Source organism: Mustela nivalis, assembly GCF_964662115.1.
Source record: "Mustela nivalis genome assembly, chromosome: 1".
NCBI lineage: Eukaryota > Metazoa > Chordata > Mammalia > Carnivora > Mustelidae > Mustela > Mustela nivalis.
In genome coordinates this window covers 177,132,446-177,276,624 of record NC_139020.1, presented here as the reverse complement: position 1 = coordinate 177,276,624, position 144,179 = coordinate 177,132,446, and the positions used below count along the sequence as shown (strand labels likewise).

General features: G+C 42.3%; 1 protein-coding gene across 1 annotated transcript; it reads right to left on the bottom strand.

The window, feature by feature from the left end:
- Nucleotides 1-32,507: 32,507 nt before the first annotated feature.
- Nucleotides 32,508-110,666, bottom strand: RYBP (RING1 and YY1 binding protein). Its single transcript, XM_082685827.1, has 5 exons — nucleotides 110,450-110,666; nucleotides 109,576-109,701; nucleotides 33,646-33,822; nucleotides 33,449-33,547; nucleotides 32,508-33,044 (listed from the first exon to the last, which is right to left on the bottom strand). Exons 1-5 carry the CDS (start codon nucleotides 110,479-110,481, stop codon nucleotides 32,792-32,794), a joined length of 687 nt encoding a protein of 228 aa, XP_082541953.1. The 5' UTR covers nucleotides 110,482-110,666; the 3' UTR covers nucleotides 32,508-32,791.
- Between the last annotated feature and the right edge of the window lie 33,513 nt (nucleotides 110,667-144,179).

The window sequence follows — 144,179 nt, the reverse complement described above, 5'->3', positions numbered from 1 at the left end:
ACAGAAGCAGGAGCCGCCAGAGGGAGAACGGGAATAGGCCCTGCCCAGGGCTGAGCCCAGATGGAAAGTTCTCCACCTCACCCTCACAGGGGCTGGGTCACTGGCCCACATTTTCTGAGCTATGTTTTTGGCTCTAGTCTTATAGCTCCTTTATTTGGGGGGAATGAGGAGGGGGGAGAGGGAGCTGGGGGAGCCTATGAAAATATGGAGCCAATAACTCACCGGCAGGATGCCGGTTATAGGAGCCTGCTGTGGGGGAGGGGCGGGAGGAAAGCCAAATGGGGGTTGGAGAGCAGGTTAGGGGGCTTGGACTGGGACCAAACTCTGCCCTGGAAAATTCAGGCCTTGTAATGCGGAGCTGGAGAAGCCTGAGGAAGGAGCAGTGTGTCTGTCAGGCACACCTCTCTTACTTCCTCCATTTTATAGCTGAGGAAACAGAGGCCCACAGCCCTCAGGGCCCAGGGCATTTCCCAAAAACCTTGCACCCTGGGACCTCCCCAATAGAACCCAGGAAAATGGTGAACTCCAGCCCTCTCTTATGTGCCCCAGCAGGCACTGGGCAGTCGGTTCTCAGGGGCACAGTTGAGGACTTTGGGCAAGGCGCTCGGCCCCCGGAGCCTCAGTCTCCTCGTCGGTTAAAAGTATTTCTAACAGGAAGGCATTTGGCCGAACTCAGATGCCTCTACCGCCGGCTGTATGTGTGGTTTCCTCACCCACAAATGTGAACAATATCAACAATGGCTCTTACTCTCTAAGCCTCTCCAGAGAGGGGAGAAAACAGAATCCAGACAAAGACCTCCACTCAGTGCCTGGCACTGAGCAAACAACTAAGAAATGGGAACATTCAGGATTACCAACACTCACTTCCCGGGGGTATGTGAGGATTCGTAAAGATCTGCCAGGCAGATACACCTGGGAAGCCACGCTCGACCCAAGTGGTGGAAGACAGCTGGGCATCTGCCAACAGCTCCTTCCCTGAACCCGGCTAGGCTGTCCCCAGCCGCCCTGAAATGCCACCGGGCCCCTCCCCGCCAAGGATTTCACAGACTCTCTGGGGGCTTTGGCTGCTCCTGACGCTGGGGCCTGGCCCCCAGGGACGGGGAGGTAAAAACAGGAGGAAATTCTCTGGGGTTCCCCCGGGAAGAGCCAAGGACCCAGTTGTCATGAGGAGGCCCTGGGTGGTGCAGGGGCCTCTTCTAGGAAGACCCGGGGTCTCAGGCCCTCCAGGGAGGAAAGGCCAGGCTCTCCTCTGACCCAGGGCAGGATTTCCCCAGGAGGCTGAGAACCCAGGTATGAGCCCAGAAAAATCCCTCCCACACTAACACAGTCACCCTGTTCTCAAAGAGCTGTTGAGGATATGAGCTCATTTGACCTTCACAGCTACCCATAGCTGCAAATTAAAACCAAGTAATGAAGCCTCACCAAGGTCACAGCTGAAGAACAGAAAGTGGCCTCCTAACTCCTTCCCTCCTCATTCATTCCTTCCTGAGGCTGGAGACTTCAAACACAACTGCCTGCGGATCCCAGCTCAGCCAGTTACTGGATCTGTGACCTTGGGCCAGCGATGTCTCTGTTCAGAGCCTCAGTTTTCGCCTCTGTAAAATGGGGATGACTATATCACCAACCTCAGAGGATGGTGGTGAAGTTTTGACAAAATGCTCAGTAAATGCTCTAAAAATGTAAGGCTCCAGGGCATCTGGGTGGCTCACTTCATTAAGCAACTGCCTTCAGCTCAGGTCATGATCCTGGAGTCCGGGGATCGAGTCCCACATCAGGCTCCCAGCTCCACACGGAGTCTGCTTCTCCCTCTGACCTTCTCCCCTCTTATGCTCTCTCTCACTCTCTCTCAAATAAATAAAACCTTAAAAAAGAAAAAATGTAAGGCCCAGGGAACGGGAAGTTTCTCTCTTCAGTCCCACGGCTGCTTCCTCATCGCAAAACAGAAGGAAGGACCTACTACACAGGGTCACTGGGAAGGAGTCAACAAGCCCCTAGCATAGGTGCAGCCACATCGCACAGCTCCCGGGGCCACGACTCACATCCTCAGTGATCAGTCACGGCCTCCCCAGCTCTCATAGGAACTATGTATTTGTCTTACTCTTACTGGGTAAAACAAAGAAGGAAGCAAGTATTTAAATACGAAGGGTGTGCTAAGGGCGAAGTGGAGGTGTGGGAGAAGGCAGAAAAGGGACCCCCGTGAAAGGAGAACCAGTGAGGGAAGGAGGAAGGAACAGAAGGCGTAAGAGACATCTAGTGCTAAGCAGGGAGACAGACTGCACCAGCTTGGAGGCTCCCGACAGAGGCAAGGCCCTCGAAAAGGCCTGGAGGCTGGAGACAGTGAGCTTCTGGGGCCACCCCAGATCCTAGTGGGGCTAGAGTTAGAGTCCTGGGGATGCAGGTCTGGAGAGGGTGACCTCAGCCCATGCTTGGTGAGGAGGAGGGCAGAAGGAAGACCCAGATTCCTGAGGCTCAGGAACACTGGCAGAGGGTCCTTGAGGCTTTGGCCAGGCTCTCGGCCAGTCCCTGAGCAGCTTTCCTGCATGGGGCCTGGGAGAGGGCTGCTGGGCTCCCCGCTCCCGATGCTACAGGGTTCTAGGCAGGGACAATCACTGTCCCATTTTACAAAAATTTTCTCCATTCCACTCATCACCACTTGGTGTATTAGAAATGTGGGTTATTTGCTTATTATTAAATAACCCACAAATGTGGGTTATTTTTAAACTGCACAAAGAGGGGTGCCTGGGTGGCTCAGTTGGTTAAGTGACTGGTTCAGCCCAGGTCATGATCCAGAGAGTCCTGGGATCGAGTCCCACATCTGGCTCTCTGCTCAGCAGGACCCTACTTCTCCCTCTGCCTCAATCTCTCTCTGACAAATAAATAAATAAAATCTTACACAAACAAAGACCACTGTCTTTGTTTCACTGTCATATCCTCCACACCTACAATAACAAAAAGAGCAAATGGTTCAAGTTCAGAAAGGCGGGGTGACTTGTCCAGGGTCACACAGCCAGTAAGTGACAAAAGCTAAGGATCTGAACCCAAGTGGGTCTGACCCTCCTATATTAAGGGTTTGGCTCAGTGATGCCTGTCAGCGTCGTGAAGTTTTTTTATGTGGGCACCAGGCCTTCAGGCCCTGCCCTCTGCCTTCTCCTGGTTGATGATGGGGTAATTGCGGGCGGCTGTGTGACTCACCCTAGGAAATAACCAGAAGAATAAAAATAGTTTCTGTTGGCCCCGGGCATTAGGTTTCACAACAGAATGGGGGCACCGTGAGAGCAAGGAAGGTGCCCATTTCACTTGGCACTGGGTCATCAGTGCCAGACAAATGCCCGGCCCATCAATGGTGCTCAGGACTTTCCTGTTGATGAAGACCTTTCCCTCCCCCCACCCTCTCTCTCTAGATTCTGGACCACCAGTTTCTGGCCTTGAGGTCCATGCCATGTTCCCTGCTTCTCTGAGCATCCCTCTGGTTTCTGGCTCCCCAGGGACCCAGCCTCAGCAAGCCCCTCCCTTTCCCTGAAGTCCCTGCTCTCTGAGCCTAGTGTCCATGACAGTCACCCCGACATCATGACGGGAAAGGTCCCGAGTTAGCCTTCCTGCCCAGACGGTCCCCTCCATGCTGGCCAGAAGGTGAACACAGATGTGCTCTGATACCCTTTCCACGGTTCCGTATCAACTTCTCCCTTCCTCAGCCAGGACTTTCCAAGAAAAACGTATCCTCTGCCCTTCTCTGTACATTCCTTCCTCCCAAGCTACCGGAAATTGAAATCTACAAATTTCCCGGGCTGGGAGACAGGGAGGAAAGCAATGGGAAGGTGCAAACAAGGCCTCATTAAGCCCTATCTCCAGCCCAGAGGGGCAGGGCAGGGACGGTTGCAAGGGTATCTCCCCAAAGGAGGAAGAGGGAGACAGGAGGATAGGTGTATTCGTAGACCATCTCAGCCGTGGCAGAAGGTGACTGATGCCACACTGAAGGAGAGAGAGCCCGCTCTGCAGGAGGCCTGCGGGCTTTACCGAAGAGGAGGCCCCAGTCACTGCCACCGCAGCGATCTTTCAACTGCGTGCACAGACATTTCAATCAGCCGCCAAGCACCCCAGTGCCAGCACTTGGTGAACTCTACTAACTCCATGTTTTAGAGCCTTTGCTTTACAAACACACTCATACTGGATCGATGTCATAATAGGGCCGCTACGAGCGGACGACCAGCACCTCCCAGTAGCCAGGGCTCTGCGCTCAGCACTTTATCTCCAGTAAGACTCAGCAATTTCACAATGTTTCTGTGAGATAAGGTGCATCCATTCTACGGAGGAGAAAACTGAGGCTGGGAGAGCTTAGATCACTTGCTCTGAGCCACAGTGCTCTTCTCCTCTGTGCTTTTGTCCCCCTGCAAGGGGAATCAGGAAGCCACTGCCTAGAGGCCAATCTAGTTGCTGCCTGTTTTCATAAAGTTTTATTGGAACACAGCCGTTATGTGGTTGCTTACGAATTGCTTCTGGCTGCTTCGTGCTCTATAGGAGCGGTGCTGATTAGTCACGGCCCCCCAGGCCAAAAATATTTACAATCTGGACTTTGGCAGAGAAAGACCACAGCTTCTGCTCTATCATCTATTCTCTGCCTGTTCCCCAAAGGGACCCTTCGTAACGCTAACTCAAGTCATGCTGCAAACTGTTTAAAATCTTTTGAATAGGATCCAAATTTCCTCCCAAAGCCCAAGGGGTCAGCAGGATTTGGCACCTGCTAACCTCTCCCATTCTCACCCCCCACTGACCACATTCCAGCACCTGGGATGTTTTTCCATTTACCTAATGTCCTGGGCTCTTTTGACCTCAGGACCCTTGCCCATGCTGTTCCTATGTCTGGAATGCTTCACCCCCCCTCCCGCCCCACTTTAAGTCTTAGCTCAAATACCATTTCTTCTGAAAGGCCTCTCCTGCTGTTACTCTGAATCCCCATACCCAGTCTGTTTCTTTTCTAGAGTGGTCATAGTTTGTCATTTTATCTATATGTTCACTTTGAATCTCTCTCCCTTTTTTTTTTTTTTAAGATTTTATTTATTTATTTGACAGAGAGAGAGAGAGTGTGAGAGCAGGAACACAAGCAGGGGGAGTGGGAGAAGGAAAGTAGATTCCCCACTGGACAGAGAGCCCAATATGGGGCTTGATGCCAGGACTCCGCAATTGTGACCTGAGCTGAAGGCAGACGCTTAACAACTAAGCCACCCAGGTGTTCCTAGTCTCTCTTTTGCCCTAGACAGTAAGCCCCAGGAGGGCAGGGACTGTCCCTGTGTTGATGAGTGCTTTATCTTCCACTAGCCCCTAGGAGATGATCTATGAATAGATCTATGAACAAATGAGTAACCGCAGCACATGCGTGTTGGCCCCTGGGTCCTCAGGCCTCCCAGCCCCCTCCCTAAGCAGACAATCCTGTCCTCTCAACCCTCCCACAAGCACTCAGAAAGCAAGACTCGTAAAAGACTGCAGAGGGACTAGGTAAGTCCTGAGACATGGACAGCCAGGCCCTGCCCCCAGCGAATTCCCCAGGGACCAAATCCCAGCACCTGAACCTCTTTCCTTCTGTGAAAACGGCTGGCCAGAGAAGAGTCGGCCCCTGGATGGCTGCTCCTCACTCAGGCCCCACCAAGTGCTCCCCAAGACTCCCATCCCTTGAGAGGCTTCAGGACACAGCTGGGCTTCTTTGGAGACGACCACATGGCAAGACTGGGTTTGGTGCTGAATGGGAGCCAGATCCTGGGTGGAAGAGGGTTGGATGGGGACCACTGAAGAGATATGTCCATGTCCTAATGCCTGCAGCTTGTAAATGCGACTGTATCTGGAGAAAGGGTCTTTACAGATGCAGTTAAGGATCTCAGGATGGGATCATCCTGGCTTACTGGGGCAGGTTCTAAATCTAATGACAAAGGTCCTTTTAAGAGACAGAAGAGAGGGGCACCAGGGGGACCCAATTGGTTGAGCATCTGCCTTGGGCTTGGGTCATGATCTTGGGGCCCTGGGATCGAGTTCCGCATGGGGCACCCTGCTCAGTGGGGAGTCTGCCTCTCCCTGTCTTCAACCCCGCACTCCTGCTCTCTCTCTCTGATGAATAGATAAGATTTTTTAAAAAGAGAGAGACAAGAGATAAAGAGACCCAGGAGAGGGCCGATGTGCAGACGGAGGCAGAGGAGGCCACGTGCCCCAGAACACCTGCCAGAAGCCGCCAGTAGCCGAAACCAGCAAAGCAGGAGCCTTTCCCAGAGCCCCCGGAGAGAGTGTGGCCCTGCCGCCACCTTGACTTCAGAGGCCCAGACCCCCGAACTGTAAGAGAACACAGCTGCCCAGTTTGTGGCTAATTTGTTAGGACAGCCACCGGAAACGAATACACCTGAGAAGGGCAGCCTCCCTTCTTGCTTTGGCCCATGAAGGACATGCTTCCGGAATCACAGCATTGTCTGCTGGAAGAGACGCCCGGGCCAAGTCACCCGCCATTTGCTGACCCCGGGCACCCCGATTCCGTAGGACCATCCTTTTCACTTCCACAGGCCACTCTGCTCTTCTCTTAGTATTTTTCTTCAGGGGACCCGACTGGCTCCCTTTTCGAGCATATTTCCAGAGAGCTCTTCCCTGATGGGGAAGGGGTCGGCACCCCTTGGAATTCATCGCATCCAGCCTCAGTTCACGTCTGCAGTCCACAGAACACTTGTGAAGCCCTGACCGCATACTGGACAGCATTCAAGGCTCCAGAAACGCAGCAGGGACGACGCAGACGGGATACCCCACCCTCGTGGGCCCGGCCACCTCCTGCAGAACAGGCTAAGGGATAATCGTCCAGAGAAACACAAAGCTGTCAAAATTCATGACCTGTCGTGGCATGTCCCCTCAAACTGTGTGTGACCCCCATGTGGGGAAGTGCTGACACAGCCCCACCCCTGCCCCACAGGGAAGGAGTGGAGGGTGGGGAGCAGGGTGGAGGCAGAGCCCTGGCTTTGAATTCTGGCTGTGCCACTGCTTGGCTCAAGGCCCCTGAGAGCCTCAGTCTGTCCCCTCTCCCGGGCCCACCCCTGAAGCAGAAGGGGTCCAGTTCCCGGGGCTCATGGTCCACTGTGGTCAAGAGCCTGTGCTCCAGTGAGAGCGAGGGGCCTCTCCCCCAGCCTCTGGGGTACGTGGGGGTGTTGGGGCGGAGCGGGCACAGTGGCATTTCCCAGGTGCTGAGCCCGCTGGGCCCAGAAGCTGGCTGGGAGGGCAGGCGAGAGGCAGGCTCTGGGAGAGAAGGCACAGCCTGCCAGCGCTCAGAGCGGTGCCAACCCCATCCTCCCACGGGCGACAGGAAGGGGTGTCGTGTGACTTGTGGGATCTGTGGGCAAACAAACCGTGAAGCTGGATACTCGCCCAGGGAGGACAGGAAGCCTGCTTCTGAATCCTTTGGTTGTAATAAACATCATGCATTGAGTATCTACAATTTGTCAAACCCAGACAACCTGTTTTATATGGTTTACCAGCACAGCAATCCCCAGCTTTACAGAGGAGATGGACACAGCACAAGGGGACACGGCTCTAAATGATAAGGCCAGGGTTTAAACCCAGAGCTTGTCTTAGCGACCTCACGCTACCACCTTTAACTCTGTTTCTGAATTAGTAAGGTGTTTTTGATTGCAAGGGACAATTATCCAATTCACACTTAAGCCCACCTCTATCCCCAAAAGAGATTTATTGTAGAGTTTAGGGCTTTCAGGCACAGCTGGATCTAGGTGCTCAAACAATGTTCTCACATTCCTGTCTCACCCCTTGGCTTTGTTTTCCCCAGAATCAGCTTCACCTTATGGTACCAGAGGCACAAAGATGGCTACCTGAAGCTCTTGGTTTCTACTCTGTTTTCCAGACTCACTGGAAGCAGGAACTTCTAAGAGTTCAAGCAGAAGTCCTGAGCATTATTCTCATTAGCTCAGCTTGGATCACATGACCAATTGGGAACCAATCATTTGGTCAAGGGGTTGCTGCATTCCCATTGGTCAGAAGTGGATCAGGTGTCCATTGCAGAAGTGAGTAGGTGGGGACAACAACCCCCATCCCCAAAATCACAGAGAATGAAAGGTGGGGGGCGGGGTGATTTACCCAAGAGAAATCAGGAATCATGTCCCAGCAGAATAGGTTCTTGGCAGGCAGAACCAACGGCATCCTCTACTGACTGTTTCTCCCTTCAGTCATTGGTGAAGTGGTAAAATCTCCAATTTCATCCTCATGAAAAGAGAAGGTAAGGGCTTCTCCTAGGGCAACAAGGCAAGGTGGCCTTGAGGTGAGCTACCTTTGTGTGGTAGGTTGGATTGTAGAGGAAGTGGATCGCACCCTTCTCTGAACTCAGAACCTACCTTTGTGTGGTAGGTTGGATTGTAGAGGAAGTGGATCACACCCTTCTCTGAACTCAGCACCCTTCTCTGAACTCTAATGGCTCAGCATACCATTAGAGCCTTTGGGCAACAGGGAATAGGTGAGTGTGTGGGAACACAAGCTTTCAATGTGTTTGTTTCATTTAGTTCGGTCTTCGGTGCTTCTGCCATTTTGCCATAATGTCTTACTAAAATTTTACCATAATGTCTTACCATGAGACATTCTCTGGATAAGTACAGATCGCACAGCAAAGAAATACATGGAACATTCCTGATCATAGACCCAGCCTAAAGCAGAGGTACCCCAGATAACCCACAGTCCCAAGAGCAAGACACATAAATAGTTGTTTTTGTAAAGTTCCTAAGATTTGGGGTGAGTTGCTGGTTAGGTGGCATTCTAACAGGAAAATCTGGAGGTTTTTATGTTGAAGGAGACCACCATTCTTTGAAGTCAACAGTCTCTCAGGAAGTTAGTACTCTGAGCTGGGGCAGTGTATATTCTGCCAACACCCCCTAGGAACCCAGAGAGCCATCATACTTGAACATGGTGGCCATATTTCTACCCAAGAAAGGCTCCAGGGGTCAAAAGGAGTTCCAGCATATTTCTGGATGGGGTCTCTCAAGATCTTTACCAGCTGTGCTACCTTGGGCAAGTCACTCTGAGCCTCAGTGTCCCCATCTGAAAGAAGGAATAATACTAAGCCTTGGCTGTTGGTGGGGAGGGGACTGATTGAGAGCATATACAAACACAGCTACAGTGCCTGGTGTGGTGAGATGAACCTGGGACGAAAGGAATCTGGAACTTGGCAAGGCAGGTTTTTCTCTTCTGTTTTGTTTTGTTTCGTTTCAGTTACTTGAAATCACATAGGCAATTTATTTACTTAGATGGTTCATCACACAAATAAAAAATAAAACAAAGACATGTGAACAGCGCCAAGCAATTGCTACAACTTGAACCTTTGGGGAGGAACGCCGGCTGGAGGAAAAGTCACAGTTCCATGAACTGGGAAGACCTCGAACTCTCACCCTTCATTTCCACTGGGAATTTACTATCAGGTGGGATTTTAATGCCTGTTGGCCGACCAGCCCCTCGTCCAGCCTTCTTTGGGCTCTGCCTCTCTCTGCCCCTTGTCCCCAGCCCTACTGTGTGGACCTGAGTGAGATAATGGCCCTAGACCAATATCCATAGCAAAGCAACAGCCAATCCAGCGCCCAACCGGGTGCCAGGCACTGTGTTAGACAGTTAGGCAGAACCCCCTGAGCGCTCACCACATCCCTGCGAAGCCGCTATCCGCTTCACATCGGATGAGAGCTAGGCTTGGAGATTTCAGGTGACGCGTCCACACCCCACGTCCCTATTCTGGGCTGTACTGCTAGGTCCTGGGTGCTGCCAGCCCCAGAGGATGCTGGGTCAGCAAGAGTCACCTCCATCTTGCATGGAACCTCAGACAGAAGTTCAGTGTCAGGGCCTTCCTTCTCCTCATTCTGTAATTCCTGCCGCAGTCTGCGAATCTGGCCCTGGCTCCATCGCTCTGCTGGGAGGGATGGACCCAAAGCTGCAGCCTCTTCAAGCCCATCACTGGCCATATCTGGAAAGGGCATCTTTGAAACTCGAAACTCTGACCCCACAGCAAGTTCCCCGTCCGGGCCTTGGTGGCAAGCAGACATCTCCATGGCAAAGCCCACTGGAAGGGGCTGCAGAGCCCTGTCCTGCTCTTGGCATGACCTCTTCCAAGCCGCATGGCCTCAGGCATTCACTGATCTGCCTGGGCCTCAGTTTGACCATCTCTATGGAGCAGCACACGCAGATGATTCAGGGGTTTCCGGTTTTAGGTGAGGATGCCCTTGGAGAAAGCACTGTTGGAGAGCAGCTGTCGCAGGAGAGGCCTGGGCCATGGCTTGCCTGTCCTCATGGGAGCAGTGGGAACACTACTGACCTGGCTCACCCTGGGGGCCCCACCCAGCTCCAGATCCTGTGTGATTCTTGGATCTCAACACGAGTCCCCCAGAAAAGTTTTTCTTCTCAAATATGTTAGTTGAGACCCTTGAGATTCAAGTGACAAAAACTCAATTCAAACCAAGTTAAGCAAAAGGGAGGGTTATAAGGGCAGAGTCCCTAGAATTCCAGGGCGGCTTTTTTCAAACTTGGCACTCCCTTGCCTAAAGCCCCTTTGAGTGGCTTTTCCCAGCCTCCCCACCCCCACCCCCGAGAAAATGTGAATGCATTCCTTTAGCTTCTCAGTCTGTACCTGATCTGGCCCCTGGTTCTCACTCCCTCCTGCTGAGCCTCCCCCTCCCTCGTCCGGGCCTTTGCACATGCTGTGCCCTCCACCTGGGATGTTTCTCACCAAGCTCTTTCCTATGGGTATCTGGCTCACTCTCCCCCTTTAGGCTTCAGCTCATTTGTCACCTCTTCAGAGAGGCCTTTCTTTTCCCCTCCAACTTCAGCAGCGCCCCTAGCTCCCTTTCGCCTGACCTGGGCTGTGTGTTTGGTCAGCATCGTCTGCAGGGAGTTACCCGCGCTCATCTTGCTGTCCATCTCCCCGCTAGACTGTCCACGGTGGTGTAAGACTCTCTGACTTGCTTCCTGGGGCATCCCTGATGTCTGACACTACTCGCTGTGCACGAGGGCTCCAAAAACATGTGTGGGATGAATGAATCAACAGTTGACAGTAGCTCTTCAGGCTTTATCAAGTCCAGATTCCTTTGCCTCAAATTCAGCAGATTTCTCCTTCTCCCTCCTTCTCCCTCTGGGACAGGTCTGGAAGCCAGTGTATCCTTGGTACCTCCCTGCCCCCTCCCACCAAACCATTCCCCCATCCCCCCTACCACCACACCCCCACCCGGCCACCACCCAAGTCTCCCGTTAATCTTCCAGAAGCTAACCACTTCTGCCCATCCCGCTTCCAGACCAACCTGCCATCCCTCCCCGCAGGGCTCCTGCTGCTGCTTCCCAGGAGTGCTCCCCTTCTGACCACACTCCCACCTCACTCCTGCAGCTCGGCTCTGATTGCAAAGCTTTCCCAGCATCGTCCTGACACTCAGAGGAAGCTCACTGCCTTCCTGTAGGCCCCAGAAGCCCCCCATATGCCTTCCTGCCAGTTTCTTCCTGCTCCAGCCCTGTGTTCACTGGACGCTTTCCCCAGCTTAACAAAGCACTCTGCACTGTTGTCCACATACTTGGGCCAGGGCTCCTGGAGCAAGTCTGCCTCCTCTCCCTCTTTCACACCCCAGGGGCAGAGACACAGCCTGACGTTGCACACGCAGCCCAGCCCTGTTCCTGGCTTTTAGTGGTGCTTGATAAATACTGGTAAATCAATGGTTGAATAAACTCAGTTGAAAACCCATCATATGCCAGATGTTAATCTAGACATGTAAATATGTTATCTCATTTTCTCAGCAGTCTTGCAATGTAGGCACTATTGTGTTTGTTGATTGAATACATGACTGAACCAAGGAAAGAACTAATGGGGGCAGAGCCACAGTCCACAACCACACAGAGGCCAGGAGGAAACAGCATTTGTGAAAGGCACGGAGCATCAGGCATGAGCGAATGAGAGAGAGACTGTGGCAAGATGCAGCCCCATGGCGTCTATTACCGGTTGAGTGGTCTTCCCTTGAAATTCCTATGCTGCGGTCTCACTCCCAGGACCTCAGAATGTGATCTTACTAGGAGGCAGGGTCTTGGCAGATGACATTAAGAAGAGAGTGTTAGGGTAGCTCGAATCCAATGTGACTGGTGTTCTTATAAAGAGAGGAAATGAGGTCACGAGGTACAGTCACGTGGAGAGGAAAAGGCCTGGGAGAGGGGGCCTGGGACGGATCCTTCCCCCACAGCCCTCAGAAGGACCCCTGCCAATACCTTGATCTTGGACCTCTAGCCCCATACATAAAATGTATATGAAACCATACATTTCCATCCTTAAAGCCCCCCAGCCTGGTGTACTTGGTTACATACAGTGTCCCTAACCAACTCAGGCGGCCTCTGAAGGCACTGACATTCAGACACACTTTCAAGCCCGGTGGGCCAAACGAGATTTGTCCGGAGGCCGCATCGTGTGGGAGGAGGAGCAGGGGGCGAGTGCAGTGGCTTCCCATGTCCCGGCCACACTCCGTCCACTGGGAATCAGCTCTGTGGGAAGCTGAGGTCAAGCCCATCAAATGGGAATTCAATTACGGTTTGGAGACGCATCCTTGAGGTCACAGATTAAATGAGGGCAGGCGATGAAGGCAGGGCCTCCCTGAGGCGCTGGTGCCCCAGGCTCGAGAGGCTGGGCAGCGGCCCTGAGCAGAGCCCAGCGAGGCTGGTTTGTCAAGCATAGGAGAAAACCTGAATTAAAAAGAAGAGGTAGATTGGATTAGTTTAGACATGTCTGTTGACTAAGATCCCCAGCATATGGTAATCAATGCTCTGTAAAGCACGTTGGAACTGCCGTTTTCACGTATCTGTTCACTGTAAAAATGGAATCTATTTTTTTCCCCTCAATTCAGAAATCTCATGTTACATGGAAAGGTTAATTACAAACCGACTTCTAAGAACCCTTTGCTGGAAGCTTCTGTTTCATTTTCTCCAAGAGGAGTCCTTGAACTCCATATTTGGGAATGCAGACTCAGGCTGGCTTCGAGAGAAGTCGAGAGAAGTCACTTCCTGCTTCTAGCGGCCCCCAGATGCAGCCAACCTCTCAGATGGCCCGACGGAGTTGGGACTAACCAGAAACCACTTCAAACCATCCACAACCGTCTAAAATGTGGTTTTGTTGCTTTTTCCATTTAGGTTGAAGACCACCATCTCTTCAGCATGTCGTTCTGGTTGCAAAAGTAAGAGGGTCTCAAGTTCTGGGACCACAATGAAAGACATACAATACTCCAGTGGCTACACCAATTAGGTCTGTGTGTTCCCAGCGCTGGGGAAGGTAAACGGTCTATTACTCTGTGGGTAATGCATACCACATGGCATTCCTCAGCCTCAAGGAAGCCCAAGAGGCCTCGTTTTCCTAGTGATAACTGCAGGGGTCTGGCAAAGAGTAGGTCCCCAGCTCTAAGATGGAGCCCCTTCGCCACCATCAGCTTCGCGGTGAACTTCCCAGCTTGCCATGGCCCCATTGCAGCCTTCCCAGAAGGCTCATGTTTTCTGCAGCCGTGTTTGGAAACTTCCTTACAGCAGGTGTGGGCAAGGCTGGTTTTTGTCTGCTTGACCATTTTCTGCTTCCTCTGGTCATAGGTGTCCATGGGGTCTCACCAGGTAGTCATGAAGGTACCCAGCCAGCCCCTGGGTATCATGGCTGGGCCCATCAGAGGACTACATTCCTCTGTTTGGGTCCGGGATGGGCACGTGACCCAAATTCCCTGGGAGTTACAACTGGTGTGCAAAGTCGTCCTCCTCTTTAAAAGAAAAAAAAATTTATTCTGTCCTATAGGGATATACACTTAAGCTTCTAGCAACCAACATTCTTGCCTGATGGAGTGTTCCTGGCTACAGCAGAACCACAAAAATAAATCACAATGATAATAATAATAATAATGGTCAAATACTTATGTAGTATTGACTCTGGCAAGCACTATTCTAAATGCATTATGTTTATTACCTCCCTGAATCCCCACAACTTTCCTCTGAGGTCAGCACTCTTATCCCAGATGAGGAAACTGAGGCATAGGAAGGTTAAGTAACTTGTCCAAGATCACAGAACAAGAGAGATTCAAATCCAGTCAATCTGGCTCCAAAGTCTTCACTCTTATTGGCTACCATAGAGCTTACAAGGGAAAAAGAGGAAGATGTCATCGGTTAAGGCCCTGCATCTTGCCATGCCTAAAGCTACTCCTGAATCTCCCAGCATCGCAAGCCAATTCATTCCCTTTGGTGCTTAAGCTACTGTGTTTTGTTGTCTGTGTCTTGCAACCAAAGGAGTCCTGCTTCATACATCCCTCTAATACATTCTGCCTGGGTAGAAGACAGACAAGAAGCATTGCAACGAATTTTCTATAGTGCATTTAACAGGGTTCGGACTATGAAAATGAAATCCCTTTTTCTATTTCTATTGTTAATCTTTTTCCACAGACTATGAAACAGAGGCTGGAAGAGGTTGAGTCACTCCTCCAAGACTACATAGCTAGTAAGTGACAGGTGTGTCTGAGTCCCCTCAGGTCTGCCTGACCCCCTGTCCATGACCCTGACTACCTCCCTACAAATCCGTAGTGTCATTATGTTTACTTGTTTCTTAAAGATTGATGAATTCATTGATTGATTTTAGAGAGCAGAGAGTGTAAGCAGGCATAGGGAGTGGCAGAGGGAGAGGAAGAGTCTCAAGCAGGCTCCTGCTGATTGGATAGCCCGTTACGGGGCTTGATCTCAGGACCCTGAGATCATGACCTGAGCTGAAACCAAGAGTTGGATGCTTAATTGACTACGCAAACCAGGCACCCCATCATTATGCAGATTTTTTTAATGCACAGCCCAACTGCTCCCAAAATTAACATGAAGGGTCATAATAGAAATGCAGATGGCAGGACGGTTAAAATTGGTGTTTTTTAAAAAATAATCTCTACTCCCCTCCATGTGGGGCTTGAACTGATGACCACAAGATCAAGAGTCACATGCTCTACTAATTGAGCTAGCCAGGCACCCCTAAATTTGGTGTTTTTAAACAATAGTTTTATTTATATATAATTCCCATATTACATGATTCAAACATTTAAAATGTACAACTCAATGATTTTTCCCTTATTCACAGTGTTATGCGAGCATCACCAAAATCAACTTCAAAACGTTTCATCGCCCGCAAAGAAACCCTGTATCCTTTAGTAGTCACTTTCCATGTCCTACAAATTTGCCAGTTCTCGACATTTCAGTGCTTTCTTTTTACTGCCAACAATGGAAATTCTATGGAAATATTGCATTTTATTTACTCATTCATCAATTGATAGATATTTGATGGGGTTTTTGTTTGTTTTACTCTTCGGCTATTCTAAATAATGCTGTGTACATGTTTTTCTGTTTTCATTTCTTTGGCATAAACCAGGAATTGCTGGGCTATATGGTAACCCGATGCTTAACCTTTTGAAAAACCTCCAGACTATTTTCCAAAGTGTCTGTATATACCATTTTACATTCTCACCAAAAGTGTCTGAGGGTTCAGGTTTCTCCACATCCTCACCAACACTTTTCATAATCCTTGTATTATAGCCAGCCTACGAGGTGCATCTCACCAGGGTTTTGGTTTGCATTTCTCTGATAGTTGATGATGGTGAGCATCATCATGTGCTTATTGGCCATTTGTATATGAATATTGGAGAAACATCTATTCAGATCCTTTGTCCAATCGTTGTCTTTTTGCGATTGAGTTGTAAGAGATCCTTATATATTCTATAAAGTCCTTATCAAATATAGGATTTGCAAATATTTTCTCCCATTCTATGAATTGTCTTTTCACTTTTTTGATTGTGTTCTCTGAAGAATGAAAGATTTTAATTTTTATGGAGTCCAGGTTATCATCATTTCTTTGGTTGCTAGTGCTTTTGACATCAACTGTCATTAACTGTGGATATCCAGTTATCCCAGTAGCGTTTGTCAGAAAGACTATTCTTTCTCTGTTTAGTTGTTTTGGCACACTTGTCAAAAATCAATTGACTGTATTTCTGGACTCTCAATTCTACTCCATTGATCTATATGTCTACCCTTATGCCAGTATCACAATATCTTGATTATTGTTGCCTTGTAATAAGTTTTTAGTATAAGAAGTGTGAGTCTTTTGGGGCGCCTCAGTGGATCAGTGGGTTAAGCCACTGCCTTCGGCTCAGGTCATGATCTCAGGGTCCTGGGATCGAGTCCCACATCGGGTCTCTGCTCAGCGGGGAGCCTGCTTCCCTCTCTCTCTCTGCCTACTTGTGATCTCTGTCAAATAAATAAATGAAATTAAAAAATAAAGTGTGAGTCTTTTAATTTTGTTTTTGTTTAAGATTGAGCTATTCTTTCCATATGAATTTTAGAATCAGCTTATCAATTTCTGCAAAGAAGTCAACTGGGATTTTGATAGGATTGCACTGTGTCTGTAGATCATGGGGGTGTATGGCCATTTTAACAATATACAGTTTCTGATCCATGAACATGGGATATATTTCCATTTATTTAGGTCTTCTGTCTCTTTCAACAATACATTATAGTATTCAGAGTATGGGTTTTGCATTTTGTCTTTTGTTGAAAGTATTCTTTCTAAGTATTTTATTATTTTTAATGCTATTGTAAAATGTAATTTTCTTAATTTTATTTTCAGATTGCTTATTGTTGGTATATAGAAATACAATTGGCTCTTTAATATTGTTCTTTTATTTTGTTGTCTTGCTGAACTTAGTTGTAATAGCTTTTTAGTGGATTCCTTAGGATTTCCTATAAATAAGATCATTCCCGCTGCAAATAAAGATAATTTTACTTATTTATTTCCAATTTGGGTGCCTTTCATCCTATTCGCTTGCCTAGTTATGCTAGGTAGAAATTCCAGTACAAATTTGAATAAAAGTGGTAAGAGCAGACATCTCTGCTTTGCTCCTGATCTAAGGGGGAAAGTATTTAGTCTTTCACCATGTAGTATGATGTGGGCTTTATATGGATGCCTTTCATCAGTTTGAGGAAGTTCTCTTCTATTCCTAGTTTGTTGAGTGTTTTTATATCAAAAGGTGAAAATTAGTTTTAAGTAGAGACCTCAAGACTTTCAGATAAAGACAGAGCATTGAGCACACATATCGTTTTGTTCCCTCTTAGAACACTGTTTAAACTAGAGTAAAAGTTTTTTTGTTTTGTTTTGTTTTTTGAAAGAAAAAAAAAAACCCCACAGGTCTGAAAGAATGAAGAGGAGACAATAAAAGAAAATATTTTAAGCTGGAAAATAGATGGGTAGGTAGCCACTGCCTGCAGAAAGCCAACTCTAAGCCAAGTTGCAAAAACCAACAACCAATCAAATCCACCAAAAAGTCAGGAATTTATTGCTCATGTAATTCTAGAAGCGGAGGTGAAGGGTAGAGAGGACAAAGTAAGGAGGATTGGTTAAAAGCCAGTAAAAAAAAAAAACAAAAAAACAAAAAAACAAGTAGATGGCTTCCCCCATCTGCTCCCTGGGCTCACCCCTCACTCCAGGATGCAGGGAACCCACTCCTCTCTACTCCCCTCCAAAAAGGAGGTTTACTTCCGGGAGAATGTGAGGCAGAAGATGTGTGACTGTCTACAATGAAGGCTGAGCCTCTAGATTGCTCCCTGTATGTCTCTACCTCCAGGCAGGAATCCCAGAATGAAAAGACCTAGGGACATTTACATTCAGGGTTCCCCAAAAAAGAGTTCCCCCACATCCCTCTGCATTTAAGCAGCTCTATTCTTGGCTTGGTGTGTAGAGCCTGTTAGCCCTCCTCTCTTAAACAGGAGATTTAGACACACCTGAGAAGAGCCTTTACAGGACATAAAACAAGGAGCTTAATAGCAGACTAGTCTGAGAAAAGAAAGCTTTCAATCATCATTAACTTTCTCAGATGAGAAAATATGTGGCAGGCCTGAAGAAATAGGTGGAAATGACAAAAAGGATATGTACGGAAGAACAAAAAAAATGGCTCTTGGAAATTGGAACAATGACAGAAGATATGAAGAACTTCATAGAAGAAATGGAAGGCAAAGATTAAGTGTATCAGTTTCCTGGGGCTGCTCTAACCAAGTTCCACAGAAGTGGGGCTTAAAGCAACGAGATTTATTGTCTCATGGTTTCGGAGACCAGAAATCCAAAATCAAGGTATTGATAGAGATCTGTTCTTCGTGAACCAGTTCTACGAGGATAAACTGTTCCCTGAGTCTCACCCCACTTCTGGTGGTCTGCTGGCAATTCTTGGTGTCCTGAATCTTATAGAGATGTCACCCCAATCTCTGCCTTCATTTTCACCCAGCGTTTACCCTGTGTGCGTGTCCATCTCTGTGTCCAAACTGCCCCTGTAATAATGACACCCATCATACAGGATTAGGATGTACCCCCATTGACTTCAGTTTCACTTGATTATCTCGGCAAAGACCCTATTTCCAAATAAGGTCACATTCAGAGACACTGGGGGTTAGGACTTCAACATCTCCTGGGGCACAAGATTCAGCCCACAGCATGAGGTCGTTTCTTTCTAAGAAGAACAAAATCCTAAAAAGAACACAAAACAGAAATTATAAGAAAATCAGAGGAGGTACAATACCTGGATAACAGAAGTTCCAGAAAGAAAAAGAGAAAATGAAGTTGTCAGTGAAATAGTTCAAAGGAGTCTCCCAACACAGAATGACTAAAATTTGGAGATTGAAAGCACCTACTGGACATTCAGCACAGTTATGAAAAAAGGCCCACACCAAAGGGCACAGTCATGAAGTGTCGGTGTACTGGGGACATAGAAGAACTTCAGAGGGAAAGGGAGAGGATACCAAGCAGACTCCCCACTGAGCCCGACATGGGGCTCAATCCCACGACCCTGAGCTAAAATCAAGAGTTGAACATTTAAACCAATTCAGCCACCCAGGCACCCCTACGATTTTATTTTTAAGTAATCTCTGCACCCAATGTGGAGCTCAAACTCACATCCCTGAGACCAAGAGTTACATGCTTAACTGAGTGAACCAGCCAGGCACCCCCAGGTAAGCTTCTTTAAATGCCCAGAGAGGGGAAAAAAAAAAAGTGGTTCACACACAGGATTGGGAACCAGAGGGCTTTAGGCTGCTCATCACCAGATGTGAGGAAGATAAATGACTTCCAAGATCGGATTGTAGTAGGTAGGTATGAAGGAAGAGTAAAGGCATTGCTGGTCTTGGAAGGTCTCAAAGAAAAAAGCTCTCACAAGCACACACACACACATCCTTTCTCAGGACACTACTGGAGGATGAGCTCCACTAAAATGAGGGAATAAAGCAAGAAAGAGGAAGATCAGGATGGCAGGAAACAGGAGATATAGTGGAGAAGAGAAAGCAGGATATGCCAGGATGATGGTCAAGGGAGGTCCCACCATGAGAACCTGGATGGAGACAGGTCAGGAGACTCTAGGAGAAACATCTCCAAGAAGCTACAACTAGGACACCTGAAACCAATGAATCTGTTGGCAAAAAATGAGAGGACAGGCGAGTTAAGAGTGTCAATTAGCTTTTAGTTTCACCCTCCCCTCTGCTTCCACCCCCCTCCACCCCCGCTTCTGACCAGCAGCTTCCAGGAGGCTATCCCTGTGGATTGCAACTCTGGGCTTCCTCACCCTTGGCTTCCTATTGGGTTGGCTAATGAGTAACACTGGCAGGAGATGCGAGGGGATGAAGCACAGGACGTCCGTGCCTGCTTGATGCTACCATCTTGGCAGCAGCTAAATCATCTCTTCCTCCCTGACCACAAATCCTGCAAAGCGGCCCCTTCTCCACAGCTCCAAATCTACTTGGATCCAGTAACCCTATGTCCCCCTTTTGCCTTTCAGGCCTGGCACTGGTAATGGTTTCCCACTGTTGCTAAAGTCTGGGGGTGTCTCTCCATCCTTGTCCATGCTTCTCCCGATAGACCTTTCATGGATAGCTCATGGATTGAAAGCCCATGGCGTGTCAGTGACAAACTCTGTCTGACCAGGACCCTGATTAAGCCTGGGTGTGTTTGTTTTTGAATTGGTGATAAATGCATAGAGGTATGCAAACAAACAAAGCAAACAAAAATAATCACTCCAGGAAAATAAACCAAAAGAAAGGAAAGACAAACTAATCATAGTTTTACCATAAAACTTTACTTGTGTTGTACACTTTTATAGTCAAAATAATATACTGATACTGATCTAATCAAATATGACATAATAATACAGAGAGTAGGGTAGAGGTCAGGGAGAAGTCTAGATTTGTAAAGTGAAAATGGGAAGAAGGAAAGAGAGCTAAAAATCTCACCTCCCATAGCAGAAGTTAAGAGGTAACGGGTAAGTTGGAAAACGCAGGAAGGAGCCCACTGGGCATGATTCTTACGACACACAGAAAGAACTACCAAAGAAATGGTGATAAGGTATAAAAAAGAGTTTCCTCTGAAGAAGGAGAAATGGAAGAGAAGGGAAATGGGACTGGAAGTGGGAATGCTGTTATTCTTAATGTATTAGGTAGCTAGGACTGCATAACAAAATACCACTTTAAGGGTGGCTTAAAGAACAGATACTTATTTTTTTTCGCAGTTCTGGAAGTTGAAGATCAAGACACCAGTCGGGATGCGCTCTGGTGAGGCCTCACTCCTTGACTTGTAGACAGCTGCCCTCTTACGTCCTCACATGGCCTTTTCTGTGTGTGGTGAGACAGACAGGTCTCTGATGTCTCTATCTCTTCTTATTAGGATACCAGTCTTCTTAAGGAACCTCACTCTTATGATTTCACTTAAAATTTACCTATGTCTTTAAAGGTCCTCTCTCCAAAGAGGTCACATGAGGAGTTAGGGCTTCAGCATAAGGATTTGGGGGACACTTAATATGACCTATTGATCTAGGAGATTTTTTAGAATATGGGCACATGGAGTAGAGTGTATTTAGGGAGCATCCGCTCTATGTTAAAGTGTCCTGATATAAAGACCAGGACTGAAGGCAATAAGAAATGAGCTAAGGATAGAGTATGGAGCATATATACTTCTTAGGAGTCCTGCTCTGGGATCGCACAGCAGACTCGGTATCAAGGGCGCCAGGGATGGACCAGACTCACACAAGACCTTCCAGAGCAGAAGCAATTAAATATGTAACTGAAATTTCATCTCTTCCCCAACTCCAAACCTCAGACCACAGAATTCCCAGGAACATTTCCCAGTTTTCATTCTAGAGGAATCAGACTAAAAGCTAAAAGGTGACTGGGAACATAGGGAGGTATTAATCTTCAGCCTGGCTCTCCTGGAGTTCCACATGCCTCCACCTGGTTTCACTTTGCTCTCATTGTTAACAAGTCAGCCAGAAGGGGAAACCTGTCTTTTTGCGCTCAGAATCTCTCCTTGGATACTGGAGGGTGAACGGATTGGAACAGAGGAAGTGAAGTTGGAATTGGTTCTTTCTCATTCTTGGTCAATTTCTGTTTATATTTCTATAGTCCAGCAAAATGGTGTGGTAGAGTAGTTAATGCTCAAAATATTTGCTGCCCTGCCCCGTGGCACCCAGCCTGGGGGATGACTATACTTCCCTATCCCATGTGGTGTATGAGGCTTTGGCTAATAAAATGGGAGTGGAAGTGACGTGTGTCACCTCTGAGCAGAGATTGGAAGGGGCCAGGCATGTTTTGCTATCCCTTCTGTCTCAAGACAGACGTAATATCCCAGAGCAAGCCTGGGTTCCGGAGTAAAGAGGACAAGAAGTGGAGCTGTTTCTCCACTTGTAGCCTGGGTGAGAAACCAACCTCTGCTTTTGTGATCTGTGCAGATTGGAGGTGATTTGTTACAGCCACAGAACACAGCCTGAGCTGCCTGATTCCAGTGGGGATCTCTGCAGTTTGAAGTTGCCCAACAGCAGCCCATTAGCTCATGTCACCACCACATTTCTGCCGAAAATGCATCCTTTGTTCTTCAGGGAGAAAGTCATATATAGGAAGTGAGAGTCATGCCAAAATTGTCTGGATGCTTCTTGGCCTGCAGTGGAGATATATATATATATCTCCTGCTGGTTCTTTTTCTCTGGGGAGCCCTAACTAATACATAGGGGTATAAATAAAAGAGAAGTTTACATCTCACCGGTAAGGGGTCAGTAACTAGGCAGGGCGCCCTAGGACGACAGAGCCATCTAGGACCCAGGCTCTATCTTTCAGCTCTTTTAATCCTTACTATGTAGCTCCCATCCTTAAGATGGGATCATGATCCACGGTGACTAATGGAGTTTCAGCTGTCACCCTGAAGTTCTAAGCCGGAAGCCTGAGCAATCAGACAAAACTAAAGCATGCTTGCCTCCCTCCCATCACGAGAGGACATTAAGAGTCTCTACTGCATTAACTGGAAGATGTCCTTGTTTTTATTCAAAGATTTTATTTATTTGAGACAGAGAGAGAGCACGCAGACTCCCCATGGAGCTGGGAACTCTTACGTGGGGCTCGATTCCAGGACTCCGGGACGACGACTCAAGCAGAAGGCAGTCACCCAACCAACCGAGTCACCCAGGCGCCCTGTCCTTGTTTTTATATCCAAATATGGCCCTTCTAATTAGACTGATTTCAGTCCGGCTGTGCACTTGGCAACACTGGACAAGGGCTGTCAAGGCGTAAAGACTGTCGTGTTCTTGTACAGTCTGTGATGGTTGCCTAATCGGAGTTTGGTCGGACTCTCATTTCCAGGGTGGACTCCTTGCAGACAAAGACTTAGAGTGGGCAGAATAAAGGGAAATGTGCTGACATCCGATGAACTAAGAGAAAACAACCAAGCAGAGGCATACAAAACCAGGGAAATAAAAGGTTAAGCCCTGGGACTCCTGGGTGGCTCAGTTGGTTAAGTGCTGTGTTCGACTCAGGTCCTGATCCAAGAGCCCTGGGATTGAGTCCCACATTGGGCTCCCTGCTCTGCAGGGAGTCTGCTTCTCCCTCTGCCCCTCCTCCCTCTTATTCTCTCACTCTCCATCTCTCTCCAATAAATAAATAAAACCTTGAAGAAAATAAAAAGTTAAATCCTTGGAGGCAAGAGGCAGCGGGCTGGCCCCCAGCTAGGCTCCCCCTACAGGGCCTGCTGCCTCTTGGGATGCTCACCCCGTCTGTACCCCCGGTCTTGCTACTGGAAAGCCTGTTCTCCAAGAGAGTTGGGAAGGCAAAGCCAGAATCTTCCGTGTGGGGAGGACTCTGGGAAGGGAGGGAGGGTATCAGAGGTGCTCACCAGTGCATGGGAGAGGGTCTCTGGCTGTATCTGCCCACTGCAGGGCCCAGGAACCGCTCTGCCAGACAGACCTCCACTCCTCCTCCTGCCCCTGCCCAACTAGGCTGCAGGGCCCCTCCCTTTTTGCAATGGACATGACAGCGGGCAGAAAGGAGAGTACAAGGTGACGCAGGTCTTGGGTTTCATTCGTCTGTGTGTGGTCCCACAGCTCCTAGCCTCCCCAGCCCTTTCCCCTTCCCTAGCCCCCAGCCCACCCCCTGCCCGCTCTGGCTGGGCCCTGTAGCACTGGGTAGGGAAGGGTGGCTGGGACCCCAGGGGCAGCAGCATCCCCGCCCCCCAACCCCCAAATCCCCTCCTCCGCCTCCTGGACTCTATTAAGCAAACTCTTCAGATGTCTGGACCACAGGTGGCGGGGACTTTGGCAGGCACTGAAGTGGATGGTCACGTCAAAAGACGGCCAATGCCTCACCTGCTGTCAGGAAGAAAGGCTTCTGGCATCCAGGGAGTCAAGAAGAACTCACTTAAGCAGGAGTGTGACTAAGATGAGAGCAGATTGCAACTGACAGCCGGGGCTCACTGTTAGATGTCCCCAGAAAGGGATGGAGGGGAAACCCAGGAGGCAGAGAGCGAGGGCTGGCCAGCTGGGACCAGGCTGCTGGCACGCACACGCCAGGGATGGGGTGATGGTTCTCTCCTGCCCGCAGTTAGGACACCAAACCTTCCCTCTCCTGCACCAGGGGTTCTGTTTTCCAGCCGTGAGCGGTCGGATCCTCATAACTAGTAGGTACCTGAAGGTGACACGAGCTATCCCTTTGGAAGGCGACTGTGGTTCCACATGTGGCCTCAAAGGTAGGAAATGGCAAGTGTGCAGGACACCCCAATTACCCTGTGGAGCAGGAAACTGACATTTTGTGCATATCTTACCAGGACCCAGGGACTTAGCAGCTCACTAAATCTTCATGTGCCAGTTACCATCCTACAGAGAAAAAATAAAACAGGTTAGGGAGGCTCAATAGTTTCCTCATGGCCACAGGCCCATCTGTATGTACCCAGTAAGTCTTATCTACAAGTCTTTTCACAAATGCTCTCCCCAGACTTATATTAGTTGGTGGAATAAGTTTTAAAAACACCATATTAAAGAAACTGAAATGGGTTTCTTTCCTGCGGGACTTCTCAGAGCTTTTGATATGCTAACGATCACAGTGGAACTGCAAGAGGGCTTCTATATTAAACAGGATTTCAACCAAATTTATTTGGCCACAGCTAGACATCTGGCCTAACTTGCGTTCAAGGAACATACTTTGGAGGAAGCTGCCCATTCAGCCTCTTCAACACGAAAAGCCAGGACTCTGGATTAGACGGCTTTGATTCAAATCTCAATTCCTCCACTTACTATCTGGGTGGCCTTGGGCAAGTTCCTTAAAATCTCGGCACTCCAAGTTTCCTCATTTGTAAAACAGGCAGGCAGTGATGCCTTCATTCCACAACCATTTATCCTGCCCAGACGCTGCCAGTAACCCTTCTAGACTGAGGGCTATGTCAGTGCTCACCTCATAGAATGTGACAGATGGGAATGTATTCCAGGGAGCAGGACATTTTTTCCTCTAAGGGGCCAGATAATAAATATTGTAGGCTCTGAGGACCACACGGTCTCCCCTGCAACAACTCCACTCTGCCTCGGTAGCAGGAAAGCGGCCACAGACAACACAAGAATGAATGGGCGTGGTTACATCCCAATAAAACTTTATTTAGAGACACTGAAATTTGAATTTCATATAATTTTCACATCACAAATACTATTCTTTAAATTTTTTTTCAACCACTTAAAACATGTAAAATCCATCCTTAGCTCACGGGCTGTACAGAAAGAGGCAGTGGGCAAGGATTTGGCCCACGGGCTGTCATTCGCCCACCCTGACTCTACTCCATAGTGTTTCTGTGAGGATTAAGGGAGCTAGTAAGGCACTAAAGTCAATACCAAGAAAGTGTGCTGTTCTTGCTGCTTAAAAAAGTTTCACAAAGGCAATGCCCCTCCACGTAGAGTGGAATGGATTTAGAGTCAGAATGAGATGAGGAATTGTCCCAGAGCTGGGAACATGCGAAAGGGTCCCAGGCAACTGTCGTTCCCAGGAACTGCCACAGGCCTGCCATTCCCAGTTCACTCAGTACCATTGAGGCCCAAGTTCCCACTAGGGATTTACAGGTTTCCATAGAAGAGCCCAGCTAGTTGCGGGCGCCCCGCCTCTGCTCGGCAGCCACTAGAGTGGTCCCCACCTCTTGCTGGCCCATAGGTGAGCTGGCCCATCTGGCCACCAGCGGCCGCTGATTGCTCCCAGATAAATGGAGGTGCTTGCAATTCTCCCTCTTATTAGCCTATTTGTTGGCTGCGTCCGTCGACATTGTCAGGATGCTCTCTGCACGCAGGCGTCGCTGGAACGTTACAGTATAATTTATCAGAAGGTCTTGCCTCTTGGGAGTGCCTCACATTCACACATTTTCCACTCTGGCAGACTGTTCTAATTCTAGCCAATGAGATAGCTCTTTCTGGAGACTTCTCCAAACGGGTACAAATTCCTTTAAATGTGAAGAGGCAATGAATACAATTTATATATCCGCCTTGCTCCCGCACGCAGAGCTCTCCTGCTTCTGGGGCTGCTATGACGGCTGAATTACTCAGGCTAAAAAACTGGTTCTCGTCTACAATTCACTCTCCATGAGTGTATTTGTGGCTGATCTAGTGGTTTGTAGCTCAAACTTCTCTATGCCCGGAGCTTGTGACATTTACATGTGAGTGAAAAAGCCTTCCCCGTCAGTACGCATGTGCATGTAGACATAGGTATGCACGTATGTGGGAGTAGGGACAGTACATGTGTGCAACCCACAGCCAGCGCGTACTGAGCTCCTCCCACGGAGTGATGCCAGGCACCCTGGGGGTCCCAAATTCTCCCGCTGAGTGGAAACTTTTTTTTGATCACAACAGCGCGGTGAACATCATTTAAAAAAAAAATCAAACTTTTAACGAGAAGATGTATTAATTGTAACATGGTTTGTAGATACGGAAACACCAAGCAGCTCGATTTGCATGTGGCTTGCAACCAACTGCTCTGGGCCAGGGGGCAAAGATATATATATTTATAGAAGTATGTATATAATATAAAAAGAAAAAAAGGATATAAATCGGACCAAACCTTTCTCATTCATTCCGTGTTGACAGCAGTGAAGTGTCTGAGTAAATGTTCTGAAAAGAAGGTTGCTCCCTACCAGTATTAAAACCATGATAGAGACCACCACAGGGTCACTGGCCCACTGCCCCTGGGAGCAGAGAACAGGGCAGAGGAGGAGGGTTTGTTCCAGACATGAGGGAAATGAACCTAAGAAGACTCACTTGCCTAAGGTAACCAAGGTCAGGTAGAAGTGGGGCTCTAGAATTCTACAGTTCTGACTCCAAGGGTGCATCTTGCTGCTTCCAGGAATCACATCCGTTTGGTGGTTTGCCCTGTTACTTGAGAGTCCCTGGGGTTGGCAGAACCGGTGTGACAGCCTGGGCGGTCCAGCCTGGCCTACATGGTGACACCCCGTCACTGCCAGCAGGCCTATGGGTCTGGCATTTAGAGCCACAGTGCTTAGCCCTGGCCTTCTCCTCCGCAGCCATTCTGAACAGGAAAACAGCCTTTTGAAGAATTGGCGTTGGATACTTGGTTTTCTTTCCTCACTCCTCCAAGCCACTCAGCCAGCCTTCCGTTTGGAATTCCAATGGCCGCAGGGAGTGCCCCACAATTGAAGAGTTGCTTAAAATCAGCCTTGCAGAGTTCTCCAACTGCTTTGGGTGGGATTGGTCCAGGGCAGGAATGGCAAATGAATTTTACCACACCGGAACATGGGCTCATGGAGCCTGCAGAGCTGTGCTGAGGTTTCAGAGTCTGAATTCAGCTGAAAAAGAGAGAGTACTGTGACTGATGCGTGCTGGCAGGCACGGGCTGGAGACGGGGAGACCGGAGCTGGGGCTGCCACTTGTATGCCAGGGCTAGGTCAAAAGCACCTGCAGGAGCGGGCCAGTTGCAGTCCGAATGCACACACTCCTCCCCTTTAGCTGTGTAATCGGCACCACAGAAGCACCTGGTCGCCAGATGCCCCCGAGCCAGCCCCCAGCAGCAGCTTTGTGCTGAATACCTGGAGAGAAGTCAGGGTTACCAGGCAGAACATGACACCTGGGTTAGCCACTTCCACTCGAGGGTCTGTCCTGACCTGAACCCCTCCTTCGTCTTTCTAGACATGTCCCCATGACCTTTCCCAGAAAAACCAGAGCCTTCGCTGCAGTTTTCAGCGGTACGTTTCTCTTGCCTGTAGCAGAGCCAGGACTGCCAGGGAGAACTGAGCCTTCCTTAACACCCTGAGGGGCTGCCAGGATAGACTCTTGACTTCTTTGACGGGACCTCGATCAAGTTTTTAATTCCAATACAAGGACGGTTCTGAATCTCTCCTTGCTGTGACTTTAAGGGTTCAGAGTAACTCTTCAGAACTGCTGGGAGGTCAGGGACGAGACAGACCCAGAGCCTCTCGGATACCCCTCATCTCTTTGCTGCCTCAGGCAGAGGCTGGCTGGGTGCCACGTCACAGGACTCTGAAGGCAGAGCAGAAGTCTGGGCACCTTCCTGCTTTAGAGGTCATCCTAGCCTTGACCAAGACCAATTCAGCCAGTGTCTCGCCACGCTGGTGTCACAGTCTAGCCATGGTGTTCTTCAATGGGTGGGGTCTAGACATGTGTCAACCCTGGGGTTTAGCTGAGGGCAAGAGGGAATGAGCCTTTGCCTCCCCTCCTGTCGTGACTAGAAAGCATCCACACTCTTTCCCTAAGAGACATCCTTGCACTTTCACTCAAAGGGCCAACCTCTTGCTGTATGCCTCTATCTGGGGTGAGGGGCAGCTTCCATTGTCCCCAAAAGGGTGGAGCCAGTGCCCCAGCAGTGGGGACCCTCATACAGGACTCCTTAAGTACCAAAGAAAGCTGAGGGGTGAGAGGTACAGCCCATCGCCTGTCTGTACCCACACTGGCCCCTCGGAAACAGACCTAATATGACCCTTGCCCTTCCACCCTTCAGATCCCTTCTGAGAAGTCAGACCTGGGTTAGGACTGGGTACTGGAAAAGGACAGGGAGAACATAGTTTGCTTTTTCCTCTTACCAGGACTGGCCCATTTTCCAATTCAGCATCCTGCACCACTTTACACAGTCTTCCTTTCAGCACTAGTTCGGGTGCAAACTAGGACAAAGAAGAGTAATCGGGGGCGATCTTGAAGTGTTTTGAGGGGTTCCCATACTCTTTGGAAGGGTACAGCGGCTGCCGTGGCCTCTCGGCAGTCCCACTTGCTCTGTTTGTGTGGCTTTTAAGCCCGATGCTGCATTTCGCTGACATCCGAGGTACGTCACCACGTACCTAACTACACTTGGCCAGAAACGGGTTTTCTTCGGAGGGTTTTCAGTCATCCGCTTAACTGTCGTCAGCCATCATCTTCTTTAAATCAGCGCAACCGATCTCAAAGGATAAGCTTACACACATTAGCTGCTTTTCTTCCCCCATCTGGACATTCTTTCGCTCAATTATGCTTGCTGCTGCAGCTTAGAGACATGTCCTGAGACATACAAATCCACTCGCGCTTCTGATAAACAACCAGAGTCGTCCTTAGCCTCCTGCTCCCCCTGGAACTATCCCACAAGCTAAAGATTCAAGTACAAAAATGAACCATTTTCCTAGGGGCTAAAATCTATACACAAGAAAGTAAATAAAGATTTCCGCGTAAATTTTACTATTTTATTTGTGAAAAAACTACAAGCAGAATTCATAAATAGACATTTCTATTTAAAGCAGGAAAATGATAAAGTGGCTTCTAATAACATAGTCGTGCACATGCCAGTAACAGGAATATATTAACATCTTTTATTTGCTAGACAAAGAGCAGTGTCCAATATAAATTTTCCCAAAACATTTAAGACCTGTGAATTTCTGACCAGTTCACAAAACCACCAACTGACACTTTAGCATGAAGAAAAAAACAAACCTAACAGACTGTCAGCTCTAAAGACGTTACAGAGCAGAAACTTCCGAAAGCGTTATACAAGCTGTCTTTCTGGGCAAATGAAAAATATAGCTCGTATAATACATTAACAAAAATTCACAAGATAAGATTATGTTTTGACATACTTAACAAGCATTCTCTATTTGTCTCCAACAAACAAAGCTAAGGAAATAATGTAACCATCTTTACACAGTAAATTAAGGTTACAAGTCATACACAAGAACAGAACTGCTTGCGCATTAAAAACTGTTCAGCTCCATTGTCATACTCTAAATGTTGGCTCTTAAACCATTTTCGGTTACATACAAGCAAAGGTTATTATATATTCAGCAATTAATAAATTTTCAATAATTTAAGATACGGTAGCTTAAAAAAGTAGACTGAGAATGGTCTTGATAAGGCAGGTGGAACATTTTAGTGGAACTAAACTCACAGAAGCTTCTGCCAATGTTTTTAAAAGATCCAGATTGAAACTGAAAGGTTTTGATTAAAATATCTTGTGGGTGTCCAGATGTCTTTACCGTTTTTAAAAAACTGCATGACTCGAGCAGAGCAAGTCAGGTAAGCTCTGTGTGTGCGCGCGCACGCATGTGAAAGATCCTGTGGTATTAAAACAAATGGAAACTTGCAAGCGTAACACTGTGCTTTTTTGTTTTGTTTCGTTTTTATAACCTGCTTACTGTGCCACTGAATACCAAGTATTTCTGGTCCTCTTTTAATATATATCTTTATAATCTACACTAGTGTTTTTATGAGCTGCCTACTAATTGTAGGGCAAACTGCAAATGCAAGAAAGTTACAGGAATTCCATTTCCAGAATTACATGTCTGAGGGATGTCATCAATTTCGGAAATTAGAAGTTTTAAGGTACCTACCGCCTCACTACCTCAACAGACGACGCGATGGCAGCTAGAGGCCCGGCACCGTAACATCTGTTGAGAGAAGTCCCACTGTTAGCTGCAGGTCTATCCAAATGCCAATTTCATCTCACCTGTTCTAACGCAATCCTCCCTTCCTTCACCCCGCCCCATTCTTTCATGTATTGATTTATCACGGAGGCAAAACTAAAAAACCAAGACATTGGCAATGAATTAATTAGCAGCCTATGAGTAGCTGGTTAATCAGCTTTTTCCACTAATCTAGGGGTCCAATCACTTTACATGAAACTAATTTTGAAAAAGTACACAGTGTTTCTGAACAAAGTGCATACCAACACTTATTGGTTCAAAAAGCAGTGCAACCCACGTGAGTTTGGTGGCATTTAAATTTTTTTGTAAAAAATTAATTAAAAAACGTAGCAATTCCTTACATCTCTGGAAAATAAATATGGCTGACTAATTTACCCTCCCTGAGACCCTTAATAAAAGGAATATTAAAACTTTAGAAGGAATGTCTTTGCAATATCCCACTAATATTAAAATGTGGATTTAAAATTCATAGTCAAATCACTATGTATTATATATTCTGATGCTTACAGAAAGCATCGGATTTCCTTTGGTTCATTAATAAATACTTTAAAAATGTATTTAAAAAGATAGCATAGCTTGCATCCCAGATACAAGCATTATTTTAAAAAGAGGGGAACAATTGTCCATGCATTTGAGAATAGGACCACAGCAACAAATGGCACTGCTTTATCGTCTATACCTTTGAGAACAGAATTTGAATTATGGTGCATTGGTGACTATAGAATAGTTTTAATGTAAATGTGAAAGGAACCTTTCCTGTTGGCTACTCAAATCAAGCTGTTAATTGTTTCTTTTTGTTTTACTCGTTGCCTCCATAGACAGGTACTTCTGTTCTTAAGCAAACCAGGTTTTCCACACCAAAACGTGGCGCTTCATCACAAATCGGCTGCCCTCCCGGGAGTCCTTCGGTACAATCAAGTAAAGGAAGGTAACACCAAGTTCCCATGCTTGAAATGACTCTGAAGCCTATGAACTGTGTGGATATGAATGTTAAGAGTTAAACGGAAGAGAGACCCTAAATGCAAACAAAGCAAAACAAAACATATGAAAATTAAGGAGGGGGTGGAATCGTTATTAGTGGCCTTTGTTTTTTGCTTGTTTTTGCAAGATAGTAAAAAAAAAAAAAAAAACGAGTGAAAAGAAACCTTGAAAGAGTACGCTCAAGCTATCTTTACGATGAGAGAGAGAAAGATCACAGGCTCACAGGAAGGATGAGCTCTCCCTGCAATTCTGGCTGCTAGTGCTTACACCATTCACCACTTGAGTTCCTTCCCACAGCAGGGAATTGAGAAATGTCTCCAAATACTGAAAAGCTCCATGTCGGGACTGGATGTGCAGTTGATAACCTCTGTTCAGTAAAGCAAACAAGAGTAGATTTTAAGAAAGAGAAAGAATTCTTGTAACTAAATTGGTAAGGAAAGGAAAAGGAGGGGACACAACGCAAACCAATTTCAATTACAAAAACCACGACTGCAATGTCACGTGCAAAGTGGAGATAGGGAGTTGTTTCTGGTATGGACCAAAAATACAGTTTAAACGGTTTTAATCCTAAAACTAAGAGACGATTTATATTTACCTCAGTCATGAGTAGAGGTCTGGAAAATGGATGGAATTCGAGTGACAGAATACCATATTTTCATGAGTGCTTATGGTAAGAACAGCAATGTTAACATGTAACCGGAACTTACACGAATACTTGGCATTCTGGAGCTAGTTTAGTTACTTTTGAACGATCAAAGCCCTCCCAACTAAACCATTTGTGATTTGTCAGTTATTCCATTGCAAATGCAGGCTATCTGGAGCAGTCTTTAAATTTGAGATCACATTGTTTAAAAAATATATATTTTTCTATCGTCCAGTACTCTTTAGACAGATGAGAGAGTCAAGTTCCCACGCAGGTTGGAACATACTTCATGTAAGACTGATTTTAATTTAATTTCAGCACTTTCATAGAAGGGACTGTCCCAGATCTGTAACTGTTCAATGTTGTATTCACTTCACAGTGTATCAAGCACCAGCGTTGCCATGGATTGGTTTCAAATAACCCTTTATATATAATTTTATATTTATATATATATAGTTATATCAAAACTGATAGTACATAGTATAACTGGAAGAAAGAACTAAACTTAAAAGGATATGCTGAAAGGATGGAGTCTGTGAACACAATAAATAAAAGTTCCCTCCCCCTCCCAACCACCCCCCCAACAAAACTAAAACAAAAAACCAGTTGTAATGTACATGGAAAATTGTGCACAGCAGATTTTTTTTTTTTTATAAAAAGTAGATTCAGGAGCACATCCAATTATAAATGATTGTTAGGAAAATCATATAAAACAATGGAATACATAAAAGTGTCAAGAGTAATCGTCAGGGTGCGAAATTCCTTGGTGGCCAGATGCCCATGGCAAGCAGAAATTATCCCGGCAGCTTCACTAAGAGGCCGATGTCCACAGAAGATTCTCCAGGGGGTGCAAGCAGCATGGGCAGGTGGAGGATTTGAATTTCATACCCTGATTCATAGTTTTCACAATTCCATGTGCAATTTCAGAAAGATTCATCATTTACTGCTGACATGTCGCCCTTTGGCGTGGAGGAACGGGAGGAGCCCTTGTCTGTGCTCTCCGACCCCGAGCTGCTCTGGTTCTGCTGTTCTGACCCTGCACTGGAGGTCACTGTGGATGAGGATGTCGAGGAGGAGCGAGTCTTTTCCTTAAAGTCTGTGATAATGACGGTGACGTTGCCCACAGTCACTGCCAACTGCTGTGCGGTGCTCCTGTCCACGTTTTTCAGCCGGGGCCTGAAAGCAACACCCCAGGGAACAGCCAATTAAATAAGCTATGGATTCAAAGCAACTTCATCAGTACACACGAGACTTTGTGACACTGTGGCAACGAATCTAAACTGGAGCCACACATACCAAAGCTTACTCCTTTGGCAATAGAAACCAATACTGAACAAAGCTTTGGACCAATGCAAATTATCATCAGTTTATCTTTTTCCTGTTGTGGCCACAGTGATACAGAAATGGCCCAAACACACATACGTGTGTCTTCAAAGTTAACAGCCCATACCTAGCTCATGCTCCCCCTGCCACACCATTCTTAGCCTGCAAACCCACAGGAACAAAACCACCCATGGGTTCTTGACTAGGACCAAGTAAATCAGAGCATCAGTGCTGTATTTCATTCTAGTTTCAAATACCTTGAGGTGTGATTCGTTTCACTGGTCTTTGTTGTAGCATTTGCAGACTGTATACTGTTTGCTTCGCTAGGAGGATCTTTCAGAATATCAGACTTTGGTCTAAGGTGGGGACATAACAAAAGGCATTTAAAACACAGCTTAGATTCACCTGCAAAATCATTTACAGTGTGCCGAGTTAGCTAAGAATGGGAACTTACTTTGTTTTCTTGTTGGTATTTTTCTTGGTGACACTAGGACTGATTTCCTTATCTTTCTCAGGTTTCTCTTTGTCTTGCTTTTCCACTTTCTCCTTCTTCTCCTTTTTAGGCGGTGGTGGGGTGGCGTACTGTTGTGCCACTTGTTGTGCCACCAGCTGAGAATTGATCCGAGGTTTTCTAGAACATTCAGAAAAGACACATCACTCTTGGCTTTATAAATTATTTCTCTCTCTCTTTTTTTAAATTTTGGATTTATAGTTTCTTCGGTATTTTATTACTGGTATCTAGCAACTCAAAACTAAACTACTTGTTACTTCTACACTATTGTGTCTGTGCAGTACAGATTAAGCTCATGAAACCTTTCCTCCTTCAAATCCACCTCCCGTGTAAATATATCTACCTTTAATGACACACACACATGTACTCACAAGTCTTTCAGCCCATAAAACATGACAGTGTTTCTGAGAGCGCTGAGAACACTACTTCTTTTGAGCTGTCAAGATTATACTGACTGACAGCTTTCAAATACTCCTGCTGCAGAGGGTTAATCTCATTTTATTAAATGGACACTGGTAATCCCTTGAAAGGAGAATGAAATTAGAAGTGTGACATTCACTTCTCAATCTAATTATTCCAACTTGCTCGGATCCCCTGCAGCTCTGTGATTGGCATGGACAACACATATAGAGCAATAAAAGGTAACTATGGTTCATACTAGCTCCCAAGGGGGTGAAAGACTGAGAGTCACTATAAAAAACCTCAGACAAGTGATACATTCATTGTGCCATCAACCATTCTGTCCCCGCCAATCTCCAACTGACACTGGCTCTTAACACTATTGTTTACAAATTCTAAGTGCTGCCAAACACTGTGCACAATGCAAAAGCATTCAGACCAAAATGGGAAAGGGAGAAAGAAGAACCTATGCTTATTTACAATATTCATTGAATAAAGACTACACAAGCCTATGCTTATATACAATATTCACTTTCAAAGACATTCCCATCTAGACCGACATTTATAATAGCATAAAGTCTCCAAAAACAAGGTAGGAAACAAATACCCAGATGGGCCATTAATGAGGTGAACGACTGGCTGCCGAATGTAACCATCACCTTCAGACCCTAGAGCTCCCTCTCATCCCTCTCCAGGATGGAGAACTGGGCCAGGAAAAATAACCCGACACCCTAGGTCTGGCTCATCAGTGGGTAGGCCAGTGGATGAACACTGTGGGGGTGGGGTGGGGGAGGGAACAAACCAACAAATTTAGAAAAACAAAACTTAAGAACTGCTAGATTCATGACATGCTGAAACCCTAAGGTAACTGCTGCGTTCCTTGAGCTCCTGAGTGCGGGTGTGGTGTGGATGAGGAGGAAAGCAGGCAGAGGAGGAAACTAATAGCTCACTCCCATGAGTTCCCCAAGGTGAGCCTGAGCATGGAAGCCACTGGGTTTGCTCTGAGCCTTTTAGTGCTTGTTCGGTGCCCGTGTGGCTTTGCCTGAAAACAGACCAACAAAGGCGCAACCAATCTCAGATCAAGTTTCCTACCGGCCTCCAGCAACACAGGCCTTCCTCATGGGGTGGCACACGTAAAACCCAGTCACGGGTACCCCTCAGCCTGGACCAAGAGATTCAAACACAGATGGGAGGTACCCTAAGGAAAGGGAGGAGTATACTTACTCTAAGCCCACAGTCCCCAAACACTCACAGCCCTTATGTGAAAGGTCACCTTCTCTTTTCCCAGGTTCTGAGAAAGGCAGAAGCAGCCATTCTAACACAGGCTACTCTGCCAAAGCACAAGTTCGAATGTATTAATACTTACAAGGAAGATAAGCACCACTACCAAACATTTCGCAAGCACTCATTGGGGACACAAACAGATCCACTGTCTAAAGGGATTACGGAACAATTTATATAAGTTAAAATAAAATGCCATACGCTAAACGCCGCTCAGGCATCAAAATGAGTAACCTGACCAAAATTAGTACTGTTAAAAAAGCAGAAAAACTTTATGAAAAACTACACCTTAAGGGAGATTTCAGTTAAGCCAGTATGTCCACTTTACTCCAGAGAACTCTGACACGCAAACACAGAGGGGGCCCCTAGACACCTATCTAAGAGAACCTTCCACAGAGACAGAATCTAAGGTCCTAATCAACAGGCCCACCCAGTGTGTATTAGAGGAGGCTGTCTCACTCTAGAACACCCTACAAAGTTCTGTCATTTGTAACGCTGTACTGAATTGTTAATCAACTGTATTCTCCTCAGTGGCAAGATCACATCTTCATCATTCTTGTCACCATGTCATTCAGCACAGTGGCAGATACTCAATAAAATTATCTACTGGATGAATAAAGACTAAACAAACATAGCAGAGAAAGACCAAGTAAAATGAGACCGGACAAGAGGGTTGAAGCTTTGGTGGTCAGGAGGACGTCAATGCTGACTTCCAGGAGAGCAGGCCACATGGGATCAATAGCTCCAAAGACTTGACGGATTACAGGCCGCACAAGGCCTGGCACAGAGGTGGGAAACAGGAACCCTTCTCTGAGCATCGTGGTGCTGAGGTAGAGGACAGCTCTGGCCATTATCGAAAGCAACAGGTTTGAGATTTCTATAGGAAAAGGAAAACTTAAATCATGTTGTATGCTGAAAGAGGGAAAAAGGCCGAAGGCAGGCCAAAGAGGGGTTAACTCATGGGGCAAAGGAGAGACAAGTACAACGAAGAAGAGTCCTGGGAAAGGAATGGGGACACCTTTCTTCTGAGACAGGAGAAAGATGCTACATAAAAAGGGGATTATGAGGGATGCCTGGGTGGCTCAGTTGGTTAAGCAGCTGCCTTCGGCTCAAGTCATGATCCCAGCGTCCTGGGATCGAGTCCCACATCGGGCTCCTTGCTCGGCGGGGAGCCTGCTTCTCCCTCTGCCTCTGCCTGCCATTCTGTATGCCTGTGCTAGCTCTCCGCCCCCCCCCCGATGGATGAATAAAATCTTTAAAAAAAAAAGGAGGGGGTATTATGAGGAGAAATTAGAGGAAGTCAGAGAGGAGAATCAGAAACCATGGACATTAAAAGTGGTGTATGGTTCAGTGAGAAACAGGCACTAAGAACAGAAAAGAGAGCTAGTTATGATCAGAGAGAGAAGGAAATTGCTAATTTTAATTTTTTAATTTGAGTAATTGGAGTAAAGCTGACACACAGTGTTACACTACTTTCAGGTCATTCAACAACTCTATATGCTACACCCACAAGTGCAGCTTCCATCAAAAAGGAAGTTACTTGTGTCTTGGGTGTGGGAGGGGACATGAGTGTGCGGGCCATAAAGATGCTCTCAACCAGCCTGACATCATGCTTGTCCAGGATGGAGTATTCCCAAACACGGCCGGCCTGCCAAGGCTCTGGGCATACCATGGCCAACAGGTGAGGTGCCCATGTGTTTCTGCCCCTGGTGATCATTCCCTAACACTTCCACAAATACACTATCAGAATTCTTCTTCAACACATGCACCATGATCCAGTACCTACAGGGAAAAAAATCCACATGTACAGAAAAATTCAGCCGTAATTCTTAATATGCAGCACACGTGCATACCAATGGGACTATTCTTACTTGCTTCTAAGAAAATGAACGGTGGAAGAATGGTGAAGTTGAGTGCTATTCTCCAATAGCCTACCAGGCCACAACCTCATAAATGAAAAGGACCCAAGGCTATTTGGGATCTGATAATAAGAAAAAAAGCAAGAAATACAGAGTGTCTGCTAAAAGCATCTGTGTTGTTTCAAAAATATTGCTGTTTTATGTCATATATGCCCTAAAATAAGAACCTAGGTCCTCAGGCATTACTTGTACCCTCCCCACAAAAAACCTTCCACAACAGACAAGCATTTATTACTTAAATTACTATAGCAGCTTTTTCAACCCCCACCCAAACAAGTGCCATAGAACTTCTGAAGGGTACTGGGGATGAGGTAGGAAATAAACCTAACCAATTTTTTAAAGACTGTATTTTTAAGTAATCTCTACACCCAAGGTGGGGCTCTGAGTTTGATCAGAGAGTCACATGCTCTTCTGAGTCAAGCAGGCACCTGACAGCTAACCAATTTTTAAAAGGTGCACAGTGTTTGGGAACGAAGTGCATACCAATACTTCCTGGTTCAAAATGCAAAGCCAATTATTTTGGAAGGGGAGGGTAAAGAAAACTAGAAGGCTCACCAGTGTGAATCCCCCAAAGTGCTGCCCTGTCAGGACAGTTTCGGTAGCTCCTGCCACCTGTCCCCTTCTTGTTCCCAGGCCTGTGTTGTGACTGCACGTGGAAGAAGGCGAATGTCCAATGCGCATGGAGAATGGCACACTCGGCTCCAGCGAGGCCGCGCCAGCCTCTCCAGACAAGACACTGAGGACTGCCTGGAATGGCTGAGGCAAGGTCCTTGCATGGCCGTCACAGAATGGGCACAGCACCTCTACTGGAGGGATGGACTGTCACCACTTCATAAAATAAGAAGAATGAGGAGCTGCAAGATAAATTTGTCTAAGGCTAACAATTAAGTAGCTCAGCTGCGATTTTTAACCCGGATCTATCTGGACTCTCTCTGGACTCCTGTTACGAAGATAACCTCAAATGACTCTCTCTGCTTTTCAAGAGTCCAGACATGTATGTGCATGTGTGTCTGTCTGTGAGAGACTCGGGCCCAGGGTACCAGGGATTTGAAAAGCCCAGGTTATCACCAGACAACTTGCCAAGAATGCCAGTAGCCACATTAGCCTCACCATCCTCATTCTGGAAAGGCCCCTATGGTTGTCCTTAAAGGAAGAGAAAAGGGCAGGGGGGTTGACAAGAATGCTTTCCACTGTCTATGGAACATTCCCAGGAAGGAGTGAACCCTTATCATGATATGGGACACCTGCAGATCAATAAGAAATCATTCCCTTCCATAGATTTACATTGCCTAATGTGCACTTAATAGGCACAACTTTCAACATGTTGAAAGGGTCAATTCTTCAATATGCAGGTGCCAGTCTAAGTTCTTCAAAATTACCTGTTTTTCAACTAATAAACCTAAAATAAGCAATTAATAACCTTCAAAATACAGTGGGAAGCACGAGATCAAAGCGCACAGCTTAAGCTTTAGATGTCCACTAAGCCTTGAATTAAAGCCAATCAAATAACAACAACAACAAACAAATGAAAAAACCTATCTGAGAAATGTTATAAACAGGGGGGCCTAGTTTCCCTTCCTTAGAGAGTAAAGTTGACACTAAAGATTTTTGCATCTTCTTTTAGACTTTTAATGGGAAAAATATCTTAAAATTATTTTATAGGTTTATTATTGCTGTTTCAATAAACATTTACAAAGAAAATATGCTGTGACATTTTCAATAATAGACATTATGAAAACATGTCTATGTACTTGCATTCAAAACAGCTAATATTTTGGGATGCCTGGGTGGCTCAGTCTGTTAAGTGTCTGCCTTCGGCTCAGGTCATGATCCTGGGGTCCTGTGATGGAGTCCAGCACTAGGCTCCCTCTCAGTGGGGTGTCTGCTTCTCGGGCTGCCACTCCCCCCACTTGTGCCCTTGCTCCCTCTCTCTTTCTGACAAATAAAAAATCTTGAGGGGGGGGGGACCACAAAAAAAACCCACACAGCTAATATTTCAGTAAAGAGTCCCTTCCATAAAAAGTGAAGCAAATCTTCATGTATAGAAACCTTATTTTATACTAGGAAAGAAAAATTTCAGAGTTTAAACATATCTGAATGAATGAATAGAAATGAAAGCACAAAACAATCTTTCTGAATTGTTTTGTTATGTATACTCATGCCACTTTGGGGGAACACACATAAACCTTTTTAAAAAAAATTTTAGTCAAACCTATTTTTAAGAGGTGTTTCCACCATATACCCATTTTTTTGTCTGCTTATGTACTCAGGGGAACATGAGATCTTACCACTCATTTCTCATGCATTTTCTCTATCTCAGCTAGCAAACACACAACAAGACAAATCCATTTTCTTGTGGTTCGGGCAACAAAGAAGAAGAATCTCTAACAAATTTTATCTTTTCCTTGATTACATTCAGCTTTTCCTAAATTATCACTAACAAATTGTATCTTTTCCCTGATTATGTTCAGCTTTTCCTAAATTATCATTTGTGCATTTTGCCAACTTAAGAGAATTCCATCTGGTGTCTCACTTTTCAATTAAAATACCCCCAAAGGCTCTGGAATCAATCAACTCATCCTTTTTTTTTTTTTTTTTTTTTAAAGGTACTTTACAAACTTAACAAAACATCTTCACTAAGCTTGTACTTTCCTCAAGTTCTCTGGATGTTTACAACTCCCCAAACCTTGTCTTGCCTTGGCAATGTGTTAGTTGAAGAACTAGCAACTTCAAGGATTTAACAGTTCTAAGAATGCCTTTCCACTATTAGCTCACTCCTATCAGGAGCCCATTTTTTAATGCTATATCACATAGTAACATAAATGAACCTTCACACGACCCATTTTCCTGTCCCTATGTGCAAAAGGTCATCCTATACATATGTACTGGGCTAGCTAGGTCAGATTCTACCACACTCAACAGTGACTGAACTTTTGTATTAATGATGCCCCCAAACAAAAACATACCAGCTAGGAACACAACAATGTCTGTATTTACTTCCAAGGCAATGTATACACTGGGTCAACAACACTGTCCAAACCACAATAATGGCCCCTGGCTTTGATGACTAGTACAGAAAAGAGGCTCTACAAGAACAACCTGTTTTCTGTTCATTTTACCCACCAGGTCCTGACCCGTTGTATTTTTTTTTTTTTTTTTTAAATAGCAATGATAACCCAGAAGAGAAATGCTGTGAACAGAAACAGAAGTTAGAATTCTAGCCCCAACATCAATGACCATGAGACCTCAAAAGGTGATAGAAAACTTTTAAAATCTAGAAATGTACAGAACAAATTTAAAGGTAATAGGCCACTTTTAGGGTTCTTTCCCTTTGTGTATACTTGTTTTTTAGTAATTATCATCTCACTTTATCCTCAATAATTCTAAAGGTAAGTTAGATAGCCAGCAAGAGTCTCAGTTTTAAAACAAAATAAAAGGGTTAACAACTACCCCAAAGAGAAGAATCATCTCCAGACTATCAGGGTGGTACTCTTTCAGCTACCCATGTAAGCTGAGGCTTTTTTTAAACAAAGGATTTTAATCTCTTTAAAATTTCTGTACTAAGAATCTCCAACGTGATCAACTAGCCCAATGAAGAGTAAAAGATGAGGAAATACAGCAGATAATCTGGTTTAAAAATAAATCCCCAGGGAGTTTCTAGTTAAGTGCTTTCTCCAACACTATTTCAAAGGACTGATTATCTTAACAGACCTATGTTCAGCTTTGGGAAAATGAAACCATTCCCAACCCAATTCCTCCCTGATGCAGGAAACACAAGACCTTGTCGTACCCGTTATTAGTCCCAACGACCGGGGTGCCCTTTCAGCTGGCTGGCTGGCTGGGGCCCATGACAACATTACTTAGACCTAGCTGGCTTTGCTGTGAAAGATCAGTACTCGTGGCCTTTCCCAGAGCTGCTCCAGCCACAATGTCAGGCCACGCTGCACCAGGGTGAAAAGAAACCTGTATGATCTTGTGACTTTCACCGAGGCCAATCATAATTTTCACATGGATAACTTTAAAAGTCAAGTATCACTTAACTTTGCTAGGATCATACATGGTATGGCATTATTAATGCCTCTCTGCTTCCCAAACAATATCTCTTCTTGCTATTCTTTTCCTTCTAATAAAGAAAATGTTCTTTCCTCTCTCATGTAAACAACACTTGTCTTCATGAAATTTCTCAAATCCTTTGGCTTATCTTTTAGAATTAGCCATTAAGTGACCCAAGGGGTCTTAGTTCTCATTCTAGGTCACTCCTTACCAAAGTACGCAAATTTGACTCAGGGTAACCACTCTACTTTGTACCAGAAAACTAAAAGCTTTCTCTCAAATCTGCCTTCAGCTACCAAGTTTTTAAAAAACCCAAACCAGCACCATAATTTATCTCCTGTATCTTTCCTTCCACCATCTTCCACACTGCTGACAGGGAGAGCACAGACTCTGGAGTTAGGACAGCCTTTGGACTGCATATAGGCCCCGCTACTGAGAGCTAGTAGTAGTAGTTACTCAAAATGGTAATGGGTCAATATCTCATTTAATACAGTTGAAGTCAAGATTAAACGAGGTGAAGTTCACTTAGTTTACCATAGCACCTGTACACAGAATGCAGATACTCAACAAAATAATTCCCCTTAAAAGTTAACAGGCACATTTCAAAACACTACTTTTCCAGCTGCAAATGTGTCTACCACCCTTCCTCAAATACTGGGAAGCAAATGGCAAGATCTGGTAAACCTTGGCCCAGGAAATGGTTCTAGAGATATAAATCCTTCACACATGTTAGTATCCTAAAGTTAATTATGCTATCTAATGCTCTCCAGATACAACTTGGTTAGGAACAAGTGGCTCTCACAGAACTAATATAACCATCATTAACAAATAGTAGAATCAGCAATGTTCTATTCTAGATTCAAAATTGTCATTTTGAATATTCATATGTCTCTTAATCCCTGAAACACACCTACTTTACAAATAACCACTAAATTTATGCACTATATAACTTTTCTAGAACTCAAACACATTCAACAGGTAAAAGGAGCTACAGGTAGTTTGGAGTCTTGAAAGGAAGACATCTTTTTTTTTTTTTTTAAAGATTTTATTTATTTGAGAGAGAGAGAGAGAGAAAGAGACAGTGGGAGAGAACACAAGTGGGGAAGAGAGAGAGAAGCAGAATCTCTGCTAAGCAGGGAGCCCAATGTGGGCTCAAACCCAGGACCCCAGGATCATGACCTGAGCTGAAGGCAGACATTTAATCGACTGAGCTACCCCAGGTGCCCCAAGACATCTAGTTTATAGAACAACCTGGCAGCAATGAGTATCTTAGTTTCACGGTTCTCAAACTGTGGTCCAGAAACTCCAGGGGGCGGGTCAGTCCTCCAGACCCTTTCAAGGAGGGTCTACCTATAAAAGCCAAAAACTATTTCCACAGTAATTTATTCTCCATAGTAATTATTTCCACAGTAATTCTAAAACACTACTTGCCTTTTCACTTTCCAAAGATTATATGACATAGTGACATCACTGCTCTGACATCTCATGAAATATGTCCGTACATCTGATGCTTAAAGCAATACAGTTAGAACTATACAGGACTGCTTATACACAGATCTTTTCTGATACAGTACAGTACTGTAAATGTATTTTCTTTTCCTTATGATTTTTTAAAAGATTTTATTTATTTTTTTGACAGAGAGAAAGAGATCACAAGTAGGCAGAGCAGCAGGCAGAGAGAGAGAGGCAGAACCAGGAGGACAGCAGAGAGCGGAGCTGGGTCCCAGGACCCGAGATCATGAACTGAGCCAAAGGCAGAGGCTTAACCCACTGAGCCACCCAGGCAGCCCCCACCCTTATGATATTCTTAGTAAGATTTTCTCTAGCTTACTTTACTACAGGGATACAGTAATACATGTAATGTACAAGATACGTGTTAATCAACTGTTTATGTTATCACAAAGAAATGATAAGAGTAAGCAATCAGTAGGTTAATTAAATTTTGAGGGAGTCAAAAGTTATATGCAGATGTGACTGCAGGGGCTGGGCAGGGAGGTCTGTACCTGTACAACCTCCCTGTTGTTCAAGGGTCAACTTTATATAGTCTTGTGTTTTAAACATTTCTCAGTTTTCATTTCTGATACGGAAAATATTTATAGATAGATACAACCAATATGACTGAAAGCTCCTTGGGATCTATAATAATTTTATCAACAGAACTCCTGACCAAAAAGCTTGAGAACTGCTATCCTAGAACTGTGCCAAATTTTCTTACTATTCAAGTCTGCTTTATTACAGGCAAAGAAAGCAGACACTCAGAAAGCAACTTCTAAAATAACTGAAGCTGAAATTATTCCTCAGCAAAACTTAAAAAAAGAAACATGAAAAGCAACATTACCTCCAAATGCAGGTTAAAAAAGTTTGAAAATCAACACAAATTTTATACTTAGTAAACAACAACTTTTAAGAAGTGGGCTTAAAGTATTTCAACTATAGACTAAAATCTGGCTTCCTTCTATTTCCTCTCCCCTGTGGTGCCTAAAATAACAGATTTTTATTGTGGTCATTCAAATATTTTAAGTAAATGTCCCACAAATATGCCCTTTAGATCTCCCAAGCCATTTCTCAACCCAATGAGCCACCCAGGTGCCTCTCCCACAGCCATTTCTCAAAAGCAAGCCCATTCACTCATTAAGAATGTACTAGCTCACTTGAAGTAAGGAAAACTATTTACTAAATTGTTTTTAAACTGGACCTTCTTTGAAGATGGCTAACTGAATTTTTTTATACCTCTATTCATAATTTTCAACATAAATTTAATTCTACAACAACAGACTTCAGTGTCCAGACTGAAAAGGTTCTTTGGCTCGCTAGAGATATCCTCTGAGCAGTATCTTTGAGCCACTGCCACTCTGGAGGCAGCCTATCATCTATCTGAAGCCACTGTCCAGGACACTACAGGTGCGATGGAGGCAACTCTCCCCAGCCCCTCTTTTAGAGGAGAAAGCCCAATAGGGATCCAATCCCTACCTTCTGGGCTAGCATCTTCTACCTCTCAAACCCCATGTGAGGGAAGGCACAGAGAAATGGCATGCCTTGTGCTGTCTCCTCTCCCAGTTTCGCCTCTGGAATTCTGGTTTTTGTTTTCAAATTCACTGAACATGTTTTGCCTTGTGTCTCCCACATGCCTAGTCAGGGTGCTGTGCCATCGGGATGTGTGTGGATATATGCTCAGTTTTCCAAGGAACTGAGGAGAATAGATTCCAATGGCCCAGATCGCTGGTAAGGGTCCTGTTTTAGGAGGTGATCACTGACACACAAGCTGGATCATAGAACTTCACAGGTGAGGTGTCTAAAAAGTCTCCCCCTCTTTGCTTTCTGTATTTTGGAACTTAACTCAGTGTGATCTTGAATGAGTTACGTATCCTCTCTAAACTTTAGTTCCCTCACTGGCAAAGGAGATTAGAGGTAAGTGATCTCTAAAGGCACCTTTAACTAAGACACCTGTATTCAATATTTAATAGAAACAACTAGAGTATTTGTTCCCAAGGCAAAGGCAAGTTTTCAGTTTATCTTTTTAGTAACTCATTTAGCCTCTTTTTAAAAAATGGGATTGAACATCATGAGGTACATTCTACAAACTACACTGTTGGTTTAGTGACTGATATGACCTCTCTCTCCTCTTGCAAAAGACACACAAAATTACTTTATAAATGATGTCAATGATTTAAGAGGAATCACAGAAACTACAGATCTCTAAGCAAACCACATTTGCAGATGCAAATAAACCCAATGATGAACCAAGTCCTTCTCTCTCCAAGAAACACTATACTAAAGCAATCCAAATCACTCTGCAAATTACAGCTGTCAAAGATCCCATTTAAAATGCATTTCACTACTTTGAAATTACAGTTCGTGTCACAAAACTGGGCACTTGCAAAACACACAAAAGAATGAGAACATCTTCAAAGGGGAATAAGCAATAAGATAATTCAAAGGAATCTAAGGTCTAGCAAGTCAGTAGCCTTTCTTCAGGTCTTGGTTTTCTCACCAGTAAAATTAAAGGGCTGGGCTTAATTAAGGTAATCTTTAAGGATTCTTTCAAACCTAACCCTTAAAAACAAAGCAAAAATGTACATACCAGAAAATAACAGTTCTAACAAACAAGCTAGTTCCTGGTCAAATTATCATGTTATAGTGGGTTTCGTAAATCACCGGTAATCAAAACTTAACGCCTGCCATCACTTCGGAAGGCTGTCTACTACAGAGTTTTCTCAGCGTCGGCGCTATTGATATCTTGGACCTCCTCATTTTTTGCTGTAGGGGCTGTGCTTAGGCACAGGGAAGTCCTTAGCAGTATCCCTGGCCTCTACCTACCAGATGCCAGTAACACCCCATCCCCAAGTTCAGACAAGCAAAAATTTCACCAGACACTGCCAAGTGTTCTCTGGGAGGCAAAATCAAATAAATCATCCACAGGTAAAACCCACTGGTCTGTACAAGAATGTAACATAGAGGAGAAATATTTACAAACACGGGGAAGCGGCCCAGATTACAACAGCACTTCCATTAAAATTTCATCGAATGATTTCCACCAAAACTATATGTAATGTGTTCATGATTCTAGTTGCTGGGGTTTACTTACCAGAAAGTGGGATTTAGAAAGAATAATCTGAAGAACTCTGAATATATTCACTTATTTTTTATAAAGTCGTATGATAACTCTTCTCAAACACTGCAATAATTTTAATAAAGTTTTGTACTGCATAGCAACACAAGGATTTACCCATTGTAAGATATATCATTTACACTGATATTAAACTCAGGTCTTTGGTAATTCCATGCATAGCCAAGCGTCGTAGATTTGGTCAGGAGCACACCAGTTGCTCAGATCTAAGTAACAACATTTTAATATGTACCACCTATTCCAAGGGGAAAGCCCAAGATAAAATGTAAAGCAATTTCTGTATATTAATGACCTTGAGACCAGTCTGATCCATCACCAAAGAGATGCCAGAGGAAAGACTATTTGATGGCCTCTACACAATTTCAACTCTGCCTCTTAAGGTTATCTAGATTTTAGACACTTCAGGTTAATCATGGTTTTTATTTCCAGTAAGCAAAGGGAAATTTTAGGGTATCTCAAACAACTGAAAAATTAGACGTGAATGAAGATGAGGACTCTGAAACCACTAGGAGCTCTCAGCTACAGAAACTAGCAATGGAGGGGCGCCTGGGTGGCTCAGTGGGTTAAAGCCTCTGCTTTCGGCTCAGGTCATGATCTCAGGGTCCTGGGATCGAGCCCCGCATCGGGCTCTCTGCTCTGCGGGAAGCCTGCTTCCTCCTCTCTCTGCCTGCCTCTCTGCTTACCTGTGATTTCTCTCTGTCAAATAAATAAATAAAATCTTTTTTAAAAAAAGAAAAGAAACTAGCAATGGAGTCTCAGAATTCCTTCAACTTGTAACTATGATTTTGTTTTGTGAGCAGCATGTGGGACAGTGTGGCATGGGGTGCAGGCGGGACTTCCAGCATTGACATCTACAGTACAGTGAATCTCTGAATTCAGTGTCTGGTCCTGTTTGTTACACGTGAATGACATTTCTCTGATAACCAGAAAATCATGAGGATTATCTGAATAAGAACAGAAACCTAAATAAAGACGAGAAGATGTCGAGATCCATGGTCAGCAGCCACGTATCACACCCGAACAGGTCCAAGTAGGCACCTATCTTAGTGCCTAAGAAATTAGTCATGCAAGTACCAATATCTGCTTTAGATAAAGAAAACACCTGTTGCAAAATATTGATAGCCACTTCTTTCTAGATTGAATCCCTTTAGTTCTGAAGGGCCTCAGAAAGTGATGTTAAGGACATTAAGAAACATTCTTATATAAAAACTCTTAATTCTGTGCACAGCCACTACCTATTAAGTATCTTTTTTTTTTTTTTAACTTGGGCAAAATTCTCAGAAAAATTTTCCTATCAAGTAAACAGATGTCATCCAATCCAAATTAAGGTGCTGCTTAATGTTTTTAGTGTCAAACATTTGTTATTACTGTGTTCAGACCAACAACTCTGTATATTCTCTCCTCCTCATTATTCACACGCTACCATTACCATACAGCACAGCCCACTTGCCTCAATCTCTCCTACCACACTTTTAACATCTTCACTGTCTTCCTCTCTTCTACTTCAGGACCTAAGCACGTTCCTCCTTAGTGTTTTCAGCCTTCCCTCTAATTAATCTCACACGATGCTATTGAGACCAAGGGTCTGAAAAAGAAAGTTTGGGTATTTCTCTAAAATCTCTGCCCCTGCCAGTGGTTTACAGAAGTAAAACTCCCTAACTAGATGTGAAGGGCTCCCCACAATTCAGTTCCAACACTCCGCTCAAGTTCACTGTTCCTCTACAGTCACCACACCTCAAGTTGCTCCTGAATTCTACATCAAGCTACAGGTACCTTAGCTCAGCTTTTTCAGAAGATATCCTTTACCATTTGCTTTTGCTTATCTACTGATCCCTTAGCTTGGGAAGTGTCCTTCCCCATAACTGATGTGCAAAACCCATACCTATTTGAAGATGCAAACCAAATACCCCAGCTTTTGGAAATTCTCCTGGCTAATACCAGTTAGTGGCTAGATTTTCAGGGTTCCCAAACTGCCTGATCTACCTCTACTACTTAATACTCTACATTATAATACCACCTTATTTATTTGTCTCTTCTTACAAGATGATGAACATCTCTGAGGCAATACTGACATTTTAAGTTTTATGTTGTACTTCCCAAACCTGCTTCAAAATAATTGTTTCCTGACAGTAGCTCCATTATTGCTGGCTGCAGGAATGTTGTCTGTACAACGTGGAGCAGACAGCAGATGCTGTATCAGCATGTAACACAAGATTTTAGTATTATAATACTTCACTGAACATTCTCTCTGGGCCTCAGACTGAGGGACTTTGTTCAACTCATCTTTTATATTGCTGTTCCCCAGCAAAAGCCTAGGACACAGTAGGTTCTCAATGAATATAAATATCTACCCCGGGGACTGAACAGCTCCCAGTTTAAAAGGGGAGGAAGAAGCAAAAAAAAGTAATCAGCAATGAAACGCATCCTGAAAACAGAGACACTGTGTTGTGTGTCCTGCATGGATCATCTCAAATTCTCACAACTTTCTAAAGTCACTGCAGGAACCAAAGCCTGAAGGTCTGACATAAACAGAAGGCCAGAACTGGTAGAGTTTAATCCAAGTTTATGCTCTTTTCCATCAACCCACACTGCCCACCCAGTGAACCTCAACAAAGGAAGGAGGGAACTGAAACCAGTGAGGATAACAAAAGAGAATGGCATACTGAGAGAGAGAATGATTACAGGAAAAAAACAGCCATAATATTTGAAGTTGCAGCAAATGAGGACTGAAAAAAACAGTTCTCTGAATCTGTTAATCAAGGAGGTGCATTTGCAAAAGGAATGTTTCTCTTCCATTCCTTCAAATTACACAAATGCCCCTTCACCTTTCCTCCTAACTCAAATATCCCAACTATTTCAACATATCCAACCTACACTCACAACTATATAGGTATGAAGAAAGCAGACTCTGACACTGTGCTGTACAATGCCTGTTATTTTTAAATATCTAGGGCCAATGAATTGGTACAAAATCCTTAGGAAGTAAAGCCTAAGGAATGCTCTTGATCTTTTCTGTTTCTCTAGCAAAGTAGAAAAGATCTATGGGTTAACAAATGACTTCTCAAAGCATTGCACAATTAATAAGTCTGCTTTCTTAGTATTTTTTTTAAAGATTTTATTTATTTATTTGACAGACAAGAAATCACAAGTAGGCAGAGAGGCAGGCAGAGAGAGGGAGGAGGAAGCAGGCTCCCCGCTGAGCAGAGAGCCTGTCGGCGGGGCTTGATCCCACGACCCTGGAACCATGACCCGAGCCAAAGGCAGAGGCTTTAACCCAATGAGCCACCCAGGTGCCCCTCTGCTTTCTTAGTCTTACAGGAACCACATTATCACAAGAGTAAGTACTGTGGCATCAAGTGGGATTCTCCTACTACCTGCAAGCTTTCCAATTACACAGATTTATCTAAATCCTTCGCTTATAGGGGGATATTTGTATAAACTAAGAATATGGTATAGTGCATACATGCAAGTATCCACATCATTCCAACACAAGAAATTTCCAAGTTGGTACTTTATTTCAAATCAAGTATCTGCATTCAGCATCAATGTAAGCCAATTTGCATACCCTGTAATAAAATTCCAACAAAATAAAGGTAAGGAACCTGTGGTCTTGCAAAAACGACTCTTCAATGCCTTTGTTTGAAAGACTTTCTCCCTCTTAAGCCAAACTGCTGTAACTTAACTTTCTTCAAAGATTCACTGAAAATCTGATTCACTAATTTGCAAAGCTAAGAGATTTTTCAAGTGCTTTGTTTCAGAAGTCTGGAAACAAGTTTTATATGTTTCATTTTTACTAATTTTAGAGTTGCAAAAATAGTACCAAGTTGGCATATACCTGTCATCCAGCTTCTCCTAATGTCTACTTCTTATATAAACCTAACTATCAAAACCCCCAAATTAATACCAGGGTACAATATTGTTAACTAAACTGGACAATTTTTTTTTTTTTTTTAAGAGAGAGCAAGTGTTGCATACACAAGTTGGCTGAGGGAGGGGAGAATAGAGAGATAGAGAATCTCAAGCAGGCTCTATACCCAGAGCAGAGCCTGACATCCCTGAGATCATGACCTGAGTCAAAATCAAGAGTCAGACACTTAATCCACTGAGCCACCCAGGTGCCTCTGGACACACTTTTTTTTTTTTTTTTTTTTTAAATTCTCACCCCTTGGGGCGCCTGGGTGGCTCAGTGGGTTAGGCCGCTGCCTTCGGCTCAGGTCATGATCTCAGGATCCCGGGATCGAGTCCCGCATCGGGCTCTCTGCACAGCAGGGAGCCTGCTTCTCTCTCTCTCTCTCTGGCTGCCTCTCCATCTACTTGTGATTTCTCTCTGTCAAATTAATAAATAAAATCTTTTTTAAAAAAAAAATTCTCACCCCTATACCAATGTCCTTTTTCTTTCAGCATCCTGTTTAGGCTCCCCACACTGCATTGTGCTGTTACTTCTCAACAGCTCCTCAGTTTCCTTGTCTTTGATGGCCTTGATAACTTTGAAGAGTACCAGTCACTTATTCTGCAGAAATTTCCTTCATTTCTGTTTTGCTTGATATTTTCTCATGATCAAAATGAGGTCATACATTTTGATAACACCACAGCCACGATGCATGTCCTCCTGCATGCACTGTATCAAAGGGTTCATGTTTTCACTGTTGTTATTTGTGACGTTAATCATAACCACTAGGCTACGGTGATGCCAGTCAGGTTTTTCTAAAGTTACTGTCTTTTAAATCAACCATCTTAAAAGGGTATCTTGAGATTATACATAAGAATATGCAGTTTCTCCTCCAACTTTCACCCACTAACTTCGGCATGCAAATGTGGACTGCACAAAACTTACTATAGTTCTGTTTTTGCCTAATGGTGGTTTCCCAAGTCCCTCTTTCCTTCTGTATTTATTAAATAGAATTCTCCTGTAGGTTAAAAGCAGTCTCTTCTCTCCCATTTATTTTTATCAGTATGAATTCATGGGTATTTACTTTTATTCTATATGCGAATAAAACCCAATACTACCCAGGTTGCCTGGGTATCTCAGTCAGTTAAGCATCTGCCTTTGGCTCAGGTAATGATCTCAGGGTCCTGGGATGGAGCCCCACATCTGGATCCCTGATCAGCAGGGGAGGCCTGCTTCTCCCTCTCCCTCTGCTCGTGTGCCCTCTCTATCACTCTGTCTCTCAAATAAACTCTTTAAAAATAAATAAATAAAACCCAATACTACCATTTATTTATTTTGTTCCAGCTTTGGCCACCAGGAGCTCCTTCTTCAGGTTCAGTTCATTTGAAGAGCCCTCATCCTTTTCTGAGCTGTTAAAGTCCAGAAGACTTTCAGATCAACTGTTCCTAGGACTATTTTACATTCCTAAGCACTGCACCCAAAACCATTACGGCCTAGCTATAAAAGGAATAAAACACTCTCACTTATCAGTCATGTAAAGTGATAAATCATTACATCCTATCCCAATCAGTGTTATATTACAGGCAGCACAACTATTAGTAGAAATTGGGTGATGTCTAAGCAAGTAATAAGCAAGTGAGAGCGCAAGACAGTACATTTTCTCCAAATATACTCACTAATCTAATGCTTCTACTAACAGAAAACTGCTGTGTTTTGAAGATATCCTTGATCATCAAACATTTTGTGGCCAGAGGTAAAATTGCCAGGAGGAATGATGATGGATTCCAGTTAGTCAGAAAATGTTCTCTAAAACACAAAGCATAAAACTGTTTTTCCGGCATTGGGGGATGCAGGGCAAACTTCAGGCTCTAGAACAAAATGGAAATAGGAAAGCATCCAAGAGCCAAAGCTGAGTGCATGTTCCCATGGCATGGGAAACAAAGAAGCCCCTCCCGTCCTCTTTGTGCAGCTCTGTCCACAGCTTTAGAAGAAATAACTAGGGGCACCTCCAAAATGACTCCCCACATGCTTACAGATGCATGATCACCCACCATCCAAACAAAAAACAAGGGAGGCAGGCAGGAAGAGTAACAGGTGCTGTGGTCTGCTAAACAGAACAACTTTTGCCTAGGATACATTTTAAGGCAGCACAATTTACATAAGACAAAATGCACACAGTTTTAAGAGTACAGTTTAAGTTTCGACAAATGTCAACACCCCCAGTCATGGTTCCTTTGTGTCTCCCTTCTAGAAAACCCGCACTCCCTGCTCCAGGAGGCCATCAATTTGGTTTTTGTCACTAAGGACTAAATCTAAGTTTGACGTAAATTTATGTGAAATTATATGGCATATATTCTTCATTTGTGTATAGCTATTCTTGTTTCACGTAATGTTCTGATTCACCCATGGTGCTGTATTTGTTTACCGAGGCTCCTAATGATGGACATTTGGGCTGCTGCCAGTTTTTAGCTATTAATGATTGAGGCTGCTATGAACGTTCACCTGCAAGTCTTTGTGTGGACATGTTTTCATTTCTCTTGGTTAAATTCCTATGGCAGGTGTATATTTAAACTTTATGGTAAAAGTGTATTTAACCTTTTAAGAAACTGACAAACTATTTTTCAAAGGGATTGGGCTGTATTGTATTTCCTCCAGCAAAGTATGGGCATTCCAAACGCTCCATGTCTTCAACAACACTTGCTACGGTCAGTCTTTTTAAATTGAGTCATTCTAGTGGGTGTACAGTAGTAGCTCAATGTATTTTTTTTAAAGATATTTGTTTGTTTGACAGAGAGAGAAAGGGCACAAGCAGGGGGAACAGCAGGCAGAGGGAGAGGGAAAAGCAGGATACTTGCTTAATGGGGAGTCTGATGTGGGGTTCGATCCCAGGACTCTGGGATCATGACCTAAGCTGAAAGGTAGCTGCTTAACTGACTAAGCCACCCAGGCACCCCTTAATGTGGTTTTAACATGCAATTCCCCAAAGACTGGTAACGTTTAGACAACTTTCTGCCTAGGATGTACTTTTATATAAATGCAGTTGGTGTCTTACCAGAAACAATAAGATTTTATAATATTCGTGAAGATCAAGAAGCTTGCCAACCGATAACCGCTGAAGCTGGGCAATGAGCAGGGAGACTGTTGGCTCTACTTTTTTGTTTAAATTGCGTTTGTTAAATACAAAACCAGAAGCCTGCTGGGTTGCATGCCCACAGAATGTGTTGTTTTAACTGATACAGAGGAACTCAGAAAAAAAATGAGGTAAAGATGACTACTTGTCTAATTTTGGCAGAGTAATAAAATAAAGCATTATGACTCTGAACAGAACAGCTTTAAGAAACTACCATGAATGAACTCCTATAAATTACCCAATTGACCCAGAAGAATAAGAGTGTACATATTACATACAAAGGTTTGTAAGAATACAGGAGTAAAATACAGACACAGCAGACAGGTAACAAGACTGGAAAAAAGAGCTACCACTTTCAGAATGAAATTCTGAGGAAGTTCAACAAACTGGAATAACGGATGTGAGATCAGACAATAAGATTTCACAAAATAGTCATATTAATGGAGATTATCTGCTTGTATTTCTTAACCCAAATATAACTGGAGTAGTGAAAAAATTCCTAGATGTTAAGGAAATGGAATTTAGCTCTGGTTATTTTATCAATTTGCAGAATAACAACAAGAACCACAGCCTTCAGCCTTGATTAAAAAGAAAAAAACAGTCCTGCACTCCTCTCATAGGGTTGAGGATAAAATGTTGGACCAGCAAAACAAACACTTGGGGGGACAAGTATAGAAGACCTATTTTGGTTTTCACACTCACACTTTTGCATACATATTCAAGTTTTAAAAACTTTGGATTTAGTAAAAAGAATATTTCCCTAAGTTTCATATCAATATATGCCTCAGAGGGTTGATGCTACATAAATACTCCAAGGAAAAAAAGGCAAGCCTTCATTGCCATATTACATTTATTGAGTACCAGTGGGGACAAATCAATTTTCCAGGTAAGTAAATGTGCCCAGGGCCAAACAGTGTTGTTGGTTTTTTTAAAAAAATAGATTTAAAAAATTATATCCTACATTTCTCATATTATTAAATACTACATGGAAAATAATTTAACCTTTTCTGATTATTTTAGGCAATTATAATTAGGTTCCCCGGCGAAGTATGTGAGATGCTCCCAGTCCTTATAAGCCATGCCACAGTCTTCATGGTCCATGTCCATAAGAGTGCCACAGCAGTGCCGTTTCTGCTACCCTAGCACCTGCCCACTGTTTCTGTCATTAATAATGGGTCAGTAAAGGAGCCTGGAACACACTTATAAACTGAAAGGCTAGAACTGAGAATACAGTTGTTTCAGAAGCAAGTTATTATGTACTCAGTGTTTGACCACTCATTCAGTATCTTCTCTAAATGAAACTTTTTCTCTTAAGTGAGTTATGACTGTAATAAATCCATCAAACATAAAAACACATTAAAATTATACTTAACTGTTCTTAGTAGGAAGTCACAGCTATATCATCTCAATATGTATACACATCCCAAACCTAAAACCTAAGTAAGGAAAACTTGAAAAAGACATAAACTCGTAAGTCATTCTCATCCTGTAAGTAGGAGCTATCTCCCAGGAATGACAAATACAGGAAACCAAGACCAGAGCTGTTCCCTTCAAACAGCAGCTAGCCAATGTATTTTTAATTGGTAGGGAAATAGGTGAGGACATATGAGGACCAGCCATTAAAGTCTTAATCATACAGAGGTGTTTCCTACCCAACAATGACCCATCTTCTTTTGAAAGAATCAGCAAATTCTTAATTTTTAGAAAATTACCAAAAAATCAGAAATTTACAAAAACTAAATAATATTAATTAATTATCAATTTAACTTTTTTGTTTCACGTAATAGCAGAATGAGCTTTATTCTACCTTTTCATCTGCTGAAGAATGTGATAAGCCCCATGCTCACCACCTTTTGGCAAAACTGAACAAACTATCTCAATACGTGAACATGCTTAGAATAGAGTGACAGGCAGAGCAAGTGATTCAACTGTGGGGAGAGACATGGCATACAGCGATCCCCCAACCCTAATTTTCTGAATTGTGAATAATCATCCACAGTCCAAGATCCACAGTCGGGACAGGACGGTTACTCCCAACTTCCATATGCACCCTCAGATAAGCCCATCTCTTGATCAAAACTATCTTGCCCAAAGCCCCAATTTTCTGCCTGTGCACAACTGCACCACTCAGATGATATCAACCATACTTAGGGGAAAAAAACCCAGAAGTTTCTCTCAGTTCTGTTCCCTATGAGGGAGGATGGAAATTCAAGCCTGTACATACTTACGGGTCTATGAATGCAAAATCAGCCCCATACGAAATGTTGCAAGAAAACGAAGGTGAATGAGACAGGGGACAGAATGAAGTACTATAGGACATCTACTAAAAAAAGTACCAAGTACATGTACAAACTACATCAGAGTTTTGTGCAAAAGGGAAAAGACATCCAGTTGGTGTGGTAAGAAATACCTCCAAGGGAGCCTGGCTGGCTCAGTCATTAAGCATCTGCCTTCGGCTCAGGTCATGATCTCAGACTCCTGGGATCAAGTCCTGCATCCGGCTCCAGCTCCTCAGGAAGCCTACTTCTTCTCACTCTCCCACTCTTCCCTCTGCTATGTTCCCTCTCTCACTGTGTCTCTCTCTGTCAAATAAATAAAATCTTAACAATAAATAAATAAATAAATAAATAAACAAATAAGGAAAAAAGAAGTACCTCCGAGGAGGAGGAAGAAAGGGTTTCGAGAGGACTGTGAAGAATAAACAGGATTTTCAAACTTCTGAAGACATAGCCTGGGCTTCTAATCAAAATGTGACTTTACAGAAACCTAGATCAGTTGCCAAAAGGTGCAAATACAGGCTTCTCAATGAAACACATTTGTGAAAAACGCCCTAGTATCCTCCTCAAAGTTCACAACAGATCATAAACATCAAAGACTAAAAACCGTACATTAAATCCACGTAACTCTCTTTTTACACAAACATTCCACATTTATTTAATCACAGAAGCACCTCTGGTTTTGGTTTTCCCTGTTCATATTCATTGAATTTCTACGTTTTCAGAGAATCTTCTTTCTCTGTTCCATCTGCCTCACCAGTGAACTAAAGTGTGAGGACTAGAACCTTTTTTTTTTTTTTTGGAGGAGAGCAGGGTGGGGGTGGTATTCTGTTATCCTTATGGAAGTTGTGGTTTGTTTCCATTTTTCTCCAGTAATAAGTTAACTCCAGAAAGTGCTAAGTGTCTGTGAAAAAAGTTTGAATCAATAGCCAATAGAGTAATGAGTTGAAACATTTTAAAAATTACAATTCCCCAGGGTAATCTTATTGTAGTTACAGGTGCGAAAGTACGCACGATCAGTAGCAGCCATACTTCCAATTTCAGATGTGGATCTTTTTCGGGACTAGTAGCACACAGTATGATCCTCTTGTGATGCTGGGCAGCTGCGCATGCAGCTCCCAGTCAGTCCCGGACCACAAAGGTAAACAACTGATACACTGGCAACCATTCTGTTTTTCACTTTCAATACAGAATTCAACAAATTGCATGAGGTATTATTTTACTTATTTTTATGGGGGGGGGGGGGTGGAAAGGGAGAGAGAGAATCCTAGGCAGGCTCCACACCCAGTGAGGAACCCAATGTGGGACTTGATCTCATGGGCCTGAGTTGATGACCTGAGCTGAAACCAAGCATCAGATGTTTAACTGACTGAGCCACCAAGTGCTCCTTACATGAGGTATTATAAAATACATCCCACTAAAAGAAGGTTGTGTTAGATGATTTTGCCCAACTGCGGACTAACCCAAGTATTCTGAGCACATTTAAGATAGGTTGGGCCAAGCTGTGATGTTCCATAGATTAGGTATTATTACATGCACTTGTAGACTTGATATTTTCAACTCACAGTGAGTTTATCGGGACCCAACCCCCTAAGTCAAGAAGATCTACTGTTTTTTCACAGTAATAAGTAATTTCCTTTATTTTACAAAGAGGCTTAGAGATAACTAGTAATTTTCCCAAGAATCTGGATTGCATTTAACACATGGTAACAACCAGGTCAGTGCCTAACCAAGACTTGTAAACATTTTTCCCAGCTTATTAACTGCCTAAAACTCCAAGCCCCAAGTGGTGTCATGTTTTCTTAATATTATCAGGTGTCAAAGGGAAACTTTTACGTTTCCCACTTTCTAACACCAACTGAGATGTCAACAATTTTAATGTGTTACTACTTCAGAAAGATTAAAATATGGAAAAGTGATGTATCAGAACAGGCAAAACAGAGTATGATTTGATTTATTCTTATGGATCACTTAACTCTTGCTCAGAACAGTTACCACTGCAACAGATACAGTGTATTTACAACTGAATTAACTTAAAAAACACTGCAATGTTCTATTTTTTTAAAGTTTTTTTCCTACTTATTTATTTAACAGAGATACACAGTGAGAGAGGGAACATAAGCAGGGGGAATGGGAGAGGGAGAAGCAGGCCTCCCACTGAGCAGGGAGCCTGAAACGATGCGGAGCTCAATTCAGGACCCTGGGATCATGACCTGAGTCCTGGGATAATGACTTGAGCTCAAGGCAGATGCTTAACTACTGAGCCACCCAGGCGACCCCCCAACAAAATACTCCCAATTTTCTAGTTCTGAAGTCAGATTGGACTCCCTCCCTCCAAAATAGTTACCTTTTATTAATACACAACCTAAAGCTTCAGAGAAGGGGCTGATGTTGCCATATGACTATCAACTGCCTTTTATTTTTTCTATTCGAGAGAGCGAGCACAGGAATGAGAGTATGAAAAACAGCATGAGCAGGGAGCCCGATGCAGGGCACTCAATCCCAGGACCATGACCTGAGCTGAAGGGAGATGCTTAACTGAGCCACCCAGGTGACCCTGTCAATTGCTTCTTAAAAAGTCACCTTAAAAAATAAATAAATTTCCAAATCCAGGAAAAATACTTTTTTTAAAATTGATCTGCACTTTATTCTGCTGCTCTGGGGCACAAAGAGAAAAGAGCATGGGTTAGTAAAGGGAATTATGGGACACCTACACTAATAAATGTTCCCAGAAAAATACCAGATTTGTGTCCCTGGGATATGTTTATTCACTGAGCTAATGCTAAGGAAACAGAAATAAAGAACACTACCTATGTATCTCAAATAAATTCTTCAGTACTTAACATGGATGGAGTCTTCCGTGGAAGCTTTTGTGAATGAAGTAAAGTTATTAACCTACTCAGAAAAAAAGTTTGTGCACAAGTAATTATCTGCATGCAGTTTCAGATTTGTAGATCCCACGATTATGACTGGTCCAACAAATATCAATTTATATAAAAACAAAGAAGAACAGGGATGACTGGCCAAGATTCCATCTGGAACTTGCAGAATCTCAGAATGCTTATGTTCAAGCTGTCTGATTCTTTCTTCTCATCCACTAGGAGAACTACAAATTCAGTAATTAAGGTGGATCATGCCTGGAACACTATCCAAAAACATAGCTAAATTTGAATGGCAGGCCACACACACACAAATGCCATCTTACCTTTTCTTACTGTTTTTTGTCATCCTACATTTTTTCTATAAGTCACCTACATTATTTCCACTAAGGTACAATATCCACATCCAAAAATCATTCCATCTTTCCCTCTCCATTCAGCCCTGTCACTGCATTTTATTACAGAGAAATTAGCAGAGTTTTTTATTTTTAAACTTATTTATCTATTCTGAAATTGAGTTTTTGCCTGTGTGTTTAAATTCCCTAATTATTTTATGATCAAGCATAGTTCACTTACTCTTTTTTGAAATCTGAGCCTCTGTAAAATATGATCTTGAAGATGAAGAGGACTGAGAGAGTTGTGATTCTATTCTCCTACGACACCTTGAACATTAGCCCCGAATTAAAAATCTGTACTCTGAAGTCCTCTCAGACTAGAGATACTTTGGAATATGTTCCAACATGGGGGAGTAAGTCTTTTTAAAGGGGTTTTATTCAATCTCCTTCGCAAATGAATCCACTGGGCCAATTTGAAAATGTAACTATTACGGGAGATCCCTGAGTTGATGGGGGTAGAATAAAATGGAGTGGCTTGGGTAAGATGAGTTCCACAGGCCTATGTAGCCAGTTCGGGGCAAAGGCAACTTTCAAAAGTAGAGATGTGGCCTCTCCTGGATGCCTCCAAATGAAATCTCAACATCCCTGATAAGAGTCTACTCTTTCCAACCAAGTAACCTTCCTTCCAGGTAAGACAGTACTCCAGTGTTGTCTTTTTTGACTGTGGGGCTGCATTTAATGACATCCATATAACAAACCGAGTATGACTTAAGTGACTTCTGGCCTTAGAATATAAATAGTGTGGCTTCCTCCTTGCTCACTCTTGGACCACTGTGAGAAGCCAGCAGTCATGGTCATGAGGAAACTTACAAAGCCTTAAGGAGAGGTTTATATGGTAAGCAACCAAGACCTACCTCTAGCCAGCAAGGAACTGAGGTCTTCAGCAAAGTCATTTAAGTAAGTCATTTTGAGAAGCAAACTCCTAACCTCTGGCAAGCCTTCAGATGACTGCAGCCCAGCCCAACATCCTGTTAAAAGCTCATTAGGGACCCTGAGTCAGAATCACTCAGATAAACCATTCCTAGATTTCTAATTCTGAGAGGAGGTTTCAGAATGGAATAAAACTGGTTAAAAGCTACAAACTTCCACTTACAAGACTTAAAAGTACTAGGAATATAATGTATGACATGATGAATATATTAACACTGCTCACAGTATATTTGAAAGTTACTAAGAAAATAAGTCCTAGGGTGCCTGTGTGGCTCCTCAGTTGGCTAAGCAACTGCCTTGGGCTCAGGTCATGATCCTGGAGTCCTGGGATCCAGTCCTGCATTGGGCTCCCGGCTCCATGCGGAATCTGTTTCTCTCTCTGACCTTCTCCCTTCTCATGCTCTCTCTCTCAAATAAATATCTTAAAAAGAGAGAGAGAGGAGAGAGAGAGAAGAAATCCTAAAAGTTCTCATCATAAGGGAAAAACCTTCCCCTTCACTGTTGTTTTTTTTTTTTTTCTTTAACTCTTCAAGGCAACAGAACTTACTGTGGTAATCATGTCACAATATATGTAAGTCAACTCATTATGCTGTATGCCTTAATAGTGCTGGTATATCAATTATAGATCAATAAAACTTTAAAGGAAAAAAGGGTGTGAGATAATACATTTAAATTTAAGTTGCTATTTAGAGGGTAATTTGTTACACAGCTCTAGATAACTCATACACAACACACACACACACACACACACACACAACCCCTCCCCGTATTTCCCAAATCTACAGTACTTTATAAAGTTAAAAAAAAAAAAAAAAAGCCTAGAAAAAAAGACACATGTTCCAGGTTATAAGACATCTACTATTTTCTACAAAACTCTTAAGGTTATACATCCCGATCAGATCCACTCTAAAGCAAATAAAGGTTAATCTGAGGAAGCTAAAAGTGAATCTTAATTAAAGTAACCCAGCTCTGACCTCATAGTCGACTCTTCAGATATTAAATCAAATCAAACTGTCAATAGTTACTGTATTCCTTTGGACCATGAGTCAAGCCAATTTTTGACGTAGAAGGCCAGACTGGTTTTGGCTCTGTAGGCCAAGAGGCAAAAATAAAGATTATGGGCATACTTATGTAACAACCATTTAAAAATATAAAGACCATTCTGAGCTTTCCAGACCCTATAAATACAGGTGGTCAGCTTCAGAGCCTAAACTACAAAAAGTCATCATCTCTCATATAAAAGCAATCCAAAACTTTCAGTGTCCGTATTTCAAAGGACTTCCCCACAGGCTGCACTTTATGCAAATATCAGTTAAAAAAAAATCTTATTAACTGGATTGGCTGCTTTTTACTGAAACAGTAAGGCTTGCCGTTCCAAAGTTAATAGTATCTCAACCCCAGAGTCAGAAGAACAGCGACAGCATTCCTGTCAAACTGAAAGAAATGCAAATTTGTTTCACTATTAAGGGCAAGAGAGCAATAACAGTAATACTCCCAGCAAATAAATTTATCATTAAATAAGGGGCTTGAGTAGCAAAAATGACGTACTGGTTATAGCCAAAACAATAAGGAATTCTACTACTTACCTTCAACTATTACCATTATCACACCCTCTGCCTTTTAAAATTCATCAAATTAGTTTCCTCTCTATATATGTAAATATAATTACTGTATATTTGGGAAATGTAAGCTTTGAGATAGTTTTGAGATACACATATATATTATACATAATATATATATATAGCGTATGCTATATATCTATATATAGCTATAGCACACAGCTCTGTAAAATCAGCTTATTTGCACCAATGGCTGGAGTGAGGTTAATCATACTACATTAGCTGTCATTACAATCTAAGAGTCAGGAGACCTCTAATATCTAGTTCTTACACTCTGTGACCAGCTGCTCAATCTATGCCCAGTCTTTTGTCTTCTCTGGGATTAATATTCCACATAACAGAACTAGAATTTATAATATCTGAAACTTCTAAATAGTAAAAAATCTATAACTGATACATATATATATAGACTTAAAACAAGAAGCCTGAAGTAAGTTAATTCTGTCTCCTTAACTGGTATTAGGTGTTAAGCAGGTATTATACTGAACAGAAGAAAAGAAAATGAAAAGAAATTAAGGTATGGAAAATACTCCATTTGCTTAAGTTTTCATATTAGGAGAATTCTCTAAACCAATAAAATGTCTTCCAAGAGAATGTCAATCTCCTTGTTAATCTGCCTTAAAACAGTGTTTTATCCCTGTCTCTAACATGCAAACCCATTAATCTCCACATAATCCCCCCCCCCCATAAAGACTTCCTGTTAAATGCACTCTTAAGGGAAAAAATATCACTCTCAAGAACTTGAAATCAGGCTGGCGGGCCAATCAATGACCCTGAAAACTCCTATAGGAAAGTAACAGGATCAAGCTACATCCGCCACAAATGGATACACAGTACTAACTGGGAAATTTTACTTAGTCCTGCACTCAACTTGGCGACAGAGTATCCTGCTTGGTGACTGAACACATTTAGGGATGACATCATCTTATCTTTGGCATACAGGGACAACAAGGATCCAATCTAAATCCATGCATAGTATGTACTGAGAAACGGTTTAGTGTCTTAATATTTTAGATATATTTAGCATAAAGTTGTGAATTTACTTAAGAGTCCATACTGAAGTAAAATTTTTAAAAACTGAAAAATATTAAGCACCAGGAAAATTCAATGTTTTAAGAAACTTACATTTTCTTAAATTTATTTAATAAATTTAGCGCTGTGCCATGGCTAATGATCTTCTAGCCAATAAAATCTATTCCACAAAATTATTAAGGGCTGAGAAGAGGAACAGGAAAGACCTGAATGTTTCAAAGTAAAGAGTGGAAATGAAACTAATGTTTAATTGAGATTTGGGACTTGAACAAAATCTGACCATTATTCTCCTTCCTCTATGTTCTACAAAAGATGCGATCACTTACAATTTATTAAAGTCACAGATTATTTATATATAAAAAATCAATAATAAATGAAAAACAAAAGCAGAAAATGAGGAGTAGGAAAAAGAACATATAATACTGTTGCTATATATAGTTCATCAAACGTCAAATTTTGGTTCACAGATTCCCAGGGCTCCCTGGGTACATCGGAAAACCACTGAGTAACAGATTCTGGTTGGGGGCCACTTGATCATTACGAGTAAATGGAGTCTCTCTAATCTTCCTCTGGTATCAGTAGTTTTTTTTGTTGTTGTTTTTGTCCATTTTGGGAAGAAGCTAAACAGGATCAGTTGGAAGAGAAATTTTCAGATGAGGGTCTAGATACTAGCAACCAGATAAAGTTAAGTGCTGAAGTATGAAAACAATTAAGGCACTTAAAACCAGGCCATCTGCAAACCAGGCCATCTGCCCGCTTGTGGGGTACAACAGAGAAAGCTATAGGCAGTGTTACAGTTTTTTGTTATCTGGAGAGCCCACCTCAGCACATGGACAAGTTACTAAACTGACCTCCCTGAAGTTCTCCATCACAGGCCATGTAAGGTGATTCTCACCTGGAAAATTTTCAGCAAAGGTGCCCACCAGGATCACAGAAAGGTCTTCAGGTTACTGCCATGGATATTCCAGCTTTGCCAATGCTTTCTGGTGCATTTAACTACTAAATAAGCATAAGCCTGGCAAGGCCAGTCATTACCAAAGAACACTGATAAGTCTCTGTGCATTTTATTCCCTGGACAATTAAAAACAGAAATAACTAATAAAAAAAGTCAACCATGATTATAATCTTTTCCTTAGTTTATGTACTAGGATGGGTCTTATTTAAAGCTGTGAGGTAAGTCCAGACAAAAAGAATAGCAGACAATCATGTTCTACTTGTTCTTCCAATTACAAAATTATTTACTCCAATTTCTTTTGTTTTACAGATGACAAAAACGAAATGTAGATATTTAGTGATTTTCCAAACATTTTACTGCCATTTTGTCCCAAGATCCTAACTCCTGGCTAGAGTGGTCTTGCCTTTTTTATTCTATAACACTGCCTTCCTTATAAAATTTCATATAAATATCCTGAATATTATAGGATATTAATATTAATATAGTATTAATATTATAATATTATTATACTCCTAAGTATTAGAAATTTGTCTTACGACTCATCTATCAATAAGCCATCAAAAAAAAAAATAAGCCATCAAAAAATTAACGAACAACTGGGTTTGTGTGCCAATTTTGGACTTAAGATTATCTCCACCTCAAAACAACCCACCCAACAGAGTCACAAGTACTTTATTTAAGTCAATGAATTTTGCTGCCATTTGACAATGGTTCCACGACAAAATAACTGCTGTTTATTATCTCTCCACTACAAGTTTTCTCACACTGACTCCTTACCATCCATCCCACAAATAGGAATGACAAATAGCCAGCACCAGTCCCTTCCCTTCCAAACCCAGAGCAAACATGGGAGAGACCAGATGAGGCTCTAGAATCCTCCAAACTATACTCCAGGAAAGCTGTGATAAAACCCACAACCTATTCTTTTCTCAGACCTAGTATTTCCAGTTCCTTCTCTCTCTCTTTTTTTTTTTTTTTGCCACCTTAGCCTCTACACTAATGCCAAAATCATCTTTTAAAATAAAATAGGACTATGATTTTTCCTCTAAAATCTTCACTGTCTTTCAATTACCTAGAAAGTCAATCCTAAAGCCCACAATGTAACACCAATCTAAAGCCTGCCACCTATATACTTAACAAATATGTCTGGCTACTGACCCTGTTCACCCCCCAAAATGACAACTATTCCTTTTCCTATCCTGTTCCAAAGCTTCTCCTGACTGCTCCTGTTCAGAACACTGTCTCCAGCCAAGCAGTCTTCGAGTTTCTATTAGCTCTCCTATTCTCTTTATTTGGTTCTATAGACACACATAGCTAATGGAATTTTTTGTCCAGTTACTCCGCACTTTGATTTATTCATTCATTCAACATATACTGTATCTCAAGTGCTGTGCTAAATGCTAGAAATACAACAGTGGGTAGAAACAGGCTGATCCCTACTACTCCTAAAGAGCTTCATCTGAATAGTCAAACCAGCAAATAATCACAAATAAAAGAGGAAAATATTCCAAAGAAATGTCAAGGGCATATTCAAAGAAAGTAGTCTTGGGGTGGAGTTAATGAGGGATGTGGGGAGGGAGAGTCAAGGACAGAAGTCTCAGGTAGGGGAAAAATGGAAAATGGCACTTGGTATGAAAGAAAGTCTTACGGTGTTAGGTAATACTAAAACAGGACCAAGGTCGCCGATATGCAGAGACCAGGTAGCAAAAGATGAGGCTGGAAGAGCAGGCAGGCAGCCAGACAGGCACTATTAATTACGATCCATCTATTCCAGTCGCCATAAATTCCCTATCTGCTACTATAATCAAAAACTTAAAATGTACTTGCTGAATGAAGTTAAATACGGAAATGTGTTGAAATATTAACAAAATATGCAACTTGCTAAACAAATCAGCAGCCTTGTATAGCCAATCCTACCAAATTCATATCACTGATTCACAATTATGGTTACTTACCCTCAGAGATCTGCAATTCTCAAATCTAACTGCACATCAGATCAACTGGGGGCCCTTAAAGAACAAGGATGCTCTCGCCCTACCAACTGTAATACTGATTTAATGGGTATTTTATGGGGGTCACCTAGACAAATGCATTTTATTTTACCTATTTTCCTGGTCTACATGTTTTTATCTATAACTGAAGTATAACTGGCTTATAAGATCATATGAGTTTCAAGTATACAACATACTGATTTGACAATTATACACACTACTCATTGCTTACAGTAAGTGTGGTCACCGTACAATATTATTGTAGTATTATGGACTATATTCCCTACACTGTACTTTCGATCTCTGTTACTTATGATTTATTTTATAACTGGAAGTATGCAGCTCTTAATCCCCTTCATCTATTTTGCTCATCCATCTCCCTCTCCACCTTCCCTCTGGCAACCACCAATTTATTCTATTTATGTGTCTGTTTTTTGTTCTTTTTTGTTTTTTAGATTCTACACATAAATGAAATCACATGGTACTTGTCTTTCCTGGTCTAACTTATTTTACTTAGCATAATGCCCATACATTTGTCCGTATTGTCACAAATGGTACTATCTCACTCTTTTTTATGGCTGAGTAATATTCCACTGGCAATATACCACATTTTCTTTATTCATCTATCGATAGACATTTGATTGACTTTCGTATCTTGGCTATTGTAAATAATGCTGCAGTAAACATAGGATGCATTTATCCTTTAAATTCGTGGTTTGTTGTTGTTGTTGTTTCCTTGAGTAAATACCCTGTAGAGTTATTGGATCCTATGTTATTTCTATTTTTTTATTTTTGAGGAACATCCATACTGTTTCCCACAGCGGTTGCACCAATTTACAATCTCCCCAATAAGGCATGAGGATTCCCTTTTCTCCACATCCTTGCCAATACTTGTTATTTCTTGTCTTTGATTTTAGCCATCCAGAGAGAGATAAAGTGATATCTCATTGTGGTTCTGATCTGCATTTCTCTGATTAGAGATGTTGGAACATCTTTTTATATGCCTACCAGCCATCTGTGCGTCGTCTTTGGAAAAATGTCTATTCTGGTCCTCTGTTCATTTTTAAATTGAAATGTTTTTTGGTGATGAGTCTATATATTTTGGATATTAGATATGCCATTTGTAAATATCTTCTATTCACTAGGTTGCCTTTTTTATTTTGTTGACTGTTTCCTTAGCTGTACAGAAGCTGTTTATTTTGGTTAGTCCCAATAATTTATTTTCGCTTTTGCATCTCTTGCCTGAGGAGACAATATCTAGAAAAATGTTGCTGTGGCCAATGTCTAGGAGATTACCAATGTTTTCTTTTAGGAATTTTATGGATCCAGGTCTCACATTTATATCAAAACTCCATTTTGAGTTTCTTTTGTATATGGTTTAAGAAAGTGGTCCAGTTTCATTCTAAGACACCATCTTTCCCCAACCATATATCCTTGCCTCCTCTGTCACAGATTAAAGGACCACATATACAGGGATGGGCTTATTTTGGGTTCTCTATCCTGTCCCATTGACCTGTGCCTATTTTTGTGCCAGTACCACACCTCTGTACTATTTCTTCATATCTGAGATTGTGATATCTCTAGTTTTGTTCTTACTCAAAAATACTTTGGCTAGTCCAGGTCTTTTGTACTTCCACACAAATTCTGGAATTGTTTTATAGGTCTCTGAAAAAATGCTATTGGTATTTTGATATGGATTGCACTGAATCTATAGACTTCTTTGAGTAATATGGACATTTTGACAATACTAAGTCTTCTAATCCATGAGCATTGTATACTTCTCCATGTTTATTTATACTGTCTACAACCTCAGTGTCTTACAGTTTTGGGACTATGAAGTTTTTCACTTCCTGAATTAAAATTTATTCCCACATATTTTACTGAGCAGAAGTATTTTAAATAGCTTCCAGGAGACTCTAATGTGAAGCCTGGATAGAGAATCATTTGTCTTAGGGATAGTTCCCCTAACAAACTTCTCAGAGATGGCTTTTGTTTCTCCTAGCTGCTCCTTTTGAGATAGGCCCTTCCCCTATTCCTCCTAGGTTTAACACAACTGCTGGTGTTCCCAAACACATCCGTGTAGCTACATCCAAGGAACCACATTCATTCTTTTTATACCCTTTCGAACAAGTAAGATGCTATAAAAAGCAAAGGGAGTGGAGGTGCTGAAGTGGAATTTAAAAACCACCCTGAAATAACCCAGTTCAGTCTTGAATACTCTAGTCAAAATTTTCCTTTGTGTAACAGGGGTAACATTCCTAAGGTGGGAGACAAAAATGAGTAGATGAGTAAATTCTGCCCAAGACAGAGCAATGTGCCCCATCATCAGCAAAAAAAGGAGAACGAACTGGGAAAGGGTAACCAATTGATTCATGTTTGCTTGCTTCCCAGGCAAAAGGCTCTGAGAAACTGGAAGAAAATTACAGAGGGCAGGGTCCGAAGAAATAGGGAGGAGAGGAGTGCATTCAAAATTGCTCCTGAGGATGCAGGCATGTATCAGTTAGGAGAACCCAAATATAAGTCAAATGCAGGTTGACTCTTAAGCTATTAAAATTGCCTGAATTTAAGGAGAGATTTTGGCTATAGCTTTTGTTTTATAATAAAAGAATTGGTAATCAAGGTTACCTATAATAAGGGGACTCTATCCCTAATGCTGCTTATATACAAAGGTAGTATTTAAAATAATTCAAAATTAAATGCATGTTATGGACAATTTTAGAATTCACTGGCTCCCTTAGAATTCTTACTGTGCATGCCCCGTTCTTCAGTATCCGGTTGAGGTGCAAAGCACAAAGGAGATTTTAAATGATTATGTAGGCAGTTTTACCTATTAAAAAAAAAAAATCAGGATTTTTTTTTTTATCTCAAAAGATACAATTCAATTTCACCTTCTGTTTTAAAACTAAGCCCATTCTAAGAACAATTACAAATGACACAATGAGAAAAAATTAGCTCTCTCCAAGAACTTTCTGTTGTAAGATGAAGCTGGGCCAACTGTAAATCACACCATCCTGGCACCATTATTTGAGGCCATTTTTCATTTAAGGAGTCTCACATCAATGGCAGAAGTGCCTTTCATTACCCATCCCACTTAATGCACAAAATCTCCCTCCTGTTCCACTGACCGGAGTATATAGAGCTGATATGAGAATGCATTATTGGGCTTCTTAATGCCTTTGCTTCCTGTTAGCTAAGGGTTGAACACTTGTCAAAGCAACTGAACTATGTAGCACATGTGGAACTGTCAGCCTAACAGTGTTTTAAGGAGAATCTTGAGTGTATGAATGAAATAAACAGTGTCTGCTCAGCAAATGCCTCCCACCTCCAAACTTCTAAATTTCAAACATACATGAAATGGTTTTTTTCCTTTGAATTCAGAACAAGAACATTCCATGTTACCTTTTGATGACATAATTTAAAACACATTTCAATCAGATTTTTATTTCCTTCCCCAAACATAATTACACTCTGAAAAAGAAGTCTGACTGAAAAACGCCAACCACCGCAAGTCAGTCTTTTAACAATGGCTGCATTCTTGGAAATACATTCTATCCCAGTGTCACCATTAAGGCAATGGTATGTCTTTGTATTTAAAATATTCATTTAACATATATCTTAGACTGGCAGAAGCAATGCAAAATTACTTTATCGTGCATCAGGCAGCGTTTTCAAATATATCTCTGTTCATGTGGTATTTTAAATTATTCCTATAAACTCAGCAATTTAGTACTACCAAACCATTTCCTCTACATTTAGTATTTCTTCCAATTGTAGATGGAAACACACAAAACATGAAACCACCCCTTAATAAAACTGTAATGAGTAATGAGCCTGTTTACAATGGACCAAGCTTAATGCCAATAAAAGAAAGATATTTGGATTCCGTTTTGGAGATTATGATCTAAACCTATAGACAATGGAAGATATTCAGTGCATACAAAGTTAAAAAAATATATCTGGTACAAGGTAATAGTTCATTCAGTGAACTGGTGAATACATAGGCAAAAGAGTAATAGCAATTTGCTGCAATAAATCCTTAGGACTTCATGCAGAATAGCTGAACACATCCTAATTTTTAGAGAAATCTATGTGCCTCACATCTCTGAGGTTACTCAAGGGAGGGAGGACAAGCTGAGAAGAGACATTTCAGAAATAAATGCAATTAAAAAGAAACCCTGAACAACAACAACAAAAAAATGAAGTAGCTTGCTGTGTATAAATCTATACCATCTATAGAAGGGAAAGAAGTATGCGACCTGAGATGAAAAAAATGTAATCTGTTCAAGAAAGGGGGGCTTTGGAATATAAAACAACTGATACAATGTGCTCAGCCAAGTATCTGACTGGTAAAACTGCATTCTCATTTCTTCTTTGGGTGGTTAACATAGATAGATAGCTAAGTTACTCGAAGTGGGAAGTTTATTAATGGACAGAGATCTTAGCTTTACTTTCAAAAGTATGTAGTTGTTATTTTTCTCCCCAAATTCATAATTTTTAACACATTACCCATTGTATGAGATGACATCTCTTAAAAATTGTTATTATGCATTTTCAAGTGGTTAAGGATCCTTCCTCTTAGTAAGACATAAGAGAACTTAAAGGTCTGACTTACTGAGGTACTAAATGTTGAATAATCTGAACAAAAACAAGTTTCCAAAGAATCAAAACCAGCTTCACCTTAGTTCTCCACCAAATTTGGAAAGGCAAAGCCTGAAGAGATGGGTCCACAGTCAAGGGTGATCCTTCACAACAACACAACTACCTTCCACTCCCCACTTTGCTTCTCTTCAGTGTAACTCCTCTGCAACTCAAGTCCGCGTTATCATACTGACTGTAGGTGTGCTCTGGATGGGTTACAGATAGCCGCCTCTTTAAAATGACAGCACCTTCATGGCTGCTGTAAAGATAAAAGTCACCTAAAAATGCCTTGTACCAGGCCTGGGAAACTTATTGGAGATTCACTGGTCACTCATTAAGTAGTTATTATCCCACCTCCTGCTGTAGATCAAACTACAGCTCACCTGGGCTTTTCAGTACACACCTGCTCACCTCTGGTATACTCCTTCCTCTTGTTTCTCACAGAGTCTCAAAGTTCATTCTTTCACTCTCACTGATTATACCACTCCCTCACTCCAAAGCATGAGCCCAAGTTCCCACATGCTCTACGGAGCTAAATCTAAGCTGTTACCCTTCTGACCCATTCCATAGCAACACTGGCACTTTGAGTCATTCTTCGGAGATAACCTCTTCCCAGACTACTCTTTCTGCTGCCCAATTCAACCCATGGTGTCATTCTTTTTAATTATACCTTGAGAATCACTTCTTTCATCGACTTGACAAATATTTATTGAATATCCACTATATGCAAGACCCTATGCATTATTAGCCCCTCTGACTGACAAAGGAACTGATAGCTGGAAACCGCTCCATAATTCAAACCTAGAGTTCTCAGTTTCGCTTACACATCACACTGGTACTGTGTTGCTTCCTCACTTTCAACACAGTTATTCATATATTCAAGTAATTCTCACAAAACAACAATTTCACAAATGAGAAAACTACAACAGGTTCAGCAATGGTATGGACCTTTTAAGACCTAGCTAGTGACAATCCAAGTAACCTTTTTTAAGTCTTCTGTGTATACCCCTGAAGCTCTACTGATGTACTTTTCAAAGACATTGCTGGCTTATTCTCTACCACTAACTACACACCTGTGTTTGATGCATTATGGTTTAATATTCTCAGGACATGGTTTAATATTCTTGTGGTCCTGTCAGGCAGTAGCAGCAGCTCTGGGTTCGAGTGGTTTGAGTGTGGTACTACAGAAGCAAAGATTGCATTTCTATCTCCATGTAGACCAAGGTGTTCTGCTGTTTGGTGCCCAAACACGCTGCTGCTATTTCTGCTGCAAAACCTTCCTGTAAATGCCTACCATTACCCAGAGCCAGAGAGTGTAACGCTTCATTCAAAAGTCAACCAACACACATTAGGTGTTCACAAGTCAAACAGTAACCTGTCTTCTGAGGATGGATGGGGGGGGCAGGGGTGGCCAGACAATCAGGTAAAACATTAATTTTAAATGGGAAAGATGATGGTGAGGATGCTAGGTATTGTGGCACAAAAAAGCGGGAACAGCAAGTTTGCCCTGGAAGATGAGTGAAGGAAATGAGTCTTCAGTGAACCAAACGAACAAAGGAAACATCCCTAGGAGAGAGAGAGAGAGAAAAAAAAAACCTACATAAGGGGACAGAGACAAGTAAGTGTGGGAAAGTCCCAAATCATTTGGACAGCAGGTGCTCACTAAGTACTCGGGTTACTGGAAAACTAAAAGCATATGGCTGGTGGTGATGTCTCCAGCACAAAGACCATCGCTGCTGCCAATTTCAGTTTGCAGGGATAAAGTCACACGAGAACAGGGTCTACTGGTGACGTATTCTTCTAGCACCAAAGTCAGTCTTCAGCCTCAACCACCCAACTCAAAAAAATGACTTCAGTGGTCATCTCAATTCTCCCAAGAGCATCCAGAACCAGTATGATTCCGAATGCAGAGAGAAGGTAATGTACTACCCTGTGGAAGCATTGAACAGTGGAGCCAGTTCTCTTCAGAATGGATACAGAAAGGCTGTTGGGATAAAGAACGCTGTGTTTGCACTTATCTCAGTACTGAACACAGAACGGATACATAACTCAACCTGAGGTTTGTTCTCTTATCTGAAAGCTAGTACTAAACGGTAAGGAATTTCCATTGCTTTTGTGTTTCTCTCAGAGGGGAGAGGGAAAAAAGCCGAAAGATACACTATTTTCCACAGGTCGTAATAAGATACCTGCAAATAAGGCAATTGTTAAGACTGTCAGATGATGTATTTATTTAAAACAAAGATTTGTTAAAAAGAAGAAGGAGGAGGAGAAGAAAGAAAGAAAGAAAGAAAGAAAGAAAGAATACAGACTGTAAATTGGAGGATTTAGAGCTGGAAAGCACTCCTGAGCTCTAATAAGAAGCAGCCTTTCATTTCACAGATTAGAAAACAAAAGGCGGAGTCGGTGTGTGACTTGCCCAGGGTCACAGTCGGTGCTCAGGCAGAGGCCTCACACTGAACTCCAGACTTTCAAGGCATTCTCCATTTCATTACCTGTCCTCTTTTCAAGCAACATACTCCACTTCAAAAATAAGACTTTATAATGGGAGTAATAAGTAGCCACAGCAATCATGGGGAACAAAAAGCATCGTTTTAGAATGCTTCACAAACTCAGTATTTATATTCACTTGAACTGGTTGTATTTCAGCATCAGCTTTTTAGCCTAAAAATACTTTCAAACATGTTACTCTATTACTGACATTGTTCTAATCACCGAGAAACTGATTACTACCAGGAAAAGTATTTTCTAATGTGCTAAGAACACCTAACTTACAGATAACAGTTTTGTAGTAATTAAAAATTAGATCATTAAGGTTTCTGCAAGAACATACTTTACGTACGTTCAACTGTAGTGTCCCATTTAACCCTTGCTCTACCAGGATGAATAATCGAAGTCTGGATTTACTTGACTCAAGCCAAAGTATTTTCATGTTCCATTTAATAGTTGTTGTTAACCTACCTCATGGTTCCTGTGATATATTCAGAAACTTCGAAGTATACTGTAGACCATCTATATTCAGATACCTCAGAACACAAACCTAAGTACATCTTACATATAAGGAAAACAAGTAATCAACTCTAGCACACATGACAAATATTAGGATAGCAAATATTAAAGATAATTAGCCAATTTGTAAATATGATGACAAACTCTCTTCTTATTTATCTCTAGAAACTAATGTAAAAAGAGGAACAGCCCCCCTCCACCAGGTACCATGAAACCATTTCATAGGTGACCAGTACCACATACACACCTGGCAACTTTCAAGGTCAAGATCTACAGGGAGACAAAAATGAGGATGGTTCACTCTTAACTATGTCAAAGACTAAGAATGATTCCAATCAATCCTTGTGCAGCCATACTAATGATGTGAATAAGAAACAGTTAACACTTTTTTTTTGGTGCTGCACCAAAAGGGATTCCATTATGTTTAGCAAATTTACCTTTCATAGCACATTTATCCTTAAATGTAGTAGAGCAGCCTAAAGATCAGAGCAAGTATACTGGCCAAAGCCAATTTCTTCCCCAAACACCTTCCCCTCCGTATTCCCAAAAACACTGACAAACAACTGTTACCAGAAAATATTCTTCAAAAACAAAAAACCAAAATCCATCATCAACTCCAACTAAATGCTGTGAAGAAAAACCTAATTAACTCACACAGTGAAAATGCAGCCAATAAGCAAAAATATAATATTGGGGGAAAAAATAAATCAAGGTTAGCTTTGGTTACCTGCTTGTTCACTACCGACCTTCAACAGTCTGCAAACATGCTTCCTGGTTTGTAATCGAAAACATCCACATCAGCTGGGAGCGGGCCCTGCCTACTCAGTTTCCTAGGCTACGGGTGGCAAGAAGACAGGATCAGATTTTTCCTACACAGTTAGGTGCCGCTTTGCTAGCTGCAGCCTAACTGAAAGCTTGGGGTTAACACAATAGGACCCATCACCATAGAAGGCTTGAAAACTGTTACTTGAAATTTGTTTCTGGCAAACTCCAAGACAGTAGATGTTTAAAAGATTATAGCATGCTTATTAAAACACTTTCCCATATTTTCACTTCTGTGAATCAATTACGTTGGGAGAAAAGCCTGTTAACTAATTTACATGTCTGCAGAAGCAGATACTCCATATCCACAAGATGAACCTCCACACAACTGTGTACAATGTACAGCATAGGAGACACCTCCCAAAAAGGCACAGCTAATTCTCTGATGGGAATGATCTCCCACACCACCTTAACATGTTACTCCACCAACACTCCAAATGCCACACACTTTCTCCCTCACAGATTTCTCATTTAAGCTTTTCAGTGAAGCAACTGAATTCCTACCAAACTCCCCCCATCTTTTCATTACCTTTAAATATGCTGTTTTACTTTCTAGCAACAAGAAAAATAAAACTTTTGCAAGCAAAACTCTGCCCGTGAAGCTGGAAGTGTGCACTCTTCAGTCCATACCATCATGTCCGGAGAGGTGAACTCAGGCCCCTCCGGTTTCAAGTTCATTCTCAGAGTTGCCTAAATGGTGTGAGCCTGTGCATGTTTATACAATGCCCAAAGCAGGACTTTTCTGTACAGAGAAGATTCCTAAAAGACATGGCAGTGCTAAGTATACTGATAAGGTATTCAAATCTCTCTCTAACCTGGTATGTACCTGAGAAGTTTACTTTTATTTGTCATCGCTGTACTGACTTTTGCATATGAGATGATGAGAAGGTAAGAACTCCAAATCTAATGCCATAATTAGGCATACAGTTTGCATTCCTTCCCTTATCAGATTTTAATAATATTTATTCAAAACCTGCCTTGTATTTGATAATTTTGCTAGTAAGCCGATGATGGCAAACTAAGATGAAACTGAAACGTACAGGTATGAAGGGAGGAAAAAAGACAACAAAAATTTAACACCTCTCAAGTCAGAATTACACTGCAGCAGTTTATTTCCAGATGGCAATTGTTAAAAAGCTTGCTGTAACAATAAAGTATGTATTAAAAAGCCTCAAAAGGAGAAACAGAAGACCCTTTCTATTTCTTCTGCTATGAGCTCTAAACAGAGTGAGGAGAGACAATAGAGTTCAAATGGAGACACTGGTTCCCCACCAGTCTGAATTTCCAATAATAATTGGAGAGCATTTGGCATTCATTTTAGGGTGTGTATATATTGTGCATCTCCATCAAGCTCATACTTGTACAGGAAAAAATCCTGAACAGGCCTAGGGTGAAAGTATTTACTGCTTTTTCACTGTCAACGAATGATGAAAACAAAACTGTTCGCACAAGATTTATACTACATTCAGAAGGTTCTGGGGCAAAATATAAATACTCTAAGCTGTTTTTCACTGTTGGTTAAGAAAACCAAGAAAAGAAGGCAGTAACCCAGTATCATTTTACCAACAGTAATAAAAGCTCCTAATGTGCATATATCGTTCTTTCACTGGTAAAACTGCCTTCTTTAAAAATGTACTTCTATAAGACAAAAAAATATAACTGAACTTCATCAAAATTAAAAACTTTTGCCCTTCAAAAGACACAGGTTAAGAAAAATGAAAAGGTATATGTACTTACTAAAGGACATAATATATCCAGGATGTAAAACTCTTACCAACTCCAGACAGAGAGACAACCCAATTTAAAAAGTGAGCAAAATATCTGAATTTGACCAAAATACATACACAAATTGGCTAATAAGTCTAAGATGCTCAGTATCATTAGTCATCTGAAAAATGCAAATTAAAACCACAATGAGGTTCCACAACATAGCCACTAAAAAGGCTATAATCAGAAGTTGTTGGTGAGGACATGGAGAAACTAGAATCTTCCTATGTTGTAACATAAAACAATACAACCACTTTGGAAAACAGTTCAACAGCTTCTTCATAGGTTAAACAAGAAATTATCATAAAAGTCAACAGTCCACCTAGATTACCTACTCAAGAGAAACCCATGTCTGTGCAAATGTTTATAGCAGTACTATTCTTTTTTTTTTTTTTAATAGTAGCACTATTCTCAACAGCCACAGATTGGAAACAATCCTAATCCATTAGCGGATGAATAAAGAAAATGCAGTTTATCCATGCAATTAAGTATTACCCAGCTATGAGATGGACAAATCTTAAAACATTATGCTAAGTGAAAGAAGCCAGATATAAAAGACTATACACATAATTATTCCATTGACACAGTATTACTACAAAGACTAAAAGGTATCAGTGGTTGCTTGGAGAGTACAAACTGACTGCAAACAGGCACACGGAAATTTTTGAGGTGATTTAAGTGTTCCAAAACCAGACTATGGCGATGACTGTACAACTGCATAAACTAGCTAAATTGTTTATTATGAATTGTTTATTATAATATTTAAAAAAAAAAAAGGCCGCTATAAAAGTGAAAACCGAACCCTCCAGAAGCCAATTTAATTTTCAAAATATTCTCACATTTACCAAAGGCAAAAGATTATATTTTCAAACACCAATTGTATTAGAATTGAAAGGAACTTAAGACAACAGTTTTCCATTTAAGGCATATTTATTGTTTAGCCATGTCTAACACAGCAGATATTTCCTTCTTATCTATATGGTCAAAAAAACAAAACAAAACACACAATCAATACATTGCTCAGTAATTGCATTCTTGGGCATTTACTCTAAAGAAAGAAAAACCTGTGTTCATGCAAGAATCTTTACAGAAGTGTTTCTAGCAGCTTTATCTGATCATAGCCCAAAACTGAAAACAACTCAAATACCCTTCAAAGGGTGGATATTACAGCTTCAGTATGTCCACAGCATGGAATACAACTTAAAAATAAAAAGGGATTAACTACTAATACAATTTGAATGCACCTTAAAGAAATTACAATTAAGTGGGAAAAAAATCTACTCTTAAAAGGGTAACATATATATGATTCCATTTACAAAACCTTCTTGAAATGACAAAATCACTGAAGAGAGACCAGATTAGTGGTTGTGGAAGAGGCAGGGAGCAGAGGAAGTGACTGTAGGGATTCTTGTGATGGACTCATTCTGTATCTTTACTATGATGGTGGCATTACAAACTACTTGTATGGTAACATTACCTGCAACTAAATACGCATGCACACACACTCTTTCTCTCTCATTTCCTCTATCTTACAATGACACAGATAGGTCTAAGTAAAACTTGGGAATTTAAATAAAGTCTGGATTGTGTCATTGTCAATTTTCTGGATGTGTTACTGTTTTCTACAATCATTCAAGACATTATCACCAGGAAAAACAGGATAAAGGTTATAGGAGATGTGATATGTCTCTAGTATTTCTTACAACTGCATATAAATCTACAATTATTTCAAGACAAAGTTTTTTTTTTAAGTTAACAAAAATTCAACATAGTTTATTTGCACTGCTACCTCCACAGAATACCAATAGCTCACATATTCTGAGGCTGTATTACGTTTTAAGTCTTGCAATATATTACTCTTTTTTATGGGGTAGAAACCTTCTCCTGCACAGCAGACCAAAGAAAAGTGATTACAATCAATCATTAACTGATTCTTAAATACCAGAGAACAAACATAGGAAAGAAATGCAGCACCTAAAACTTCTACATCAGGCTGCATAAAAACAATCTCTAGAGGTGGATTTAAAATTTTAACCAAACACCCAGGAAAAACCTCTTCCATCAGAAAGGTATCATACAGATGAAGCCAGGCCTTCGAGATTTTAAGACACAAAAAAAGGCATACCCTTCATGATTAATTCCAGGTTTACCAAGTAACTTCAAATCACCAACCTAGGTTCTTAGCACCTTGACACCTTAAACTCCCATCTGATAGGATACCTGGTTAGTGAAAAGAATTATCACAATAAACTGCTTATACTTCAGTCTTTTGGGAGCCTGATTTCATCTTCATCTCTCAACTCCACATAAAGCACGCAAAGCTATACCCTTTCCATCTGGTGACCTACTGATGGCACGCACCCAGCAAGTCTTCAAATGCAATGGACAGCTGCCAGATAAAGGAGGGCTGAGGGTAAAGGTGGAGAAGCCTTCCTTTCCATTTCAAAGTAAAAAGCAACAGTAAAGGAGCCATTTGAAAACTGTAATGTTACCTGACACTTATAAAAGAAAGAAAAACAAGATGGGCACATACTGTGGTCCTTTTGCACCCTGAAATTACAGGTAACAAGACAAAGGACAGAAAACATGAGAAGAAACTATAAAGGCACCAAAAGAAAGGAACACCAAAGTTCAAATTATAACTCAGGGAACAATGTCCAGAAGATTAAACCTTCTTAACATTCCAACACAGTTAACAAACAGAGAAGGATTTCAAACAGTTAACAAACATACAAAAAGAAGTTTAAATTTCTGGATAAGGGAAATGTACATTAAAAGAATGAAATACCATTTACCACGGTCCCATTTTCCACTCTCATTTCTAGATCAGAAACCTGATAACGCCAACTGTAGGTATTCTACAAGAAACTGGAATTCTGCTGTTAGCAGAAACACTTTGGAGACCAATTTGTAATTCTTAATGCTCAAAAGGCCCATATCATATAATCTCGCAATTCCATTTAAAGATCTCTTGTACTTGTCACAAGATGTGTACAAAGATGCTCACAAAAGTGCTATTTGTAATAAGGACAAGGAAAATCCACCTAAGAATAGATAAGCTGTATTTTATCCAAGGAACAGTATGTAACAGTAAAAATATGCAAGCTAGACCCAGTATCAATGGTTTGTATCTCACACAATGTTAAGCCAAAAAAACCCAAAAACAAACAAACCAAAAAAACCCAAACACACCAAGGTACAAAAAGGTATGTGAAGTACACCATTTAGACAGATTTTCCAAACTAAGAAAAAAGGTTTATACTGATGGTGAATTCATACAAACACATACCAAAAAACAGGGAACTATGCAAAGGAATGATATGTATCTCCTTCAGTTATAGTGGTTGGGAAAGGCACTAAGGGAGAAAAAGTCAGAAGAGGTGTTCACTGTTTCAATTCCTGCAAAATGTTCACTGTTTGAATATTTTAATCAAAATGATTCAAATCAAATGTAGAAAAAAATGTTAACATTTATTAAATTTAGGGGATGAGTATTATTTTGTGTTTTTCTATTAGTTTAAAAGATTATGTTTTTTCAAAGGTTTTAAAATGGGAAAGTACATTAAGTCAAAGGTAAAAAGGAGATGCAAATTCTACCAGGAATCAAGAAGAGACATCATTACAAGTCTTAGAGACATTACAAGGATAAGGAAAACTTACAATTTGTGTATGTGACAGCTTAGATAAGATGTCTCAAAGAATTTTCCCAACCAACAAAGGTTACATAAGAATAGGAGATGTAAACAGACCTGTATATATTTTGAAAAACTGATTTGTACTTAAAGACTTCAACAATTAAAACAATAAGACCAAAAGAATACCCCACCAAGACGACTTCTTTGGTGAATTTCTACCAAAAATTTAAGACAGAACTCTATACCGATTCTTCCTTCCAAAAAGAACACTCTTCAACTCAGTGTTATGAAGTCAGCATTACCAGAACATCAAAAATAAAGACAACACAAGAGAACTACAGATCCCTCTCAAGAATATGGAACCAAAACTCCTTAAGAAATTAGAAAACTGAATCCAGCAATACCTAAAAAGGATAACACATAATGAACAACTGAGTTTGTACCATGAATGCAAAATTGTTTCTCGTATCTGAAAAATGAAAATACTAAAATACAATTTTATTGACATATTAGCAACCGACAATTGGAAATAAAACATAAAGTACAACTTCTTAACAATAGCATCAAAAAAAACCCATTAACTATTCAGGGATAAATGTTAACAAAATATGTATAAGATCTGTATGCTACAATATACAAAACACTGATGAGAACCAAAGACTTAACTAAGAGATATACCATGCTTGTAGATGAGAAAACTCATTAATGTTAAAATCAATTTTCCTCAAAATGATCTGTAGTTATGATATCCAACACAGCAGCCACTAGTAACATTGATATCTACATCTGCGTTTAATTAAAATCACATAAAATTTAGAATTCGTTTCCTCAATTTCGCTAATCACTTTTGAAGTGGTCAAGTCACATGTTGCCAATCACTACCATACTGGACAGTGTAGATGGGAAACATTACCTTCATTACAAGTTCTTATTGCTACTGGACACTGCTATCTACAGAGTCAATGCAATCCAGTCAAAATCTCACCAAATTTCACAGAAATGAGGATGGAAAAAGAGGATCTCATATACTCTAAATAAATAAATAAATTTTTAAAATTCCAAAAAAGTAGTACTAAGCTGAGGGACTGATGTTACTTACTGGATTTCATGAATTATGATGATTGCTAACAGTATTTAAAGATGGTGTAGTACTGGCAAAAACACAAAGTCCACACACACACACACACACACACACACACACACACAAGATCATTTGATTTTGAACAAAGATACCAATATAACTCGTTAGAGAAAGGAGAATCTTTCAATAAATGGTACAGAATAAGCTGGGATGTCCATATATAAAAATTAAGAACCTCAATCCATACTATTATCCATATATAAGAATTAACTCAAAATGGATTAAACACCTAATTGTAAAACCTCAAGAGTTATTATAAAACTTCTGAGAAAACATAAAGGAAAATCTTTAGGACCCCCGTCTATGCAAAGATTTCTTGGATAAAACATAAAAAGCATAAGCTATAAAAGAAAAAAATACATATATTGAGTTTCAAAAAATTAAAAATCTCTATTCTCTGAAAGACAGCATTTCCCCAGTTTTGAGAAATAATTGACACATACCACTATATAAGTTTAAGGTATACAGCATGAAGGTTTGATTTATATATATACATCATAAAACGATTACCACAAGTTTGGAACAGCCATCATCTCATATAAATACAATAAAAAGGAAAAAAGATCTTCTTGTGGTAAGAACTCTTAGAATGTACTCCTTTAACAACTTTCCTATATGCCATACAACAGAATTATGGTCATGATGCCATACATTTCATCCTTAGTACTTATTTATCTTATAATTTGGCATTTGTGCCTTTTGACCACCTTCCTCAAATTCCCTCTCCCACTGAAAGACACCATTAAGAAAATGAAAAGTCAATGACTAGGAGAGAAAATAAACAAAATACGTATCTAATAAACTGTTATTTGGAATATATGAAAACTTGTATGAAAGCTGAGTAATAAACGCAATGGGCAAAAAAAAATCTATAGTCATTTCCCCAGAGATATATGGGTGATTTCATGTAAAATCACAGAGATGTATGGGTGATTCATGTAAAAACACATGAAAAGATGAGGCGCCTGGGTGGCTCAGCGGATTAAAGACTCTGCCTTCGGCTCAGATCATGATCCCAGGGTCCTGGGATAGAGCCCTGCATCGGGCCACTCAGCAGGGAGACTGCTTCCCCCTCTCTCTCTGCCTGCTTCTGTGCCTACTTGTGATCTCTGTCAAATAAATAAAATCTTAAACAAAACAAAACACATGAAAAGAGACTTATCGTTAGTCATTAAGGCAATGCAAATTAAGATTACAATGACAGACCACTAAAATCTACTATACTGGTATTACAAAAACAAAGACAAAGAACTGGCAATGTCAAATACTGAGGATGCACAGGCAGGGATTTCTACACTGTTGATGATGAAAAACAAAATGGTCCTCTTGGGGATGATGCAAGTATTATTCTTGATGGTAATTACAGGGTTAATAAGTTCATAAAAATTCACAGATCTGTACACCAAGAAGGATTAATCTTATTGTATGTGAATACCTCAGTACGCCTGACCTTAAGTATTTTCTTTAAAATATTTTAACACTTCAGTTTTCCAAACTCAATGCAAACTTCCCTAACAACTCCTCTCATCATGTACTTCTAAATGTACTTCTAAAAGCCTCATATTACCATACTGATCAAACCTTAACTCCAAAGACAACCAAATGTTCCATATGACTAGACAATCTAGTATTTCCAATGCACAGTACTGTAGAGCTAATCACATAAACTTCAAAAAGGATAAAAGCATGTAAAGTACTCCACCTCTGCCAAAGTACTATAGGACCTCCACTATCATCTATGAAGAAAATCATCCAAGAAGAATAATCAAATGAAAGGAGTCTAAAAGCAAAGGAAATCTTCGGGAAAGCTATGCATGTGATGGTAACAACAAGAATAACAAATCACCACCCACATTCATACATCCCTCCCACAGGGAGAAATTAGGTGGGCAGACAAATCAAGAGAAAGATAATTCACACCTGAATCCCCTCATATCAAATTTCCCTGTCATGCAAACCAAATCATAGGACTTCCTATGACAACACCCAAGTACTGGAAGTCTAAGATAGTTCAGACTGTAACAGAGAGTATTTCACAGAAGTGCTTTACACAGAGAAAAACGGGAGCTGGAAATTGAGAAGAAACAGTTCTTATTTCATTATGAAATACAAACGTGCCTACCACAGTTCTGAATCTTCAATGTAAAGAAACCGTAAAATCTAAGGCATTATAGCACTCATACTGGAGCATACAGAGGAATGCCTCTTATCATCTTCCTAATGCTTGGTCTGTCAGAAAGGTGATACAGCTTGGCAGAAGAGGACAAAACTAATCCAGAAGTCTAGCCCAGGTTCTACTACCACTAACCTGTTTCATGACTTGGCGCCAGTCACTTAAGCTCACTGGATTCTAGTTTTCCTGGATTTAATGACTGGAAAAAATCATCTCTAAGGTCCAATCTAAAGAAGTTTTTCCGTGGAGGAAAAACAGTAGCCCAGGGCAATTCAAAGAATTTTAGCTCTTCTTGGCCAGATATAACTATAGTCATTATGAATGTGGATTTAACATTAGCTCATTTTATTAAAATGTTCATTATTTATTTCCCAATAGCCTATAGGCTTTAAGTAGAAAGCACAGTGCTGCTCAACAAACCCTACACACTTGAAACATGTAGAAAACAACAACAAGGGCCATCACAAACTGCTAAAAGCCAGTGATAAAGAGAAATCTTAAAAGCAACTAAGACACACTTTGTAAAGAAAAAAGGGGGGGATGGCAGCAGATTACTCATCTGAAATAATGAAACCCAGAAAACAATGGAACACAACCTTTAAGGTAGTGAAAGAAATAAACTGAACCTAGAATTCTATACCCACTGAAAACAACTTTCAAAACAAGGACAGAAACTGGAAGCCTCATATACTGTTGGTAATATAAAATGGTGCAGCCACTTTGGAAAACAGGTTAAAGAGTTACCATTTGTCCCAGCAATTCCAATTCTAAGTCTATATCCCAGAGAAATTAAACCATGTATCCATACAAAAATGTGTACACTAATGTTCATGGCAGCATTATTCATTAATAGCCAAAAGGTTGTTTATCTATACAATGAATATTACTTGGCTATGAACAGGAGTAGGTACTGATATATGCTACAACATACAAGTTTCCAACATTAAACATTATAGTAGTGAAAGGACCCAGTCACAAGAGACCACATGTCATTTGATTCCATTTATACAGAATACCCAGAACCCTGAATCTTAGAGAAAGAGTTTATCAGTGGTTCCCTAGGATTGGGGATGGCTGGGTGCACTGGGAGTGGGGGCACCCTGAAGGGTGACAGGTAAAAAGCAGGGGATTCCTTTTGGGGGTGATGAAATGAGGCCACAGTTCATAATTTTGCGAATATACTAAAGACCAATGAACTGCACACTTTAAATAGATGAACTGTATTATATATGCGTTGTATCCTCAAAAAGCTGTTATTATCAGAAGAAAAGCAAAATAAAAACTGAGAAATAGGGGCGCCTGGGTGGCTCAGTGGGTTAGGCCGCTGCCTTCGGCTCAGGTCATGATCTCGGGGTCCTGGGATCAAGTCCCGCATCGGGCTCTCTGCTCAGCAGGGAGCCTGCTTCCCTCTCTCTCTGCCTGCCTCCATCTACTTGTGATTTCTCTCTGTCAAATAAATAAATAAAATTAAAAAAAAAAACTGAGAAATAAAAAACAAAAGAATCAATCACCAGCAGACCCAAACTGTAAGAATGTTACAGGAAGTCCCTCAAGCAGAAGGAAAAATTACCACATGGAAATCTGGTTCTAAACAAAGGAATGAAGAGCACCAGAAATGTAGGTATGTGGAAAAATAGAAAAGATTTCTTCTATTATATTTCACAATCTCTTTAAAAGATAAGTGACTATATAAAAATTCTCTTAGGGAGGATTACAACAGAACTAACAGCAGAAAGGCTAGGTACAGGAAAGTGGCAGCATACTTCTACTCTTATACTACAGATGACCCTTGAACAACACAGTTTGAACTGCATGGGTCCAATTACAGGTGGATTTCTTTTTAAAAAAATACATGGTACAAAAATATTGTAAATGTATTTTCTCTTCCTTATGATTTTCTTAGTATTTTCTTTTCTCTAACTTAGTTCACTACATTATACATTATACATTATATAATATATACAGCATACATAATACGTTAACTGACTGTTTATGTTATTGGTAAGTCTTCCTGTAAACAGTAGGCTGTAAGTATTTAAGTTCTGGGGGATTCATAAGTTATGTCTGGATTTCCACTATATATGGGGCTGGTACCCCTAATCCCCAAGTTGTTCAATGGTCAACTGCTATGTAAAGAAGCGTATCTCTTGAAGATAATCTTAGATATATACTAAAGACATATACTAAACGAACAACTAAAACCAGAGAGTTATAGGTAAGAAAAAAGGATATAAATTGGATTAAAACAAACAAACAAACAAACTCAACTAAGCCAAAGACAGCAGAAGAAAAGAAGAAAGAGGATGGATGGGAAAAACAGAAAACAAATAGCAAGGCAGATTTAAAATGAATCATATCAATAATCAGAACTGAAAATGGTCTTTTTAAAAAGGGCAAAGACTATTGGGACGCCTGGGTGGCTCAGTTGGTTGGACGACTGCCTTCCACTCAGGTCATGATCCGGGAGTGTCAGGATCGAGTCCCGTATCGGGCTCCCAGCTCCATGGGGAGTCTGCTTCTCCCTCTGACCTTCTCCTCGCTCATGCTCTCTCTCACTGTCTCTCTCTCAAATAAATAAATAAAATCTTTTAAAAAGGGGGGGGGGCAAAGACTACAATAGTTACAAAAAAGAACCCCAATTATATCTGCATATAAGAAATCCACATCAAATATAAAGACACAAACATGGAAAAAGGTATGTTATGCTAACCCTATTCATTTGTTCAATCTACTTAATACACAACAAAGTAGTATCAGAGCAAAAAAATTACGTGATAAAGGTGATTTCATAATGACAAAGGGCTCAATTCCTTAAGACATAATTCTATATATTTAATCCATCTAATAAGCAGAATTAAATTAGAAGTAAAAAAATAGCAGGATAACCGGAATTCTCCCATATTTGGAAATGAAGCAACAATTCAAAATAAAGCACCAGCCAAAAGAGAGAGGGTCAGTCAGAAAATATTTTGAGCCAAATGAAAATGAAATACATTATCAAATTTTATGGACTGTAACTAAAGTAGTACTTGAGAGGTTAATTTATAGCATCAAACACCTATACATGAAAAAAAAAAAAAAATAAAAGGTCCACTAATCAATGACCACACTAATACTTTAGGAAACTAGGAAAAGAAGAGCAAATGACACTCAAAATAAGCAAAATAAAGACCAGATCTGAAATCAAGGGAAAACCATATAAACAAAGAAAAAAAACAACAAAATCAAAATCTTGTTCAGATAAATAAAATCAGAAAGACACAAATCATCAATAAGGACTAAGAAAGGGGACATCTCAATAAATGCTACAGGTATTAAAATAAATGTACAAGAATGTACAAGACAGCTACAGGTATTAAAAAGAATGATATGAGAATATTATCAACACCTTTACTTCAGTAAAATGGGCAAATTCCTACATTTCTTGAAAGGCACAAACTGCCAAAACTCATTCAAGAGGAAACAAATAATCTAAATACTCCTATACACTTTAATTTGTCGTTAAAACCTCCATAAGGAAAACTCTAGGCCCAGATGGCTTCACTGGTGAATTCTAACAAACACTTAAGAAATAGTATCAATTCTATACAAACTCTAAATGAGAAGAAAAATTATGCGTTCCCACCTTATTCTAGGAGAGCCACATCAGTCTAAATACAAAACCAACTACGTTGCAAGAAAGCTAGACCAATCTGAGAGACAAGAGACAGAGATAAGGAGAGAGCAGGAGCACTGAAGAGAGCTAGAGAAGCAGGGTCCCTGACGCAGGACTGCTGGGATCATGACCTGAGCTGAAGGCAGACACTTAAAAGACTGAGTCACCCAGGCAACTCAGATGCAAATACTCTTTAGAAAGAAAATAATCTAACTCAGATTTCTGCCAACAGAATACAGAGTGGGATTTTTCCTAGGAGTGAAAGGTTGGTTTAAACTCCAAAAATCAACCAATGTAATTCAGCATTAAATATGAAAAACTGTATGACTGCCTTAAAAGATGCAGGAGATGCAGAACAGGGAAATGTACCTGACAAATCCAACATCAATTCCTTAATTAAAAACTCTTAGCAAACTAGAAGAGAACTTCCTCAAAAACTACAACTAATACCATACTTAATGATAAAAGACTGAATGTTTTACTCCATTAAAACCCAAGAACAATGCAGGGATGTCAACTCTTTACTACTTTTATTCAACACTGTTCTGAAGAGTTAAACCATGTAGTAGGCAAGAGGAGGAAAAAAAAAAAAAAAAAAGCACCCAAATTGGAAAAGTAAAACTGTCTTAATTCACAGATAAGATCATCTATGGAAAAAACTGCAAAATCCTCAGAAAGCTACTAGAATAGGTTTAGCAAAGATGCAATAGGAGACATACAAAAGTTAACTATTTGTAAAAATCAGCTAAGAACAATTTGTATAGCATCAAAAATGTGAAACACTTTGTGATGAATCTGACACAAGGTATGCACAACTGGTATATTAAAACACACAAAACACTGCGGAGAGAAAACCTAACTAAAGAGGAGACACCATTTTCAGGGATTTGAACACTGAATCTAATCTGGTTAAAATGTCAGTTTTCTGCAAATTCAATGAATTCCAATAAAAACCACGGCAGGCTTTTTTGTAGAAATTAACAAGGTGGGGATGCCTTGGTGGTCAGTCACTGAAGCATGTGCCTTCAGCTCAGGTCATGATACCAGGGTCCTGGGCCTGGGTCATGCATTGGGCTCCTTGCTCAGTGGGGAGCCTGCTTCTCCCTCTGCCTGCCTCTCTCTGACAAATAAAGACAGATCTTTTTAAAAAAATTTTAAATTGACAGCGTGTGATTCTAAAACTTACATGCAAACACAAAGGATCTAGCAGACTAGGCCAAAGTGACTTTGAAAATAAGTAACAGGGCGCCTGGGGGGCTCAGTTGGTTAAGCAACTGCCTTCGGCTCAGGTCATGGTCCCAGAGCCCTGGGGTCAAGTCCCACATCGGACTCCCAGCTCCATGGGGAGTCTGCTTCTCCCTCTGACCTCCCCTCTCATGCGCGCTCTCTCTCTCTCTCTCAAAATAAACAAATAAAAAATATTAAAAAAAAAAAAGAAAAGAAAATGAACAATAGTAGTAGTCTTATACTCCTTGATTTCAAGACCTTAAAAAACAACACTAAGACAGTATAGTACCAGTGTAAAGACAAAACAGATTGATGGAACAAGACAGAGTCCAAAAACAGCATCAAATACACAGTCCATTGATTTTCACCAACATGCCAAGGCAATTCAATGAAGAAAGACTAATCTTTCCAAAAAATGATGCCAGAATAACAGGATTGCCATATGTTAAAAACAAACAAACAAAAACAAAGAAAACAACCAAAAACCCCAAAACCAGCTTACCTCACCCTTACAAATCTGTATACAAGTATCACTTCAAAACAGACTACATACCCAGACATAAGAGTTAGAACTGTGAAACTTCTACTACAAAAATCTGAGAAAATTTTGGTGATGTTGGGTTTGGCAAAGACTTCTTAAATATGACACAAAAATAAAAGTTATAAAAGAAAACAAACATACATAGAACATACATCTGAATCTAGAATAAAGAACTCTCACAATTCAGTAAGTCAAACAAACTTAAAAATGTGTAAAAGACATTTTAAAAAACTTAAAAGACGGCATATAAGCATATGAAAATAACAATCTTTATTAGTTATTAGGAAATACAAAACCACAATGAAATACCATCGGACACCCTCTATTTGCCTAAAATTAAAAAGGCTATATCAAGGCTGGCCAAAATGTGGAACAACTGAACTCTCACACACTGCTTTGGGAATTTAACACACACAACCACTGAGGGAAAAAAAAGATTAAAAAGAAAGAGTTTGGCAGTTTGCTACAAAGTTAAAACACCAATGATTCCACTGCTTTACTCAAGTAAAATAAAAGTGTATGTCTACACAAGACTTGTTCAGGAATGTACAATACAGCTCTATCTGTATTGGCCAGAAACTGGAAATTCAAATGTCCATCAACACGTGGATAGATAGAACGGCAAAACAGGCATATAATGGAATAGTACCCAGCAATAATAAGGGATAAAATAAACATGGATGAATCTCAAAATAAGCAAACTGATTTAAAGAAACCAAAGGAAAACCCAAAAGTACATACTGTAGAATCACAGTTACACAAAATTCAAGAAAATGCAAACTGACCTGTAGTTACAGAAAGCAGATTAGTGGTTGACTTGGGATAGAAAAGGGTAGAAGGAATTACCAAAGGGCAAGAGAAAATTTTGGAGGGTGACAAATATGACAATTATCTGTGGTGGTTTTCCAGGGTATTCTTTAAACCTGAGTATCTTACAGGCCAATTAAATTTTAATAAAGCTAAAAGAAATTAAACCCTGATAACAAGATGTTCTTTTTCTCCTGATTACAATACTTTTTAGTTTTTTTTTGAGAGGATTAATACAGATAGAGAAAATATACATTACTGTATAAATTAATCTACATGTTTTACTATTCATTTTTTAAAATTAAGAGATCAGATCTAGTTGTTTAGTTCTGTTTGAGAATGTATTCTAGAAATGCTACAAATACATCATTTTTTTGTAGAGGAAAGTATTTTCTCACTAGCTTTAAGTATTTTCAAAATGCTTTATCTTCATTCCTAGTAATTTTAATTGGCAATTAGAGCCTAACATTTTAGCTGTAAATTTAGTATTAATACCGTAATTACCATTACACACACACACACACAACACACCACATAAATTATAACATGCATCTTTTCAGAAACAATCTGTACCATCAGTGTTTCACCAAGGCATAAAGTGGCTTTCCTGATGGTTCCAAGAGTTCATAAATCTAAGTTCTTTACAACTTTATGTAATTTTGGGGTCACTGTGCTCTTATATTCCCTATAGAAGAGTAAGATCCTACTCTTCTTCCCGATCTCCATACCAGTATCTGTCCAGCAAAAAACACAGCCAGGCTAAGTTTAAAGATCAACATTCTAGTTAGCTCGTTCTTGCTTCATAGCGTCTACAAGTTTTTATGGGGCTGGACACAGGGAGATGTGGGACTTGTTTTCACCACTTTTGAATCCCTGAATCTTGAAAAGCCAGAGGTAAGGGAAGAAAAGGAAACCAACTATCACTTGCCAGAAGCCTTCTTTTTTACATTTCAGGGCTTGGGTTTGTTTGTTTGTTAGAGCTGGGGCTGAGTGGTGATAAAAAGGTTTAAACTAATGATTAAAATGAATTTCCGGGTTACATGAACAAAGTCTAAATCATATAAATTCGAGTGGAAAATGGCACGAACTGCTCTGCATTCATCAGCTGTTCTTCGCTTGCAAAGCAGAGGAGGCCAACAAGATAGCTTTCTTGATTCTAAAGTGGCAATTCTTAAAAATGTGTTCATTCATATACAATAAATAGTATTCCACAATTTTTAATTTTTTAAAAAAGATTTTTATTTATTTACTTATTTGACAGAGATACTACAAGTAGGCAGAGAGGCAGGTAGAGAGAGAGAGGGGAAGCAGGCTCCCCACTAAGCAGAGAGCCCAATGTGGGGCTCGATCCCAGGACCCTGAGATCATGACCTGAGCCAAAGGCAGAGGCTTAACCCACTGAGTCGCCCAGGCATCCCAGTAGTCCACAATTTAATACAAGTATCTGCAAAACTGAAGGCCAAATTATAATCCTCCAGAATGGACCTATAGAAAAAGTATGATTTATCTGCAAACTACAAATATTCTACTCTGAAGGACAATCCATCAGCCCAAAAGCCTGTTCTTTAAAGGAAAGAAAAAAAATTAAAAACAAAAAAAAAAAAAAAAACAAGAAAACCGCATTCTATAGCTTACTTTTTACAATCTAGATAGATCTGCTCAATTGCATAAAGGTAAGAGAGTTTTTTATGATGAAAGACTAAGTAGCAAATACCACCCATGAAGCCTCAGTTGTAAGTTTAGCTCACACCTCTTTCCTCAAAAATTGATTTGTTTGCACTAGGGTTAGAAGTTAAAATGACACAAAAATAGTCAAGATATGTCTGTCATTATGTTAGAATTTCAAAGATTTTCCACCACTTTAACATACTATTACTAAGACTTTGGAGAAAACTACCATAAATGTAAATTTCACTGCAGAGATAAGACACTTGAAAAAGTAAAGAGTTAACAAATACAACCCTCATTTCTAAAACATCATTTCATATAAAACTAGAGGGCCTGGATAAAGGAAAGAGGAATAAGAAAAAATAATTAGACCTATTTACCTATTTACTTGACAAAAATCAATGAACTGGAAACAAAGCAAACTTCTGGTGATTGCAAAACAAAACAGAAAAGTAAAGATTATACTGGTCACTGAGAAGAACAAAGCAAATATCCTTATACAATATTCTGAGCATGTTATGAATAAAATTAATTCTGAAAATACACCTTTCAAAACCACAAGAGGATCACAATGATTCATCAAGTTACCATTAGCTGGTTTAACTAATGCGATTAAGCCCAACACTAAATTTAGCAGAAGTTCCCCAGTTAGGGATCAACATGTTGCTGTGTACTAAATTTACTCATGTTTGTATAGGACATTTCCTGTTTGCAAATGTTTTTACAACTAGGTATGGATTTTGTAAGGTTGCATGTAAATCTCTTTAGAAGCCAATTTCACAGTTCAGCATCAGTCTCTATTTTCACTGAGAATTTAAATATTCGCAAAGTTTGTGTTCCATTAATTAAATGCTTATTAATAGTTACCAAATTTAAAATGTCACAAATTCTTATTTACCAGAACATTCCAACTCACCAGATCTATCTTCTCTCATGAAATTTATTATTAGATCAATGATTTTTGGAAATACTTATATACGGGGCACCTGGATGACTCGGTTAAGCATCCCCCCTTTGGCCTAGGTCATGATCCCAGAGTTCTGGAATTGAGCCCCACATCGGTCTGTTGGGCGGAGCCAGCTTCCCCCACTCCCTGCCACCTCCCCACCCTCCCCCCAGCCGGGCCTTCTGCACTCAATTCCAGGCACACAGGCATTCTCTGTCAAATAAACAAATGAAATCCAAAGAAAAAAAGAAGATGAAATATCCAATTAAGAGGCTTCATTTATAAAACAGTACCAACTCAAAGGGAAAGATCACCTAGGACTTCAATCCTGAAAAGTAACAGATAAAATACCAGTATCTAAATTACTAATAATTCAAAAGACTGTCCAGCCGACCTCTTGAAAATCCCTTGCTAAGTAAGGGAAGCCCAGTCATTCTGAGTCCTATTCAGCTGTAAAATTTCCAAGAAAAACAGACTTCATGATCTTGTCAATTTTAATCCTTTTCCTCCTTAAGCCATACTGTATCTAGACCACTCTAGCCACTGTTTTACAAACGTTTCAAGATAGCTCTGTTTCTAAAACCTTAAGCCAGCAAGCACAGAACAAAATGGAATGTAAGAGAAAGGCATTTTCTAGTTCTCCTGAGGTGACCCTTTTTAAAACAGACACTGGTTGTGGAGAATTCTATTTTGCAATAAACTGATGTCTCAGCTGTGAGCAGAGGAGCAGGTATGAACTTGAAAGGGAGATGATCAAGAGAGCTAATGTTAAGAGACTATGTAAAGGGATGCCCTGGTGGCTCAGTCAGTTAAGCGGCTGTCTTTGGCTCAGGTCATGATCCCAGGTCCTGGAATGGAGTCCTGCATCAGACTCCTTGCTGGGTGGGGAGCCTGCTTCTCCCTCTGCCTGCCACTCTGCCTGCTTGTGCTCTCTCCCTGACAAACACGCAAACAAACAAATAAACAAATAAATAGAAAGTGAGAGGCTATGCAAAGAGGGGCACCTGGGTGGCTCAGTCCCTCAGCCTCTGCCTTCAGCTCAGGTCTTAATCCCAGGGTCCTGGGATCGAGCCCTGCACAGGGCTCCCTGGTTGGCAGGAGGGCTGCTTCTTCCTCTCCCACTCCCCCTGCTTGTATCCCCTCTCTCACCGTCATTCTCTGTGTCAAATAAATAAATTAATAATCTTTTTTAAAAAAGAGAGAGAGAGGCTATACAAAGAGTAAAATTAAAAACTAAAGAGAGGAAGTAAACAAATGTTGGCAGTATTTCCAAGTCATTCGCCAAGTGCTTTTTAAAATTTTTAATAGACATACCCTATTTGCAGAAAAACTGATCAATATATGACATTATTTTAAAAAGGAAACATTTTAAAACTAGAGATTGGAAGAATGGATTATACTTTTAAAAGTTACACCCAAGAGTACATAAGCTGTAGCACATTAAGACCTTGCCTCTGAAAATTTAACTGTGTCAGTGGCACTATCCTTGGTCATGTGAGCTTCAAATTTAAATCTGGGGCAAAATGTAAAAAGGAAATTCCACTACAAAATGAAATGCACAAAGTTCTTCAATGACCACAGAAAAAAAGAATCGAGAGTTTTCCCAAAAGTTTACATGAGCGGAGTCTTACATCTAAAGGTGACTTTTACCAACTAAAACTAAGAGGTAGAACGTCTTCAGGCAACAGTGATAGGAGAGAACATGCTGATGAACACAAGTTTGACCAGAAGGCACATGGTAAGAAGTGGCAAAGATGAGCTGGTAGGTAGGACAGAGCCAGAACATGACAGGCCTCACAGGTCAGGTCGTTGAAGGAGACAAGGCAATACCTCCTCCGGCAATCAGGCAGCCATCAGGCAGCAACCAAGGATTCTAGGCAGACGAGCTACACGATCTATCTATTTATTCTAGAGAGATCACTAGATACCTGGCTGAGAAAAGCTACTCCAAGAATCCAGGTGCAGGTCTGTACTGTAGAGATTTGCAATTAACAAAGTTCACAATGAACTGAAAAATTAAATAATGAGGACCTAAATTAAGGTGGTAGTGACAGGAATACAGGAGGAATAAAACAACAGAATTTGGCATCTGACTGCCACAGTTGATGTCTAATGATGCCTATAGACTGGTGGCTGTAGAGATGGTATCACCGTTTTCAGAAAAAAGTTTATTATAAACAGTATGAATGTGAAGTTGGAGAAGATCTGAGTCAAGCGCAACCGTGCTATATAAACCCAGCTGCGAATGTAAACTCTAAGGCTCATTTCGTTATCTGTAAAATGGATATATGTCATACCCTTAAAAGGATTAAATGAGACAATGTATGAAACAGTCTTAATATAGTGCCTATTTGTTAAATGCAGGTTAAATGTTGGCCCTTATCAGCATTACTATTAGATTGAGTGCAGGTTACAGACGAAGACTTTGATGAGGTGTCCCACTCTTCTTCCTGTTACCCAATTAAGCTCCTTCTAGGTCTGTGTTTCAATCACTCCCTCAATAACGGCCATTCAATAAATAGTAAGCATAGAAAAGTACAAATGTACACCTGTTCTAATAGAACCAAATTTTACCTTGGGGCATAACACAGTATTAACTATTTCAGTAATACACTTTCCAAAAAAAAAAAGAAAAAGAGAAGCACTGAGTCTTTCTTTTAATTAAACAACAAAGACTATGAAGACCCCTAGGGCTGTAGTGGACATTTCTGTAGTTAATACACCTTCCACACCAGGTGTTTTGACAGAAAGCTCTTATCTTAAAGATGTGTAATAGGAGGATAACTGAATCTAGTCATCTGGTCAGTCTGTGAGGAGTTTAAGTTCTTAGACTGGGAAAGAGAAGAACAAAGATTTTTAAGTCCATAAATGAAGGGCTATTAGTGAAGGATTTCAAAATAAAAACCTCAATTATAACTTAAATAAGGAAATTTCAACTATACGTACTTTTTTAAAAAAAGATTTTATTTATTTATTTGACAGAGAGAGAGACAGCACAAGCAGGCAGAGTGGCAGGAAGAGGGACAGAGAAGCAGGCTCCCCACCTATCAAGAAGCCCGATGAAGGACTCGATCCTAGGACCCTGGAATTCATGACCTGAGCAGAAGGCAGCCGTTTAACCAACTGAGCCACCCAGCATCCCACAACTACACATACTCTTGCCAAAAAGTTTTAACAGATAAGACCTTCTTATTAAGAGACTCTGAAATGTATAAATATCCTGAGGGTGGAGGAGTGACACATTACAAATACATTATTTTCAATAAACTTTAGGCAAGTAATTTGGCATCATGATATTTCATTATTACATTAGAAACTGCCATAACTGACATAAATCACAGTATAACTGGAGGAACAAAGAAATCATCCAGTTCCATGAATTTCAGGAAATTCAATTAACTGCAACCCACGGTTTAAAATCCCAACCCCGCATATGTATCTACACACACATAATATCGTTCAATGTGACATTTTTAAACCTTTACTCACAATATAATTGCAGTAAACAGACAATGTTACACTGAAACTTTTTTTTTTTTTTAAAGATTTTACTTATTTACTGGACAGAGATCACAAGTAGGCAGAGAGACAGGAAGGGAAGCAGGCTCCCAGCCAAGCAGAGAGCCCGACTCGGGGCTTGATCCCAGGACCCTGGGATTATGACCCGAGCCGAAGGCAGGGGCCTTAACCCACTGAGCCACCCAGGCGCCCCATACTGAAACTTTTAAGACATCCTAAAGCACTGAGAAAAAACAAAAATTTCTGAAACGTACTTACATGAAATTTCAGTTAGTCTGGATGGAGAGCCACATTCCATAGCCCTCACAAATAAACAAACAAAAAAACACTCTAACTAAATTCTAACAAAATTTCCTGTTGCTAAGATTCACCAAAATCAGAAATGAGTTCTTCATAAAGAATTATGAGGTGTCATTAATACATTTACAGGTTCAGCAGACAAGAAGAGAGGCACTGTCAGGCACATAAGGAGGAGGCTGGTGGATGGGGGAGAGAAAGAGGCAAAGAACACTCTATCTACCCACCTCCCCCTATTATCACTCCTGTCTTGAGCACCAAAATGCAATCCCTGCTATTATAAATAAACATCAATGATGTACACCAAAAGTATAGGTCATGGTAAGTTCACTGTCATACATTTTGTTCCAGAGTACTCAACAACAAATTAGAAGACTTGTGACTCCTTCAATTTCCTTAACTGGAGGGGAAAAAAAAAAAAACCAACACAAATAAAGACAGCAATGCATACACTGGAAAGCAGAATCTACACATTAGAACACAGAGACCAAAGGCCTAATTGTACGTGCTCCTGTATCAGACCCTGTCCAGGCACCACTGCCTTGGGAGAGTCAATCATTACCAAACTCAATGCTGCCTTTGACTACTGATTTTAATGATGGCATGCCATGTTCTTTCAAAGTATTGTGTAATTTTCTGAATGAGTAAAGTAATAAACAGTACTTGAAAAGTGATTTTAAGACAGTCACCAGTATTATACTGCATATTCTCAGGCCATTTTCATGAGTATATTTTCATCAAGAGACAGAGTGAGAAAAACCCAACATTATAAACAGAAACATCACAACAAGCAAAATAAATCGCTTAACCTAATAGGCTTACATTAACCTTTTTCATCATGGATGAGATGATTAATATCTAATAATAGCTAATAATCAGGATAATTCTAAACAAAAGTAGATACTATATTATTACCCTTATCTAATTTAAATGGCCCTGGAAAAGTGTCCTCCCCTGAGACAGCAGAGGAAGAAGGAAAGAAATTAAAAGAATGCAGTCAGAACACTTTGGTTCCCTATTAATTTGTCCATTTAATTATGTCACCTTTCTATTTCTTCTATTCTACTAACTGGGTATGAAATCAACTAAGTTACTTCACTTTTCTGAGTCTCAACTTCCTCAACTGTGAAAGTTGGAAAACCAACTCTATCTCAGAATTGTAATTCCAGTGTTACACTGGAAAAACAGACAAAAAACTAGTATGGTAAATGTAAAGTGCAGTGCAACTGCATAGTACTTGAGAATATCATCTTGAGACTTAAAGTCTAAATGCTCAAGTGCCTGGTGAAATACCCTGCACACGAGTGCTCAAATATTTGTCCCTTTATTCCATCATCATTTAAAACTCAGGTCCTAAAAGTTCAATTCTGGAAAACAAAGACTATCTCATGTACTACTTATGTATTTTTCACTAGTAATATTATTAAGAAATCAGTTGTGCCTTTAGTCTGATGAGTCGTTCAATCCAATACAATACAATCCATCAACAGCTTCATTACTTTTAACTATGTGTTCTGTTAGGTCCAGTGCCAAGTTCCTTCAAACATTCTCTCACTTAAACCTTATAATACCCCTATGGAGAAGTTACTATTCACAAATGAAACACAAAGCACAAGAGTAAGTAACTTGCCCAAGGTTACCAGGTTAGCAAATGACATGGCTGGTGTTACTCAAACTGAGGTCTGACACCAAAGCCTTGGCTCTCAATGCCAACTACTACTCTCCAATATGGTTGCCACATGTGGCTACTGAGCACTTAAAAAGTGGCTAGTCTGAACTTGGTTATGCTGTAACTGTAAAATGCATACCACATCACAGTATGATTTTTATCATAGTATGATAAAAAGAATGTAAAATATTTCACTGCAATTTTATACTGATTACATACTGAAATGATAACATTCTGGATATAACTGATTAAATGAAATAACTTTCTTAAAAATGATTTCACCAAAGGACACCTGGGTGGCTCAGTTAATTAAGCTTGAGCTCAGGTCATGATCTCTGAGTCCTGGAATCAAATCCCGCATCCAACTCTTTGCTTAGCAGGGAGCCTGCTTCTCCTTTCAGCCTGGTCAGCCTCCTCTGCCTGCCCGCCACCCACCACCCTGTCCCCCGCTTGTGCATGCACTCTGTCTCTCTCTCTGACAAAGAAACAAAATAAAATCTTTAAAAATAATCATTTCACCTGCTTTTTACTTTCTCACTGTGGTTAATGAAGCCTAAAATTTCATGTAGCTTGCAATGTATATACTTACACTGGACAACACTGAGTCAGAACATCATACAAGACATTTGTAATACCAAGAGCAAAAAACAGCTTTAAATTTACAAACACAACATGTTTTAGAGTATAAATATATTCTCTAATCTCAGCTAATAGCTACTGAAATGCTAAATCAGTGTAACCAATATAAACAAAACTTTACAATCTCAATGTAAATGTTATTTAAATTTCAACATTCCAGAATTAGATTTTTAGAACTTATTATGAATACTGGTTTTTCCAACTACCAAAGTGATACCAACTCATCTAAACCACAGAAATTACAAAAACGCATACACACACACAAAAGAATCCAAAAGAATCCATCATGCTACTGCTCAGAATAATTTGATCACTTATTACTTTCAAGTAAATATATTAAATTAAGTGGTGTGAAATATTAAAGTGGGATCATGTTTTATCATTTTAAAACTTGTTTTTTTCTAATACTGTGAACATTTCCTTTTATTATATATTCTTTCTAAAACTTCACGTTTTATTTTGAAATAATTACAGATTCACAGAGTGTTGCAAAAACAGTATGAAGTTCCATATAATTTGCACACCATTTCCCAGACAGGGTTGCATCCTCTGGATTACAGTACATCAAAACCAAGAAACTGCCATTGGGACGCATGTGTACCATTTTAGGTCACCTTATCACATGTGTAGATTCATGTAACAACCACCACAATGAAAATTAGATTTAATTAACACAGAACATTCCCTCTCAGTACCCTTTTATAGTCACAACCACCCTCCCACTCCGCTGGGTGCCTGTTAATCTAACTTTGTTATTACAAAAATGTTAATGGCTGCCTAAAGTTTGTGACCTGTACAGACTGGCTTTTTTCACTCAGCATCAAGCCCTTGAAATCCACATCAGTTGTTGTATGTATCCAGAGTTTGTTCCTTCATAATTGCTGAGTTATATTCCATCTGGTATGGATGTACCACTCATCTAATCTACTGAAGGACATTTGGGTTATTTCTAGTTTTAGGGTATTACAAATAAAGCTGACATTTTTAAGAGCTGCAAAATATTTAGAACTATTGCATAGTTTTTATCAATTCCGTGACTTCTATGTAGGCATTTTTTTCTTTTTTAATTGCAGCAAGAATTACTATGAAACTCCCACTTTTTGGGCCACAGATCCTTGTGGTCTTAGCAAAAGACCTGCCCCTCATGTAGCACTCTACCAACACTTAATGAGTTCATCAGCCAGGCAGCTATTTTTTGTTATAATAATGATGTAACAAATGTATTTACACAGAAATTTTTACATGCAGAGAATACTAATTCCTAGTTGAAATGTTAGGTCATAAGGTACAAATATTTTTAAAGGAATTGATACCAACTGGCCTTCAGAAAATTTAAAGCAACTTATCTAGCACCAAGGCTCTGTTACAATGTCTTCTTCCTAGACTAAAAATTTTTAGTTTTAAAATTCAACTTGCCAAAAATATTGTTTTGTATTTAAGTAATAGAAGTTATACATTTCTCATGTTTCCTGCCTTAATTTGTAGTTCTTTTATTGACTACCTATTCATATTCTTTGGCCAACATTCTACTGAAACACTAGTTTACTGACTGTCAAACTTGGTTCTAACATATGTTACCAAAAAAATAGCTTTTTAAAAATACATGTGTCTGAAATCCAACACACATATTAATAGCCCAAGACAGTATCTGATTTTTCAGTGTGGAAGACACAAATTTAGTTGATATGGTCCCCCAATTTATAAGTACTCTTCTACTAGACACAATGTTATTTATTAAGAAATCGCCTCTAATTCCAGCTCTAAGTTCATGTACATGCTCATGTACCTCCCTACATTGATGTGGGGATGCCTGGGTGGCTCAGTCAGTTAAACAACTGCCTTCAGCTCAGGTCATGATCCCAGGGTCCTGAGATCGAGTCCTGCAATGGGCTTCTTGCTTAGCAGGGAGCCTGCTTCTCCCTCTGCCTGCCGCTCTCCCTGCTTCTGCTCACTCACTCTCTCTCTCTCTGACAAATAAAATATTTTAAATAAATAAAAACATGAATGTAGATCACTTCTCTTAAATTCACTGCGAAATGTCAAGACATAAATTTTCTCTAACATCAAAACTCTCCCCAGTTTCATTAAGAAACATGACTGGCTTCTCTTTAGAATTGAAGGTCATCTAACCAATAGTTCTCAAAATTGTGTTCCCTAGACCAACACTAGCAGCACTAACATCACCTAGTAACTTCTAAGAAATGCAAATTCACAGGCCCTACCCCAGACCTACTTAATAAAAAAAAACAAAACCGGAAGGTGGTGGGTAGAGCCAGAAATCAAGCAATGTGTTTCAACAAGCATTCCAGGGGATTCTGATATATACTAAAGTTTGAGAACCACAACATTAAACAAATTTAACAGAAAAACATTAAATCTGGATTGCCTTACACACTTATTCTTTTCATTTAAGACTTCGGCAAAGTTAATCATGCCACAGATACTAAGAATTCAAAGATATATTTTCATTCTCCCCCAAAGTAAAAAAAACCCAAAAAGAAAACTGGAAACTGGATGTTAGCTTTATTTCCTACAAAAAGGAATCCGTAAAACCATGAAGTGATCACAAAAAATTTCCTTAGAAGAAAAACCCAAAATGAACCATATAAAACCAACAGGTCAGAACTGATGTCTTTCAAACCAGAGACTCAATTAGTTTTGTATCGCACACTGCTTGATACTCCCATTCCTACATGGAACTACAACCTACAACACTTTGAAAATTCAATGAACTAGCATATTAAATAGCACCTGGAAAACTATAATTACTCAAATATTTGTCGTCCAGGGAATAAATAAATAAATAAATTGGTCAAATAAAAACAATTCTGTATGGCAGAAAAAAAGTGACCTTTATGTTGTTTTGTCCCCTAACTTCTTATAAGCATGTATTACCACCTTCACAACCAAAATAAAGGAGAATCATGACAATATGTAATGATACAGGAAAACACCCTACATCAGTTATTTTTAAGTTTTACCAATGCACTGATAATCTCTCTCCTTCATGTAATAAAAATTTATAAAAGGCTGGGTTAGTACCACATAAACAGAGTTCCAGCCTTCATGCTTACTAAAGTCTAAAATTCAAAGTGAATACATTGAGTATTAACCCCATTACAGAGGTGTGTTACTATGGTAGCTACTTCCTATCCAGCTGTGTAAGTGTCCCATTTTCCTCCAAGTAAGACCTGAGCAGGGAGCCCAATGAGGCTCAATCCCAGGACCTCGGGATCATGACCTGAGCCAAAGGCAGATGCTTAACCAAATGAGCCACCCAGGCACCCCAAGACAATAGAACTGTTTGGTTTTGACTGAAGGTAGTTTCAGCTGAATTTTTATTTCTTGAAACCTTGAATATTCCGGCAGACTTATGCTATTAAACAACTTTTAGTTCTATAAAAGAATGAACAGTGTATAAACCTTATACCCTATATATGAAATCTGATCTCTTCTTAGAAATAGTCACCAGGTTTATTTTCTCCATGACTAACCACCAAGTACTCAATTGGTTTTAAGGTCCAATACAGGCTGATAAAATTGGCATCCTACATCATCTTTAATTTCCTGTCCCTCCTAAAAGCTACTTCATCTTAAAATGTATTGCTAATGCTCTTAAATTATAAAGTTCTAAGTAAGTTTTTTTAAAAAACATATCCCTTCTACCTGTTTCTTTTCTCAACCAAAAGATCATTTAAATAGTTTTTCTAAAATGATAAAGGGAGGGAAAGAGAGCATTATCTAATCCTATTGAAAAGTCAAAATTTCACTTGTTTACCTTGTGATTTCAACTATTCATGATTTCTGACTAACACTGCAGTTTTCTTGCACTCTTTATTGACAATTCTTCTTTGACATAACAGTCAATCACTGCACAGAACTGAAATTAAAGCTAAATAAATGAAGTGAATGATTAACAGAATTAATCGATTACTAAACAGAATACACTCTATGCACAACTTCCAACTTATAGGTATATTAACACAAGAGAACTTACATGATGGACAGCAAAACCTCTGCATCAATACCCAACACATTCTGTACCCATTTCTAAACTACTTTTTAGATGCCAGGTTACGGGCACACCCATCTAGTTCCTTAAAAGTGATTTTGCACATGACTGATCCTCTGCTTCATTATCCGATTTATAAGACTTTTGGCTGCTTAAATAACCAAATGGGCAACCAATAAGGATCAGGAATCATCAGAGTTATTGTTTAGGTAAATGTGCTCAGGCTCTGAAGCTCCAAACCACTCCAGGAAGTACTTTAAATGCACTGCCCTACAGCGTCCAAGACTCAAATTCTGTGTTTAATTTCCAGCACATGTTTAGAAAAACAAAACCAGAAAAACAGGTATATTACTTTTAAGGACATACTTCATAAAGACAACTTTCCCCTAAACTAGTAACGTTACACACACAGGATTCAAGCCCCAATATGAAAGCTTATTTATTACATAAAACTTTTAAACTAATTGGAACAGTTTTAAGGGGGATTCCAATTGAAACTCATCTTCATCTATTCCATATACACTTACTGAACCCGTCAGTGCCAGGCAATGTACTACATTATTAAGAAAAATAAAGCTGTGAAAAGAAAGGCCCTGACCTCAGGGGGGCAGCTTGGTGGCTTAAGTCAGTTAAGCATAGGACTCTTGGTTTCCACTCAGGTCATAATCTCAGGGTCATCACATGGAGCCCCACATGGGGCTCTGAGATTGCTTAAAACTCTCTCCCTCTGTCCCCACCATCCCTCCCCCTCTCTCAAATTAAAATAGTAAGTTTTTTTTTTTTTAAAGGTTCTACCCTTAAAAAAGGTAGAACATAACAGGTGTTATGTTCCAGGTAAAACAAGTAAAAACATAACAGGTGATCAAATAAAAATTCTGTTCAAGTGTTAAGTGAGTTATACATGATTTGGAGGGGGAGGCAATCAAATAAAATTACAATTCAAGTGTTAATAATGAACTACACCTGACTGGAGTGATGAAAAGGCTTCCTGAGACATCTAGTACAAACAGTAGTGAGGCAGGACACAGAAGGAAGGAAAAGCATTTCAGAGAAAATCCAGAGGTGTGAAGGTATGGAAATGAGGTATCATGGTCATGACTGGGAAACAAGCAGTTTGGCAGAAAGCGTGCGCGCGCGCACACACACACACACACACGCTATATGTGGAGGGCAGATGGGGTTTGGTGGCAGTCTGCTTGCAGAAATCCTAAAGGGACTTGAAAGGACTAAATCAGAAGCCCCTTGTGATGCTTAGTACTTGAACTTTATCTTAAAGGCAACGAGAACTAGGAGGTAATTTAAGTGGACCAAGCAGAGAGAGTTGGATCTGACTGCCATGAGCATGGATGCATAAGGCTGGTGACGGTTATTATACAGTAAATGGGAATTACCAGCCTGTGGGGAGAAGTGGAAAGGTGTGGATGACATCTGAAGTGAAGGAAGAGCTGAAAAGGATGTAGGAGGGAGCAAACTACTAACTTGTATCAGCCTGCACAACAAACTACATCTAAGAATCATGAATCCCAGATTCAGTAAGGCCTTTCCCAATATACCCACAAAGACCAACTATCTCTACCATGTACTCATTTATTCCATGCCTACCACCACTGGGTGCTCCTCACACCACTGAAGATCTTTGTCTCGCCTTTTCAACATGTTAGGTTCCCTGAAAGCAGGCATTTTTTATTTACTTAACCAATGACTTGAAATATAAATGACTGATAAAACACAACTGATGAAGCAAAAGCTTACTTCATTTATGTACTGTAGAAATGTTCCACAGACCAGCCTTTATCCTTACACTCAATGATGTGTGAATTTACACTACAGCTGAGAGAAAACACCTATGTTCAAGTATGTAGGTAATAAAAAGATACCAAGGAGATATCCTATTTCTAGAATGTGTAAGGGTCTACATGCAGAGTTGAGCTCTAAAATAGTCTTTGCATGAAACAGCAGCACTGGTAAATTCAGACCCATGCACACAAACACAGATGAATCTCAGTAAGGCTGGCCCAGGAGTGCATCTAACTGGATGACTCCACTTACACCAAATTCAGAAACATGCAAGAACAGTGGCTGAAGTGATTGTCAAGAGTGTATCATAGGGGCGCCTAGGTGGCTCAGTGGGTGAAAGCCTCTGCCTTCAGCTCAGGTCATGATCTCAGGGTCCTGGGATCAAGCTCCCTGCTTAGCAGGGAGCCTGCTTCCTCCTCCTCTCTCTCTCTCTCTCTCTCTCTCTCTGCCTGCCTGCCTGCTTACTTGTGATCTCTGTCAAATAAATAAATAAAATCTTAAAAAAAAAAAGGAGTGTATCATAGACTCTGGGGTCCTGGGTGCAAGTCACATGGTGTGTTTACCTTGTGAAGGTTCCTCAAGCTTTTGCTTATTGATTTGTGCACTTCTCTGTACATATGCTAAAGTTCAAAAATTTTACTTAAAGGGGTGCCTGGGTGGCTCAGTGGGTTAAGCATCCAACTCCTGACTTTGGCTCAGGTCATGATCTCAGGATCCTGGGATGGAGCCCTCAGTCTGGCTCCGGGTTCAGTGCAGAGTATACTTAAGATTCTCTCTCCCTCTGCCCCTGCGGAGAGGCTCTCAAATAAACAAGTATCTTTAAAAGAATAAATAAACCTTAAAAACAAACAAAAACAAAAACAAAACCCTCCTTACCTAAAAAAGAAGGAGGGAACTTCCTGATGGGGAAGAAGACTCCACAAACAAAAAGGCCCTGGTGACAGAGCCAAAGAGAAAATGAGAACCAAAAGACTGCAGGACGTTTCAGACTGCAAAGAACTGCAAAGAATGTTCAGACTGCAAAGGAGACATTTAGGGATCCACTATTACCTGAAGTTCTAATGAACTGAGGTAGTGCTGACAACCTCCTCAACTAGCTGCCGTTTACCAATAGTTTTTATTAATCTTGGAATTTCTTCAGCACTGACAGAAACACAGGATAAATGTATGCCTCATGAGGAATCCACTCCAACCTCCCATCCCAGTAACTGACAGGATACACTGACAAGTTAGCTGGCCTGGCCTCAGTATATAGCAGGCAACTAAGGAAAAGCTAACTAGCCTGTATACAAAGGTTCCAACTTTAAATTGTCCCCAACTCAATGAGCTAAATGGCAGGGGCTACAGAAATAACCTACAGAAGTAACGATCCCTTGCTCCAAAAGAAAGGAGCATGCATGCTGCCTAAAAAGGCCAATGTGTACCTTAACACTGTCTAGAAAGAAGTTCTCATCACTCCGCAGTTCCACATTCTGCTCTGATTTCTCAAAACACTTGCCACTGGCCAAAATTATTTTATTTTTCTGTTTGCTTGCTTATTTTCTCTTCTTCTCCATAGTATTTCAAACCCCATGAGAACAAGGACCTTGTCTGTTTCTCCACCACTGTACACCAGAGCCCATTTGGCTGTGTGCTCAATAAAAAATTTGTCAAATAACCACAACTACCCAGGTAATTTACTTTAAGGTCACCAAGTAACATAAGATCAAGTCAGTACCAATAAATCAGTAAGTTCAATGTAATAGCAAATACAAAATAAATTATCACCGTTTCTGGATAAGAGTGATCTTTAAAAACCTACCAGCTTTGAGGCCAAAAGGTTTGGTAAAGTTTGATGGTTCAGAAGACACGTAATTTTTCCATGTATTTAATGTATTTATACATTTATTTATAAATGTATAAATGTAAATGTTTATACATATATTTATAAATAATGTATTATTTCCATGGATTTAATGGAGAAATTTTATGAAAGGCAAACACTACAGTAAAACCCACGTGACCTAAGGAGAAAAACCACGGTGGTGGATGATCTGAAACCATAGGAAAGAAACCTGGCTCTACTCCAGGTTAGGTACACCCCACCCCTGCTTTCTGGGAGTTTCTTACCTGAAAATTATCATCTCCGGGAGATGCACTTCTGAAGCAAGATCAGAACTTTCACGTCTCGCTAAGTATGTATGTTTTCCCCTAAAACTTCTAAAGTATTTCATGACTATTCATGGGCTATTGAGTTGTCAGGCTACCTGAATTTGAGGAGAGAAATGTCCAAACTTAAAAACTACAAAAAATGAGGGAGTCGGGGAGCCTGGCTGGCTCAGTGGGTTAAGCCTCTGCCTTCAGCTCAGGTCATGATCTCAGGGTCCTAAGATCGAGCCCCATATCAGGATCTTTGCTCAGCAGGGAGCCTGCTTCAGCCTCTCTCTACCTGCCTCTCTGCCTACTTGTGATCTCTCTTTCTGTCAAATAAATAAAATCTTAAAAAAATTAAAAAAAAAAAAAGATGAGGGAGTTCCAGAACAAAGGAAATGTTTTCCAAACAAAACAGAATACCAACTTCTAATTCAGCATCCTGAGTACCAACTTTTTTTTTAAGTGACATAATTTTATTACACATCTAAAGTATTTCCTCACTTCTGTCTGCAAAAGCTCTAAAAACTTTTCAGAGATGGTGTGCAAATAAACATGATTTGAACCCAGTATCACAATAAAATCTGGCTCTTAAGACTACACAAGTTCTAAATCTATGGTAATTACCCAACACAAAAATTTACCAACTTTCAAGTGAGTGTCATTTAAGCAGTAGTTGAGGGTCAAAATGCAGCACTATGATCAAAGAGGCACGAATCAGCTCCCCCTGCTGCAGCAGTACCCTGGCAATCTTTATTTCCAACAAAGACATTATTGGATTCAGAGAAGTAGCAAGACAGAAGCAAAGTACATTGAATCTACCACCGAGTCTAGGAAGTTACTCTGCTCACACTCAAGAACTTCCACTTAACAAAATGGTTAAGTAAAGTTGTTAATATGCAGGGGTTTTTCATTCTAAAAGCTGATGGCATCATCTTTCATGAGACTGGCAAACCCTACTTTATCTATCTCCTATTATCACCTAGGGAAGGGCAAAAGTTTCCTCCCCACCCACAGCCACCTTAAATATACACTCCTTTATTTCCTGTGTTGAAAGGCTTAGGGTAGAGTTCTCTCAGCATGGTGAGGAGGCAACCTTCCTGGGAGCAGGTAACCCCTCCATGTTTTTAAGTTGTATCACAGAACAAACAGGAGAAAACCATAGGATGTGATGGAAATCTTCCCAAACTGATTTGTGGTGATGGTTGCACAAATCTTTAAAATAACTGAAATTCAATGAATCATGCACTTACTATTAGTGAATTCTACAGTATGTAAATCATACCTCAATAAAACAATACAATAATCACCAGCAAGGAGCAGAATGCGATGATATAGTTAGAAAAAGGAATGTATCTAAGACCCAAAGAGACCCTCCATATAACTGACACATCTAATATAGACCACTGTTTCCCCCTGAACTTCAGTATCCTATTAAGTATATCCTCCTCCTTCCCTTAACACATTCCTTTGGAGCATCTGACCTCCTTCCATTCTGCTCTGTGCTGCTCCAGTAAGAAAAAAGACCTTATGAATCACTTCCATGAATCTACCTGGAGAATTCAACATATAAAGTACACATGGCAATAACAATGAAAAGTTGGCAGGTGAACTTATAGAAATCAATTCCCTTTTCAGAAGAAATGGGAAGGAGGAGGAGGCATCCTAATTGATTCCCCAAGCCAGACTGCTCCAATCTCCCACACAGCACTTTATTTATACCTCTCTCAGAGCCTTTAAAACTTGGATTCTGCTCATCCTTGTGCATTTCTAACCAACCCCCACCCCTCACCAATGTCTTGACCAGTATCTTTCACATCCTAGGAATTTAATAAATGCTCTTTGGGTAAGAGTTATTATTCTCCTCATTAAATTAAGTGACACCAATTCTATCCTCAAAGGGTAAATACAGTTCTGTGTCCTGCTGGACCTACTACTAATTAAACTCTGACTTCCTTCTTGACTTGGTAGATTATGGCAATAAAGACAAAAATGATGAACAAACTCCAAAATGACCACTGGCTAGGCCAGCAGCTAGGCTGTTGTTATAATATGAATAAGAAACACCAGCTCAGAGCAATAAAACCCAATTTCTACGCCAGCCAGCAGGTTAACATAACCCTTTTATTATTTTTAAAAGTTATTCTAAAATCACAAATTTTTGCCTATTACTCACCATCCAAACCCAACAACTTTTCTACTGTCATCTAATTAAAACTATGCAAGACAAAAAGTATTAAATCTTTGAAGTACCAAAAAAATTACAGGAAAATCACAGAGCGATAACTAGTATGGCAGGGAAATTAACCAACAGTTTCTACACCTCAGAACCCCTGGATGAAGACCTGTTGAAAGTCGCCTTACCGCATGAAACCTAAATGTTGTCTGTTTTCCAATTAAAGATGGCTTCAAGAATAGATCTCAAACACCAAAACACTGACAATAACCAAGATGAAACAAAAAGGCCACGTAAAGGTATCGCAACTTTTAATAAGAGTGTTAAGTCCTCAAATCTTGGAAATCTGTGTTCAAATCCTACTCAACCAGAGACCTCAAAAAATTCACAAAAACCCTTAAAGAGATAAGTACCCTGGTTCCTGAAATATTTCGTCTTTAGTAATTTAATATATCTGTTAAAAAACTGAATTTCACTGTCATCATCTGTAACTCTGAAAAAACATCTCTATTGCTTTTAAAATCAAAACCTCCCACATGCTTCCAAAAAGTTGATAAGTCAGATTCTTTTAAAAACATGTAGAAACTGAAATGCATTTCATTATAAGATAATTATTCCCAGCAATACATCAGATGTAAACTTGAATTTGGTTTTGCTCTTCACCAGTTAAGTTCTCAAGTTCTTAGGAGTTTCCTAGTCATTTACTTGAGCATCATCTACGGTAACACTCAAAGCAAAACCACAATAAAGAGGTTTGGCCTCTGAGGGATTCTACATGTAAAAAAAACATTACTCATAAATAAAATACAATCACTATTGCTTTAAATAACAAATACATTTCTAAACTTTCATGCCATTTGATGGAATTCCGTTTCAGAGAGCAAAACAAAATCTATTAAGCTCCCAATAAGTGCTTTTTATTTTAGCAAAATTTATTCTATCGTAATACAAAAAGTGACATGAATTTGCTGTAAAAACTTCTGGAAAAATATTGTTAGTTCTTGAGTACTTTCATTCAAAACACTCTTTATTGAAAGAGTTAGTATAAGTCGCAGAACTGCTCCACCAGTAATTGGACCAAATCATCCCAGAATTATCTTCTTTAGGTTACCCAATATCCTAGGTAATCCCAAGTATAAATAAAGCAGTGAAACCCTGGAAGGATACGTTTAGTCAAAGAATAACATCAGTGAGAACTATGAAGTACTGCAACACAATCATACTGGACCACCACCGACTCAAAAACAAGTACCTGATGAAATGAGACTTCTGGCAACCAACTTATATCTTCAAGGATCTTCTAGGCACTCCTCCCCAGCTTTCACACCCATATACCCCAATGCCTTTCTATGAAATGACATCAAGAGTACCTTTACTTCAAACTCCAACATTAAGGACACAAACTGCAGACTCAATTTAAAAGATGACCAGAAGGCTATAGAATCAGCTTTGACATTTTATCCAAATATATCTAAACATTAAACATGGAGTAGTTCAACTCGTTTTGATACCTGATGCGATTTACTACCCTCACAAAAATGAAAAGGAATTCTTTCAACATTCTTTTCATTGTAATAAGACTTTAAACACAGAAAAACTTCAATAGTCTATTCATTTCACCATTTTGCAGAATCGTCCTCCATCACCCCTCTGCATAAGATAATCAGGAAAAAAAAAAAACCCCACACACAAACTGACAGTAAAGCTTTCCAAAAAAATGCACTTGCTTTATCAAACCCCAACATTTATTTTCCAGCACAAGAAAGTAACAAGACAGTTGCAGCTCAAGACAGGAAAAGCACAACAACAGCATAACTGTACGTCCACCACTAAATCGCTCAAAGAAAAAATTCAGGGCAGGCAAATTAAAAACATTCTACACATGGTGAAAATAAAAGGTCTAAACTCCTACAATCCATAGCAAAAGCACTGCTTCCTCTCTTTTTGAGCCAATACCAATAAGCCAATGGATACAAGTGTCAAATAAATCCAGCCTGTTCGAAATAAGACGAAAACCTGGAAAAATTCCCTCCCATAAATCATTCAGTGAATAAGACCGCTTTGCACACAACACAAAATACACACAACCAAAACCACACATCAACCACCCCCAAATGCAAAAAAGCCATAATCAACAAGTTGGAAAGAGGGCTTGAAGTATAGCTCTCCACCCTCTCCCCGACCTTAAAAAACAAAAGTCCTTCAACAAAAGCTAACACAGATCTTCAAGTACCTGGTGGAGGTGCCTTTCCTCACATCGCAGATGCTGCATTTAAAGGCTTCAGCGCTGTTTCTGAAGGTGCAGACGCTACAATCCCAAAAGCCTTCGTCTGCCGCAGGTTTCGCTTGTCTTTTTGGCCTTCAGAGGAGTGAGGAGTGGGGGAAAGGGGAGGGAAGAGACAGGGAGCAGGAAAAAGGGGGAGAAACAGCAAAACACAGACGCTGGTGAGCCGTCGCAATTTCGCAGGAATCTAGTGCTGGAAACTTCGCTTGGGCGACCACCCACCCACCCTTTCCGGGGACCAAAACATGGACTGGGGAGGGCACGGGGCGCCCCCACCGGCACCCTGCAACCTCCGGGCCCGGACCGTGCTGCCTCGCACAGCAGGCGGCGGCGGCGCCCCGGGAAAGGCCGCGGCGGGCGCAGGAAGCGGGCGGACTTGTGGACTTGAGCGTGGGGCTGGGGGGGCCGGCAGGGGAGCCGCGGGCCGGATCTGGAGGGGGCGCGCAGGGGCAGCCCGAGGCCGGCGGCGGGGAGTGGGCCGGCTCCTTCCCTCTCCCCTCCCATGCTCGCGCCCTCCCTCCCTCCCCACCTGGTTAAATCTCCCTTTGTCTGGGAGGAGTGGCGGCGGCGGCGGCGGCGGAGGGCGGCTGAGGAGGAGCCGCCATGGCTGCGGCGCGCACGGCCGCCGGCCCCGAGCGGGAGCGACACCGCCTCCCGCCGCCGCCGCCGCCACCGCCCGCCGCCGCCGCCTCCCCCCGCCCCCGGATCTCCATCTTAGCAGCGCCTCCCCCCGCCCCGGGTGGCTCCGGGGCCTAGTCGTCGCCGGCCCCCGCCCGCCCCCAGCCCTCCCTCCCCTTCCGCCCCCTCAGCTCCGAGCAGGTACCTGGTCGGGCTCTTCTTGTCGCCCATGGTCATGGATGGGCTGTACCCCCGCCCCCCCCAAAGCCGAAACCGGCGCCGCTCGGAGGAGAAACGCCGTCCGGGGAGTCGTCGCGGACCGGCCCCCCTCCCTCCCCCGCGCCCGCCCGCCCGCCCTCAGCCGCTGGGGCTCGAGCTCCGGCCGCCGCCGCCGCCGCTGCTGCCAGTCTCCGGACGAGACTAGTCCCCGCCAGCGCCGCCTCCGCCGAGTGACTGACGAGGGGCGGGGCCGGGCGCCGCGCGTCACGCGCCGTGTAGCCAATGGAAGAACGGCGGCCGGCGCCGCGAGGGCGGGGGCGGGGCGCGGGGGAGGGCGTGGCGTGGCGGACGTGGGCCGGGCTGTCGGTGTGCGTGCCCGGGAGTGTGTGCGCGCTGGGGGCGCGCGTGCCTGCTGGTGGCCCGGCGGCCCGGCGTGGCGGAGCGTGCGAGCCCGGCGGGGCGCACGTGGCCGCGCCCGGGAAGCGGCGATGGGCTCCGGACCCTGCGCGTCCACCTTAAGGGGCTGTCGCGGCCACTGGCCCCAATCGGCCCCCAGGGAAGTAGTTCCGTGCAGTTTGCGCGTGCCACTGGGGCAAGCAACTGCCGCGCCGCTTGCTATGCCTCGAGGCTTGTAGTGCCCCGGGGGCCGGCGGGCCTCTTTCTTTTGGCCCGGGTTCTCAAGCTCCCTTCCTCTCTTCTGCCACGAGGAGCTTTGTATCAGCCTCTCCTAAAGTCCGGGCCTCCTGCCGATACCCCAGTCCTAAGCCCCCTTCCAGGCCCCTGAGGCAGGAGAGAACTGTGCTGTAAGGGTGTGGCACAACTAAAGGTTCCCCGAGCCTACACTCAGGGACACCAACTCCCGCTTGAGAGCCCCCCACCCAACCTAAATAGGGCGTTTCCCTAGGGAACTTGCTGTTCAAATCCTGATGGCCACATGCCAGCAGTCTAACCTTGTGCCTCAGCTCCTTCATCTGCAAGGTGAGGCTAACAATCCTCCTCCTGGGGTCGTTTGGAAAAATTCAGAAATACAATGCACGAAAAGCACGCAAGTGAGTGCCTGGCACTGAGGAAGGACCAATATAAAGTATTGGGTTAAGAACTATTGGAACTGGGTCTGGGTTGAGCACCATTTCCCGCCGCTTTGGACAATTCTTGAAGGTGAGGAACAGGCAGTACTGGTTACTTTCTGACCACCTTCAAGAATGATTGCCAAGGGGCACCTGGGTGGCTCAGTGGTTAAGCCTCTGCCTTCAGCTCAGCTCATGATCTCGGTCCTGGGATCGAGCCCTACATTGGGCTCTCTGCTCAGCAGGGAGCCTGCTTTCCCCCCATCTCTCTCTGCCTGCCTCTCTGACTACTTGTGATCTTTGTAAAATAAATAAATAAAATCTTAAAAAAAAAAAAAAAGAATGCTTGCCAAACTGACTTGAACCTGACTTAGACCCCTTTGCCCTCAGGGAGTCAGGACCCTAGATGGTTAGCTAAGACTTGGCTAGGTGGAAGCTCTGGGTGCCGGTAGGGAATTGGTCAAAGAATGATGCTAGAAGTTGGAAGGTGCGGGTAGGGGTGCGGAGGGAAGATAAGACCCACCCACAGCATCCACTGAGATATGTTTATATGCAAACACAGTGTGGGTTATCAGGACTGCGCGGGATGGAAGGAAACGAAGGAAACACCAAGGCACAAGATGAGAGAAGCTCACTGGGACTAAATGCCCAAGGAGCAGGAAGTCCTAGGATCATTCCAGGGAACAAAAAGGAGAGAATAAAAGAGGGAGGGAATGAATGTGTCAAGGATAAGCTTGATCAGCACATGCTGTCCTCTCCAGGCAGGCACACCCTGGAGAGCCAGGAGCTAGAGCATTATTTAGCAAAGGTCAGCAACCTCCTGGGCCTCCTTGGCTTCCCCTCTTGTCTTCTGAGGAAGGGAGGGAGAAAAGGAGGAGGAGGAGGGAGATAGAGGGTTGGGGGGCCAGAGAAAGCCAAGGGGCATGCACACAAGCCATGGCCCAATGCCCCCATCCTTGGTCCCTGGTGTCTGCCTGACTTCCTCCCAAGACTGAAGGTATTGAAAGAAAAGGGGCATTAAGAAATCCCTGGAGGAGTGGCCTCTGTATAGGGGAACTGGGTAGCTGGGGAGCAACAGATAGCGGAATGGAGACTGACTAAATTATGTACACAGAATAAAATGCACAAATCGGTTTTTAGCTTCATGAATTTTTGTAGATATCTACTACACGTTTGTATCCACCATCCAAATCAAGATACCGAAATTTTCATCCTTCCAGTGAGTAACTCCCCTCCCCACAGGTAACCTCTATTCCAGCTTCAGTCACCAAAGATCAGTTTTGCCTGTTTGAGTGTCATAAGCATGGGTCATAAGGTATGCACTCATGTGTCTGTCAACTTATTATTTGTGATATTCCTCCATCTTGTTGCCTATTATCAGTACCTTTTTATTTGCTTGTGTAAGAATGTGGAATTCCATTGCAAATACATGGCCATGTAGTTATCCCTGAGAGACAAATTTTTTAGTGCATTTTTAAAATTCTTTGACCTGTTTCACCTGTTCAAAAATAAAGTTTTAAAAAATGTTATTATGAAAAAAAGTTTCAGAATAGAGAACTAATTCCTAGGAATGTATCAGACCTACACAGCACCATGTGGTTATAACTGTACAGGCTCTAATTTCACTCCGTTGTTGGAGGTAAATATCTACTAAAAGTCTCCTTGTAGGTACAGGAGCCAGACAAGACTACTTCTGGAGCAATGGGCTGTAAAATATCTTGGCTCTAGGCAGAACATCAGACCATCATTCTAGAGTAGTGGTTTGCATCTGAGCTATGTAGGAAACAAATCTTCCTCCATGGCATTGCCTTGAACCACTGTGGGATGTAGGGATGAGTTGGATTTGACAGACAGCCCCTCCCCTGCTTTTCTTTCTCCTATTTTGAACTTCCATTTCAAGTTGCATTTGAAGGAAGGGTTCTGCTTTAAAATTTATTTGAAATCCATGGTCTTTGGAATAGATGCTGGCTAGAAGCACTCCCCAAGAAGTGTCTGATGTAAATGATTCCACAGATACACAAGACAGATTAAAAGACCCATTCTGCCTCCCTTCCCATCATTCACTCTACTTCAGTCACACTGGCTTCTTTTGCTGATCTTGGAACATTCATGCTCCCACCTCAGGGCCTTTGCACCTGCTGTTCTGTCTAGCTGGAATGCTCTTTCCCTAGATAACCACATTCTTAGCTGCCTCACTTCCTTCATGTCTTTGTTTAAAAGTCACATTCTCAGTGAAGTTTTTCCTGGGGCCCTATCTAAACATACCACACACCAATCCATAACCTGATACCTTAACTACTTCTGTCCCCCTTAACTACTTTACTTTCCCCCCCGCTTTGACTACTTTACTTTCTTCTCCTTAGCACTTATCACCATCTACATACCGTGTAGTTAGTTTACTTATCTTGCTTAGCAGATCTTTGCCCAGGAGAATATAAGTTCCATAACAGCAAGGATTTTTTTTCTCTCTTTTTTTTTTTTTTCCCCTTCCCCCTCTTCTATGTAAGTGCCCTGGAGAGTGCCTTGTAAGCATGCATTGAAGAAGTGGGGTCTTTATCCTGAGTGCCATAGAAGCCACTTTTAAGTTCACCAAGAATATTTGTCTACCTGAGACTGTCTGAGGTCTGTCTTAATAAGTGAGATACTGAGAGAAAGCAGACCTCTGGAGGAAGAGGTTGTGAAGGACTTTCATATTGGCCTGACAGAGCAGGAGTGCAGTTCCAGCAGGCTTCCCTTTGTTTGCTCAAGAAAGAAGCAAAAATTATTGATCCTCACCAAAGAAGGGTCTGGAATGTTAGCAACTTTGCTACCTCCTGTCTTTAAATTTGCAAGTGCTAGTCCTAGACAGAAAACCCACATATTCACTAGGAAGAGGACTTCGAAACTTAGGAATACCCAGTAAAACTATTATAAACAAGTCAAGGGGTGGGGGGCCTTTCTCCAAATACCTCATGGTTTAAACCATCTCACCCATGTGTCACCTTCTGGTCCGAGTCCCAAACTGCAATTCGGTGTGAGGTTTTCACTGGTCTGCAGTGAGAGGAAATGAGAAAACTAACAGTAAATGTATGAACACTTTCTTATATTCAAATAAATTACCAACAATTGAGTCTTGGGAAAGAGTATTTTTTATAATGAGATCATGTCCTTCCAACTTTTTTCTTTTCTTGGAAGGCTGGATAATTGAATGTCCCGTCCCTTCCCCCCTACCTTCTCCCCGCTCCCCACTCCAGATTTCTAGGTTTATTGACTTGTTGGCTTTCAAGATGTTCTGGCTTATAGTTGAGTAAGAGCATTAGATTCATGCACTAGACTAATGCAAAAAAAGGTTTTGATATTCGTATCTTGAGTTAAAGACATAACATTCTTATGGAAATAGTGCTAGACCCCTTCAAATAGTCTTGCTTTTTCTGCTTCATCATTCTTGATGTAACATATAAATGCCCTTTTTAATAAAGGCAATAGTAGACATTAGTTCTCTTTCTTAAAATGTTCTCAATTGGGACGCCTGAGTGGCTCAGTTGGTTAAGCAGCTGCCTTCGGCTCAGGTCATGATCCCAGCGTCCTGGGATCGAGTCCCACATCGGGGCTCCTTGCTCAGCAGGGAGCCTGCTTCTCCCTCTGCCTCTGCCTGCCATTCTGTCTGCCTGTGCTCGCTCTCTCCCCGCTCTCTGATAAATAAATAAAATCTTAAAAAATAAATAAATAAAATGTTCTCAATTGACCACATCACGAGGTGACAATTCTGTGTTGACTTCTTTTTCTCATGTGATCTCTACTCCCAGTGTGGGGCTCAGACTCACAACCCCTGGGATCAAAAGGGGCACATTCTATGGACTGAGCCAGCCAGGTGCCCTTATGTTGACTTTCTAACCTTCTCTTGTCATTTTAAGTATTCCAAAATCTAAATGATTTTAGCAAAACCTTCAGTGGGAGTGTTACTGAGGAGAAGAGGAAGAACAGTATGATTTGGTGACTAAGAAGCCACCCAAGCAGGACAGAAACTAGGAAGGTTAAGATTCCGACCCTAATTGCTAAGATTGAATGCCCTACTTCTCACTGAATGTTCCTTCAGTGGTTCAGAAGAAAACATTGTTTCTTTTTTTTTTCAGATTTTGTTTATTTTTTTGACAGAGATCACAAGCAGGCAGAGAAGCAGGCAGAGAGAGAGAGAGAGAGGAAGGGAAGCAGGCTCCCCGCAGAGCAGAGAGCCGGATGCGGGGCTCAATCCCAGGACCCTGGGATCATGACCTGAGCTGAAGGCAGAGGTTTTAACCCACTGAGCTACCCAGGCACTCTGAAAACATTGTTTCTTGAAGCAATTAACTACATAGAGTGTTTTAGGAACTGCAGAGAACCTAGCGCACTTTACACAAAGACTGGGGCTTGTGCTGGTATCACTAGGGACATCTGCAGAGCGATACTGAGGATAGGAATGTCTAGAGAAGCAGCCTGGAGTCAAAAAAAGGTGGAGCTTCCCTGACCATCTGTGTTTGAACCTTAACCAGATTTTGCAACCAGCCTGTGTCACCTGTGCACGTGCTTATCAGAGCTATGAAGTTTTATTGATCTCCTTCTGGCACAGTAGGAAATATCACCAGTCGAAATCGTCCTGGGTTAGACCTTATGCCATTTATAAAAATTAATTCCAAATAGATCATAGATCTGAGCATAAAACCTATAACCATAAAACTTGCAGAAAAAAATACAGGAGAAAACCTTTGTGCCCCTGGGTAGACAAAGATTTCTTAGACCTGATACAAAAAACCATGATCCATAGAAGAAAAAATTGATAGTTTGAACTTTATCAAAATTAAAAACTGCTCTTTTAGAAAGACACTGCTAAGAAAATGAAAAGACAAGTCAAAGCCTGGTAGAAGATATTTGCAAAGCACATATCTGATAAAGGAATCATATCCCAAATATATATAGAACTTTTACTATACATGAAAAGATAAGCAATCTAATGAAAACATGAGCAAAAGATCTGCATGGACATTTTGTTGAGAAGGATAAGTGAATGGCTAATAAACACATGAAAAGACACTCGGCATCCTTATTCATTAGGAAAATGCAAATTAAAAGCATAATTAGATACCACTGCACATTAGAATGCCTTAAATCAAAAAAATCCTGACAATCCCCAGTGCTGGGGAGGAAGTTCAGCGACCCTCACAATGCCAGTGGGAGTGCAATATGGTACAGTTCCTCTGGGAAAACGGTTTGGCAGTTTCTTATAAAGTTAAACATACACTTACCATACGAGCCAGCAATCCCACTTCTAGAAAGTTACTAAAAGAAATAAAGACATATGTTCACACAAAAACCTGTACTTGGATATTTATAGCAGCTTTATTCATATCACCAAAATCTGGAAGCAAACCAAATGCCCTTCAGCTGGAGAATGAGAAACAAAAAGCAGGTCCATCCCTACCACGGAATACTACTCAGCAACAAAAAGGAACAAATGACCGACATACGCAATACAGATGAGTCTCAGATACGTTATCCCAAGTGAAAGAAGCTGGTCTCCAAAGGTGACATATTGTGTGATTCTATTTATATGACATTCTGGAAAAGGCAAAACTACAGGGATGGGCAGATCCGTGGTTGCCAGAGGTTGGGGTGGAGGGAGGGTTTGACCAAATGGAGGGGCAGCAAAAGGGGATTTGGGGAGAAGATGGAAGTAATTTTCATCTTGATTGTGGAAATTGCTACAAGACAAAAATGCACTCGTCAAAACTTGGGCCTGTATGCCACAGAGTTTTATTATATCTAAATTACTTTAGTAAATCTGACTTTTGACCATTCTGTCATTCTAGAATGGAAAATTCCTCAAGTCTCTATGCTCCACATTGCCTGCCCCAGTGATATTAACCACAAGAGCATTTTGTAGTCTAGCTGCGTGTCTAGCACTTGGGTAATCCTTGCTTTCCTGAGTGTTCTCCTTAGTAATTCACCCAATTATTCAGGCCCTGATTCTTAGAGTCATCTTTGACTCCTCTCTTGACCCTATACCCTACATCCATCCCATTAGTAAATCTTTTGCACTTGACCTTCAACACACACCCTGAATCTGAACACTTCCCATTATGTCTCTTGCCATCACTCCAGTCCAAGCTAGGATCAGCTTTCAGCTGCCTAAATGGCCTCCCTACCTAAATGGCCTCTTGCTCCCTGCACCTGTCTGGATGGGCTAGGTTATGTCCAGAAGTGGCATGCCCACTGTGGGCCAGTTGCAGCTCTGTTCCACATCTTTTCCCTCCAGAACCCAGGAGGATGGAGCAGTGTCCACGTTGAATACTGCTGGTCACAGAGACGGTGGGTAAGGACTTCTGGAGAGACTCGCACTGGCAACTGATTAACAGCTTAGCCTTTAAGTGACACTCCTGACTTCTGTCCAGTGGTCACAGCCCATGGCCCCACTCAGCGACAAGAAGTGCAGCCCACCATGTGTCCAGGAGGTGGAGAACTGGAAGTATGTGTCCATCAGCTTCGTGACAACCATGACTCTTTAAAATCTCTTCTCCAAACAGTGCTCACAGGGATGTCCACGACAAAGGCAATCCCCTGCTCAAAATGCTCTCATTACTTCTCCTGACAGTTAAATGAAAATCCAGAGTCCTGACTCTGGCCTTCAAGGCTTACTAACTTCATCCTGCTTCCAGCCTAGCTCTGGGCACACTCTACTCTTATGCTTTCTTGCCAAACCCAACCATCTCTTAGGGCATTTCTCTGTGTTCTCCCCCACATATTGCCATAGTGCCATCTTTCTCATTGTCCAGATGTCTGCTACCTCTTCCCTCTTCAGAGAGGGGATCTCCCTGACTGAGATATCATACACAGCATAACCCCGGTCAGTTTTCTTCTTATCCAGCTTAATTTTTCTTTTCATCATTCTTATGCCCTGCTATTACATGCTGTATTATTTGTTTTTGCCTGACTCTCCCACTAGAATTTAATTTCTATCTATCAGGATAATGACTTGGCTTTGTTTCTCCATCCCTAGTGCCTGGAACAGTGTAGAGAATATTCCTCCACAGAGTAGGACCTCAGAAATTCTTTGTGGAATGAATGAAGCACTTTTACATCTATTACCCCATTGAAACTCCTAAGTGACTCAGTGAGGTAAGAACTATTATCATTGTCCTCCTTGACAAAGGAAGAATCTGGAGGCAGGAAAGGGATTTGCCTGGAGTCAGGGACAGGGTTTGCATTCAATCTCAGCATCTGATTTCCAGGCTCCAAATCTTATTTTTTTTTTAAGATTTTATTTATTTATTTGAAAAAGAAAGAGAGAGAGAGAGAGAGAATGGGAGTGAGAGGGAGAGGGAGAAAGAATGTGAAGAAGATTGCACTGAGCCCGACACGGAGCTAGAACTGGAAATGGGGAGATCATGACCAGAGCTGAAACCGAGAGTCAGACACCGAACTGACTGAGCCACCCAGGTGCCCCCTAGATCCCCTCTTCATCTCTGTCTTCACTATGCTGCTTGTGAAGCCCAGCTTTCGCTGACGAAAAACCAGCCAGTTGTGGAGGGTGCCTAGGGAAGGGGAGCAGATGTGGAAGTTCAAGCAGTCTTTTCTGACTGAAGATCCCAGGGTCCTCATAAAGGCAGAGAGGTTTGCCGGCCCTGGTACACCTAGTCTGTGGGCCCACATTATGGTGAATTCTTGCCAAATCAGATAAGAATTGTGTGACGGAACCCAAGGAATGCACAATGCACTGTGGCACTGATCTATTTGGGGCCTTAGAAATATGCAGAGCAGGGGGTCCCTACGATGGTATCATTTCCTGCATTGTCTCAACAAATATCTATTGATCCCTTGGATCCCGAAATTGCTTCCCTAGCAGCTGGTCCTTGATACCTTTAGAATCAGAGTCACGGAATTCTGAGGGTAGGAAGGAGAGTCAGGACAAGCAATCCGTCTACTTGTATCCTTTTAGTTCGGGGCAAGACCTCTGGGGGCATGGAGATTACAGAGGGATTTCTCACACATCCTCGCCCTTGATCTTCACAGCCCCCTTCTCTCGGTGAGAGTCACTGTCATCCTTCTCCTTAGGAGGAAGATGTGAGTGCTGAGGCTCAGGCAGAGCACAAGACTTGCCTAAGGCCATAGACCCACGAGCAGTTTTGAAACCTGAGCTTCAAAACCTGCTTTTCTGATGGCAGGTTCTCATTACTAGACCACAAACAGGATCCATGGGACCCAAACACCCTGGGATTCCTTAAGAGTTAGATTAGGAAAGGGGCCCCCCCACAGGAACATCTAATATTGGGGTCTGTTTATCATGGACTGAACTATGTTCTTCCTCAGATTCCCAGAGTAAAGCCCTAACCCCCAGCATCTCAGAAAGTGACTGTATTTGGAGATAGGGCCTGCAAACCAGTAATTAAGTGAAAGTGAGGCCCTTACAGGTGGACCTAGTCCAATGGGACTGGCTTCTCTTGTAAGACAGGAGGAGACATGAGGGGTGTGTGCGTGCAGAGGAAAGGCCATGTGGGGACCAAGTGACAAGGAGGCTCTCTGCAAGTCAAGGAGAGGTGAAACCAACCCCACTGACATCATCATACGGACGTCCAGCCTCCGTAATGAGACACAACAAATGTCTATTGTGTAAGTCACCCCATCCGTGGCATTTTGTTATAGCAGCCCGGGCACACGAATAGTACACATGTCATGAGTGTGTGCATGGCTACAGAGAGGCCACCCACAGGATAGGAGTGTTTACTCTGTGGTCTGAAAGCGTGAGGTGTTGTCACGAAATAAATGCTAACGATAACCCCATGAGGAAGGTTCGGCCATGGTGCCCCTTTTATGACTAAGGAAAGTAAGACAAAGTAGAGTCACTTGCCCTGAGCTGCACATTTGTAAAGTGTCAGGGCTAGAATTTGAATCCAGGCAGCCTGGGCTCCCAAGCCCTTGTCCCGAAGGATCTAACTGAGTTAGCTGTCATCATTCCCACAGTCCGGGTGAGGAGACTGACACTCAGACACTTGTCCAACATCTCAGAGCCAGGTCACGGTGGACCCAGAACTCCAACTTCTTTGTATATCATCACAGACGGAATCCCTGGAACTCAAGAATCCTGGAAGTCATTCACTGGAGGAAGGGAAGGGACCCAACTTGAAAGAGCAGAAGCTGAAATCTATGTAGGCACAGAATGAATTTGTTGGGGGAAGAGGCATGTGATAGAGAGGTCTTGGCCAAGTAAAAGGTGAGGGGCGAGGGTAATGTGGAGCCCGAATTTGGGAAGGCTAGGAGGGGGGGAATGTAGAAACCAGAGACCTTTGAAGAGCATGGGGTCCCCCACCCCCTTTTTATACCCTCTCCTCCCTCTTGCTACTTGCCCATGGATAGAGAAGTGAAGTAACTTGCCCCAGGCCACGTCACAAGGCAGGCAGCTGGCAGGTGTCCTTGAATCTCAAGTCCACTCCCCTCTTACTTCCTTGATAGCTACTCACAAGGCACCTACTATGGGCCTGGTACCGGAGGCTGACAACACCCGGGTGAAGGACACGGCAGGCCTAGCCCTGGGGAGCACACAGTCTGGAAGAAACAGATACATGTGCAGATCAGTCCCAGGGTGGTGAGGACCATGGTAGACAGGTGATCGTAATCATCAGTGTTCTATTGCCTCCTGGTAGCTTCCTTCTTTCCCAAGCAGTGTATTGGGCCTGTGCTCTCTGCCTTGAGAAATCTGATAGAGTAGAAGGAAAAAAGGCCCGTTGGTCTCTGCCTCTCGTGTTCCATAACTCTAAACTCTTCAAGTTCCCCTGGGGCAACCCAGGGCAGGTTGGGGGATAGATAAATGTCCCAGAGAAGGAAGTGGAGGGGAGTGCTTTTTCCAGACAAGAAAACTCTTCACAGGTGCCGGGGGAGGAAAGAAGACAAGGAGTTAATTAAGGGGAGAGAGCTGAGAGCCCGAGAGCAGAGACTCTGTTCACAAAGGGGGTCCGGGGAAGGCAGCAAGACCTCAGAACAGGTGTGCTGGTGGTAAGATCCACGCAGACAAAGCCACAGCCACCTTGCAGAGATTTAGAGACCCAACATGGAGTGAGCATTGCCTATGTGATGCCTGAACTTGGAAGGGGCCATGAAGAGAAAACCAGGGATGTCTTTAAGGCGACCTGTAATGAAGAGATGCCCCAGGACCGGGGAGACACCTCCCTTACCACAGCAACCCTCGAGAATCTAGAACATAGATTCACCACTGGAGAGAGGGGCAGCACCACACTGAGGGAGACTGACTTGGGATGGGGTTCAAAATACAGATCAAGAGGGGAGAGATGAAGATAAGGAAAGACATGCCTGGCAGGCCTGAGATGCATGCCTGCCCCATCGTAGGAGAGGCGAACTGAAGTACGAGAGCATCCCAGGCCCAGGGAACCGCACATGCAGTAACACTGAAGGGCAGTGGCTCATGGGCCACAAGGAAATCAATGTGTTAGAACTAGGACGATGTGGAGCAATGGAGGTGCCAGTCCAGAGAGGGAAGCCCTGCCTTGATGCAGCTTACACACCGGATACATGGGCCCGAATTCATCTTGAACATAGGATATCGACACATTATAATCAAGGAAGCTGGAGGATTAGTACTGGTTCTTTAAAATCTCTTTAGGAGCAATATAGATGTTGGTGACCTCTTAAAATGAGGAAGTATGCAAAAGGACAGCAAAAATGGCAAAGAACTGTAAAGAACAAGGAGAGGGTGAATGGAAGAAGAGATCTTCAACAGCAGAATCTCCTGGACTTTTTTTTCTTATTTTTTTAGAGAGTTTTATTTGACAGAAAGACAGAGCACAAGCAGGGGAAGTGGCAGGCAGAGGGAGAGAGGGAAGCTGGCTCCCATTAAAGCAGGAAGCCCAATGCTGGGCTGGATGCCAGGGTCTGCCATCATGACCTGAGCCAAAGGTAGATGCTTAACCGACTGAGCCACCCAGGTGTCCCCCACTTCTTTGAGAAAAATAACAGAGATTTGTTTTCCAATTTTTAAATTTATTTTTATTTTTTTTTTATTTTTTTTTTTGGAGAGAGAGAGAGAGAGAGAGGGTGAGTGCAAGCAGGGGAGGGGCAGGGGAAGGAGAGAAAGAATCCTAAGCAGGGTCCACACTCAGCACAGAGCCTGATGCAGGGCTTGATACCCTAAGATCATGACCTGAGCTGAAACCAAGAGTTAGATGCTTAACTGACTGAGGCACCCAGGCTCAACTCCTCCCCCTCCCCCAACATTTTAAAATTTGGACCTCTCTGCTCTCACCCCTTCCAACTGAGCCCACTTCCCACCCTTAGTCCGAACTGATGGACTCTCTCCACCAGGCATTAAAGCACGCTATATCACCAGCCTCCCCAGTCAGAGGAAATAGTGTCGAGGCTGGGGCTTAACAATCTCTATCTGGACCTTCTGTTAGAGGATGAATGATGTCACACTTTCCAGATAGAGACAGTCAACCATAGTCGAGTCTGGGCAATACTCAGGGCTCTGGCCATCCTCAATTGGTCCCTCATCAAAGACCAGAAACAACTGAGGCCAGGGGTACTGGAATTCAAAGACATTCTGAGAACCTGCCTGAGAGCTGAGGTTGGCACTGGTGAGAGAGCACATGGTGTCCCAAACACCTGAGGCAAATCCTGCATGAAAACATGATCAGGACTCCAGATGCCTGTAAGAGGAGTAAAGGGTTCAGGTCCTTACTGAGCTCCTGGGAGTGTTCCAACACCAGGGTTACTGGTGCCGGTAGTAAGTCTTTCAGGAGCCCCTTGGGTACTTTCACATGGCAGTATCTGAAGACATTGGCCATGTGCCCCAGACAGAAGACTGGCAGCTGGGCCTGGCTGCAGCCTTGGAGGAGATACACAGTGCCCTGCTGGCCAAGCAGGTCAGGCCAAACAGTGTGCTGGTGGGGACGGCCACCATGGTGCTAGGGCACAGCTTGGCCATGGTGGCCCAAAGCACCTTGGTCCAGAGTGTATGATCCAGGCCATTGGCCCACATGGCCCAGCTCCTGGGGAGCCGCAAGACCCAGGCCCCCAGCGCTGCCTAAACTGACAACTGACAAATCTCAACCTGGCTGTGGCCCTCAGCCACCTGCAAATCTCCTGGACTTAATTTATGATTGGACTTTGGGGGTGAGGCACACAGAGGAGTCAAGGTTGATGCCCAGGTTTCTGACATGGGTTAATGAGTCAACCATAGTGATGTTAATAGAGCTAGAATTACAGGAGAGGAGGCTATGTGGAGGAGGAGATAGTGAGTTGATCTGTAGATATGACGAATTTGCTATATCACTTAGGAAGCTTTTGGCTGCAAGTAACAGCAAAACAAAACAAAAACCTATACCAACAATAATACATTAATGAATTATTGGTAACATAGTTGGAAGCCCCTGTCCCAGATAGGATTCAACTGGCTGGTCATGAAGGACCCAGGTGCCATTCTTCTCTTGTTGGATTTGACCTATTTCTCATGGTTACAGATGGTTGTCATGACTCTAATATTACCAAGCACAGCAATATCTAGAAGGAGAAAAGAAACCATCACTCATGTGTCTATCTAAGAGAGAGAAAAGTTTTCCTAGACATTCCCAGAAATTGTCCCGTCTGGGTCACATGCCCACTCCCTAAGCAATCACGGGCTTCCACCGATTGTCAGGCAAGGATTGGCAGCTGAGGAGTCGTCCACGCACCACTCCTACTAGGTGACTGTGGCACGTGCAAACGGAGATAATGTTGGAACCAGTTGGAGAGGAGGAACGGAAGACAGATTTCGGCTGAAGATAGCACAGAGCTTGAATGAGGAAAGCTGTAGATGAGCCCCTGCGGGGACAGAGCAGAAAAGAAAAAGAAGCCAAACACAGAACTCTGGAGAATACCACTATTTAAGGCAGTCCCTGAGGAAGAAAAATTGCAGTGCTATGGTTGAGAACTTGCCTCTGGATTCCAGCAGACCTCGATGGGAAGTCCAGTCCTCCTGCTTATTAGCCATGGACCTAACAGGTAAAGATCCCTTCATCACCCTGAGCCTTCCATCCTCATCCATAAAATGGAACCAGGAAGTCCCACCTCCTGGGGCTGCTGCAAAGAGTTGATAAGAAAATGCCCACACAGCCTCATGTGGCCTCAGCCCACAGCAGCTCTCATGGGCACTGGTGAAGAAGAACAGCCTAGACAGTGTCTCGAGGGGTGAAGGGAAAAGCCAGAGAGTAACCAGGATGGGATGGTGTCATTGAAGGCATGGAGCGAGAGGATTTCAAGGAGGAAAGAGTGGGCAATTATGTCATCTGCTGAAAAGAGGTCGGGTCAGAAGTGGACTGCAAAATGCCCTTTGGATTTAGCAATTAGAAGGTCACTGGCACCCTTGACAAGAGCACTCTGAGTGGAGTGCTGGGGTTGGAAGCCAGGATGCAGAGGGTCAACAGTCAAGACCAGAATTCGACTTGCCTGGCTACGAACCAACATCAATGTTCTTCCCATGATGCCAGGAGGCGCTTCGTTTGGAAAATTCCCGTTTTAAGTCATGCCTCAAAAATACTCATTTGGAGAGCCATAAACAGTAGGATTCCACAATCTGTGAATGAAACGGCCCCTCTTCATCATTTTTAATTTTTTTGTGGATACGGCGAAGGTGGTTGTTTCCTTTCATTAGAAATATGTTGCGTGCTTTTGGAGGATTTGTGTTTACATTACCGTCTTATTGCTATATGGTTCTTTTTTATATAACATATTTTACAACCATAAAAACAAACAAACAAAACAAACAAAACCCAAACAACATATGTGCTTCATATTAAATTCAGAAAGTTCAAACCCCTCACTCTGTGCACATTTTTTGAGGCAAAGTGTGGGACTAGGAAAACCCTCTGAGAAACGTGCAATTTGACAAATCCGCCTTTAAGAAATGATAGCAGTTGCTTTCGAGACTGGTTTGGTCATACGGATAGTGTTTGTCAGGGCTGTCATTAAAAGCCTAATATTTTTCCCATTGCAGAATGTCTCCAAGTGATTCAGACATGGGCAGAGGCTAAGCACAGTCAATTTCGTGACCTCCCTCGTGCTACCCACCCCCTGTCCTGGCTATCTCAACTCCCCAGTGGATGATCTCTTATCCCTAGCAACAACTGCAGCTGCTACTGTTTCTTGACTCTGGCGAGGAACGTAGGCTTAGGGCCAAGTCTACTGTCCAGGGCTCCCCATGGAAGATGCTAGAAGAGCACTACACACTCTCTCACCATCAGTGACCCAAGTTCACCACCTCGGCCGAACATCTGGATTGCAACACACAGAGTTCAGAGGTCTGGCGTGTGTGTCTGCACCTGGTCTAGCTGTTTAAACGGGGCTGACCTCAAACCAAATACCCGGCCTCAGTGCTGTTATGTACACAAAGGCTGGGATGCCAAATATAAATATTAACTTCGGCATCTTCTCCCTGCAAGACTCTGTGACTCAACGATGCGTATTAACCATCCACTGTGCACAAAAGCTACCGCATTCTATTCTCTGAGTACTGAACTCCTCTCCAAGGAAAGCCGATCTCCTTTCTGACCATTGTGAATGTTTGTTTGCTTGCTTTAATAATATCACAGCACCTTTCCACTGAGGGGTTCGCTGTCACCTCATCGGGAGGGGGGCACGCTGCAGATGTGCTTCCCATCCCCAGGAGAGGCTTGTGAGCAAGCACCATATGTTATTAAGACCTCTCAGAACTCATTGTCATTGCCAGGAGCACAGTCAGGGACACGAGAGGCAAAATGGGGCCATGAAGCAGACCTGGGTCCTCAATGCCCAGCAGCTCTGAGCTGTTACTCCTCTTCGAAGTCAGCTAAAGAAGATAGATGAGAGACACAGAGAGAGAGAATGGGGGGGGGGGGCGGTGGCAGGTGTGGCTGAGAGCAGCCAGAGGCAGAACAGGTGTAGTAGTTTAAGGAAATGGTAGAGCATGACATTCCTGGGCACAGGAATGGACCTAGTTTTTCTGTTTCAAGAGAGACCTGAAGATACAAAGAGCATGATTTTTTTTTTCTTTTTAGAGAGACTGTGTGTGAGTAGGGCGGGGAAGGGCAGAGGGAGAAAAGAAGAATCTTTTTTTTTCCTTTTAAAGATTTTATTTGCTTATGAGAGGGAGCAGGAGCAAGAGAGGAGGTTGGGGCAGAGGGAGAAGGAGAAGCAGGCTTCCAGCTGAGTGGAGAGCCTGATGTGGGGTTCAATTCCAGGACCCTGGGATCATGACCTGAGCCAAAGGCAGACAGTAAACAGACTGAGCCACCCAGGCCAAAGAGGGAGAGAATCTTAAGCAGACTTCATGCTGAGCGCCAGAGCCTGAGGCAGGGCTCCAACTCACGACCCCAAGATCATGACCTGAGCCAAAACCAGGAGTCAGATGCTTAACCAACTGAGCCACCCAAGCACCCCCCAGAGAGCATGGTTTCATTTCCATAAATGTGTATTACCAAACTGATGATAATATCCAAGGTAGTAAGTGCTGGGGGACAGAGGCGTGCACAAAATCCTATGGGGTTACGAGAAAAAAAGACCAACCTTAACTGGGATACTAATAAAAGTTTCACAGAGAAAGAAGCATTTGAATGGAATGATCAATCATTCTTTCATTTGACAAATGTTTTTTGAGCCCTGTATGTGCCGGCACCACCCTGAGCACCCCGGGGAGGACAGACAAGGTCACCTCCATCAGGGAGCTGACTCTTTCAGGAAGCTAGACCACATGTGTCGTGGGTACTGGGCCCTGGGAGTTGCCCTTTTGGAGACAACATTCTGTGGGAACAGATGAAACAATCAGACAAGTCACTTCAAAACTGTGCCATGGGGGTTATGATCAGAGAAGGACAGGAGGCTATGGGATGGTAAGAAGGGTACTTGGTACTTGGAAGAGGGGGCAGTTCTGTCCTCCAAGGACGATTTCACAGCACCTGGACACATTTTTGGTTGTGGAAACTGGGGGAGCGGGGTGCTGCTTGCATCCAGCAGGTCAGGGCCAGCGATGCTGCCAGACACCCTACAATGCCCATCCGACAAGAGACTCCAACAGTCTGCTTTTGAGAATTATCCCACAGAGAATCATCCACCCTGAAATGTCAGTAGCGCCAAGGCTGAGAAACTCTGGCTTAGCCCTAGGTCAGGGGATGCTTTGGGGAAGAAGTGCAGTTCGATTTGAGAAATGGAGGATGCTGGAAGTTCAGAGGCTGAGGAAAAGGAGTCCAGCATCTAATCAGAGTTTGAAATAATGATGAGAGAGAGTCATCCCTGGGAACTCCAGCCGAGAAGGCAGGGAAGGTGGAAAGGAGTTGGTAGGAGATAAAACACAGAATCTGTTCTGTTCCCAAAGTAACTAGACAGTCTTCTATGCTGTATGAGAAAATGCGGGCTTGGTCTGGAGGGCATGATGGCTAATACAATCTCCCCACTGCCACCTCTCACACACATCTACCCCTCTGGAAAACTTTAAATCCAGTGATGTGATTTCATTTGTTTTTAGAAAATCCTCTCTAGGGGCACCTGGGTGGTTCCGTGGGTTAAAGCCTCTGCCTTTGGCTCAGGTCATGATCTCAGGGTCCTGGGATCGAGCCCCACATCAGGCTCTATGCTCAGCGGGAAGCCTGCTTCCCCCTCTCTCTGCCTGCCTCTCTGCCTACTTGTGATCTCTATCTGTAAAAAAAGAAAAAAAAATAGAAAATCCACTCTAATGGCAGTGCAGATGACTGGAGAAGGGTGGGGTGGGGGGAGAGATTGGAGGCACAAAAGAGACTGCTACAAGAAAGAAATGATGACCGCAGGCCATGACAGTGAACATGGGGAAGCTGCAACAGACTCCTGAGAATAGACTTTTTATTTTTGATGATTAATTGGGTATAGGGAAGGAAGGATTTGCTTAGGATGACTGTGAGCTTTCTAGCTAAGGGCTAGTGTGAGCAGTGTCGTGTGTGACAGAGAGGAAGTAATGTGTAGGGGACATAGTTCAGTTTACAAATATGGTGCTGATGGTCCTGTGGGGACTTCCAAGTGGACACATCGTGTTCACAGGGAGAAAGACAGATCTGGTGTGGAGGAAAGGCAGGCGCTGGAGACGTGGTTTAAGACTGAAGTCTTAAACATGGAGAAGGGACTCAGGTACAGTGCCTGGTGAAAGATGAGAAGACAAAAGGCAGAATGCCGGAATTGAGGGGCAGAAAAAGAAGGAACCACAGAAGATGAACCAGAGACATAGGAAGGGCAGTGACACCCACTGAGGAAGGGCCTCACTTGGAAAATAAGAAAGTGGTCAGGCTGTCCAATGCAGTGGAGTTTAAGTAGGATGGGAAATTAGATGAAGCCATTGGACATGTCAATCAAGAGGTCATTGGTGACCTTTTCAAGAGCAGTTTCACTACAATAGTGAGCATGGAATTTACTTAAAAACACTCGATTACCCAAATGTAGAGGAAGAAAATGGGAAATGAATGTCTTTATATCTGGACAGAATTTGAATAGCAGACATTCTGTAGAAAAGGGATAAATTGATTAAGCCGAAAACCAGATTAACAACAGGCCAAATCATAAGAGTTATTGTATAACAAAAACAGAAGTGTGGAGGCAAGCAGCCTCAGAGTCCACTCAGCAGCTTAGCAATGTCTTAAAGAGTCTCGACTCTTTCTACTTTTTTGCTCTGTCACTCTCATGCCGGTGACCACATGGTCACTGCTGTTCCAAGCTTCACATCCTTACGTACATAACAGTACCTAAAGCAGGAAGGAAGATGCCAGGGACCAAAAGTAAGGTCACCTCACACTTCTCTCTCCTTTCATTGGAAGATTTTCCCTTCCGTCTTGTCCCATGCCTTCTCTTAGACCATTGAAGATGAAGGTAAACAGGACTGCCATTAAGTGGCTTGCACCCAATCGTGATTCTTGTCCTGGGGTTAGGCCCATGGCCACTTGAATAGAACTGAGATTCTGTTCACAAAAAAGGGGACCTGGCCATTGGGGTGACAACCAGTAGTGTCTGCCATAGGAAACCATCTTTTCATAGGGAGAGGGGAAATGAACCAGCGACCTTACAGAATGGGACAAGCCCTTGGGAAGCTTTGAAAAGAATGATTAGCTTTCATCGTTAATAGTCACAGCTGAGACATTATAGAGAGATCCCCCACAAACCGACCACCCACTTTGAGCAGGCGTCCCATGGCTCTGGAGACCTTCTGTATCAGCGACATCAGGATATAGGTAACAACTGGGAGGGTGATGTTGGCGATGAAGTATACTTATTGAGGGTCTATTATGTGCCAGACACTTTATATTCATATTCTCAATCTGCAAGACACAGTGAGTTGGATAGATGCTACTCATATGGCCGTTGTGTAGAGGAGAAAACTAAATCATGTGGAGGTTCTGTGACTTGCCTGAAGTCCCTCAGCGGGTAGCAGCTGACCCAGGACCGCCTCACCCCGAAGTCTGTGCACATGCTGATGACCCCTTACTGCTGCCCTGGATAAAAGAAGCCCCTGGGAGGTTTTGTCACACCCTGGAGACGGAAGCAGTCAGGTGTGGGAACAGAAGCTGCAATGCCGTGAGCTTTTCCCCTTTACCAGTGTCCTGAGATTTCAGCATTTCATTTCCCCACACAACATTGCAACTAAAACACATCCAGCCGACGGCCCATTCCCTCCAGCTTTCCACCCTCATTAACGAGCTCGCTGGTCTTAGCCTGGCACCTGTGAGACCCAGAGACCGAGGTGGGAAGGCACGCTCCCAGGCTAGGTGCAGGGCATGGGAACTAGAACTTCTTCCTGGTGGGAGCAGTGTGGACGGGACAGTTTGGGGGACTCGGATGATATTCTGAGGGCACTCATATGGAGGAAAGGGGGACCTTCCACAAACGAGGACGGAAACTCTTGGGCGCTCAACAGGTTCTCAACTGGAATTTAGGTTCATGTCTTGAGGCGAGAGAAGTAGAACTTAGGGGACTAACTTTCTCGGCTCTGTGCTCAGCATTGCAGGGGCATTATGTCCCCGAGCCTTACAGTGAGGTCATGGAGAAGAAACTTTTATGATCTCTGTTTTATAGATGAGGAAAAGGAGGCTGGGAGCATTTAAGCAATTTGCTTAGGGTTGTATAGCTAGTGAGTGGCCGAGATGAGATTGAACCCACCAAGATCCATCCCTCCACACGATCACCTGTAACCATGATGCTTTGCTCTTTGGGGATTCCTTAGGTACTGCTGTGAAGACACAGCTCCAGGAACTGAGTGAACCCAGGGCAGGAGCAGGAGGAAGGGGTTCTTGGAACCTACAATCTTTCTGTTTCTTTAAAGTCCTATTTCTGTTCCAAATACAATCCAAAGTGTGTATATTTCAGGAGGAGCTCACATACATAATTTAAATCACGGCAGCATGTTGGAAAGGCATTTTAACAGCACCGCAAATAAAAGCAAAGAGGCCATAAATACTATATAACCCCTTCGTGAGGCCTATCGTGCCCTGGGGGTTGGGTGAAGGGGCCTTGTGTTTTTTTCCAAAAGAGAGAACCCTAAGGCAAGCCAGCCTTTCTCACAGTTAATACAGGCCTGCTCTAGACTGGGTCTTGACTAAGTCCTTTCACTGACCAGAACCCAGTTCCAGGCACTAATGTCAACCCCTCTATCTCTTGAAATTGCTAACAGAATTTGGATTCCTCTTGCCAGACACTAGAGCTATGATCCAGAAATGGCATTATCACAAGTCATAATCAAAGCTTAAAGCAGAGTTGTGCCTGAGTGGCTCAGCTGGTTGAGCGTCTGCATATGGCGCAGGTCATGATCCCGGAGTCTTGGCATTGAGCTCAGCATCGAGCCCCACATTGGGCTCCCTGCTCATGGAGAAGTCTGCTTCTCCTTCTGCCTGCTGCTCTCCCTGCTTGTGCTCACTCTCACTCTCTCTCTCTCTCTCTCTCACTCTCCCTCTATCTCAAATAAATAAGTAAAATCTTAAAAAAAAAAAAAAAAACCCACAAAGAAAAAACCTCAAAGCAGAGGGACTCCGAAGCAATAGTATACCCATCCGACCCTCCTCTAGCCCACAGTGCACTTATAGAGTACCCTAATATGTGACTTAGAACACTGCATCTCTCAGTCTGAGTGATACAACCTTGCGCCAGGGTACAAGACGTAGTGGGTGGAGGGCAGCCTGGATTTCACTCCTCGCTCTGCAAAGCACAATAAAAAATGGCAGCACTGACCCAGGTCTGGCCTCAGATTCCCAGAATGTTTTCCAGTGTTTAAAAGCAGGAAGCTGGGGGACATGTTCTCACCCAGCTTAAAGGGAAAGAAGGAATCTGAGAACTCTTTTCTTGTTGAATTACTTAAATCCTGCAGCTTAGCTTAGAAAGACTCAATTAAGAGGAGTTGTTGGAAAACCTCAGAACCATGAAAGGCCCAAGGCCATGTTCAAAAAGCTTTCAAAAACTGTTAGCACGGAACAATTTTGTTTAGTTCAAAAAATTGGCATTGACCCGGCCCACACCTCTCCCACTAGCTTCATCTCAGCCTCATTCCCAACTCCTCATAACAGAGGTAGAAGGAAAATGCAAGGCTTTGGAGTGTGGGTTCTAGATTTCGGTTTAGAATTGGTCACAGTACTTTTGAGCTGTGTGACCCTGGGCAAGTTACTTAATTTCTCTGAACTCCAATTTTCTCACAGGTTTATCACAGTGGATAAGTGGGATAGTGACATATACAGCACTTTATATTATGCTTGCCCCTTGGAAAATGGAGAATGCATAATAATTACTATTAACCCAAGCAGTGCTGGAAGAAAGAACTCAGGAGTGGTCAGCCAATGCGACACTTCCTCTCTTCTTGCCTCAGCACCCACTGAGGTAGTGACCAGTGTGATAAGAAGTATGTATGTACGACTAGAAGTGGGCATGACCAACTCTATCTTTTTTTTACTTGTCGAGCATCTATCGATGAGGAATTGACCTAAGTGTGTTGGTGAAGATAAAGATGAAAAAAAAAAAAAAATCCACTACCCTTAAAGAGTTTGCAGTTTGGTAAGAAAAGACATGGCAAAAGGGCATCTGTTATTATCAGTTCATAAAAAACTGTGCAGGCATCTGTCATTTATCTTCTCTCTGTTCCATCCATCACCTGGAGGGGCAGCCCTTCCTGCATGTCTTATGACACCTGATTCATCCTGGGGACAGCTGCCTGGACCAGAGCTAGACACTGGACTGGACCAAGCCAGTCAAATTCTTTCCTGGGAATTTAAAACTGAGTGGCTTAGAATTCAGACTCAGGAGGAAATTAATCATGATGGTCTGTCTAATATCAAAAGCGTTATAACCTCAAGGCTGCTAGAATTCTCTGCCTTGGGCACACCAGTGACTAAAAAGAGAATTTCAGAGGAAAGGAATAATGGGATGCCAGGTAGCTCTAGAAAGACATGGCAGAAAGAGACCGAGGGAGTAGTCTTCTAGGTTCCTAATGGCTTTTCAGTCCCTATGAGTCTCAGCTATACTTACCCCTGCCCCAAATGGGACTTCAAAGTCTTCTCTTCTGATAAACCCCTTTTTATCCAAGCAGTGGATGCCCCCTGGTTCCACAGCAGAGCTAAATGTGTAGGACCCACTGACTGGAGATAAGAAGCTGCCAAAGGCCACTCAGATAGGATTCTTTTAATCAAAATAACTGCCTCTTGAAAGTCTGAGTAAATTAACCATTTGGTTTTAATCCAAACAACTGTTTGGCAATTGATCTCATTTGAACAGGTCCAGGAAAACAGGAGTATCCTCTTTTGCTCAGTACGCCAGGATGGTAAGTGATGGTGGGCCATTTTCCCTGAAAAATACATACTTCTGGGGAAATAAAATTCCGAAAGTTGTGGATAAAAAAAGAAGTGCAATTAGTATTATTTTAGGCCCTTTCAGCCCTTGTGATTTTTAAAGGGAGCCAACCACTTGTTTTGAGGTCTTGGGTTTCTTGAGTATGTACTTAGTGGGCTTAAGGGACACTCTGTGTCCACATCACACATTGTGTAGAAGACCGGGACAGCCGGTCAACGACCCAAACATAGTGTCCACCCAAAAGATCTTGTAAAAAAGCATAAACACAATTACTTTTATCTAAGCAACCTTTCTGAATATCCTGGGCTTGCCAGTACATTAGCAACATTACTTTGCCATCACTGAAGCCTCTAAAATTTAATTCAGGGAAGTCTATGAAAGGGGTATTGTGTTTGAGGAATATGTATAGAGCCTGTACATCAATTGGCATCTTGGGACTGCTCTGGGGCATTGAGGTCAAAGTTTAGTGATGCATGGAGTTGTCGTCCTAATGGTAAGTATTGATCAGTAGCCTCAGAAACAACCAGCACACACGCAGCCTTGCCCCAGCCAGACTCCAGCCTCCTGAGAAAGGAGTGTCTTTCCCAGAGATCCTTGAAAAACAATGCATGGAACACTCAAGCCTACAATACAGAGAGGCACTAAGATAGTGAATGACTGTTTCAGTAGGATAATTGGAAAATGATAATACCATGCACCATCTGCATAGCTATGATACCTAGGACGAAGAGACTGAAAACCAGTAAACATCATCTACACATAAATATGTACATTTTTCTATTGCTCCCATAACAAATTACCCCAAACTTTGTAACTGAAAGTAAGACAGATTTATTATCCTACCTCTGTAGATCCTAAATCCCAGCTGGCTGAATGGGTTTCTCTGCTCTAAGTTTCACAAGGCCAAAATCAAGGTGTCAGCAGGCCTGCATTCTTTTTTGGAGACTTTGGGATGATGAATCACTTCCAAGCTCATTTGTGTTTTGGTTGAATTCAGTTCCTTACAGATGTAGAGTTGAGGTCCCTGTTTCCTTACTGGCTGTCACCTGGGTGCTGGTCTTTACTCCTAGAGCCTGCCCACATTCATTCTCATGCTTTACTCATTGCCCACCACCCTCCATCAGTGCTGGAGTTCCTTCCAAGACTTGAAATCTCTCCAACTTCTACTTCTGCAAAATCTCTCCTCCCTTTGGCCAGAGAAAGTTCTCTGCTTTCAAGGGGTCATGTGGTTAGATTGGACCCATCTGGATCATCCAGAACAACGTATTTTAAAATTTGTAATTTTTTTTTTTTTTAAGAGAGAGAGGGAGAACATGAGCAGAGGGAAGGGTAGGGGCAGAGGAAGAACTAAAGAAAGAAGCAGACTTATTGCTGAGTGGGGCGCCCAGTGTGGGACTCGGTCCCACGATCCTGAGATCATGACCTGAGCCGAAGTCAGACTTAACCAACTGAGTCACCCATGTGCCCCTAAAGTTTGTAATATTAATTGCATTTCTAGTCCCTTTTGCCATGGTACATACCATATTCACACATTCCAGAGACATTTTAGGGGACCCGTTATTTGGCTTACCAAAATATACATACAATTTTATATCCTGAGAAACAGGATTGTAGTCAGTTCCCTGGTGAGTCTGCATTGCAATACAACAGCAAAATGCATCTGATGGTGCATTAGTTAGTTCTTGCTGCATAGCAAATTGCTCCCAAAGTTAGCAGTGTAAAACAATGAATTATTATGTCACAACTTCAGTGTGTCAGAATTCAGATGCAGCTCAACTGAGTGCCCCTATCCCAAAGTCACTCGTGAAGCTGTTTACAAGGGCTACAGTTCATCTGAAGTTTCAGCTGGGGCAGGTGGGGGGGGTGGTTAAGGATGTACTTCCAAGTTTATTTGTATGTTGGCAGGCCTCAGAAGAGTTCCCTGAGGTGTTATTAGCAGGCCTCTGCTCCTCACCTCATGGGTCAGGAGAGACTGACCTGAGTGTCAGTCTGCCTGAGTGTCTGCCTGAGTGTCCTCCCAACATGACAGCCGGGCATAAGAAGGACAGTGTGGGCTGGAGGCAACTGGGAGAGGATGTATCAAGAGAAAACAAGAGCCTCCGATGGAAGTCACAAATTTTATTTTATTTATTTATTTATTTATTTATTTATTTATTTATTTAGAGAGAGAGAGAGAGAGAAAGAGCACATGCCTGCTATGGGGGCTGAGGAGAAGAGGGCCAGAGGGAGAGGGAGACAGAGAACCTTAAGCAGGCTCCACACCCAGCGTAGAGCCCGATGTGGGGCTCAATCTCACGACCCTAATATCGTGATCTGAGTGGAAATCAAAAGTCAGATGCTTAACCGATTGAGCCACCCAGGTGCCCCCACAATTGTTATTTAACCATCTGAACCATTTTTAAGTGAGCAATTGTGTAGTGCTAAATATAGTCACATTGTGCATCAGATCCCTGGAACTTTTCTGTCTTGCAAAACCGGCACTCTACACTCATTGAATAACTTCCCATTCCCCTCCACCCCTGGGAACCAGCATTCTACCTCTGTCTCTATGAATTTGACTACTCTATGTGCCTCACATAAGTGGAACCATACAGTGTTTATCTTCTGGTGACCGGGATATTTCACTAAGTATAATGTTTTCCAGTTCATCTATGTTATTGCATGTAATGGGATTTCCTTCCTTTCCAAGGCCCCCCAAATACCCTGTCATATGCATTATACCACACTTTCTTTATTAATTCATCTGTCAGTGGGCATTTGAGTTGCTTCCACTCCTTAGCTGTTGTGAATAGCGCTGCAGTGAACACAGGTATGCATGCATCTCTTCAAGATTCTGCTTTCAATTCTTTTGGGTATATACTCAAAGGTAGGATTGTTGGGGTGGCTGGGTGGCTCAGTGGGCTAAGCCTCTGTCTTCGGCTCAAGTCATGATCTCAGGGTGCTGGGATCAAGCCCCACATTGGGCTCTCTGCTTAGCAGGAGCCTGCTTCCCTCACCCCACCCCACCCCCCGCCTTCTGCCTCTCTGCCTACTTGTGATCTCTTTGTCAAATAAATAAATAAAATCTTAAAAAAGAAAAAAAAAAGCAGGGTTGTTGGATCAGATGGTATTTCTATTTTTAATATGTGAGGACCCTCCATACTGTTTTCCATAGCAGCTGCACCACTTTACATTCCCAAAAGTACAGATGTGTTCTGATTTCTCCACATCATCACCAACATGATACCTTTCATTGTTTTATTTTGTTTTGTTTTTATTTTTATAGTGGCCATCCTGCTGGGTATAAGGTGATATCTCACTGTGGTTTTTGCTGTTTTTTTTTTTTTAAGATTTTATTTATTTGACAAACAGAGACCACAAGTAGGCAGAGAGGCAGGTAGAGAGGGGGGGGGGGGGAAGCAGGCTCCCCGCCGAGCAGAGAGCCTGATGTGGGGCTTGATTCCAGGATCTTGGGACCTGAGCTGAATGCAGAGGCTTAAACCCACTGAGCCACCCAAGTGCCCCTCACTGTGGTTTTGATTTGCATTTCTCTACTGACATCGAGTGTCTTTTCATAAGCTATTGGCCATTTGTATATATTCTTTGGATGGAATCCACAGTCTTTCAAAAACCTAATATTGAGGGGCGCCTGGGTGGCTCAGTGGGTTAAGCCACTGCCTTCGGCTCAGGTCATGATCTCAGGGTCCTGGGATCGAGTTCCGCATCGGACTCTCTGCTCAGCAGGGAGCCTGCTTCCTCCTCTCTCTCTCTGCCTGCCTCTCTGCCTACTTGTAATCTCTCTGTCAAATAAATAAATAAAATCTTAAAAAAAAAAAAACCCTAATATTGAAAGTAATAGCCATCACTTTTGTTCTACTATATTCATTAGAAGTGAGCCAACAAGCCCAGTCCACACTCGAGGGGAGCAGAATAGTAGGAGGCATCATCCTGGGATCCATCTTAGAGGCTGTCAACCACAGAGCATCAAGCGTCCAAGCAGAAGGATGACTCTGGTCATCAATGTTCCAAGGAGCTTCTCCTAAACTTCCCTTATAAGTATCACTTGGAGCATTTATTAAAATCAGATTCTTTGATTGTTCCCCAGAGGTGCTAACTCAGTGGATCTTGGATACGGCTTGGTAATCTGCTTTTTTAAACAACTGCCCGGTTTGGTTTTTGTTTGGTTTGTTGGTTTTTGTATTTTTTTTAAAGACTTTTTTTTTTTTTTTTTATGGGGTGCCTGCGTGGTTCAGTGGGTTAAAGCCTCTGCCTTTTGCTCAGTTCATGATCTCAGGGTACTAGGTTGGTACCAGATTGGGCTCTCTCCTCAGTGGGAGCCTGCTTCCCTTCCTCTCTCTCTGCCTGCCTCTCTGCCTACTTGTGATCTCTGTCAAATAAACTAAGAGTAATCTCTACACTCAACGTGGGGCTTGAACTCACCACCCTGAGATCGAGAGTCGTGTGCTCTATCGACTGAGCCTGCCAGGTGCCCCTGTTTCTCAAAGATATAATTCACATGCCATAAAATTCACCCTTTTAAAGTATACAATTCAATGATTTTAACATATACAAAGTTATGCAATTATCACCACTTTCTGAGAACATTTCATCACCCTTAAAGAAACCCCTGTCCATTAGCGCTCACTCTGCTTTCCTCTCTCCCACCAAACCCCCGGCAAACACTGATCAACTTCCTGTCTCTATGGGTTTGCCTACTCTGGACATTTCGTGTTAATGGAATTGTACATGAGATGACCTTTTGTATCTGACTTCTTTCACTTAGTATAATGTTTTCAAGGTTCATCCATGTTGTAGCATGTTCTCCATTCTTCTTTTGATGGCTGAGGATTATTGCATTTTACGGCTGCATCACATTTTATCCACCATTTGTTGATAGACTCAGGAGATTCTTATAAAGGAAGCCTGAGAAAAGCTGCACACTTAAGTTTTACAGGGAGATTAAAAACAGTTTAGATGCCTTAGGATGCATGGAAAAAATGCAAGTTTCTGGGCCCAAACCAAATCTCCTGAATTAGAATCAGGGGAAATGCCCAGGAACCTATATATATATATTTTTTATTTTTTTTTAATGTAAGCTCTAGGTCCAGTGTGGGGTTTGAACTCACGACCCCAAGGTCAAAAGTCACATGCTCTACCCACTGAGCCAGCCAGGCACTCTGGAACCTGCATTTTAAACAAGCATCCCAGAAAGATTCTTTCACACAGTGAAACTCAGACTTGGAGCAGTAGCAAGAAGAAGTGGGTAGCAGGAAAAGTGAGGAAAATTATTCCCTCTAAGAACATTATTCCCAAGAAGCACCTTTCCAGCCATTTTCAAAGGTAATGTGATAAGATGGCCATTAGCCATTTAGCAATATGACTGACAAAAAGACCTGAATAGGGGCGCCTGGGTGGCTCAGTGGGTTAAAGCCTCTGCCTTCTGCTCAGGTCCTGGGATCAAGCTCCACATCGCATCCGGCTCTCTGCTCAGCAGGGAGTCTGCTTCCTTCTCTCTGCCTCTCTGCCTACTTGTGATCTCTGTCAAATAAATAAATAAAATCTAAAAAAAAAAAAAAGAAAAAAAGACCTGAACACCTGAGCAGAAGCCATATGAACAGCAAATCTTGAGACACAGGTAGGAGGGGGTCAAAGGTGACACTTCTTCTTGTGCCTGTTCTGTTTTCTGTTTTGTCCTTCTGCAGACCCAGCACTCAGCCAGACCCTGCCCCCACACCAGTTTCTTCTGATATAGGAATTTAACCACCTAGGTCTGATGTCATAGATTCTTAAGAGTGGAGAAGGACTTAGGAGTTTATCCTGTCCAAAGGCTCACAAACACAGCTAATTTTCCAGTCAACTGTAGGATTCTCTAAAAAATTCTGCTTTCCGGCAGCACCTGGGTGGCTCAGTGAGTTAAGCGTCTTACTTGTAGTTGTGGCTCAGGCCATGCACAATCTCAGGGTCCTAAAATGGAGCCCCTTTCAAACTCCATGTCCTACGTCAGTCTCCTCAACAGCACGGAGTCTGCTTGAAGATTCTGTCCCTCTGCCCCTCAACCCCACTCTCTCTTTCTCTCTTGCTCTCTCAAAGAAATCTTTTTTTTTTTTTTTAATCCTGCTTTCCACAAAAAAAAAAAAAAAAAAAAAAAAAAAGTCCTGCTTTCCAACACTGCCTCCCACTCTTCTTCCCACATACATACACACACACTCCAAAAGTTTCAACGGGTAGCTCTGGGTCCCTGAAATCTGTGGTTTTGCAAAGCCCTCCAGGTGAATCTGACAGTCAGCCAGATTCAATAACCACTGCTCCAACACCTTCGTTTTTCACAGCAGGAAACTGACCCAATATCAGACAACTCTAGGAAAGAACATTTCCTAGAACTTAGGTCTCTTAGATCCTCATCAATATCCTTTTAAACCTGTGTTGTCAAAATGTCTCATCACTGGAGTAAACACCATATAGAATTTGAGAATTCAGTATTCACACCGGGGTATAAGCTTTCAGGATTTAGGTCTGTCCTCGGCACCATGAAGGTCAGCTGACTCATGTTAAGCAGCAAGAGAATGAAGGATGAATGAAATTGCCGTTACCAAGTTAATACTGTTTGGAATCACAGCCATTAATATTTCAATTTTGGGGGTATCTCCAGGTGGTTTGATCATCATTAAGATTTAGAAATTAGAAAATCTGGACTTGAGCCATATCATAAATATGGAGAAAATGCTCACTCACATTCATTTACCGTAAACCTGGAAATAACAACTTTCCAGTTCAGTGGCTCTCCAATCTCACTGTGCATTAGAATCACCTGGGAGTGTTTAAAAATAAACCATGGCCCAACTCCGACCCTGAAGACCTCAAGAAATAGAGTCCAGGGCCAAGCCCAGGCTTATGTATTTTAAAAATAAAGTTCCTAAATGAAGCTCCCTCAGGTTGCCCTGATGTAAGCAGGGTGCACAACCCCTATGTTAGCCCCTTCAATGTCTAGGAAATGAGAATAATTACAAAACTTTAAGTTTCACATTATATTCCGGAGAAACATTTTCATCCTGAATGGGCTCATGAAGGAGCTCGTTCTGTGATCCTACAGGCTGGGAATTATAATCAAGAACATTTGTGCACCGGTTTATAATTTGCTAAGTGCTTTCACACACATGTCACCACCCAGTTATGATTATTTATTAAGTGTCTATCATACCTTTCCTGCTACAAGTTCAAGGTGGTGGATTCTCCTGCCCATTCTAAAAAGAGCTCCATTAATGAGGCTTTTCTTTTTAGAATTTTAAATAAGGTAAAGGGAAAAAAAAAGTCAGAAAACCGGGCAGAAATCTTTTCCACTGGAAAATTGTGCCATATTAATGACGCGAGGACTCCTTGAACATGATATGTTGAGACTGGGCTAAATTCAGCCTCAGAGGTTCATGGACCCTTGAGGTTGAAGTAATGATGAGAAAGGAAACAGGGGGAAAATGTGAGTTCTAAACCAGTGATTTTCAGATTCTAAATGGCATATAAATCAACTAGGGATCTTGTTAAAATGCAGATTCCTTTTCAGTAAGTCTCCAGTTGGATTTGCGATTCTGCATTTTTAACAAGCTCCCAGGTGACACCAATGCTGTTGGTCTACACATCACATTTGGAGTGGAGAAATTCTAGAATTAGGGACAGGCAGGTGGAAAGAAGTCAGGAGATTTGTCCCCTACCTCCCACTCCCCAAAGTTCTGTGATAAAGTGATCATGAGACATTAGAGAAGTCTCTAAAATCTTAGATTTCCCATTCATAAAATGGAGCCAGGAGATGGCTCTAGATCAGAGATAATAAATACTTAACCCTCATGTCCACTTTCCCAGAGGCCATGGAAAGACAGAAGATCCTGAAGGCAGAATGGACATGATTTCTAGTTCCATAGCCCAGAAAATACAGGTGGTATCTTCAAGAAGCACCTAGCTAATTTAAGGTGTAACGTATTGCAAATGGTGATCCCTGTTTCTCTTTCATATGAGTCTGACTGTCACAAGAATGAGGTTCTGAGAGTTGTTCCAGGTGTGGACAATTTTTTTTAAAAAGATTTTATTTATTTATTTGAGAGAGAGAGAGAGAGAGATCACAAGTAGGCAGAGAGGCAGGCAGAGAGAGGGGGTGGGGGAGCACGCTTCCTGCTGAGCAGAGAGCCCGATGTGGGGCTTGATCCTAGGACCCTGAAATCATGACCTGAGCTGAAGGCAGAGGTTTAACCCACTAAGCCACCCAGGTGCCTGCAGGTGTGGACAAGTTTTGATGGGGAAAGAAGTTGTCATAGTGGGAGAGCCTGAAGCACCACAAGTCCTTCTGACAAGAGAGAGCCAGAAGGGAGGAAAGGAGTCCAGCAGGAGACTGGCAGAAGAACCACAGTGGGCAGGCTGAATCCACTCCCTAGTGTCCTGGTCCTTGGATTATCGTCTGGAATCCTGGTCTTCCTAGGATTTCTACTTCAGCCCCCAAACCTGGACTCAGCCAAGAAAGGACCTCTCTGACCCAGCCCATGCAGAGGAAAAAGACTCTTCTAGGGAGAGCCTGCCTACATACTCCATTAAAATAAAGGATAGTATCCTGCCAGCCTTGAGGGGTCATGCCCACTGCCGGCTTTGTGCTCCTGGGACTCCTGGATGGCCTCTCTGCCCCATCGCCTGTGGTAGTGCTCTGGTATCTCCTAATATCACAGGGAGATGGTTCTGTATCAGTGAATAGAAACACTATTCAGTGGGTAGTCATCATGGGTAGAAGTTGGCAGTGCACTCCTCATGCAAATACCTTGGGGGCTGCAGAGCTTTTAGACTTTCAAGGTGAAATGAGATTTTTCTCAGAGAGAAACATGTATATTCTTAATACACAGATGATGTGCTAAAGTACTGCACTCGGAGCTTTCACTTCTGTCTCATTTAAGCCGTGCAACACTGCACGTTTAATGTTCCCATTTCACAGATGAAAACACTGAAGTTCAGAGAGGTCCCCCAAACTCCCGCAGCTCACACAGCTGTAGATGCCCCAGCATTTGATTCCCAGTTCATGAGACTCTGAGCCTGGTGCTCTCAACCCTGCCCCTCACTACCTCCTGACACTGTTCTTGAAGGGAGAATTCTTGAGAACCTCAGATTGAGTGAGAATGATGAAGTAGAGTCAATTTCCTTCAGTCTTCCTAGTTTGGGACAAAATAAGTGCACAATACATTGGAATGCTTCTTACAGTTCATGAAAGAAAAGATGTGGACCTGGCCTTCTGTTTCCAGGTGCGACTCTGTTTCCAAGGCGACCTCCTTTAGGGGTTCTGAGTTACAGACAGATGACATAGAGAAGGTGCCGGGACTTTGACTATCCCCTTGAGTGGGGTCTAGTTCCTTCTATATACCAAGTGCAGATGCCCTTAGCAACAATCTTGTGCATATCCCCAAATTCTGTAGTCAACTCAAGCATGTTGTGAGTAGTACATCATGCCAGAGAGGGAGACAGGTGCTAGAAGGTAGAGGCATGTGAGCACAGCAAATGAGATGAGACCCCCTCTCCAGGGCTGCTCTTCTGCTTGGGGGAGGGATTGGGAAGAGAGTCACAAGTAAGACATTTCATGTGCAAGAAAAATGATGCAGAGGAATCCTGCAGTGCCCTGGGACCACACAAGGACCCCATCCCTCAACAGAAGTCTAAGTGAATTGAATTAAACATAATCAACCTTTCCCAGCCTATTGGAACTTGAACCAAACCAGAGGGCAGGCCACTTCTGTCACCTGGAGTCATGGCCACTCTGCCTCTCATTTGAAGAAACACTCTCTACAAAGTTGTAGTAAATTCCCTGCCAACTTGGCTAAGTGCTGCCGTGCCAAGACCTCTCTTGGTCTGGGCAGAGAAGTACCAGGCATGTACACATATGTGCACACACATGCACACACACGCAGAGGCTGCTGGACTCATGACTTTCCCATTTCACATCCTTCCTCCCCTCTGGTGGAGCTGAGGATAGGATTTCCTTCACAATTTGCCCAGCCGATGCTGTTAATGCAATGTACTCTAAAACCATTTCCTCTGTTCTTAGCGGAATACATGAGGTATTAACAGCTGTAGATTTGAGTGGGTAGAATTATGGAGGAATGTGTTTTATTTGTCATCTTTTTTTTTTTTTTTTTTAAGATTATATCTATTTGAGGGAGAGAGAAAGAGAGCATGCACGCACACACAAGTGGGGAGGAGGGGCAGAGGGCCAGAGGGAGAATCAGACTCCTGCTGAGAAGGGAGCCCAACAAGGGCCTTGGTCCCAGGACCTCAGAATCATAACCTGAGCCAAAGGCAGATGCTTAACCAACTGAACCATCCAGGCACCTCTCTTTTCTTCTTCTTTTTTTAAAATTATTTTTATTTTGTAATTGTGTTCATAATAAGCATGGATCACCTGTGAAATAATTTTTTTCAAATAAAGAAAGATGAGGTCTCCTACACTACCATTGCTTTCTAATCCACATTTGCCCTGGAAAATAAGGAGCCACGTGGTGTCTTTGAGGTTCGTTGGCATAGTGTGGGATAATAAGGACATTGGACTAGGAACTACAACATACAAGTTCAGTTTCCAGCCTTCCAGAACTTTCTAACTTTGGGACACCAAGCAAGTCATTGAACTTCTATGAGCCTTCATTTCCTCATTTGCAGCATGGAGCAGTAATAGCTCCCAGGAGATAAAAATGATGCAGTAATGTCAAGTGGGATTATCATTATAATTATTCATGTAGCTGAAAATTGGCCAATTTCGCACTCATGTAGAAAGAAGAAAAAGCAATGATTTCAGGAGTTGCAACATGGTTGGATCTCAACTGATACCAGAGTTGGGGGGGGGGGGGA

Bases quoted from the DNA above. Each gene is read 5' to 3' on its own strand.
- RYBP (XM_082685827.1), bottom strand. From the start codon at position 110,481: ATGACCATGGGCGACAAGAAGAGCCCGACCAG. The intron at 33,548-33,645 runs GTAAGTTCCCAT...TCCCCACCTTAG, and splicing joins AATACCAACAAGAAAACAAA to ACCAAAGTCTGATATTCTGA. The intron at 33,045-33,448 runs GTATTTGAAACT...TGTTGCTTTCAG, and splicing joins GAAACGAATCACACCTCAAG to GCCCCGGCTGAAAAACGTGG.